We start from the raw sequence: 142,978 nt of genomic DNA, 5'->3' as shown, positions 1-142,978 counted from the left end.
AGGTGATTGGGTGCCATGAGGCCCTGACACAACTGAAGTTCATTCCCACTCTGGCAACATGGAGGATAAAATTAAGTTGAATTCCTAAATATAAATATTTCTTCCAGACTTGAGTGCTTTGGACTGAAATTTATGCCCACTACACCCAAAAACGATTTCATCACTCAGTGCCATCTCTGCTTCCCACCTTCCACCAGCCACTCTGTCTCCCTCACCATCCTACCTACATTTTCATTTTCCAGAATTTTCATGTGGTTCTCTTCACTTAATTATTTTTGTATATTAACTTCAGTAGCACACACACACCCACACAAATCTGGTATTTTCCTTGGCGTGTGCTTTAAAATACAGTGTAATACGGCACATCATAGTAAAAATGGCAAAATACAAGGACAAAGAGAATTTTGAAAGCAGTTAGGGAGAAAAGGGCCCTAACATACAAAGGGAAACCTATCAGAGTGGTGACAGACCTATCTACTGAAACTTGGCAGGCTAGAAAGGAATGGCAGGAAATCTTCAATGTGATGAACAGTAAAAATATGCAGCCAAGAATCCTCTATCCAGCAAGCCTGTCATTCAAAATAGAAGGAGAGATAAAAACCTTTCCAAATAAACAGAAATTGAAAGAATTTGTCACCACGAAGCCAGCCCTACAAGAAATCCTGAGGGGGATGCTCTGAAGGAAAGGTTGCAAGGAACAAAGATACCAGAGACACCACCACAAACATGAACCCTACAAAAGATACAAAGACTCTAAACCCACATATTTCAATAATAACACTGAATGTAAATGGGCTGAATGCTCCAATCAAAAGACATAGGGTAGCAGAATGGATTAAAAAACAAAATCCATCAATATGCTGTCTACAAGAAACTCATTTTAGACGGGAAGATACCTTCAGATTAAAAGTAAGGGGATGGAGAAATATATATCATGCTACAGGAAATCAAAAGAAAGCCGGAGTAGCGATACTTATATCAGACAAACTGGACTTTAAATTAAAGACAATCACAAGAGATGAAGAAGGGCACTACATAATAATTACAGGGTCCATCCATCAGGAAGAACTAACAATCATAAATGTCTACGCACCGAATATGGGAGCACCTAAATATCTAAAACAATTAATCACAAACAGAAACAAGCTTATAGATAAGAATGTGCTAATAGCAGGGGACTTTAATACTCCGCTTACAGCAATGGATAGGTCAACCAGACAGAAAATCACTAAAGAAATAATGGACTTGAAAGACACATTGGACCAGATGGATCTGACGGATATATTTAGAACTTTACATCCTGAGGCCAGGGAATTTACTTTCTTCTCAAGTGCGCATGGCACATTCTCCAAGATAGATCACATACTGGGACATAAAGCAGCCCTCAATAAATATAAAAGAATAGAGATCATACCATGCACACTGTCAGATCACAATGCTTTGAAACTTGAAATCAATTACAGGAAGAAGTCTGGAAAACCGCCAAAAACATGGAGGTTAAAGAACACCCTTCTAAAGAATGAATGGGCCAATCAGGCAATTAGAGAGGAAATTAAAAAATATATGGAAACAAATGAAAATGAAAACACAACAATTCAAAATCTATGGGATGCGGCCAAGGCAGTCCTAAGAGGAAAGTACATTGCTCTCCAGGCCTATTTCAAGAGATTAGAAAAAGCACAAGTCCAAAATCTAACAGCTCACCTAAAGGAGCTAGAGGCAGAGCAACAAGAACGCCCTAAACCCAGTAGAAGAAGAGAAATAGTAAAAATTAGAGCAGAAATAAACAACATAGAGACCAAAGAAACAATTGAACAGATCAATGAAACCAAGAGTTGGTTTTTTGAAAAAGTAAACAAAATTGACAAACCTCTAGCCAGGCTTATCAAAAAGAAAAGAGAGAGCACCCAAATAGACAAAATTATGAATGAAAATGGACTTATTACAACCAACCCCTCAGAAATACAAGCAATTATCAGGGAATACTATGAAAAATTATATGCCAACAAATTGGACAACTTAGAAGAAATGGACAAATTCCTAAACACACACTCACTACCAAAATTCACACGGGAAGAAATAGAAAACCTGAACAGACCCATAACGAGTGAAGAAATCGAATCAGTGATCAAAAATCTCCCAACAAATAAGAGCCCTGGACCTGATGGTTTCCCTGGGGAATTCTACCAGACATTTAAAACAGAATTAATCCCAATTCTTCTCAAGCTATTCCAAAAAATAGAAGTCGAAGGAAAACTCCCGGACTCATTTTATGAAGCCAGCATCACTCTGATTCCCAAGCCAGACAGAGATCCAACAAAAAAAGAGAACTATAGGCCAATATCCTTGATGAATACGGATGCAAAAATTCTCAACAAGATCCTTGCAAATCGAATCCAGCAGCATATCAAAAGAATCATCCACCAAGATCAAGTGGGATTCATTCCTGGGTTACAGGGCTGGTTCAACATTCGCAAATCAATCAATGTGATCCATCATATCAATAAAAGAAAAGATAAAAACCATATGATCCTGTCAATAGATGCAGAAAAAGCATTTGACAAAATACAGCATCCCTTCTTAATAAAGACTCTCGAGAAAGTTGGGATAGAAGGAACCTACTTAAACATCATCAAAGCCATCTATGAGAAGCCTTCAGCTAACATCATCCTCAACGGGGAAAAACTGAGAGCTTTCCCCCTGAGATCAGGAACACGACAGGGATGTCCACTCTCACCACTGTTGTTTAACATAGTGCTGGAAGTCCTAGCATCAGCCATCAGACAACAAAAGGAAATCAAAGGCATCAGAATTGGCAAAGAGGAAGTCAAACTTTCACTCTTCGCAGATGACATGATACTCTACATAGAAAACCCGACAGACTCCACCAGAAGCCTACTAGAACTGATCCAAGAATTCAGCCAAGTTGCAGGGTACAAAATCAACGTACAGAAATCGGTTGCATTTTTATACACCAATAATGAAGCAACAGAAAGAGAAATCAAGAAACTGATCCCATTCACAATTGCACAAAAAACCATAAAATACCTCGGAATAAACCTAACCAAGGATACAAGAGATCTGTATGATGAAAACTATAGAAAACTTATGAAGGAAATTGAAGAAGACACAAAGAAATGGAAAAACATTCCATGCTCATGGATAGGAAGAATAAATATAGTTAAGATGTCATTACTACCTAAAGCACTCTACACATTCAATGCAATTCCAATCAAAATTGCACCAGCATACTTCTCAAAACTAGAACAAACTATCCAAAAATTTGTATGGAACCACAAAAGACCCCGAATAGCCAAAGTAATACTGAAAAATAAAACCAAAACGGGAGGTATCACCATCCCAGACTTCAGCCTCTACTACAAAGCTGTCATCCTCAAGACAGTATGGTATTGGCACAAAAACAGACACATAGACCAATGGAACAGAATTGAGAACTCAGAAGTGGACCCAAAAGTATACAGCCAACTGATCTTTGACAAAGCAGGAAAGAATATCCAATGGAAAAAAGACAGCCTTTTTAACAGATGGTGTTGGGAGAACTGGACAGCAACATGCAGAAGAATGAAACTAGATCATTTTCTCACACCATGCACAAAAATCAACTCAAAATGGATAAAGGACCTGAACGTGAGACAGGAAACTATCAACACCCTAGAGGAGAAAGCAGGAAACAACCTCCTTGACCTCCACCGCAGCAACTTCTTACTTGACACATCCCCAAAAGCAAGGGAATCAAGAGCAAAAATAAACTGTTGGGACCTCATCAAGATTAAAAGCTTCTGCACAGCCAAGGAAACAACCCAGAAAATTAATAGGCAACCAACGGAATGGGAAAAGATAGTTGCAAATGACATATCAGATAAAGGGTTAATATCCAGAATCTATAAGGAACTCACCAAACTACACGCCCGAAAAACAAACAACCCAGTGAAGAAATGGGCAGAAGACATGAACAGACACTTCTCCAAAGAGGACATCCAGATGGCCAACAGACACATGAAACGATGCTCAGCATCCCTCCTCATCAGGGAAATACAAATCAAAACCACACTGAGATACCACCTCACGCCAGTCAGAGTGGCTAAAATGAGCAAATCAGAGAACTCTAGATGCTGGCGAGGATGTGGAGAAACGGGCACCCTCCTACACTGTTGGTGGGAATGTAAACTGGTACAGCCCCTCTGGAAAACAGTGTGGAGGTTCCTCAGGAAACTAACAATAGAACTCCCTTATGACCCAGCAATAGCACTGCTAGGAATTTACCCAAGGGATACAGAAATGCTGAGGCATAGGAGCACATGTACCCCAATGTTCATAGCAGCACTCTCCACAATAGCTAAAACATGGAAAGAGCCTAAGTGTCCATCAACAGATGAATGGATCAAGAAGATGTGGTTTATCTATACCATGGAATACTACATGGCAATGAGAAAGAATGAAATCTGGCCATGTGTAGCAACATGGATGGACCTTGAGGGTGTTATGCTGAGCGAAATAAGTCAGGCAGAGAAGGACAAATATCATATGTTTGCAGGTATAGGAGGATTAGGAGGAACTTGATGGAGGAACAAGGGGGAGAAGAAGGGGGGAAATGGTGGGGGAGAGGGAGAGAGGCAAACCATGAAAGAGTCTCGAATGCTGAGAAACAAACTGAGGACTGATGGATGTGGGGGGGATGGGGGACGGGCATGGAGGAGGACACTTGTGGGGATGAGCACTGGGTGTTATGTGGAAACTAATATGATAATAAACTATTTGTAAAATAAATAAATAAATAAATAAAATACAGTTTAATAATAGAAAAACCCGAGACTCAGTAAGGCCAACAGATCAGGAGACAATTGCCTTGAAAAGAGAAGTTTCTTACATTTCCTAAGAGGAGAATGCCTCACCACTCAGTCCTCAGGGGACGCAGAGGTCATTTTCAGGCATAGAGTGAAAGGGCACTAGTGGCCTTTATCATGATCTCCTTGAGAAGAATGAGGTGAAGCACAGTAAACAGGTTTAGAATTGGCCAGTTTGGATCATTTCCCAGGACTCTGGAGTGTAGGGCAGCCCCTGGTGATCTGGTACTTGACCCTGGCTGGTTAGGGCAGGAGGATGGGGTGTGGGGAGAGGAGAGGGAGAAGGGTAAGGACTATGATAAAGAGGGAGATTGGGATCAGGAGTTCCGGATCACTTGGTCTGCATATGAAAGAAGAGTTTTGCTTACTCTCTCTAGGAAATAGCTAACCTGGAGGGGCAGTCCCTCCAGGGTCAGCTAGCCCCGTGTCAAAGAATCCAAATTACAGAAAACAAAAAGACACAGTTAGTACAGAATGGCATTAAATGCATATTTCTGAAATATGAGTTCTTATGATATTTGGAGAATTGAATCTTAAAGTATTGTTTCTATTAATGCTAAGGTAGCTTTGATTTTTTTTTTAAAGTGGGTTTTTTTGTCCCTAAGTGGAGTTTTAAAGTTTCCATATTAGCCCTGCCCCATTTTTGCTAAACATGTTCCTGGACATAAATCTGTTTTGTGCTACTGTCATTCTACTACATTTATAGTTAGCTATCGTTTACATATTTTGAGTGTTAATTTCACACCTCATTGTATTCTCTCAAACCTCTTCTTCCCTTCGTAGAGAAGTAACCAAGAGGAGTGCGGGAGGGATGGGAGAAATAGGTGGTGGGAATTAAGGAGGGCAGTTGTGCTGAGCACCAGGTGATGTTTGGGCATGTAGAATCACTATCTTGTACACCTGAAACTAATATTACACTTTGTGTTAACTGGAATTGTTACAAAACTTAAAAAAAGTAATTTTTAAAACAACTCTTCTTCCTTCCTTTTATCTGGTGGCATCGGTTGGTACTTCCAGAACAATGCTAACTGATACTGGTGACTGTGGGCATGCACCACTTTCCTTCTGGGTGTTTTAAATTTTTTTTAATGTTTATTTGTGAGAGGAGGTTGTGAGCGGTGAAGGAGCAGAGAAAGTGGGAGACACAGAATCTGGAGCAGGCTCCAGGCTGTGAGCTGTCAGAGCAGAGCCCCATGGGGGGCTCTAACTGGGGAACCCGTGAGATCCTGACCTGAGCCGAATTCTGATGCTTAACTGATAGCCACCCAGGCGCCCCCCTTCTAGGTGTTTTAGAATTAGCATATCATTTATCTGCTTTCTTCTTTAAGGAGGAGCAAAAGATGAAAAGAGAATCTCCCTACAAGGAATTACTGAGGCTGCAGGGTTTGAATGTCTTCCCCACACGATGTGAAATCAGAAAAGAATACCTACCCTTTTCAATTTGGCGCTTGTGCTCCTGGATGCCTGCAGTAAAAGGTAACTCTTGGCAAATGAATTTGGGCTAGTTGGGGTGCTAGTGAACCATTTGTTGCCCAGGCTGTCTTCCTTCATGGCCCTAAGATGAATGACAAGGGCAAACATATTGAGAAAATTGTTCCTCTGTAGTCTTCACCTTAGAAACCTCAGCCCACGTTCTCCTAAAAGAGTCAGCAGAGGGTGACCTCCTCGCCCCTCACCCCTCAGTGATGTGTATATGGTTGGGGGCACCAGTGGCGAGGAACACTATATGGGATTGAACACCCTGAGGGTTTTATTCAGGGAACCTGTGTGAGAGAAAACAGAGGGAGCAGGAAAAGGCCGAGAGAGCCATCAGACCTCACCCTGGGAAAGGAAGGAGTGAGGGAAGATTGCGCAGAAGCTTCCCTGTTGCCTGCAGTCTGAGGAAGATTTGGCAAAGCTTCTGTCACAGTCCCCTGCCTCCCTGAACGGGCCCCCTTCATTCCCTACTGGATGCAGACATCAGAGAGGAGCAGCACAGTGCCTGGGAGATGTGAGCTTGGCTCAGATAGGGTGATGGATTTGGGAGAACCAGCAGCTGGGGGTCTTAGTTGGCTCCTCACAGCTGCCACAGGCACTTCTGGAGGTCTCTTTACTGCTGCCTGTAGACCACAAGGGCTGAAAAGATGGGAGGCAAGAGTCAGTTCAGCAGGGCTTAAAATCCAAGCATCCATCTGCAGCTTGTTTTTCAGCTTCAGGCCTCGACTGTCCCTCTTGGACAGAGTAAGCCCGAGTTTCCTGGTTCTTCTTGGTGGTTATACAGCCTAAGTCTGTTTCCTCATCCCTATAACGAGGATAATAGAATGCCTAACTCATAGAGTTGTCTGCAGCATATGCTGTTTATAGGAATGCATAGAATGAAACCTGGCACAAAAATGCTCCTTGATAACCATTAGCCCCTCCCCCTCACTCCCTTTTCATGCCTCAGGCACCCAGGGCTCACAAAACAAAGGGTCAGGAAAAAACTAGCTTTGTCCCTCTGGAGTCTTCTGGTAAGAAAGAGAAGTCCCCATGTCTGTGCAGTTATTGTGTGCTTTGGACAGCTGGTAAATACTTAGTTTGGCCGCCTTCCTTCTACACCTCAGCAGAGGCCTGGGCTGTCAGTGTAAACTCAGGAAAAGGCACATTCATTTGAGCCAAACTGAATTAGCCAGACCAGTCAGTGGCCGGGAAGTCACGTGCTGCTTTCCCAAACGAAATAGAAATTATTTTTAGATTATTCACTGTTTGGTATTATCCATGCCACAGCTCCGTCCTATTAAGGCACATCAGAGAAAATTGGCTTCGTCCAATTAATGGATATTTTGCAAGCCATTTGTCAGTACTGGGTCTCTGTTCTCATTTGTGAAAAGAGTGGTTGAAATTGACCAGTGGTTCTCAATTCTGGCAGCACACAGAAGTCACCTGGGGATCTTAAGAATCTTGACTCCCAGGCTGCACTGTAACCCAATTACATCAGAATCTCTAGGGGCCCGGGCATCAGTGTTTTTAAAGCTCCCCAGGTGAGCCCCATGTGCAGCCCAGTTTGAGAACTAGTGAAAGAGGGTTTCAGAGCTTCCTTCCTTCTCCAGGGATATGACCTTGAAGAGGTAAAGTCTACTTCTAATTTAATTCATAAAATGGGAATTCTGAGTAAATATTTCAGCAATATTGTAATTTTATACTCTTAAATTCTCTGCTCACAATCATGTTCCTCTTTAAGTTCATAATTTGTACATTTTTCCTACATAAGTATTTGTTTACTTCATGCATCTATCTTAATCTCTTGTTTTCACCTATGTAGTTTTCACCTATGCCAGTATGTCTGGCAGTATATAGTTCACAGAATTCGTTAAGTTTTCTTTATTACTCTGTAATAGAAAGCAGCTCCTGAGCTCCATTTCTACTTGTTATCTTAAGCGTACAGCTTGACGAATTCTTACGTAAGTGTGCATCTGGGTAACCACTCCCCGACCAAGGTGCATAGCATGTCCAGCAATCCAGAGGGCCCCTCTCGTCCTCTCCAGCCAACCCTCCATCCCCTAGGGGGTAGCCGCTTTCTGACTTCTATCGCCAGAGGGTAACACTCAGTCTTTTCTAAGTGCTTCATCTACTTTCTATTCGCTCCTCTCCCCTGTTTCCTTCTTACCTGAGGATGAACTCTCTGAGGATCCTCTCCTCTGAGGATGGGGCCGGGGGAGGGGGGGGTCCTTCCCTGCCATCAGGGGAGAGGTCTGCTTCAAGCATGGCTGATTCAGTAATCTATGGGTAACAAACCATTGCCAAACTTAGCAGCTAAATCCAAGACATTATTCCCTCTCCCAGCTTTGCACGTTGGTGGGTCTCAGCTGATTCTCCTTACTGCACTTGGGGCCTCTCTCACAGCTGCAATCAGGTGGCCGCTGGCACTGGGCCTACTAGAGGCTGCACTGGCCTGGGAGTTCTGAGTTGCCTTCTTTACTCTGAGAAAGTAAAAATTAGCTCAGGCCATGAATGTGAAAATGGGCCTAGCCAGTCATCAGGCTGGAATCAGAGACATGGATAACGCCAGATGCACAGTTAACAAAAGGCAATATTTTAGCCAAGGACACACTGCAACTGGAAATGCGTAATGTCCATCTTTCTTGTTCCACGAGAAACTTTGCTCTCTAAAATCATACGTCATCAGGAACTTTTATCAGTAAGCGGACGTGCCCAAACAGCCTTGATCTGCAATGCAAACGCAGTTTCTGGACACAGATTTCCCCATCGATTGTAACTTTATAGCATTCCAGGAAACAGGGCCTTGGGGTTCGCTCCACAGTCCAGATCTCACATGGAAGGAACCCTTTACACAGAGCCTGCTTTGCTTTGAGCCAGTTGAACCTTTGATTCGATACTAAAATCATTTGCTTGTGTATTCTTAAGTGGTGAATTTCGTGCTATGTGAACTTATGGCCTGTGAAAGATAGCATCCCGATTTTTTTAAGTGATAGCCATTGCACGAATTAGAATGGTGTGGGTGGCTCTGACTCCATTAGCACTTCTAGGCCAGCCAGGCGCCGTATTGTCACAGCTCCATTGCCCGGTGCCTAGCAGACCTCCATTGTTCCAGTTTTTAACTGGGTTGGAATACTGAAACTCTCTCTTGCACCCCCATCTTTTGCCCTCTGTCTGCACCCTACTCATCCTCCTTGAGCCCTCTCATCCCTCCTCATATAATGCATATGTAGTCTGCAAATACTTTGCCTGAGAATTGTTGGCTTTTAATGTCACCTTACATTGAGTTTCCTCAGGGACCTCAGTTTAATAAAATGATTTCTTCAATTCAAAAACAAAACCCTCAGCTTCATTTATATTGCACCTTAAGTCCATCCTCCCCCCAATCCTATGCTGACTCTACCTTTGGTGAGTTGACCCATGGTTCCTCTGGATGTGGTCTGTTTCATCGCAGTGGGTAAATAAGCCTGACTTTGTGAGATTACAGTTTTGTTCCTGACAGTGACAAGCTGGCGGGGACAGCCCCAGGCCCTTGGCACTCTTCCGTGTGGTGTTCCTGCACAAGCAGAAAGACCTGAGCTTTTCACAAAGCAGCTGACTTCCACCAGGGCCCAAGTAAAAGCTCCCAGGCTTTCTTAAGACTTTGGCCTGGAACTGTCAGTGTTACTTGTGCCATTATTCTCTTGGTTAAAGTGAATGCCGGGGCCAACCCAAATTCAGTATGGGCAAGGACTGTGCAGGTCCATGACAGTCGGGAGGCGTGGCTTCATTGTGGGCCATCCTGGGAACCCAGCTTCCACAGCCGTCCTCTTTCCTCATGGCAGTCCCCATCTCAAAGCGTCATCTGCCTCAGACCCTGCTAACCTGCTGATGGCATCCACTTTTTGCAAACTGTCGGGGCTCTTTTGCCGTCTGCTCAGTCCTTTCCACATCCCTCTGCGGCCTTGGAGCTTCTGGCTGCCTTCTCCATGCTGTCCTGGCTTCCAAGGCTTCACAGGCCCCTCTGCCTGGTCTTCTCCCTCAGACATTGCAGTGCTGCCACCAGATGCCGTGTTTGATATAGCTTCTCCTCCAGGTCTACGCTGTAGGGAGCCAGGCCCCCCACTTCTGCCAAAGGATTCCCCAAACCAGGCTGATCTGCCCACCCACCCCCTGAGGAAGTGAAGGCCACTGACTCCAGGAAGGAAGGGCTGTGGGAAAATAAGAAAAAAAATATGGAAGAGAAAATGGCTAAACTCTAAATATAGTAGTGTAACCTTTTAAATCTCCACGAGTGAGGCTGTTCTGTTTTAGGTAGCTATTAATATTAAATATCAGTATTCTTGTGATCTGAGTTTAAGGTAATGATAATGATAAGGTTTGTATAGCCCTTAAGAGCTTTGTGGCACCTGGGTGGCTCATTCGGTTAGGCGTCCGACTTCAGCTCAGATCATGATCTCACAGTTCGTGGGTTCAAGCACCACGTCAGGCTCTGTGCTGACAGCTCAGAGCCTGGAGCCTGTTTCAGATTCTGTGTCTTCCTGTCTCTCTGACCCTCCCCTGTACATTCTCTCTCTTTCTCTCTCTCTCTCTCTCTGTCAGAAATAAGTAAAACATTAAAAATTTTTTTTTAAAAAAGAGCTTTCACGTGCATAATTTTATTTCATCTTCACAGCAGCCTTTGAAAGGAGTGATTATTGTTATTCCCATGATGAGGAAATAGGCTTAGGGAAATCCAGGGACTTTTCCAAAGTCACATATTGTGTGGTTTTATCTTGAAGGGACATTTTAAGAGAAAAGATTTGAAAGAGAACAAATAGGACTATGATTTTGACATGAGAACTTGTGGAATTTTCCATTTTGATGATCTCACAAAATGCTTGGCCTAAGATTTAGGGGGAAAAAAATCAGCATTACCTAAAGCACAGTGGCAGAGTATGAGGAACAGCAGTGATGAAGTGATAAAGAAACAGATCGTAAAGCTTCTATTTAATTCAACATCCATTGAGTCCCTATCATGTTCAATTCACTTTGTCCACCCTGTAGGTGTCAAGATGCGAACCTCTAGATTGCTCATCTGAGAAGTCCCGAGATGAAGCTTCCACCCTGGAACAGCTAATGGGGCCCCCAGACCGACTTTGGGCTGAGATTTGACTCAATGAGATTGATAATGAAGAGGATGCAAGTTAGATGGTGTTTTTCAAATTGTAGAGAGTATGAGGGGAGGGCTGTTGTAGGCATGGAGGAAGAATCAGGGCTCTGAGGGACAGCCACAGACAGGGTAAATCTAGCTCCTTGGCAATGGTAGCACGTGGCAATATGCTTGGCCATCTGCAATTGAGGTTCCTCCTCAAATTTCTGGCAATATGGAACTAAACAGGAAATTGCTTTCATAAGACCCAGCAGACATTGCAGAAAAAGGGCTCTCCAGAGACTTTGGCTTTGGGGGGGTCTTTGAAAATTGCTTCCCACTAGCTTTTTTTAATACATCTTGATCCTTCCTGTAAGCCATTGAATAGTAAACACTTTACATTCATTATTTTTTAAAAGCCATATTCCATTTTATTATTTTTTTTTTAATTTTTAAATGTTTATTTTTGAGAGAGTGAGAGACAGCATGAGTAGGGGAGGGTCAGAGAGCGAGGGAGACACAGAACTCAAAGCAGGCTCCAGGTTCTGAGCTGTCAGCATAGAGCCTGAGACGGGGCTCAAACTGATGAGCCATGAATCATGACCTGAGCCAAAGTCAGATGCTTAACAGACTGAGCCACTCAGGTGCCCCAAGCCATATTCCATTTTAAATAAAAATAGACCACTAGCTGGCTGGAGAGAGATAACCAACAAAAACAATGGTATATTTGGTCCATGTCAGAGACACAACTGCCTGTGTTCTCTTCTGGAATTTTTATAGTTTCACGTCTCACATTTAGCTCTTTAATCCAGTCTGAGTTCATTTTTGTATACAGTGTTAGAAAGAAGTTCAGTTTTATTCTTTTGCATGTAACTGTCCAGTGTTTCTAGAACCGTTTGTTGAAGAGACTGTTTTTCCCCTAGTGTATATTCATTCTTGCCTTCTTTGTCCTAGATTAACTGACTGTATAATTGTGGATTATATATTCCTGTTCCATTGATCTATATGTCTGTTTTTGTGCCAGTACCATACTGTTTTGATTACTACAGCTTTGTAGCACATCTTGAAATCTGGAATTGTGATGCCTCCAGTTTTGTTCTTTCTCAAGATTGCTTTGGTTATTCAGGGTCTTTTGTGGTTCCATACAAATTTTAGTATTATTTGTTAGATTTCTGTGAAAAAGTGTGCTGTTGGTATTTTGCTAGGGATTGCACTGAATCTGTAGATTGCTTTGGGTAGTGCGGCCATTTAAAAAATATTAATTCTTCCAGTCTATAAGCATGAAATATCTTTGCATTTATGTCATCTTCAGTTTCTTTCATCAATGTTGTATAGTTTTCAAAGTACAGGTTTCTCACCTTTTTGGTTAAGTTTATCCCCAGGTATTTTATTCTTTTTGGTGCAGTTGTAAAAGGAATTGTGGGGTACCTGGGTGGCTCAGTTGGTTAAGCGTTGACTCTTGAGTTCAACTCCGGTCATGATCTCATAGTTCATAAGATTGAGCCCCACATTGGGCTCTGTGCTGACCGTGCAGAGCCTCCTTGGGTCTCTCTCTCTCTCCCCCACCCCCAAAATAAATAAACATTGAAAAATGAAATGATTAAAGAAAGTACATGGAGTTGTTTCCATAATTTGTCTTTCTGCTATTTCATTATCACTGTATAGAAACGCTACTGATTTTTGGGAACATGTTGTTTTCTCTCTAAATGTGTTTTTAACTGTATACTGGAACTAACAAGTTTGATCCATTTGAATATAAACCATGTCAGCTTTCTTTGGCAGTGTGACTCAGCTTAGGCTAGTAGGTTTGAGGATGATCCAGAGAAAAGTAGAACAAATTGGCTATTTATGGAGCTAACTACTAATATAAATGGAAATGCTTTTAGCACATGTTCTTTCCAGGAATCTCCCAGACTCCCTGAAATAAGGCAGGAATAAAAATGGAGATTACTTTAGAAGGTCATTTGCATATTGGATGCTACCACTTACCAGTTGCCTTGGGTTTGCAGAGTTCCTAATTCAAGAACCATTCAGTTTTAAAAATGCATTCCAAACTGATATGTAAAGGGGGAATTGTAAAAGAAATTTGGAGTCTATATGAAAGACAAAAAAAGTAATGGGCTATATTTTTAAATGGGCTTCAATTCAAAATATGTCTTTGAATTTGCAAACCACAGGCCTCCTCCAGAGAATTTCTGCGCAATAAAGTGAAATATAGTTATAAACTGTAATCCGGAAATAGGGTTATACATGCTTCTAGGGTGAATACAATGGTAAAGGGAGGGGAGGAACATCAGGAGAAGATGAGACCAGAAGAACAGTGCTACAAAGTACAATTCTCTAGGGCAGTTATAAATATGTCCAGAATTCCTCATTGAAATGGTCATCTGGATAGTTATGCCCCAATAATTCAATCACTGTGGATACACTCATTTTGCTAACTGAACCCTTAGACCAATGGTTCTTAAAGTGGACCAGCAGCAACAGCACTTTGAAATATAAGAAATGCAACCCCCACCCAACTTCTAAGACATTCTCAGTCAAAGGCAGAAATCTGTGTTTTGATAACACCTCTGGGTGATCTGGTCCATGCCAAATTTATTTACTCCACATTCATAAGGTTTTTTAATTTTAGGCATCCAAGAGAGAAAAATTGGCCCATTTTTTTCTCCTTCCCGTGTCTGTGAGATTTCCTAGCCTCCAGATCTGTGAGAAAATACATTTGTTTGCTGAAGCTACCCGATGTGTCGTGTTATGTTACGGCAGCCCTAGCAAACAAATACACTGAGTTCATGCATTTTTCAGGCAGCGTGTGGAGAATCCCAGACTGTAATTGACAGTATATCAGCATCTTCCTCTCTGAAGACTGTTTTTCAGGGGTTGATGACATTTATTTCCTGAAGCTAGAGCTGGGCAGAATTGGTTCTTTCGTCACGGGCCAGGTGGTATCACTGACGTGGTAGGAGTCTGGCACATCATAGAGAAAGCCTGGGAGAGGCAGGTGGGAGCCAAGGCACTCATAAAGCCACCAATTGAGAGAGGGACCTCTGGAACCTCCCATTTAAAGGTCAGACTCTCTGCAGGCCGCCTCACATGTGCCATTTCATTTAAAGCTAACTCCTCTGCAGCTGCAAACTCGTGATTCCCTTGGCAAGAAAAAGTCTGTTCTGAAACATCGCAAAGGAAATCTTGATCCAGTGTGAATTACTTTTTTTTTTCTTTTTTAATGTTTTTTATTTATGTTTTGAGAGAGAGGGAGAGAGCACAAGCCGGGGAGAGGCAGAAAGAGGGGGACAGAGGATCCAAAGTGGGCTCCACACTAACAGCACCTGGATGTGGGGCTCGAACTCATGAACCATGAGATCATGACCTGAGCCGAAGCCGGGTGCTCAACCTGGGTGCCCCGGTGTGAATTACTCTTAAGGTTTTGGATATACTGCAACATAATTTGTCTCGTGTGTACCATCCAAACCAATTCATTCACTGATTTGACACTTTGAAGGCCTGCTGTGTATCTGAGTTGACCGGGGAATAAAGGAATGAAGCAGTCATGAGCCTTGCGCTCAAGTGGTTAATAATTTACTCAGAAATAAAATACAACTAAGTAGCATATTATAAGGTTGAATACACAGACTAGATCTATGCTCATATTTGCATATATACATACACATGTAAGTATTCCCATAAGTATTCTCGTTTCTGAGTAGATTAGATTGCTCCTGTTATGTGGCGGCATTGTATGAGACAGTTTGGAAGGCTATATCAAATCCATACTGGTTAAGAGGAGACCTCTCTCCCCACACTTCCACCCTGGGCCATCCCTTCCTACGTTTATGTCTCCATGTCCTTTAGAAGGAAAGGAGTTACCGGTCTGCGTGCATTGGGCCATTTTGCCCATGGGCAGGGTCACCCCACCTTAAAGATCAGCTTTGTGGTAGAGCTACCTGTCCTTCTCTCATACATGGGGGCGGGAAGCTTCCTAGGGACTGCTCACCCAGGTCTGGCCTCTCGTTGCATCTTCTTCATTCTTGTTCCTGTGAGGGGAGGTAAGCAGAAACTCAAAGAAAGGGCTGGCCATCACAATTCTTTGGGGGAGGAAGCAGGCAACCTTCTGTGGCTTGCAGGCTTAGCCAACACCTTCCAACCCAGCCTCTGCCAGATTCTGTCTTAGTGGTTATAACAATTAATAAAGTGTTCCCATTTGTTGCTGTAAGGCTTGCATGGAGGTCCCTTGTCAGGAGTCCTGAAGGGAAAGAACTGAATCCTTAGATGTGGCTATTTCTAGTCCAAGGAAATTCTAGATTAATCACTTCTACTCCATATAGATAACATCAGTGAATATTATCTCTACTGAACTCCTGAAGAGTTTCCCCACAGTGAGTGGCCTCAGAGCCATGGTTAAACCGTGGCTATTGACACCATGCCTTCAAGTGCCAAGAATGAAAATCCAAGAATGCACTAGGGAAGTTCCCAGGGTAGCGGTGGAGGGGATGGTGGAACATATTCTTCCTGGCAAACTCTTCCTGGAGAGGAAACATTTGAACTTGGGGAAACTGGGAGCATTTGGACACGAAGGGGTGGGAGCATAGAGGAACAGGTATTCTGGAATGGACAGTCAGGCCAGGGAGAACACAAGGCAAGGTGTCCCTGCTAGCAGTTCCCAGCATGAGTGGGAGCTGCAACGCACTGAGCACATACAAAACAACCCCCCCTTCCTGTCATTGTAAAGTCATTCACATTTGGAAGCGACCTTCTGCTATTCCAGGCTGTCAGAACCTGCCAGCATCTACCACCTGCACTCAGCTTATTCTGTTTGCCTCTGAGGACTCTGGTCAAGAGGCCGTGTCAATGGCCCCTGAAAGGGCCGTGTTCATGCCCACTCTGAGCCCTGGGCCAGAGCAGTCTCCCTCACCTGCCTCCCCTCTCCCTGTGGTGTCTCGACCTGGGGCTGAATAGTATGGTGTAAAGAACCCATGCTTTGGGGTATGCAGCCAGCTTTGTGTGCTAGCTCTGCAGCCTTGGACAGATTACCTAAACTGCCTTTATCAGCCCCTGTTTCTTTATTTGTAACACGGAGGTAGTAACACCTCCCTCATGGAGTCGCTGTGAGGCTTTCAAAAAATGTACAAGTACACATGTACAAGTGCAACAGATTGTTCCTGAATAGCAGCTGGTATTGGTATTTCCATCCTTTAAGGTCAGAATTGCCTCAGACTCTTCCATGAATCCCTCCTGGAGAACTAAAGTCAAAACTTTTCTCTCACCTTGCTAATTTCTTTCCTGTTACTTCCCTTCATGAGGCCCTCTTGATTATTTATATCTCTGTATCATTCTTCATTATATTGAATAATGTAATAACACAGACCTTTTATTATATATGCTTCTTGTCTGTCCTGAGACTCCCACTAGAAGTTAAGTCCCTGGGGACTAGAAATTTCGTACATTTGATTCAAGCTGAATCCCCAACTCCTAGATGTTTGCCTAGGGCACAGTAGGAACTGGTTAAATATGTGTTGAATGAATGAATGAGTCCTCTGACCTCTCTCTTACCTTCCTGAATCATTCTTTCTTCATTTCCATCTTCTCCAGTTTAGCCTTGTGCCTCTACTTCCTGGGGACACACATGTGTTTGTGAAACATCACAGTTATGTTGGTAACTCTGTATAAAAGGAAACAGGTAATCACATAATCCATGATAACTGGATGGAAAATTTTTTCTCTCTAGTGCTTAAAAAAAAAATCACCTGTTCTTATCCAAGATTGCATAGCTATATAGTTGGCCTTGCAGGCCACCCTTTCTCTGTGAGCTGAGTATTTTAAAGCACTTTAAGACTTTAAGGAGTGGAGTAATATGGCACACTGTGGCTCCCAGTTTGTGCCCTTTGTTCCACGATAGCCTACAGGATGGAGAACCTCCTGGTTCCAGGAATTCCATGGATCCCGAAGCAGCATGGGTTGCAGTCCCCGTGTATGTCCTCTGTGTCATAGCTTATTGTTTCCTACAAGTCTGTGATTCTTAAAAACTCCTCAGCAGCTTCCAATTATTGTTCATCTGGGTCAGTATCTCCCTTCCCATGATGGAATGGGAGGATGCATCATTATACATGGCCAGGCAGTGCTCTTTTCCACCTTTTACCCCAGAGTCTTGGTCAGCATTGGCCCATCGACGTGTTAGGAACGGTCTTGTTCTAGGCCTTGTCAAACAACACAGACACATGCCCTTGAGCTCTACCTCTGGCTGGACAGAGACTAGGTCATTTGAAAATGATGCTTTGTCTTTACCCTGGACCAAATCAAACTGTGAGGGCAGCCAGTCCTCTGTACTCCATCCAATCTCCTGGAAGATAAGAAGAACCAGTGTCTCTAAGTGGGTGTGGGGCCGTGTGATGTGATGGGGCAGTGGGGTTGAGGTAAGGGGGAGGCAGGGGAACTGGGGTGGTAATGTTCTTCTGATAAATATGTAAAAATAAAATTTTGCCATGAACACACAGTAGGCTCAAACAGCAGTTAACTAGGAGCATGCTTTTGAACTGCCTAGAAGAGGATGAAGTGAATGTCAACTAAGTTTTCTGGGGTTCACTCTAGAGGAAATCAGGGGCAAACTCACCACCCCAACTTCAAGCGTAGGGCTAAGAGCTCTTATGTCCTTTGGTGGCTTAATTATTTTGAGTTCATACCTTTCTATCCTTGAAATAAGTAGCAACAGGAAACTGGCTTTGCTTAGGAATCAGGATGTTTTCCCTTCTTACAGGCTTCAGTTCAAGAACCACCACTCCTCGGCTATCATAAACCATTGGGGGATTTCCTCTGAAGCCTCCAGCCCTCCCTCACTTCCCGCTATCAAAGATTTCCTGTCCTCCCTACCAAGAGTGTGCTGTAGCATCTTCAGAGCTGAATGGTTCTTGAACTCATGGCATTTCTAGGGCCAGTTGCAGGTAAAGATGAGATTGATTGATGTTCCCTTGGAGAACAAGTCCAGGCCTGGGAGCGCCGATGACCTCTGGCTCGGTGTACCAGCCCAAGGGTTCAGATCCAGTCTTGCCAGTTATCACTCTATCTGCCAATGACCTGATATCTGCCGCTGTCCCCAGAACGTCACATAAGCCTTAGTTTTCTAATCTGTAAAATACGAATTACAAGTCTAATCCCACTGCTTCCCTCATGAACAACAAATGGGGGGAAAATGATAAAAAGGATTTTATAAAAAAAAAATAAAGCCCTACATTGTAATTATTTACCTAGTATTTATTGTATAAAACCTAGATAAGAAGAAAAGGGGGGATCAAATAATAAGAATTAAATAAAAATGGGTTTGAGAGTGAAATACTTTCAGAGGTAAGAGCTAGAAAATAGGTTTCTTCACTAGAGAACTTCTCAATGGCTTTAGTATACTTCTGTATATTGTAAATTTCCAAGAGGGGCATAAAGTAGACAGTGTTCCTCAATTTATGTGAACTCTTCTATTTTGTTAAAATGGAATATCTCTTACAGTGGGAGCACCTCTAGCACAGTTTTGAGAAACACTGAATTGGGTAAGATGATTGTTGCTATTGTGATTGCATGTAGTTGGTTGAAGGCCAACTCAGTGGAAATCTCTTCCCGGAAAGTGAGGACAGCAAGCTCCCTCCCCTGAGATTGGAACTGCAGACTCAAGGCCTTGGTAAGTCTAATTTGTCTAAGTAGGCTTCTTAGTTCTTTTGATTCGATGGTGGGTCTTTCTGGTGCATCTCGAGGCTCCATGGGTTCTGGCTCTGAATTCAGCTTGAGTTGTCAGGGGACAGGGATCTGGGAGGAGGGACTTGCCCTGGGCCTCTCAGTTGCTCAGTCTTCTCTCTCTCCTGCTGGTGCAGCTGCGGGCGGGAGGTGGCCAGGGCCTCAGCATTCTGGAATCATCATTTATTTCGGGCCAGAACATGCTCCACGCTCTGTCCTCTGGCATGGTCTCCTCCTCTCAGCATGTCGGCAGGGACTCGTTGAACCTAATACATGCAGAAAAGACATCTTTTGTTCCTTTCTCCCTTCCTTACTCCTAAGATTGCCAAGAATTTGATTTTGCTAAAATATATATATATATTTTTTAAGTTACAAATTAAGTTATTCTCATTGCAAAAACGTCCAATAATACAAATATATATAAAAGTAAAGAGGGAATTTCCCTCCTTCTATTATCCTACATATTTCCATCCCCAAGTGTGAAATGTGTACTGTTCTAGATCTTTCTCTCTGTACATATAAATAATTGATAAATAGATTTGCTCGTTTTTTCAGATGTTTGGTCAGATGCACTGCACCTTTGCAATTCTACTCAGCAGTATTCTGTGGACAGCCTTCCATGTCCATGCATAAATGTAAACTCTTTGCCTTATTTTTTTTTTTTAAGTCAAGCTCATTGCGGGAAAATTCACAAAAAACTCACCCTTTTAAAGAGTACAGTTTGATGTGTTTTGACAAAGTAGACAAACAGCCACTCCAATTAAGATAAAGAACATTTCCATTACCACCGAAAGTTCTCTTTATAGCTGATTCTCACAACCGTTAACTCTTGGTCACTACTGATCTGTTGGTCCTGTTGTGTTGCCTTTTCCAGAATGCCTCATAGATGGAGTTAATGCAGTATGTAGCCTTTTGTGGTGTTGGCTTTCACATAATGCATTTGAGATTCATCCCTTTGACTTGTTTCTGCCGTATAGTATTGCGTTGTACGCAGTTTGTTACACCGGTTGATGGCCATTTGGGTTGTTTCTAGTTTTTCATTATTACAAAGAAAATACTTATGAGCATTCATGTACAAGTCTTTGGGTGGATATACTTTTCATTTCTAAGAGTAGAACTGTTGTGTGGTATAGTTAGTGTATATTTAACTTTAAAAGAAACTGCCAAACTGTTTTCCCAAGTGGTTGCACCATTCTGCATTCCCAGTAGCAATGTGTGAGAGTTCTAGTAGGTCCACATCCTCACTAACACTTGGAAATGTCCGTCTTTTTACCCTTAGCCATTCTAGTAGTATGTAGTGCTGTTTCCTTAAGGTTTTAACTTACAGTTTCCTAAGGACTAATGATGTTGAACATCTTTTCTTGTGCTCATTTGCCATTCATATATCTCCTTGGGTGAAGTATCTATTTACATCTTTTGTCCTTTTCTTTTAGTGGGCTTTCTTTATTATTATTGAGTTGTAAAGTTCTTTATATATTCTGAATATACATTTTTTATCATATATGTATTTTGCAGATATTTTCTTCTGGTCTTTGGCTTGTCTTTTCTTTTTTTAAATGTTTGTTTATTTTCGAGAGAGGGAGAAACAGTATGTCTAGAGCGGGAAGGGGGAGGGGGGGAGAGGATCTGAGGCAGGTCTTCTGCTGACAGCAGAGAGCTCAATGCAGGGCTCGAACTCACTGACCATGAGATTATGACCTGAGCCAAAGTCAGACGCTTAACCGACTGAGCCACCCAGGTGCCCATTTTGGTTTGTCTGTTCAATTTAACATTGTTTTTCAAAAAGCAGAAGTTTAAATTTTTGATGAAGTCCAATTTAACATTTTTCTTAAATGATTGGGGTTTTTTTTTGTGTCCTACTTAAAAAACTTTTTCATAGAAGCAGAGAGTCGAATGGTGATTACCACGGGTTGAGGAAATGGGGGAAATGGAGAGATATTGGTCAGAGGGTACAAAGTTTTAGTTATAGAGGATGAATAATAACAGCATTGTGACTATAGTTATTAATACTGTTTTGGTAATATACTGTTGTGAAATATATAATATTCTGTTGTGGAAATTTTCTAAGAGAGTAGTTTTTAAGTGTGTTCAACTAGAAAAAAGGTAACTATATGAGTTGACAGATATGTACATTAGTTTGACTGCAGTAATTTCACAAAATATATGTGTATCAAAACATGCTGTATATCTTAAATATATGCATTTTTATTTAAGAAAAAATTTTAAAAAATTTAAAAATTTATTTCTTAGGAGAGAGAGAGAGAGACAGCATGAGCAGGGGAGGGTCAGAGAGAGAGGGAGTCACAGACTGAAACAGGCTCTAGGCTCTGAGCTGGCAGTCAGCACAGAGCCCGACGCGGGGCTTGAACACGTAACCGCGAGATCATGACCTAAGCGAAAGTCGGACGCTTAACCGACTAAGCCACCCAGGCGCCCCAAGAAAAAATTTTAATTTGAAAAGAGAAATCTTTTTCTAGTCCAAGGTTTTCTTTTGCTTCCCTCTAGAAGTTTAATGATTTTCTGTCTTACATTTAGGTCTGTGATCCATTTTGAGCTCATTTTTATGTATGGGGTAAAGTAAGAGTTAAAAATAATTTTTGTTTGTTTTGCAAATGGAAGGCTGATTTTTCCAGCAATATTTGTTGCAAAGACTACTTTATTCTTTGTATGACTATATAATGTTTCACTGAAGAGAGGTCCTATGATTGATTCAATCAATCTCATATTCATGAAAAGTTAGGCTGTTTCAGATCTGAGGCTGTAACGAACATCCTTGTACCTCAACCACTGGGCAGCTGAATGAGTATTTCTGTGGAATTTCTGGATCAAACGACATGTGTATGTTATGTGTTGATGAATACCATCAGATCCCGTGTCTGTATACCATACATTCCCACTTACAAGGCCTGGGAGAGAAAGCTCTAGCCTTGACTGGCTTTATTGGTGTAAGCCTTTCACAAATCTCAAATAATTTCCTTCTAGGTAATTTAATAGCCTGTGTTACTAGATTTTGAAAGATCGAGAGCCTTTCCAGGAGAGTTTGGAGAAAGATAACTTCTCAGTCAGTTAGGGCAACCCTGTAAGAAATAGACTCCTAAAATACATAGTACATGGGAAATGGAAATTCACAAAGAGCGGTTTCATAACTAATGGGGCTTATAAATACCTGTGTGCCGTGCCTCCCCAAAGGGTAGAGGTGACTCGCCCCCCAGTGGCCTGAATGTGTATATGCAGCCTCTCCAACGCAGGCCCTAATTCTGTGTGGCTGTCTGTCCACATTCCCAATCACCTTTCTCCCCATACTTACCAAAGCCCTTTCTTATACCAGGCCTGGGCCAGTCAGCTGCTGTATGTGCAAAGGCACAATCAGTGTGGCTGGAGCATAAAATTATGCCATTTTTCCTACTTTCTTTTCTTTACATCCTATTGTTGTGTGATTTGATCAAATTAACTGGCATTGTTGAGGATTAGGTGGCAAGGACTGTCCTGGGTTACACAGAGCTATGGGACAGTCCTCTATCTCAGAGACATTAACACAAGTTAAATAGCAACGCAGAGTGGTTTAGAAGCAACTCAAAAATAATAGTAGCAGGTGTTGTAGGCAGGACATATTGACACTCTCTGTTGCCAACTGCAGAGTCAGTGGTGAGATCTGTGTGCTGAGAGAAGGAAGAAATCACTGTTGCTTCACAGAAGGGACCTGAGCCAGATTCTGGCACCAGGTTACTCAAGAGTTATCTTCCTCCCAGGTAGCACTTTCTCCAAGCCACCAACAGCCCACTGCTGGGACTGTAGGTTTCAAAAGTTAACAAGAACAAGCCTGAGAATTTCCTACTGCAGTTTAGCCAACAATCACAGATTCTTCTGTTAAATAGTTTGGGAATAGCTGAACTATTTAAACCCCATTTTAAACCATCCTATGAAAAATTTTAAAGTCTATTTATTTTGAGAGAGGGAGAGAGAGCGAGCACAAGTGGGGGAGGGACAGAGAGAGAGAAAGGGATGGAGAGAGAGAACCCCAAGCAGTCTCTACGCCACCAGCACAGAGCCCAGTGTGGGGCTTGAACTCACAAACTTTAAGATCATGACCTGAGCCAGAATTGGACACTTAACGGACTGAGCCACCCAGGCACCCCTGTCCTTTTAATTTTGAATATAACCCAAGTATATTCTTCAAGCTTTCAAAAGATTTTCTTATAAGCCCCGTATCAGTTACCTATTACTACATAATAAATCATCCTAAAACAAGTGGCCTAAAACAGTAGCCATTTTATATGCTCATGAATCTGTATTCTGGGGTGGGTTCATTTGGGCCCTTCTTCAGCTGTGACTGCCATCGTCATCTGGAGACCATGTGGTCTGGCTTCCCTCGCATGGCTACGGCCTCATGAGCTGGCTGCTTCCCCCTCCCTGCTGCTGTCTGATGGTCCAGGCTCTCTCATGTGGCAGCTTTATGTGGCAGCTTCTAAGAAATGGTAAAATCAGAGCTGCCAAACCTGTTAAGGCCTCAGTCTGGAAATGGCCCTGTGTTGCTTCTGCCATACTGTACCAGTCAAAGCCAATGACAATGCCAGCCTGATTGAATGGGAGAGGAAATAGACTCCAGCTCTTGCTGGGGAGAGTGGCTCACACACACAGGGACGAGACGGATGTTCAGTGGTCATCATCGCACCCCATCCGCCACTGCTCCCTGGGTTTCGTTTTTGCTGTCTCCATACACAGAGTTTAACTCACCCGTGATGTGTCCCATGTTACCTCACTGAACCTTTCCAGCACACCTTTAAAGGGATCGCTGCCTCCATTTTATGATGAGAATACTGAGGCTCAGAGACCTCAAACATCTGTCTGCTGTCACAGCAGAGCTGGGAGTCTGGGGCAAGAGCCGGAGCGTCTCCCTACACTTTGTCTCCCCCAGAGATGGGGAAAGGTGCTCTTCCCCAAGGATGCCCACCCCAGAGGCCAGGAGCCTCCAAACCACCCCCAAACAAACTCCCACAAAGCATCAGGAGTACATCACATCCATTAAAGCAAACTGGACAACTCTGTAGATTATTATTTTAATAATCTAAGGATCTCTGTAACAGGCTTCATAAACCCATAAGAGGTACTCCTTTAAGGATGCAGTGCTTTTTACTTGAAGTTTGTCCAGCCAAAGATCAAGTCATTGATGCTATTTCTCCAAGTGTAATTTGATAACAGTTCACTTTCTGTTTTTTCCCATATTTTGCTATGGATGAGATAAAAGGTTGCTGCTTCTGGAGGGAGAATAAACACTTTCTCCTGGAGAAAGCTGTTTGGGAAAATCTACCTCCCCCATTCTATTGGATGATTAAAGAAAAATAATCCAAGGTCAACTTTACATTTGTCGCGGGTAAAAATGTCACAGGCTGACAGGAGAGAGATCTGTGTCTGCGGAAATTCAGTGATTCTGTGGTGCTGGGAGACACCTCCGTTCTGAGCAGGTAGCTGCTGGGGGATCCTTAGGGATCTGTCTGCCTTTGAGGACTGCGTCTAGTGAAGGTGTGAGACTCAACTGCCTTTTCGTCGCCTCTTCAGTAGCCACTCACCTCAGTCTCCAAAACAGAAGTTCTGACATAGTATTTTAATGTGGGCATTTGATCCAGTGCTTGAGATAAATATAACCCTGTGTAGTACGGAGAAGGTTTAATGGGAAATGGTTGGCATTCTTTCTTGGTAAAGGCATGGGGAAAGGAGAGGGAGACAGGAGAGAGAGGGAGAGGGAGAGGGGGAGGGGGGGGAGAGAGGCGCAAACAGCAGTGAGGAAGACAAAGGCAGAGATAAGCAAGGCTTCCCGAGCAGCCTTGCCTAGAGAACTTGACACTTGCCAGACCCCAGCCAGCATGGTTGTCCTGAATCCAATGACTTTGGGAATTTATCTGCAGCTTTTCTTCCGCTTTATCGGGTCTCAGCCTACTTTCATCAACAGCGTCCTCCCAATTTCAGCAGGTAAATGATGACCACACTTTCCTCTCTTCCACCCGTTGGGGGCAGGGTGAGGGGGATGGAAGATCGTTTTGCAGCGTGTCCTGATATTTTCCCCATTCTGCTCCCGGTGGAGGGAGGCTGGAGGGAAACAGCCATCCCAGCAGCTTCCTGTCACCCGAGCTGTCTCAGAAGTTCCCTCTGTCCTTGTTCCAAATGGCCCCCACTCAGCTGCTTAAAGTCAGAGACCCTTTTAAAAATGGTTTCTGCCTCTCCCACGTCTCCCCCATTTGCTGCATGATTTCACTGTGGGAATTGTGGGGAGCTAGAAAGAGACACGGAGGAGACCACGTGAGGGAGAAGTGAGTCCCAGACATTTCTATGGACACGTCCCCAGCCCCTTCTGAAGGGAGCTTGACTCAAGGCGGGTGTTGTGGAGCAAATACACCTCCGCTAAGCTCCGGCAGCCAGGGCTGTCTCCCCAGGGGAGAGGGGAGTCCAGTGATTCCCCCATGGGCAGGGGCCCTTGCAGCCTCAGGATTGGGTCTCCCCTTTCTCCAGCCCTGTCTGCTTTCCTGTTGAGCCTTCTTCCCACGGTGAGACTTCTGCCCAAACAGGGCAGCTGGAGGTTCTGGGAGATGGGAGATTTCTGAGGAGATGTGGAGGGTTCCAGAGTGACCCTGGCCTGGCCTGGAGTGGACTGTGTCTGTCAGAGGTAGGGCTGGCTGATTTGGGGAAGGGGGCTTTTTAAGCTGGCCTGCCAAACTTCTCTGAGGGTGCCAGGCACCAGCTTGCCCTTGTCCTGTCTGACCCAGAGCAGGGGAAGTATTGTGTTACTGGCATGGCCTATTTAAACCTTTCTGAGGAAACTCAAATGTTTCCGGAGGGCTTGGGGGAGGCAGGCAGATCCCCGGTTTTGCTGCCTGTCCCATTACAGCCCCCCTCAATTCACCTCAGCCGCCCCGGGCGTCCCCCCTCTCCCCCAGCGAAGGTGGTGTCAGTCACGCCCTCTAACTTGAATCTCATAAATAACTTTCACGCAGGCAGACATTTCATTCTCACTGCCTTTGCTGACAACACAGGCACTCAGAAAGGACATGTCTGGGAATCCAGTCCCCAGCCTGTCTCTATTCATAAAATCAGTTCAGCAACGTGTTGTGCTGCCAGGGCTGCCAGCACTTGCGGGCCCTGAGGGAAGGGCTCAGAGAAGGGCACAGGGTGATTATGAAAATGTGAGGAGCTGAAGGAGGGGGCTGGGGGACTTGTGGAGAATATCAGGCGGTGAGGGGTGGGGAGGGTAGGAAAGGTGGTTGGTTGTGTCACCGCGCCTGTGTGACAGTATGCCCCCACAAATTCCAGTTGAGAGCACCACACTTCTTCTGGGGGCTGGTGGCTCATCGTTCTTCTATTTAAGCAGGGAAGCTGGATAGTTAATTCGATCTAATTCAGTGGGTTCTTAACCTTATTTGGGCAGCAGAGCCCTTTGAGAATCTGCTGATGGCTCTGGACTTCAGGAAACTCCATCTTCTGGTTCTATCCCTGCCTCTGGTGGGCTCTGACTTCTGGAGACCGTCGGCATTAGACTGTAAGCATCATGTGGGCAGGGACTGTCTTGTATATTATCACTGTTTCTCCAGGGTCAGAGCAGTGCCTGGCACATGGCAGGTGCACAAGAAATATTTGATGAACAAGTGAATGAATGGAGGAATAATAGCTTTTCTCATCTATAGATTGAGGCTTGCTTGCCTTCATACTATATCACTTAATTTATTTTATTTTATTTTATTTTTTTTTACAAATAGTTTATTGTCAAATTAGTTTCCACATAACACTCAGTGCTCATCCCTACAAGTGCCCTCCTCCATGCCCATCCCTCCTCCCCCCCACATCCATCAGTCCTCAGTTTTTGTCAGCATTCAAGAGTCTCTCATGGTTTACCTCTCTCCCTTTCCCCCACCATTTCTCCCTTTCTTCTCCCCCTTGTTCCTCCGTCAAGTTCCTCCTAATCCTCCTATACGACTATATCACTTAATTTAGATAGAGCCAAATGGCTACGAGGTTCTGAAAGCTAGAGACAAAAGAACCTGTGATTTTTTTTTTTTTTTTTTAACTCCTTGACCTAGAGAGACTACTGGTGCAGCGGAGACATCTCTTAGGACGTTGTATGGATTGTTGCAGTCAGGGTCACAGCAGGAGAAAGAAGGACTTCAGATGGTTCAGATGAAGATTTGAAAGAAGGGACCACTTTCAGAGGTGTGGGTGGGGTTAAGGGGACCAACAAGGAAAGTAGAGGAATTAGTAATTCGGGGACTCTTTACCACGCTTCTGCTTGAAAAGGCAAGATGAAGAGGGGCACTTGGGTGGCTCAGTCAGTCGAGCATCCAACTTTAGCTCAGGTCATGATTTCATGGTTTGTGAGTTCAAGCCTCACATTGGGCTCTCTGTTGTCAGCCTGTCAGTGCAGAGCCTGCTTCAGAACCTCTGTCCCCCTTTCTCTGCCCACTTCTGACTTCCCCTCTTGCACTCTCCCCAAAATCAATAAATATTGAAAAAGAGAGAGAGAGAGAGAGAGAGAAAGAAAAAGAAAGAAAGAAAGAAAGAAAGAAAGAAAGAAAGAAAGAAAGAAAGAAAGAAAGAGAAGGAAAAAGCAAGAGGAAAAAATGGGGAAATTGATTTCAAGATGATTTGGAACCTTGGAGGAGGAGCCATTGAGCAGGAGCTATGACCACAGAGAGACCCAAAGCAGGTAGAAAGTAGAAAAGAAATACCCCAACTGCCCTCTCCTCCAGTCTAGCTATTTCTTTTTTTAAAAAATTTTTAATGTTTATTTATTTTTAAAGGAAAGAGAGACAGAGTGTGAGTGGGGGGAGGGACAGAGAGAGAGGGAGACAGAGAATCTGAAGCAGGCTTCAGGCTCTGTGCTGTCAACACAGAGAGCCATGCGAGACTCAAACCCTTGAACTGTGAGATCATGACCTGAGTTGAAGTGAGACGCTTAACTGCTTGAGCCACCCTTGGCAGTGCCTCTTGGCAGTGCCTTCCATTGGCCAAACCCAGCCCCAAGCTAGGGGGCAGGGGAGCCTCTGGATACAGTCTATGCCAACTAGCTTCTGGGGTACAGAGTGAGAGGGAGGGGTGGGAATGTAGAATAGCTAGCCCACACATCCACTGGCACTTCCTGATGAATTTCTAAATTTTTTTCATGTTTATATATTTTTAAGAGAGAGAGAGAGGGAGAGAGAAAGAATGAGTGGGGGAGGAGCAGAGAGAGGGAGACACAGAATCTGAAGCAGACTCCAGGTTCTGAGCTGTGAGCAAGGAGCCTAACATGGGGCTCTAACACACAAACCGTGAGATCGTGACCTGAGCTTAAGTCAGATGCTCAACTAACTGAGCCACCCAGGCACCCTTGCCTGATGAATTTCTAAATCCAGATCTTCTGGTTTTAGAATATGGTCCTTAGACGTTTGGTAAAAGAATGGAGGGGGCGACCTGGGTAGCTCTTGAACTCAGGGTTGTAAGTTCAAGCCCAGTGCTGGGCTCCATGCTGGGTGTGAAGCCTACTTAAAAAACAATCAACCAACCAAGCAATGGGAGTAGACCTAGGGAGAATCACTAAGGTAACCATTTAATAGAGCAAAAAATATCTGCTTTCACCTGTAAACTCTCTTGGCCTTGTTCCCATATTTAGTAGCCACGGCTTCTTCAAACACAGTTCAGAAGTAAACTTATGCCCTGAAAATGGAAACAGCTCTTTGACAGAGGACAACGTTAATCCTTTGAAAATATTTCCAATCATTTGGTGTAAAATATTCTGTATTCAGAATCTTATAGATTCTTACTTTTCTGAAGAAGACCAACCCTATGCTCATAAGAACAAGGGCCACCCACCATACCTTAGTGAGCGCCCACTGTGTGCCTGGCAGTAGGCTAAGTAGTACAGAGGACACAGAGACAAGTCAGACACTGCCTCTTCTCTGGGGGAATTTGTGAACATCTGCTGTTGAAACACAGACAGCATGTGATAAATGACCCAGTGAGGGTGTGATGGAGAAAGAGCTCTTACAGGCCTGGAGGGCACTACTTTTCCTCCAGAGCTGAGCCAGTCCTTCACTGTCTCCAGGAAGGACTGTATCCCCACAACTCCAGACACAGCACCAACTATCTAGACCAGAGAGAGGCTCATTGCTTGGCAAACTCCACTGCCAGGTCCCAGAGGAGAACCACAGAAGGGAGCAAAAAGCCTCCAAGAGGCCAGAATTGATGATAGAACGCTAAAGCACATGCATTTGATACACAGAAAATTAGTTCTGGCTCTTCCTCCAAGTCTATTCATTGTTACTTTGGATACCATTCTGGCAGGCTTAGATAGTAGGTTTCTGGAAGAGTTTTTAATTAGGTGTGGCCCATTAGGTTGGGGAGGGCGAGTTCATGCTTACACTGGACACCATGACAACAACAAAAAAAGATAGCTGACAAAAGTGATTACAAGAAAAATGACCAATAAGCAGGGAATAGTTCTGAGATCAAAAAGAATAGCAGACCAGAATTATTTTGGAATTATTTCTAGAACCCCTGTTCTTGTAGGTAACCACTGACTTATAGCTCATTAACTGTTTTCACTATTATAAGCATGAGTGGCCCAGTGAAGACTGAAGTGTGTACACTTAATTTTGCTTAAGAAGGCAGATAAGTGTCAGATACGTTTTAGAAAGATTTCCCTTGAACATGGACTTAAACTTTTAAGTCTCAGGTCCTATACCTTTGGTATATTGTGTTAACTATTGCTGAGTAATAAAGCATCCTAATACTCAGTGGCTTACGTAACAATCATCTATCACTAAAGTTCATGTGTTTGTGGGCCAACTAAGGTCAGCAGATCTAGCCTGGGTTTGGCAAGCCCTGGCTGGGCTCACTGTGGGTCTGTGGATTGACTCAGCTCCAGTATCCATTCACAGATATAGCTCAGTGGTTGTACAATTTCTAGAATGTGGTGGCACAGACCCAAGAACAATATTTATAGAAGGGCAGACTTTCCACAGACTTCGATTCATGTAATTCTCCTAGCACCTCTGGGATGGGTGTGGCATGACTCCCAGTTTTCAGCTGAGGAGATGAAGGTTCAGAGAGGTTAAGTGACTTTCTCAAGATCACATAGCTGGTATAAAATAAGAGAGCTGGAGGTTGGAATCCCATCCTCTGACTTTAAGTCCAGGGCTTTTACTAACGTAAATCAATGTCCGTGGACAAGTAGTGATAATACCTTTTATTTTATTATTATTATTTTTTTTTTACAAATAGTTTATTGTCAAGTTGGTTTCCATATAACACCCAGTGCTCATCCCCTCCTCCATGTCCATCTCCCCCCTCCCCCCCACACCCATCAGTCCTCAGTTTGTTCTCAGCATTCAAGAGTCTCTCATGTTTTACCTCTTTACCTCTCCCTTCCTATTTCCCCCCTTCTTCTCCCCCATGGTCCTCCGTTAAGTTCCTCCTAATCCTCCTATACGTGCAAACATATGGTATTTGTCCTCCTCTGCCTGACTTATTTCGCTCCGCATAACACCCTCAAGGTCCATCCATGCTGCTACACATGGCCAGATTTCATTCTTTCTCATTGCCATGTAGTATTCCACTGTATAAATAAACCACATCTTCTTGATCCATTCATCCACTGATGGACACTGAGGCTCTTTCCATGATTTGGCTATTGTTGAGAGTGCTGCTATGAACATTGGGGTCCATGTGCCCCTATGCATCAGCACTCCTGTATCCCTTGGGTAAATTCCTAGCAGTGCTATTGCTGGGTCATAGGGGAGTTCTATTGTTAAGTTTTTGAGGAACCTCCACACTGTGTTCCAGAGGGGCTGCACCAGTTTACATTCCCACCAACAGTGTAGGAGGGTGCCCATTTCTCCACATCCTGGCCAGCATCTAGAGTCCTCTGATTTGCTCATTTTAGCCACTCTGACTGGCGTGAGGTGGTATCTCAGTGTGATAGTACCCTTTAAAAGTCCTGCAGACTACCTCCTAACCTCCAGAAACTCTCCCCTAGATTCTTTATTCTCCATTGCCTCCTACATTCTCCTCACGTATCAATGCCTAATGCTCTTAGCAAAAGATTGAAGATTACTTTATACTGAAGTGTGTAGGGCCTACCAGGGTACTACTTTATTCTCTCCTTTGAAGATATTTCCATTTATTTATTTATTTATAAATTCTACTTAGTTAACATAATAGTGCAATATTGGTTTCAGGAGTAGAATTCAGTGATTCATCACTTACATATAATACCTAGTGCTCCTCACAAGTACCCTCCTTAATGCCCATCACTCATCTAGCCCATGACCCCACCTACCTCCCTCCATCAACCCTGTTTGTTCTCTACCTTTAAGAGTCTCTTAACGATTTGTTTCCCTCTTTCTTTTATCCCCCTTCCATATGTTCACCTGGTTTGCTTCTTAAATTCCACGTATGAGTGAAATCATGATATTTGTCATTCTCTGACTGATTTATTTTGCTTAGCATAATACATTTTAGTTCCATCCACATTCTTGCAAATGGCAAGATTTCATTCTTTTTTGATGGCTAACTAATATTCCATTGTGTGTATATACCACATCTTCTTTACCCATCCTGTCAGTCAGTCCATGGACCTTTGGGCTCTCCCCATAGTTTGGCTATTGTTGATAAAAAAAAAGGTATTTGCATTTCAATGAGGATTTAAACTAAAGAATGATCTAGTAATATGAACTTCAACCAGGGTGTTTGGGGTAGGGAGGTGAGACCTTCTTTTTTTTTTTTTTTAAATAGTTTATTGCCAAGTTGGTTTCCATATAACACGCAGTGCTCATCCCAACAAGTGCCCTCCTCCATGCCCAGGGTAGGTGAGACCTTCTGGATTGAGGGGAATACTACTTCACAGACATTCTCTTCAGATACTGTGAGCCAACCTACCCTATGCCTTTTCCAATATAGGATTTCCCAGGTAGGTGGGACTCCCACACCAGATGGTGAGAAGACCCAAATTCAGTCCTGTAGAATGAGATCATGTGGAAAGAAGTGAATACTGTCTAGGCTCCAGAATCTTCCGTTGGCTACTGGGGTATGACCCAGAGCCCGGGTTCTGTGGCCTTGAAGACCTGCTGTCCAGCTCTGCCCTGCCCTGCCTGGAAGCCAGCCAGGTCACCACTTGGGAACCATTCATGTTCTTGGCAGTAGATTATGGGCCTTTATTTGTGTCTGATGGTGATCAGCTATTGTTTAATGTTCCATAATGCACTTCCTAGCTATCTCCTCTGATTTAGCTTTTCATATTTCCTCTGGATAATGCAATCAGAGAGGGCTCTTAAATTAAAGGGCTCTCCATGGGTCCCAGCCTCCCTTTTCACCTCATCCCAAGCCTCTGAATAAAGCAGTGGACTCAGCTGCAGCTCAGATACAGAGAGAGCTGGGTGTGAGATGGAAGGCTTTCCCTTCTGATACCCAGGGCTGTGCCCCCGCATCACCATCCACCTCACTCATGCCTGCTCTCCCCAGATTCACAAGCACCACTGCCACAACCACATAACCGCAGCATAGCTCCAGAATGAATAGAAAGCCCCTCTGGCTTCAGTGAGTCACCAAATAAGCTGGCGTCCCATCATCCTGAAATGTAGTTCGCATTGTAAGTACTCACTTGTATTACTCTTATAATTGGTACTAGTTATCCCCAAACCTCCCATTTTGCAAAGTGTTTTCACAGCTGTGTCTATTTGCCCTTCACAGTAGTCCCTACTGTGAGGGGCTCTGTGTGAATCCTGACCTAGTTGGCTATTAGCTGTGTGTTGGGGGAAGGTCACTTCACTGCAGTAAGCTTCAAATTCCTCACCTGCAAAATGGGTGTATAAAGTTCTCTCTCCCAGAATTACTCTTAAGTATTCATACAACACACACTTAATAAGTGCCAACCATGTACCGGGAACTGGATGCAGCAGGCAAACAAGCCTGTTCCACGCGCAAGGAGCCCTGTATCACCCTGAAGAGCCCCTGGCCCGGCTGGCCTGCTGGTTCTAAGAGGTGGGTGAAAGACACCTGCAGCAGGGATGGAGCGCACACAGCAGCTGCCCAAGGATGGAGTCCAGTCTTCATGTGTAGCCGTGTTCAGGCTTCATGTTGTAGTCCTTTTAAAAAAGAAAAATATTTCATGGCCTTGGTCGCTGACATTTAAAATAGTGGTTTAACATTTAAAAAAGATGCTTCTGATGTTTCTTTAAAATAAAAAAAATCTCCTGACAAATGGGACAACCTGGCAGTGCTGACCCACAAGACATATTCTGATACGACAAGGACTGTTTGGAATGCAGTGGCTGGTGGCTGCTCAGTGCCAATGCCTGGGACCCCCGCTGCACCCTCTTGTCCTATGCCTGGTCCCCTTATTGTGTTTGCCTATCTAGGCCCATCTGGGCATGTGACTTTTTGGCCTCTGGGTCCAGAAGTAATGCTGGCTTGGACTCTGCCTCTTCCTCCTTTATTTTTTTATGTAAAAAAATTGTTTTTTAATGTTTATTTTTGAAAGGCAGAGTGTGAGTTTGGGAGGGGCAGAGAGTGAGGGAGACACAGAATCCGAAGCAGGCTCCAGGCTCTGAGCTGTCAGCACAGAGCCCAGTGCGGGGCTTGAACTCACGAACCATGAGATCACGACCTGAGCTGAAGTTGGACGCTTAACCGACTGAGCCACCCAGGTGTCCCTGCCTCCTCTTCTACCTTTAGAAGTCTCGGGGCACTTTTCCTGAATTCCTAAGCTCTGCAGAGTTCAGTTTGAAAGTTAACGTTCTAGATCAGCAATTCTCAAACTATAGTGCTGGTTCTCAGCCCTGGCTAGACATAAGAATCACTGGGATGTTTTATGGAAGCCCAGTGACCAGGCTGACCAAACCAAGTAAATCACGCTCTGGGGCATGTGACCAGGCATTGATAGTGTTTAAAGCTCTCTGGGTGTTCTGATGGCTGACCCGGCTTAACCACCGAACTGTAACCAGCATCAGCATCACCTGGAGGGCTTGGAAAACCACAGCCGGCTGGGCCGCACCTCTGAACTTTCTGAGTCCGTAGATCTGGGGTGGGGCCCAAGAGTTTGCATTTCAGTAAGATCTCAGGTGCTGCTGATGCTCTGGTCCAGGGACCACACTTGGTGAACCACTGCTCAAGTTTAACTCTGAGCCACTGTATTAGTCTCCTGTGGCCACTGGAACAAATCACCCCAAATGTAGTGCCTTAAAACAACACACATTTATTCGCATAGTTCTGGAGGTCAGACGCCAAAATTAGTTTCACTTGGCGGAAATCAAGGTGTTTGCAAGGCCCTGCTTTCTCCATAGACTCCGGCAAAATGTGTCCTTGCCTTTTCTAGTTCTAAGCTACATTCATTGCAGTCTTTGTTTAGTGGCCCCTTTCTCCACCTTCAAAGCCAATAGCATAGCATCCTAAGTGGTCATATTGCCGCCGCCTTCTCTGTCAAGGTTTCTGCCTCTCTCAAAAGGACACGTGTGATTGCATTTAAGGTCCACCGAGTTGATCTCCCCATCCTAAACTTCTTAATTGAGTCACATCTGCAAAATTCCTTTTTACACATAAAGTAATATTGAAGGTTCTAGGGACCAGTCTGGACCTCTTTGGAAGCTGTTATCCAGGGGCGCCTGGGTGGCTCAGTCGGTTAAGCGTCCGACTTCAGCTCAGGTCATGATCTCACAGTTCGTGGGTTCGAGCCCTGCATCAGGCTATGTGCTGACAGCTCGCTCAGAGCCTGGAGCCTGCTTCAGATTCTGTGTCTCCCTCTCTCTCTGACCCTCCCCTGCTTATGCTGTCTTTATCTCTCTCTCAAAAATAAATGAAATATTAAAAAAAAAAAGCTGTTATCCAGTCTACTATAGCCACCTTTCCACTGGGTAAAGCATCCCGTGAGGCTTCTTTAAATGGCATCAGAATCAAAGGCACCAGCATATACACTGGTCTTCGTTTGGGTTCTTTCTGAGGGCAGATCCCGACACAGGATTTGTGTGTCTGTAGTTTATGTAGGAGGGGTGGGGCAGTAGGGGACATGAGACAGGGAAGGCAACACGGAGGGAGATTGTGAACAATTGCTGTTGGGGTTCAGTTCTATGGGGGAGAACAGGAGGGTAGGGAGACAGAAGACTTGGGTATTTACCCACCAGCCCCTGTGGACATGCTTACCCTCCCACATATTTCATGGCTGGAGGAGCCCTCTGGCACAGTCACAGGTGTTTGTGGTAGGAGCTAGAAGTCCGCAGGGCCTGATGGGTGCTGTGACCTTTGGGCAGGGAAGCAGCTGTGTCCACTGTCGATCCTTTAAAAGAGCTGTACTTATACAGCTACCTTGCATTGAGCGCTTTCCCTCTGCTAGCCTCTTTACATATGTAACTTCTAATCGTGCAACATTTCCATGAGCCACTAGTACCCCCCATTTTACCAAGCAGGAAACTGACATTCAGGAAGGAGTAGTCACTTCTCTGAGGTCACACAGTGCCAGGGCCAAAATTCCAAATCAGAACTTTCTGACTCTCAAAACATTGTAGAGGCAGAATAGTGATTAGGCGTAGGGCTTCTGGTGCCTTACTGCCAGGATTCAAACCTTGTGTTTTCTTTAGCTTTGTGATATTGGGCAAGCAAATTGCCTCTCGGTGCCTCAGTTTCCCCATCTACAAAATGGGGCTAAAAGTAGGGTTTAATTCACAGAGAGGTTGTGAAGATTAAGTGAGCTAATTAAGATATAGTGGCTGGTGTATAAGGTGTCATTATTTCTGTCATTATTTCCAGGACCTCACCGTGTGCGTACACATGCCAAGAGGTCACGATTTCCCCTCCCTATGATGCACTTGTGTTAAAAGGCAAAAGTTACAAATACAACCCACACGATAACTTTTTTTTTGCTTAAAATATCCAGTGTACTAAGGCAAAAAGAGGGGTTCAGTCAGCTATTACCCATTTTGCATTTGTGAACTAGCCCCTAAAGCAGAAACATGTTGACCAGGGGGAAAAGGCTCTTCTCGTGACGGCCGGCTTCCCCAGATAGCTTTAAAAATACACCTGGCCTGATTCCATCTCACAGCCCAGGAGCATTTAGCTCCATTCAAGCCCACACTTAGGTCTCCACAGCAACCAACATAAGCACAAGCGTGAGGCGTGTGTCGGGATCTGGCAACAGCTGATGGAGAGGCCTCGTGGCTGCTGAGGGCTTTGCACCACAAGCCAGCTGGGGGCTGAAAAAAGAGAGGAACGCAGAGGAAGAAACGTGAGCGTGAGTTGGACAGTCTCCTTCCCTCCCAGGCCTCCCCACTGCTTCCCCCACTCATCCCGCCCTGCTGCTCACCGGGCCTTCTGGGTATCTTTCTGAGGAGTCCGGAGAAAGCTTACTTGCTGCAGCTGGTAGTTCTCTCCGGGGACTCGTGCTCTAGGAGGGACCGTCCAGGGGTCTCAGGCCTAGCATGGGGCTCCTCAGGGTTCCAGGTGGGTGGGGGATGGAGTGACGACGGCCGTCCTACCCGTCTGTCTGGGGCTCTCTGTGGTAGAGACTGTGACTGGGGGTTTGTCCAAGGGCTTGAACTTGTCCCCTATAGGAAGTTGCTGTGGGGTGGGCCATTATCATTGAAAGTTGAAACTGGGCTGTGCTTTTGTGCCCAAAAGGAACCGGTTCTGCTTCCGAGAGCGTCTATACTGGGGTGGACCTCACAGAGTAGCCCCCAGGAGGCTTCCAAAGTCTCTGTGGGCCTTCAGAAACCAAACCCTGAACCACTGAGATTAGTGTTCAGCTTCAGCATCTGGTGGGTGGGGTGGGGCACTCCAAGCAAGAACAACAGCCCTTTTCCCCTCCCAGCCCACCTTGCCGTGTCAGCAAGGTCATGGTAGGGAAAGTTAACCGCGGAAAAAAAGAATGTCCTCTATCCGGGGAGCACGAGGGCCTGAGGGAGCAGTATTGTTCTGGGTGGCACTCGCCTTCTCTCTCCATGTCTGCCCATAGAAAGTGAGTCGTGGACAGCCGAGATGGCTGTCTAGACACTTTGGGCCCTGGAAATGCTTTCCCCAAAGTATCTGAGGTAAATGGGGGTTTTTAAATTTCCTTCAGTTACCAGAGTCCACTGCTCTGGCCTGTGCTTTCTCTGCTGGGAAGCCCTGAAAGAATGTACCTTCCTGACCTGCTTAGAGCTGGCTGCCATAGTGATTGCTGCTAAGGTTCTCTTGTTGGCGTCCAACTGGAAGGTGGCGCTGGCACATCTGGTCACATTCGCCTGTTTGGTGATGTTCTTAGGGAGGTATTGTAGCACAGGGCTAAGGCACTGAGATAGAATTCAAGAAACCTGGGTTATTTTGCTGAATCTACTGCTAACTCCTAGGACACATGTGTGGTATTGGACAAGCTATTTGCTCTCTGTGAGACTGTTTCCTCATCACAAAATGAAGGGAAGAACCAGATTTTAAAGCTGTAGACTTTCTCTGACTTTGTGGCTAACGAGTCGCTCGCTAATTTATGTAATTAGCATCTACACAATAAAGAGGTCTTGGCATGTGTTTCTCTTGTGAGCACTGGCACCTGAGAATCCATGGTATGCGCATAAAGGGCATGGAGTTCATATTCATACAGTCCTGGCCTTGAGTGACCTCTTTGTGACTCACTAGCTGAATGATCTTGACTAAATGGTCTCGGTTTAATATCTCAACACCTCAGTTTCCCCCTCTGTAAAATGGGGATGATAAGAGTACCTATCTCGTTAGATAGCAGTGAGGGTCAAATGATCTAATAGGTACAGAGCTTTGCACCTGGAACATAGTGACGCTCAGTTACTGGTTGCAACAATTATTCCAAATGGTGTTAGGACAGCTGGACTCCAGGCCACTTGCCCCCTCCTGGGATGCCTCATTTCTACTGTGACCCCATCTTCTCTTGTTGAGACCAGAGAGATTTGCTCATTGTGCTGAAGAGTCCATTTCAGAATTCCAAGTTCCTGTCTAAGCCAGAGCAGGGGCCATCTCAGTGCATGGGTTTTGGAACTGAAGTCTGCATTCCAGGACACCTTGAATGTCAGAGCCAGTTTTGCTCACCTGGCAAAGGGGAATGCAATGGAAAGTAATTTGAGGGGCTACTGTGAGGATCCAAGGAGAAAGCATGGGCGTCCTAGCTCTAAGCTGGCCAAGTATGTACTTAGGTGCTGTTGTGCCTTGAGGGAAACATGCTTGCTAGACATGGGGAGCATAGGCTCACACCTAAGGGCAGTGTCTTAGCATACTGCATCCTCAGCAGAAAGCCTTGCCGATGCGCACCGTCCTCCCTCCCCAGACAGAGGTGAGCTTTCTGGTACCCTGGCAGGGCTCTGCAGTCCCGAGAGTGTCTGCCCTCTGGAAATTGTGCAATCCTGTGTGGAACATAGCTGGTAAGACAAGCCATTTCCTGTATCCAATTCACCCCTGTCAGGAGAAGGGAACTGTGGAATGACAGCCTTGCCCCCTTCAAAATGGACAGTGGGTGCCAAGTCACCAGGCCTGCCAGTGTGGGCTCTCCCAGGCAGTAAGAGGAAGATTATCATGAAATTCTCAAGTAGAATGCCAGCAAATGGTGGTTGATTTGACAAGATGCTCAGTTTTCTGACCAAATACTTATCTGCCACCACTTTGCATTTTGTTCAACTTTATTTTTCTAAATGGGGCAATAAAATCCACTTGAATTGATTCAAATTCTGTGTATTATTATTAGCATGTTTAAAGCTGTCTCCATCTCTAAATTAATTATGACAATTACTTGAGATACAATTTAAAAAAATTTTAACATTATTTTTGAGAGTGAGAATGAGAGAGAGAGAGAGAAAATGCAAGCGGGGGAGGGGCAGAGAGAGGGAGACAGAATCCAAAGCAGGCTGCAGACTGAGCTGTCAGCACAGAGCCTGATGTGGGGTGCCGGGAGCCACACCGGCCTCTCTGGATGGCAGTCACAGCAAGGAAATGGCAGTGTTTGCACAGCTCCTGCCATGAGATACGAAAACTGGTTATCTCTTTCTGCTACTACTGGCTCATGTTGGAAATGAGGCTACTGGTATTGACCAGGCCTCACAATATTCCAAATCAGACCGATATTCCACACACAGATACCTCATAAGGAAAAGCATATTCCTGCCTTTTCAAAAGAGATTCTAGATGAAAGCACTGTGGATGATTGTCAAAAGGCTCTTCCTATGGGCCTTGCAGATCAAAGACAATTGAGCCTGGCCCCGAGACAAAGAGCCTAATTTAGAGTTAAGGAATAGATAAGGGCAGAGCTTAAGTTCATACTTACACCTTTTCTAACTGGTGATGTATGGCAGTCCCTTCCCTAAGGCCTACTTTCCGCAAACACCTTCCATTACACTGGCGGCTGGGATGACGATAGGTAAGAGTAGCTAAAACATAACCCCAAAACAAAGACAGACACATTTAGGTCCTCCATGGTGTTTACGCATTCAGCATCAAGTCAAAAAAGTTTCCATAAACAACTTATTAACCAGCTCAAAAACATTCATCCTCTTGTGAGCCAGACAGAATGATACCTAGCCTATATATACAACTTAAGCTATGTCCTAATCCTAGCATTATTAACTTAGAACAAATATGTATGTTATCCTGTTTTTCACTAAGAACATCCTGTTATTTCCTTAGTTGTAAGATTTACTCAACCTCCCTATGATTGGGGTAATTCTGCAAGAATATTTCTGAAAAATTTGTTCATGTATACTTTTCAAAGTATCCTATCACAAAGAGCTTCCCACTGTAAAAATTCCTTTTTCTGATCTCATGTTGTCATTGAACCTTTAAATAAAGACACCAAAACTGACAGGACGGAGATGCCTGCCTGGTGATCAGAAAGAATCTTGGGGCTCTCTCACTCTCTCGCCAACACCGTCCATCCTTCAGGGACCCCTGGACCTGCCGGAGCCAGCCTCCGGCAGTGGGGCTCGAACCCACAAGCTGCGAGATCATGACCTGAGCCAAAGTCGGATGCTTAACCGACTGAGCTACCCAGGTGCCCTGAGATATATAATTTTTAATACACTTCCCATCAACATAATGACCAACATGGCACCTCCTACTATGTGCTGGACTGTTATATTGAAGAAGATTTGTAAGACTAACCCTAGGAGCCCATAGTCTATTTGTGACTCTGAAATAACACAAATGAGAGGTGCCTGAGTGGCTCAGTCAGTTAGGTGTCCAACTCTTGATTTCATCTCAGACCATTATCTCCTAGTCTTGAGATCGAGCCCTGTGTCAGGCTCTGCACTGACCGAGAGGAGCCAACTTGGGATTTTGTCTCTCCTCTCTCACTGCCCCTTCCCTGCTCATATGCACGTGCTCTCTCTCAAAATGAATTTTTATTTAAATAAAATGTTTATAATAAATAAGCATTTAAATAAAATAACACAAATGAAATATCTAATGAGCGAAGTAGATCTCCCGGGGGTGTCTCGGGCTGCACAAGTAACTGGAATTTGTGCGAGAGCCAAGCAACTAAGACAAGGAGACAACTGATCTAGGTTCAAGTCATGACTCTGTCCCTTACCTGGACACTTCTGTGAGCCTCAGTTTACTTATCCATCATAGGGAGAAAATATTAATAACCATTAAGATTGTTGCAGGCTAGTGCTTAGTACATAGTAAGTGTTCAGTGCCTGTTACTGAGTATTTTCATAGTTGATTTTTCAGGCTACATAAAGAATGCTTAGAGTAGTTTAAAATCAGTAATAATCGCGCCTCGGATAAACCTCATTGGCTATGATACTGCCACTGCGCAAAGCTAAGAATGTTTAGAGTAGTTTAAAGAATGTTTTCATTTTTTGCTTCAGGTAAAATGTCTTCCAAATGAAGGAATATTCTGCAGCCATAGAAAGGAATGTAGATACGTTTTATGTAGTTTTAGAGAATAAGCTCTTAGAAATGCTGTGAAGAAACCAAGATGGAGTAGCCTAGGTATAGTTACGTATTCAATGAACCCTTTGAGAAAGAGGGGGGATCTTTTTTACCAATTTATCTGCTTTTGTATGCCTAGAATATTCCTGAAAGAGAGACAAGGCTAAAGGTGCATGAGAGGTTCGGAAGCAATTTGTGGGCACATGGTTTTTTTTTGTTTGTTTGGTTTTGTTTTGTTGTTTTTTTTTTGCTATCCAACACAATTAGCCTTTTGATAAAGGAAGGAACTTAGAAACTTGCCTCAACTAGGGCATTCACCAAAATGTACTTCCAACTGGAGTAAAGATTAAATATAACAATAAAACTGTGGCTGTATTGGTGAATGCTTCTATGCCATTGGAGGCAAAAAGGCCCTTATGGCATAAAATTAAAATCAGAAACCATAAAGAATAAGTTATTTTTTATATACACTCATAACAATTAAAATGATTCATTAAAACATCGTGAAATGATGATTTAGTGTGATGATTTATCACACTCAATGAGTGATAATAAATAATTGGAACTGCTACCGAAGCAGGAAAGTTTTCATGTATGTTCATTTGTACTTTTGGAATTCTCAATCCCATGAATGTATTACCGATTCTAAACAATTACAATTCCAGTTATGCAAACAAAACAGAGCCTCTCACCTGGAGCACATGGGATGGGATTTTTCTGTCTTTATAAGTCTGTTTAAAGCAATGGGAATTGGGATCTCAAAATGGTAGAGTCACACAGTTATAGTGCTGCAGAAAAGCCTAAGCCTCATCTTTCCAACTTGTTTCATTGAGAAGCTCTGTTGCTCAGTTGAGTCCAAAGGGGTCAGCCTAAGGCCCCCCACTTTCTGGAATCGAGGGATTTGAGTGATTCAGTGAGACCAGTAGGTAGAAATGCTTGTGCTTGGGGGACCCAGGGGATGCCCAACGACCATGCTTCCCTCCTCCCCACCTGCTATGGACCCTCGGACAACAAATACTGGAGGCAGTGGGGACAGGGATGGGTGGGGTGCTCCAGGAGAAGGGTTAAGTGAGCTATGTGGCTTTGAATCACAAGTGTCAATAGAGCTACAATGTCACCATGGAAAACCAAAGGTGTGGAAACAGTGGCTAGACACACAGGGTCTTTCCACTCCGTCCCAGTTGTCAGTGGGTGTTGGAAATAACCAACTCCTTGGGCCAATGTAGCTGGGGGGTTTATCTCTGACCTATTGCCAGATCTCCTGAATAACTCTACAAACTTGGCCTTCCCTGTCGAACCGTAGCAGAAGATTTAATAGTGCTCCTTGCCTTATGCTGGACACTGTAATCAAATTCAGAGCCAAGGCGCAGCCGGTCTTGGGGAGGTGTCTTGATGTTCCCTTGGCTCCTAATAACATTGTCTCCTTCTTCCTTTCTGTTTACCACATGCCATTTTGTCAAATTAGAACTTTAACTAAAAAAAAACAAAAAACAAAAAACAGATGCCTTCCTTTAGATAAGGTCAAAAAATTCCTGTGGGGATAAAGGGGGATGGGTTGTCTCCTTGAATCTATGCACAAAGGAGTCACTTTGATATATGACTTACTATAAAATAGCAAATATGAGAGGATTTTCTTTCATCCACCTAAGACAGACCTCCCTCCTTGATGGATCCTTATTAGCAGTGGAGGGGGCAGATGAGAACATGTGCTTCAGGGGGATTCAGTTCCCCGCTCAAGTTCTCATAATGAATGGCTGCAGGATTCTCCAGGCAATGCTGGTGCCCTAACTTTGACCCACCCCCAATCCTAACCCTTGTGGAGGTATCTTCTTGTTCTGTCTCCTGTTTAAATTTTTTATATTTTATCCTTTTTTATTACAAAGAAGTTCAAACATTCAAATGAGTGGAAAAAACTATCCAGGAAACACCAGTATGCCTACAGTTATCGGCTGAATTGTGTACCCCACCCTCAACTTCATATGTTGAAGCCCTAATGCCCAGCATGACAGAATGTGACTACACTTGGTGACAGGGCCTTTAAAAGAGGCAATTAAGGTTAAATGAGGCCATAACGGTGGACCCTAATCCAATCTGACTAGTGGCCTTATAAGAACAGGAAAACTTGGACACACAGAGACACCAAGGGATGCTCAAACAGGGGAAAGGCCATGTGAGGACACAGCTAGAAGAAGGTAGCCATCTGCAAGCCAAGGAGAGAAGCTTCCAAAGGAACCAAACCTTCCAACACCTTAATCTTGGACTTCTAGCTTCCAGAACTGTGAAAAATAAATTTCTGTTGTTTAAGCCATCCTGGTACTTTGTGATGGCAGCCTGGGCAAACAGATACACCCACCAAATAGATTATGCAATCATTATCATTTTTGCTATGTTTACTCTATCACATATCCCTTTGTCCATCTGTCTTTTTCTTTGGATGCATTTCAAAATGAGTTGTAGATTCATTGTCCCTGTTTTTTGTTAAGTTTCTTTATTTTGAGAGAAAGAGAGAGCGTATACTTACAAGTGAGGGAGTGGCAGAGAGAGAGCATCCCAAGCAGGCTCCTCTCTGTTAGCACAAAGCCTGACTTGGGGCTCAATCTCATAAACCATGAGATCATGACCTGAGCTGAAATCAAGAGTCAGACGCAACTGACTGAGCCACCCAGGTGCCCCTCATTGCCTACTTTGAAGAGTAAACTATTCAACAGAAAAGGTTGATGTTTGATTGAAGCCCATTCACACACTAATTGAACCCTCACTGTGACCATGATAGGGAGCATCTAGGATTGTCTATTCATGTGAGTTTTCAGACCAGGAGACTGAGGCCCAAAGATGAGTGATTGTAAGGTCTTACTAGAAAGGCATGGAACTGGATGTTGGTAAACTTCTCCAACCCCAGCTGGCTGAAATGACACCTGCCATTTTTTTCTGAGCTTCCCTGCTCATTCTTTCTGGCAGGTTGGTAGTCAAGGAGAGAGGTCACCACGCTGCTCTGGTAACCAAATCTCCGGAAGTGTCCTGTGTCAGACATCTGGCCTCAGTCCTGGCCTATTACCTACTGGCTGCGTATGACCATGGATGCATCCCTAAGTCTCTGAGCCTTGTCTAACAATGAGGATGATGATACTAACACAAGGTGTATTAGTATCAGAGGATACTGACTGCTCACAGACTCATTCCTCTTGATGGTGCCTCATTACCAGATTAAGGTAACGCTCTCTGCTGTAATAAACAGGCACTACTGTTTTAATGGCTGCATCTGATCAAATTTTATTTATGCTCACCTAATAGTCCAGTGTTCCTGGCTGAGGGCAGCTCCCGTCCACACTGGCGTTCAGGGATGCGGGCCCCTCTGTAGCTCCACCATCCCCTGAGGTCTGAGTGCTCGGCACCCAGGCAGAGCCACTGGCAAGCATAGTCCCAGGTGTCCAGCTGTTCACAGTGCAGGGGGCTGGGAAGTGCAGTCACTTCTCAGGGACAGCTCTGGCCTCTGGAAGGAGGAGCACACATCTAGGGGGAGTACTAGCCTTCTGGGCACAGCATCAGCTCTGAGAAGGTCGTGGATGTAAAGTCAGTGGCTGGGAGTGAAGAGTGGAGTGCTGGCCAGGGAAGGGCCAGGTCAGAGGGAAGCCACCCTGTCCTCCCAGGAGAGCAGTGAGAACAGCAGGATGGTGGGAAGCGGCAGCGTGGAGAGCCATCTCTCCAGGGCGGGGTAAATTGGCCAGCAGGAGGGCACCTTCCCACAAGGCTGTGTGCATGATCCCGTCTGAACTCTGACCCCAATTTTGTGCTATCTGTGTGGCCTGGACCAAGTGATGGCTTCTCTGTAAAATGAGGATAGTCATGCCGTGAGGATTGAATGCAACGAGGTGCAGAAAGTGCTGAACTCAGTGTTGCCCTTATTTCACAGGGAGGATTTTGCCCAACAAGGGTCTGCAAGCATGCAGCACAGGTGCCACTCCTCCTCTCATCAGGGAGGCCAATACTGGTACGTTGTGACCCTTTATCCTCAGAGTCCTTCTTAACACAGCGTCCCAGGAAAGCTGTACCAAACACTTCTCTAGCAGACGGGATGAAACCTCCAGAGGCTAGACCTTGGGCGTATTCATCTCTGCATCCATGTAGCATAGCAAGGAGTCAGCAATAGTTAGTGTTTAGTAAATGAAGTAGAATCTGTTGTAGGCCTCTCTTGGAGGGGGTGTTTAAGAAGGAATTATTCTCTTACTGAAATGATAAGGACGATTCTGTTCAAGACTGTTGCCCTAGGTGCAAACCTATCTCCACCGGGGAAAGAGAATGGGCTCAATTCTGAATGTGGCAGGAACAAGTGGGGATTTAGAGCCAAGGAGCTGATTGGGGGAGGCAGTCAGTGGATGGAAAATTATTAAGAGGAAACATCAGGGGTTGGGGGATTCTTGCTAAATCCATTTAACAGAATTCTTGCCAAAGGCAGGCCCGAGTGCTAAGATGTCAGGGGTAGGGCAAATGAGGAACTTGGTCAGATATCAAGGGTAGTCAGATATCAAGAGTGGAGATTCACTCTAAATTGACTTTGCTGGATTCTTGCTAAAACTGAACTCTGTAAGGACAGACACAGAAGCCCAAGTTCAAGGCCATGTTGAACCAAACCAAAGTTTGGTCAAGCAGAGAGTCTCTGCCAGTGGGAAGGCAGATCCCATATCATCCAATCCACTTCTCTGCCCATGCAGGTTTGGGGATGGGACAGCAGACTTGAAGTACCCTGGAGCTGGTGGGCCCCTAGGCTGTGACTTTAAACATGCAGGTATTTTTGTCTCACACTGGGAACTCTAGGTCCTTGGGGAGGGTGCTCGGTTATCCAGGCCTCAGGGTCTCTCTGTGCAGCAAGGGTGGGAGCCATAGGAGGGGAAGATGCAAAAAGGACTCCCCTCTGGCCCAGATGCTCAGGGAACAGGCCTGCATGTGGCAGCAGGGTGACAGGAGCTTCTGGAACAGTGCCCAGGGAGGCGGCATTCCAGAAGTGGACTTCTGGCCCGGTTGATAAATACCAGAGCTGTAATTAAGACAAAATACTGTGAATATGACACCTGCTGACAGCTGCAGGAAGGCCCCGGAAACTTTCATTATGAATTAGATTCTGCAGGCCACTCTGCTGTGGTGAGCTGGTACCTCAGCCAAGCAACTTGAGGGAGCTCAGCAGGCCGGCTGCCTCGAGGGCAGGGGATGGCTCACAGGGGCTAAGGGGAAAGGGGGATCTTCCATCCATTTCCAAGGTCCTCATGAAGGACCATGTATCTCTCAGAAATCATAGCCCCTGGTAGAAGCCAGAGCTGGAAAGGGCTTAGCGTTCATCTGGTCCAATGCTCCCATTTTACATTTGGGAAAACTAAGGCCCAGAGGGGAAGTGATTGTCCAAGGTCACACAGCAAGTTTCTGGCTGCACCAGGGCTAGAGACCAGCCTGGTCCTAATTCCAAGCTGGCACACTCAGCTGCAGGGCAGTTATCAGTAATCGAACACACATCTAGGCATCTGACTTAAGGAGATTCAGCCCAGAGTGCTTGGAGAGACAGAGACAAAGTCAGAGATAGGGAGATGTAGAGACAGAATGAGACAGAGAAGAGAGCTGCAGGAGGAAAGCAGCATGGAAAAGAGACAAAAGAGACGTTCATGAGCCTGAGTCATTAGGTTCAAACTAGAGATTCGAACACCAGCAGGGTGGGGCAGGCCTAACATCCATCTAGGTCAGTCTCCTTTGTTGTTACAGTAGTCAAAGTGCAGCTGGGTAATTGACATACGTAAACCTTTGTAGAGACAGTTTGATGCTAAGTGGTAAAAAGGGGGTGCTTGTGGTGCTAAAAAGTGGCAAAACTTCCATCTCCAAGAGGTTTTGAATGGGATTTGAAAAATGAGCTTTAGGAATATGACCCAGTGCAGGGGAATTTGGGGAAATACACCAATGACATTGCTGCAACTGTTTGGGATTTAGGACAAAGCACCCCATGCCCTCTGTGCTCTCTCTGATGTCTTAGACTCTGTGTTTCTGAGAACAGAGGGAAACGCTTCAGAGAAGGAACAGAACCTAACCTTTGCCTCCCGTACTCCTTTCATCTGCTGGTACCAGCAGATCTTCTCTACTTTTTAAGCTCAGCTTACCTCTTCCAGGAAACTTTGCCTGATTTATCACTTATATCTTTCCGCCAACCAGAAAACTATCACTTCCTGCTGTAAATCCCTCCAGACATCCCCCAGCCCTGTGTTAGCCACCTCTCTTTTTGTACTTTGTATAATAGTTATTGCTGAAAATGTCAATAAAAGAGCCTCTATTCTATTCCTGGAACTCTGAAATCCTTCTCTCTAATCCCCACAACAAACTAGCAAAGTGGGTTTTGCTTTACCCATTTTACAGATGAGAAAATTGAGACTCAGAGTGAATAACTTCCTCAAGGTTCATACAGCTAGTAAGTGGTAGCCTGGGTAACTCCAGCTTGAATTTGCCTGATTCCAGTGCCTGTATTCTTTCCGTAAAACTGAATGACACATGCCAAGGAATGGAACTGTGTCTAGTCATTGGGTCTTGCATACATTTGGCATTCAATGTGTGTTTCTGAATGAATGAAACAGTAAGTGAATGAATGACTACAAGGAATATGCTTTCTTTTGAAGGCTATAGCTCAGGGGTCAGTCAACTGTAGCCTGGGGGCCGTTTCCAGTCTGCTTCCTATTTTGTAAATAAAGTTTTATTAGAATGCACCCATGGTCATTCCTTTATTGTCTGTGGCTACTTTCCTGTATAACAGCAGAGTGATGTTGTAACAGACACCATACAGACCACAGAGCCTAAAATATTCATTTATTATCTGGCCCTTCCCAGAAAAAGTTTTCTGACTCCTGCAATGAGTTATGATATTTACTTAGCCGGTTAAAACAATGGTGCTTATTGCTAACTACTAATAATCTTGTCTTTTATGATCTAAAATTTTGTGTGAATGCCCATAAAGTTATCAGATAAATGCCACATGTATCTGGTATATGCTGCTTTATTATTTTACAGGCAGGCTTCATCTAAAAAGGTTTGCCCTACCAGGCCTTTGGGAATAGATCTATCTAGATATTTATAGATCTATCTAGATACTTATATTTATGTATATATATATATATGTATATACATTTATAGATCTATCTTTTTAAAATTTTTAATAATTTGAAAAATTAAGTTTAGCTTTGTTGGCAGCACCTTGTCACAGATATGGTCACAGCCAAGACCCTGGTGACAGAGGTCTTCCCTGAAGTAGAGGAGGGCAGATTCCCCCAGGACAGTCGCGGTGGGTGTGGACTTTGAGGCTTGCCAGAGCAGTATTGACAGGGGCAGTTTCTGAGCTGAACAAGAAGCAGCCTTTTAGACGGATTACACTCCCATTTCCTCTTGGCTGGCAGGGGCGATCCGTATCCTGGGCTCCCAGCCTTGCCTCCTTTCCTGGGATGGGGGGCCCTCTTCTTCCCCCAAGCTGCCCCTAGGGCAGCCTCTGGTGAGGCCAGAGCACTGCCTACCTGTTCCTGCTTCCTGGAGCTAAGGACTGGCCCCCGACCCCTGGCATCTTGGGCAGAAGGAACACCAAAGCAGGGATTGGCTGACTCCCACCCCAAATGCCCAGCTGGGAGTGCTCAGAGGCGTGACAGATCTCAGCCTGTCGCCAGCCTGTGTTCCCTGGCCAGTCCCTCCTTGGGCCTTGCCCACGATGACGGGTCCATCACTCAGCTTCACTCACCTGCTCACCATTTCAGGACTGCTCTGTTACTCAGCTTGCTGCTCGGGTGAGTTGTGTGTGTGTGTGTGTGTGTGTGTGTGTGTGTGTACATCTGCATATATGATGTGTGCATTGTTTTAGAAAAAGGCTTGGAAGGCAGACTTGTTCTGGGTGCTTTTAGCAGTCTTGAAGTCTTAAACTTCTCGACCAGTGTTGGATGCAACATAAAGGGGTTTGATGGTGGAATTGGTGAGGACCTTGGTATACACACTCGGGTGTGTGCACTTGTGTGTGCCCCTCTTGTGACCTTGACTTTGAGGTCGCAGGCTGGCAGCTGCTGCTCTGTGGCTTTGAAGTAATGTCATGGACTGTGGTTGGGGCCAGCCCTGGTATTGGATGGCGGAGATGTTCTCCATTACTCTCCAGGCTGACCGGCATAGGTCATGTGGCCACTGCCAAGCCATTTTCTTTGTGAGTGGTGTCCTCATCTGCTCCCCTTGCCCACTCAGGGGCAAAATGCAAATGGCAAATTCCTACCACGGTCTTTCAGAGAAGTTCAAATACATTCAACTTTTAGGATCAGAATTTGTTTTTCAAGGTGTCTGACAGTGGGGGGAAAGTTGTAAGGTTCAGCCTTCTCTGGAATATGTGAGTCAGGAAAAACTTGGAGCAAAGTAAAGCCAGCTATCACGAGAACGTCACTGTAGTGGAGACCTCTGGCTCACAGCCAGAGCACAGAGTGGAGCACGTGCCCTTTACCTCCTCTCTCCTCTTTTCCTTCTAATACAGTTCCAATAGGCAGGGAAAGGCCCGGAAGTGGAAGAAGGTGGAAGTAAGAAGTTGAGCAGTCTCCCAACTTCATAAACGGTTGCAGAATAGTTAGTATATGGCTGCACCTGGAATTTTACCATCCTGCAAAGGCAGGGTATTTATGTGACTTCCTTCCTTTGGTGGATCTTTTTTTAAGTTTATTTTGAGTTGGGGGAAAGGGGCAGAGACCAAGGGAGAAAGAGAATCCCAAGCTGGCTCTGTGCTATCAGTACAGAGCCTGATACAGGACTCGATCCCACAAACTGAGAGATTATGACCTGAGCTAAATCCAAGAGTCAGACGCTTAACCAACTGACTCACCTAGGTGCCCCTCCTTTGGTGGCTTCTGATGACGCTTTTGCTTGATTGGGCAGAGAATGGTGGTGGAGGGGACTGCTTGATACAAAAACAGGAGACAGAAACAGAAAGGCTGTCCTTCATACCTTGCTGATGGGCTGGTCTTGTGAGTGGGAGATGCAGATGGACATGGTGGTGATCCTGGTGTAATATGTATGGAAACAGAATTTGCAGATGGTCTGGGCTTAGGTAAGGAAACCAAGTCTCAGAAATGAGTTGTGCTGGGTCACTTGGTCACTTGAACCCCGACTCCTACTCTTTGATCCAACTCCCTATATTTCCAGAAGTAAGTTCAAGTGAATCACACTTTCCAAGGATGTGCCCAAGAGTCAAGTGGGCATTGAGTGCAAAGGGCAAAGTCAGCATCTGTAATAGTAAACAAAACAGAAACAAAAACCAAACAGTTGCCCAAAGCCTGTCCTAAGACCCAGTGTTATTTCTACCCATGCTTTGGCACGACAGCGGCCACGTACAGTAGGACTTCAGTGGCTTTAAGTCAGGGCAAGTAGTCCTGAAATTCCATGGTAGTTGGCATTTCCCAGGCAGCTGCCTGGGTCAGAGCCACGTGGCGCACCCAGGTTTCTGCAGGCCCGGTGTTCATACATGCATAAGTGTTTCCATTACCACAAAGCCTGCTGGGGCCTTTTCCAAGCTGGACCCTAGGCTGAGACATGATTCCATAGAGGCATCACAGTCCTGAAAGAGACTCACAGGCCACTTGGACAACACCAAAATAGACATGTGAAGTCCTGGCTCAAGTTGGCTGGGAGGAGAGGGAGGGGTGGGAAGCTTTTCACAAACACATCCACCTGATGGAAATATTCTGAGCTGGAATGAGCCGTAAATAAACTAGTCTGTGCTAAAAACAAACATCTCCAGGGAGTTGGGGGTGGGCAGAAATAGATGCTCTTCACCTGCTGGAAGTGAAGTCAAGGTCAAGGGGGAAAGGGCGAGAGGGGATGGGGAGAGGTGAACACCACAGATGCCTCAGCAGGAGAAGCAATTGATAATTTATGTTCGCTGAAGAGTTCTACAGTTTCCAGGAAGAAATAAGAGAATTGCTTCAGATGATAGAGTCTGTCATTAGTGGAAGACCACACAGAATGTGGGGTGAAGCGAGGCATTGGAGGCCATATATGGTCTGGAAAAATAAATGGCGAGGAGTGTAAATTAGCCACGTGAACCTTCCAGCTTCCCAGGTGCTCTTGGCTGGGGGAGGCTTTGTGGAAAGCCCACAACCGCAGCCCTTAGCTGTCTGCCGAGGCCAAAGAGCAGCAAAGGAGAAACTGCCTCCGGGGTGGCGTTGAAATGGTCCTGGAGTGCTGGCCCGTCCATCACCTTTACCACATGGTCCAGGCAGGGTGGGGCAATGGAAGCTGCCCCTCCCAGCTTACCCAGCACTCTAGCAAAGAAGCTTCGAGGAATTTGAAGAGGAATATGATTGGCATTAATGTCAAGTTTTATAACAACGTAGCTATACTATTTTACCACTGAGAGAGAGAAGTGGCCCGTGACGGGTGGAATGGTGTTCTGTTGAACAAAAATAATGTCCTAGAACAGCCTCAGACAGGGCAAGTCTGTGACTGTGATGGACCAAAACAAAACCAGGCCACTGTGTCACCATCAGACACAGAAGAAAACGAGACCACCGTCCAACCACAAAAATGGCCAACCACCCCTCAATCCTTGCCAACATGAGTGACTGCTGCTGCTTTACTCACCACAGCTTCAGTCTCCCTCTGCTCTGCTCTTCTTCTAGATAAGAACTAAGGCAGTCATAGACGAGCGCTCGCTCCCTGCCAGAGTCTGGTCCAGAGCAAAGCCAGACTCCCTTCCTCAGAGTCTCCCTCAGTATCACCAAGTGAAAGCCCACCCCAAATTCTAGAATAAGTCCTTTCTGGCACCCTCTTAGCAAGATGCCACATGGCTCCCCCAGGTGTGTGTCCTCCCTCACTGAGTCAACAAAGCCAGTTTCGTTCAGCTACAGGGTGTTCCTTTTGGCATTTGGTTGGAGGCGCTTCCTACTGTACCTCAGGTAGTTGTTATGGGAGCCCCTTGCCTTCTTCTGAGCTCCTGACTTTTATTTCCCACATTCCCACCACATGTAGCTGAATGTGGAGCTCAAGAAGAAGAATCCTAGAACCAGACTGCTAGCCTTTGCCTCAGCTAACTGATCTGTAAAATGGGGGTGATGATGATAGCAATACACTTAACTTTCAGGGTTGCTTTGAGGATTAGGTGAATTTCTATGTGTGAACCATACAGCGGTGCCTCAGCATGTAGTGTCTTGGGTATTATTATTATTAATTCAGCAAACATTTGTGAAATATCTAGTGTATGTCAGGTACTGTACTAGAACCTGGGGATTAAAAACTTGCTTCCATCCTCCCAGAAAGTGCAATAGTCAGGAAGATACAAGGAAACTGTGTTACCTCATGGGTAAGAGGTAACAGAGAGGTAAACCCAGAGAAAACCATGGCAGGACCCTCAGTGTTGGCCTGGGAAGTCAAGGAAAGCTTCCTGGTAGAGGCAGCAGCTGCCAGTTCTTGATTAGTGAGTAAGAGTCTCCAGAATCGGGCTAGGTGTCAGGGGGAGTGGTGGGATATGAGAGGAAGGGTGTTGGCAGCCAGTCAGGCCTTACTGTCTATAGGTCAGGGGCACCAGTTAGACCTCTTTCTGCCCCCCCACATGGCCTGGCCCAGTGTCCGAACACAGCATGTACTTGAATGAACAAATATCTCATACCAAGTTTGACAGCATTCCCCACAAACCAGTACCTCCTTGGACTCTCCCATCTCATTCTCTGGTCACTGATGTCCCAGTCCCCAGCCACTTCAAAGCCACCCTCGATTCTTCCCCCCCTTTCACTCCTGTGGCACACTGGTCTTCGGTTTCTTTCTCCCCAGTACCATTTGCGTGGGTTGCTTCCTTTTTGTCTTCACCACTTCCGTGGCCCTGACAAGCCACCTCCACATCTGGCTGCTGCAAGATTATATTGATTTTTAAAATTGCATATGTATGGTGTATTGTTTATGAATTTCATTTCAGGATAATATAAGGGTCTTTACAAAATACTTCTTACAAAAGGAGGCATGGGCTGGGAGAGGGCCAAGGACCATTGGGATAGGCCAGTGGAATGCTCCTCCATCAGGGAGTAAGTGCGTGGGTGTGCATGGAGAAGCCGTTCCTGGGGAGCCTCTGCCAGCTGCCTGATGTCTGCAGGAGCACAGGCTGAAACAGTAAGCAAGCACAGGCCCCCGAGAGAGAAGACCGAAACTGGGTTCAGGGCCCCAGAGGCATGTGGTGAGTGACCTGCCCAAGTTCTACAAAGTCAGCGGTTCAATGAAGGGTTGAAGGTGAGGGTACCATCATGAGACCCACACTGGGAACTGTAAGTTTACAGCTTTTGGTGATTGTGGGTATTTAATGCTGTGAATATTCTAGTACACATGTTTTGATGAACATATGTCCATTTGTCTGTTGCTAAACACCTCGGAGTGAAACTGCTAGGCTACTGGGGATTCCTGTAGTCAGCTTCAGTAGACAATGCCAAGCAGTTTTCCAAGGAGGTTGGAAACTGCACTCCCCCTAGCCAATGTATAAGAGTTCCGTTTGTTCCACATTCTTGCCCACATTTGTTACTTCCTGTCCTTTTTACTTTAGCCCGTTCTGGTGGGCTGTGTGGAGGTTATCAACCCAATGTGCAGCAGCAGCAGAATGGATAAGTAGATTGTGGTTTGGTCACACAGTGGAACTCTCTTTGGCACTAACTTCTATAAACAACAACCCAAACGACCCCCACAAACACTATGTTGAGCAAGCCAACACAAGAGTTTGTATTGTCAGATTCTGTTTATATAAAGTTCCAGAATAGATATGATGAGTCCCTGGGATTAGAAGTCAGGATGGTAGAGAGGGAAGCCTGCAGAGATTGGACAGGAGTCTACAGGGATTGTAGATGATGGAGGGTTGTGTGTTTTGATCCAGGGGCCGGCCTCTAGGGTGTGTTCACTTTGCAGAAATCTATTGGGCTGTGTACTTAACGATCTACAACCTTTCTGTAAGGTATACTTCAACGTTGAACACACAATAAAATTGAACATGGGCAAGACCAATGTTCAATAAAGCTTTCAGGGACCAAGGCCCCTTCCTTCATCTCCTCACACCCATGTATTGAGTCATTAGACTGTAATCCTTTCATGAGCATGGATGACACCAAATGTGTGTGCAGAGCCTAGAATCAAGTGTGTTTTAAATCAGGGCTCTGGGTCTCATACAGTCCACGCCACCTCGGGCCCTGGCTGTCCCCTCCACGAACCTCCCTCTGAGTGCACCATCAAAGGAATTAACACATACTTCCTTCTCCTCTGCTATTAGAGGTGTATTATGAGGGTGGGCTTTGCTTTCCCTGTCTACACATCTACAAAGTGACAAGTCAGTTCTTAAAGAAGGAGAGATGGACCTTAGTATGGTCATGGTGTCCATACCATCCACTTGCTTATTAACCGTCTTCATTCAGCAGAGGCTGGGGGAGGGCTGCATCCAGTAGCAAACAGACAGTACACTAAAATCTAAAGGGCTGGAAATCAGATTCACAAATCTGGGGTTTGCAGCATGGGTCTCCCTAGGGTTCAGGGGACAGATAGAGACCCTGACACTGTTGGGGCTACGAGCAGCCATTTTCTCTGCACAGCCCTTCCAGGCCTGGACCAGAAGAAGCGTGGCAGCCACAGAGCGTGCTGCCTCCTGACGCCCCCTCCACCTCCGCTGTTCCCACCACCGTTCTTCAGAGGCGGCAGAGGTCTGGTGAGTACCTCAAGACTCATGAGAGAACAGACACATGGGCTCCCCGGTGCCCGCCACACAGCCCCCCACCTCCCCCCACTTGAGGTGAACAGCCTCCGGATTCTTTCTGATGGATCCAACCCTTTACTCCACGTAGCAGGTTGAACCCTAGAATGGGCATTTTACAGTTTCTCGTGTGTGTCCATTCTCCCACTGTCGTAAATAAGTTATAGAGGGAGATTCTTGTCAGCAGGAATTGGATTTGGCCAAGTGTCCTATATCCCTGAGAACGATGAGGTGAATTTATAACTTCCTCAGCTCCCTTAAGCTGCTCAGAACAGAATTTTCCCTTGCTTCTCAAGTATTTATGAAATTCCCTTCCACAGCCCATGTTTAACTAGGCTGTTTCTATGAGGGGCCACCGGAAATGGTCATACTAAGGTGTGAGAGGGAACAGAGTTTGGGAAGCTGAGCTAGAAGACAACAGGCCAGGATAGTTTGGGGACTTGAGATTCTCAAAGTTTTCTGGGAATTCTTAGACCTGTACTGCCCAACCCAGTAGCCACTGGCCACATGTGGCTTCAACACTTCTGATGTGGCTTGTTAGAGTTGAGATGTGCTGGGCATATGAAATACACACTGGATTTTGAAGACTTGGTATGAAAAAAGAATGTGAAATGTCTCATTAGTAATTTTTAAATACTGAATATATGTTGAAATGATAATATTTGGGACATACTAGGTTAAATCTGTTATTAAAATTAATTTTACTTCTTTTACCTTCTTTATGTGGCTACCAGAAAATTTAAAACTACATGTGTGGCTTGCACTGGTGGCCTGCGTTTTATTTCTGTTGGACAGTGCTGTCCTAGACATTAAGTAAAGGCCCCTGAAATGAGCTTCCTATTCATCCAGGGTGGGTCTTCTATCTCTATAATCCATTCAAGCCAGGTACGTTTCAAGAGAGAACAGGAACTTGGGGTCCAGAAGGTCATCTTCTTGGGTCAGCCATTGGGGTGTCAGGGAACCAGCAGTCTTGGGAACTGCATTGGGATGCAGGTCAGTGTCCAGGGTGGTGACCCTTCTTCTGTCCCCCGAGGCTGAGGCTGACCTATGACCATGTGTTGCTTGTGTTGAAGCTTCTCTCCCCAGACATGAAGAATCTCATCCTGGAACTGGAAACCACACAGTCCTCATGTGTGCAAGGATCACTTGGCTCCCCTGGGCCCCCGGGCCCCCAGGTTGGTGCACTCCCCAGATCCTGTCCTGCTGTCTTCTGCTCAGAGCAGTGAAACCCACTGGGAAGAGTCTCTTAGAGCTGCTCTTTTCAACGTGATATGGAGGCTGCTTTTCCTTCCCTACCTCACCCCCAGCTCCAGAGCCATGAAGCTAGAACACTGATTGTTCTTCGCTGGGCGAATTCTGGCCTCCCATCCTTGAGATCCTTGCCTACAGTGGGGATAATAATTACTCCCATGGTACTGGATTTGGGTGGTGGTGAGCAGAAGACCTGCTGCCTAGATGGGTATGATTATTATTATAATTATCATCAAGCACTTGATGACAATGGGTTGCCCTTTATGTGACCATTGACCCCCCCCCTCACACACACCCCAGTAAACCAAGAAGTGCCTGCATTTGGTGCAGGAAAGTGGAGGTTGCAGGGAACTTGTTAGTCTGAACCTCATTAGATACTGTGACCAGGTAGCCCCTGCCCTGTCCCCCCAACTAAAGCTAAAGGGAAGAGTGAGGAACAGGTGAAATGTTAGGGAAAGGATTTTTCTAGGCAAGCAAGCGTACCCTGCAGAGATGCTGTCTCACAGACCCGGGCTCCTCTCCTCTGGACTGCCTGGGAGAGGGGGTCCAGCAAGGAGGCCCACTCCCTGGCCTAGGGCTCGGGGGCTGCCATGGGGAGATGAAAGAGGGTACAGGCAGCAGTTAGTTGCCCAAGTGCCTTAGGAATTCTGTCACCCCTCCTGGGTAACCCCTCCGATGGCTTCCCATCACAGGAGACTAAGAGCCAAACTCTACCCTGTGTTACAAAGCGCCTCTGGAGGACCCCGCCTGTACCTCCTACACGGTCTCCTACCACCAGCATTGCCCACCCCACACACATCCCTTGGGTCCTGAAGCATACCAAGTTTGTTCCAGCCTTAGCGCTTTTGCACTTGTGGCTCAGACTTTTTGGAATGTTCTGTCCTCTGATTTTTACCACGGCCAGCTCCTTCATTTCTCTGAACAGTTTCTAGGCCACCTCCTTAGAAATGCCTTCTGGGGCGCCTGGGTGGCTCAGTCTGTTAAGCGTCTGACTTCGGCTCAGGTCATGATCTCACGGTTCGTGGGTTCGAGCCCCGCGTTGGGCTCTGTGCTGACAGCTCGCAGCCTGGAGCCTGCTTCAGATTCTGTATCTCCCTCTCTCTCTGACCCTCCCCTGCTCATGCTGTCTCTCTCTCTCAGAAATAAACATTAAAAAAAAAAAATTTAGAAATGCCTTCCTCAGCCACCCAGTCTACAGTACTGTTCCCCTGTCACTCTCCATCCCAATGACCTATTTTAATTCTCTGCATAACTTTCTCGTTAGTTTCTTATTTTGTTATTGTTCCTCATCCCTTTGGTCTTCCTTTTGTAAAGTATGAGCTCTGTGGCAAGGACGGGCAAACTATGGCCAATCAGATCTGGCAGCGGCCTGTTTTTGTAATTAACGTTTATTGTCTCTGGCTGCCTTTGTGCTGCAAGGGCAGAGGTCAGTGGCCATGACACAGATGCTGTATCAGAGGCGTAGTTTAAGATATTTACTATCTGCCTCTTTACAGGAAAGGTTTACCTTTTGTGCGCAGTGTGTTTTGTGCCCAGTGTGTGGGTTCTTGTGAGTTCTCTTTTGCCTGTGAGTTCTGTATAAATATTTATTGAATGCAATAAAGAACACAAAACAGGACTTTGAACCCAGAAATGGCCAGAGGCTGCCACAGAGGGGCTGGGAAGTCTGCAGAAAAGCAAGACATAGACCCCGAGGAGCACCTCCCAGGTGGATTTCTACCTTTCCCCCTCCTGCAGTCTACGCTGGTAGCTCTCAGAGTGCCTGAGAGCCACGGGCATGGGAAGGAAAGGGGGATTCTCTGCTGACCTCACACGGGCAGCTCTCCAGGCCTGCTTGCACACCTCTAACCTCACGGGATCCACCGGAGTCATTTGGAGAATGTGCTGCCCCGCTGGGTGGGGGGGCATTTGCAGCCACCTCCACTCCCTTGAACGTAGTGCAAAATGCTGTTCCCAAGCAAAATGAGGTCTGTGGACCAGTGACACGGGCATCCTCTGGGATCTTGTTAGAAATGCAGAATCTCATTCTCCCCTCCCCTCTCCTTCACACACATCTGCTCATTCAATCAAAATGTACATTTGAAAATTTTTTTAATGTTTATTTATTTTTGAGAGAGAGTGAGCCAGTGGGGGAGGAGCAAAGAGAGGGGAGACACAGAATCCACGCTGTCAGCTCAGAGCCCCACATGGGGCTCAAACTCACAAACCAGGAGATCCAGAAGCTTAACCCATTGAGCCACCCAGGCACCCCAAAATCTGCATTTTAATAAGACCCCCTCGCAAATCATCTGCGCATCAGAGTTTGAAAAGCACTGAGCTGGAACACAAGGGCCTGGTAAAACCCTTCCAGCCCATTTTAAGAAATAGAAAAAACAGTCTTGATAATAAGAAATGAGAGAATGGACCAGCATTCGTCCTTGCCGAGGGACTGGACAGTTGGCAGGCACACTGCGCTGGGGCTCCCTGTCACCCTGGGCTCCCAGACTTTGGGGAGCAGAGAACTCTGCCCCTCTGAGTCACACTTTCTGGGAGCCCTGGCACCTCCCCAAGGACTGGGTACCCTGTACCCCCCTGGGCTATCAGTCCAAGCTGGCCCTCGCAGCCCTGAGGTAAGGTCAGGTGCTGCGGCCAGCGCAGCCCCCCAGCGGGTCACTGGGAAAGTGGCTGGGGAGTTGGGGGCTGAAGCCACCTTCCCAGGAAACCCTCTTTCCACACAAGGGTGTCCAGAGCAGGAGGAGTGGAGAGGGAGAGAAGCAGGGAGGGGGGGAAAGGTCAGAGGGTTGGGAGGGTGTGGGGGGGGGAGGTGAAAGTAATGGTAAGGCAGGGCAAGGAGCAAGACAGAAAAGGGGAAGGGTGGGAAGGGAAATGAAGTGATGACTTTGCTTTCTCCCCTCCCCGAAACAGGAGAATAAATAAAGGCGGTGGTTCCCAAACTTATCTGTACATCTGGGAGCTTCAAAAATCCCTGATGCCTGTGCTCCAATTGATTCTGGAGTGTGGCGTGGTTGGGATTTTCCAAAGATCCTCAGGGGATTCTAGTGTGCGGATAGGTTTGGGAACCACTGAGGGGGCTCTTGATCATTTGGACAAGCCTCAGAGGAATCATATTTCACAGAGGCTTTGCATTAGGTGTGTTCACCTGCAGATCGTGGGGATAAAGTGGTGGCCTGCTGGGGGTTGATAGAGTTCCTCTCTGCTGCACTGAGGCATTTGGAAAACAGTTAACTGAGCACTTCACAGACATGTGAGCAGAAAGCAGCTGCACGGGGCGCCTGGGGGGTTCAGTCAGTTAAGCGTCTGACATCAGCTCAGGTTATGATCTCACAGTTCATGGGTTCAAGCCCCGCGTCAGGCTCTGTGCTGACAGCTCAGCCTGTTTCAGATTCTGTATCTCCCTCTCTCTCTGACCCTCCCCTGCTCATGCTGTCTCCCTCTTCTCTCAGAAATAAATAAAAGATTAAAAAAAAAAAAAAAACAGCTGCATACTAGCCATGGGGGTGCCAGGCTTTAGTGTAGTGGGTGCTAGAATCCCTGAGCTGGAGTCAGCCCCACTCCTGTGACTGGGCAGTGAGACAAAACGCACCATTGCCCACATTCTTAATGTTTTAAAGAAGGCTTTCACTGCACCTGGTGCCCTTCGATCCAGCACAGGAATTTCTAAGTTGGCTGCTCCTGTGTGCAAAGAAAGAGTAACTTCCCTCTTGTCAGGACCCCAGCGAAGCTTGGTTGAGAGCAGCTGAAAAGATGTGAGAGGTGGTGACGCATCTTGTTTTCCGCAAACAGCATTTCAAGACTCTTTAGTTGTAGCCATGGCACTGCTGGAAGCACAGCTCAGGGAAAGCTACCAAAGGACAAGGAGACTGGGTTGCCACAAGAGGGTCCTTCACGGGGTCCTTGGAGCCCCAAGTCTGCATAGGGAGCCACGCTGCTAGAGGAGACTGATGCGCCAGGAACCTCCCTCGTGGTCACGCCTCCCTCACCACCCATCCTGCCTTGTTTTGATGGAGACTTTTTCATTTCTTGTCTTGATTGCATAGGGTCCACCGGGACTTCCTGGCAAGATAGGACCAAAGGGAGAAAAGGTATGAGCCACTACCTTCTTCAGTCCACCCCTCCTTGGTAATTCCAGCCTGTTTCCTGGTGATGCCACTGAAAATTTCCTGGTTGAGATTTCAAAGCATGTGCTAATTCTGCCTGAGAGCACGAGGGTGGGCTCTGTGATAAGGGGGCTTCTGCTACAGGTGTGAGATCCCACTGGTGTATTTCAGCTTGGCCCACTGACATGGCAGGGGTGCTGTGAGCGGCCAAGCGACCAAGCCACATGGTCATGCCCAGCCATCAGCCCTACTAAGCCCTGTGCTTCCAGAACTTCTCTTCCAAAGCAGCCTCTGCTTACCTGTCTTCTCCATCCACAGGGGGAGCTTGGCCTACCAGGAAGGAAGGTATGGTCCATGCTGTTCTGTCAGCATTGCATGGGCAACTATGCTCCGTGTGTATGTGTGTGTGTGTGTGTGCACGCGCGTGTGTGTGCGTGTGTGCGTGTGCACACGCACACTCACAAGTACCCTTAGGAGTAGGGTGACCAGCAGTACACTTCTTTAGGCTCCAGTATCTAGGTGGACAATGATGGCACTGTCATCCTAATGACACTGGGCTTTTTCTGCCTGTTCTCTTTTTTTTCTTTAAATTTTTTTAAAAAGTCTATTATTTTGAGAGAGAGGGAGGGAGCACAAGCAAGGGAGGGGCAGAGAGAAAGGGAGAGAGAGAGAATCCTAAGCAGGCTCCACACTGCCAGTGCAGAGCCCAATGCGGGGCTCAAACCTACAAACTGTACGATCATGATCTGAGCCAGAACCAAGAATCAGATGCTTAACTGACTGAGTCACTCAGGTAACCCTTTTTTCTGCCTGTTCTTTTGGTCAAGAGCCTGCTACTGCCAGGCATTTGGACTTCTCCCAGAGGCTGCCAAGCCTGACCAAATTTCCCCCAACCTCAGACCATTCATCCTGCCACCCATTAGGGAAATTCTCCAAGGCCCCAACCAGTGGCACTAAATGACTCTCACTGTCTATTTGATTAAACTGGAATAAAGTGCAAAACAGAAGCAAATAGCTTTTGCCTTTTGGTCCAGCTGAAATAAATAGGAGTCACCTAAGGTCAGAGGGACTCTTGAGTGAACCAAACACATGTCACCAATGCTCTCCTTCAGGTGAGGAAAGAGTAAACCAGCAGCCACTCACTGTGGTCAGTGTATGCTGGCACTGAAACTGTAGGTCTCGGTGATAGAAGGAGGTGTAACAGTTTGGCCAAAAAAGATGCTTATGATTCTAAATACAAATGATCAGTTTTTTGGCTAAATGGTGTATTCAAATGGTTTTACTGTCAACAGTAGCCTCAAACAGACCTTTGCGAGCAAAGTCACATCCCTCAAGGACACAGGTCACAGCTCCAGCCAAGGCCCAGTGGTCATCTGAAGTGCTAGGCTGGAAAGGTCTCCGTGCTCAGGACTAATGAGGGCCATGATCGGTTAGTGATGTCTGCCATAAAAGTGGGAGGCAAGAGTAGAAACCAGGACACATGTTAGCATTTGTGGTCTCGGTTTAGGGGTTGAGCCTTCCACATGTCTAGTTAGGCTAACTGTAAAATAAGGCAGTGAGTGCAGAGGTTGAGATAGACCCCAAGTACCTGCTCCCACTTCCTCTAATAAGGTTTGCTCTTCCAAAGCTCCTGGCTTAGGTTGGTCTCCCTAGAAGCAGAGAGAGAGACCACAGTGCCGTGTACAAGTGAACACATTAAGGGAGCTCTCTCAGGAGGAGACTGAGGGGAGGGGAAGCCTGATGGTGCCGGGGAAGAAGCCCGGCATGGCCATGGTATCAGATGAAGTCCATCTTCGGCCTCATTCCCAGGGGAGCTCTGGTGTGTGAACAGCACCACAGAGTTTGTCCTGCCCTGAGGTAAGGGAGCTGGGCTATTGCCTGCAGGGAAAAGAGGTGCCTGAACTGATGGGCAGCTCCGGTTGCCCGTGAGCAGACCCCACAGTCACAGGCTGCGGGGACGAGGTGTGGCAGCAAGGCAGGTAGCCACGGGAGGGAAGGGCACGGTGAGCAAGTGAAAAAGATCTTGAGGGAATACCACCAGCATCTGCTGCTGCACCTCAAACAAAATCCCACCCCATTCCACACCGTGTCCTTGGGGAGAACCTGTTGGGATGCAAGGAACAGTGGGCAGGTGAGTGGTGGTCATCAAGATCAAAAAGCCAGGAAGTTTAGAATCCCTTCTCCATCACCTTCTTTTTAAAAAAATTTTCCTGCCTTCCGTTTCTTGAGTAGAATAAGAGCTTATGTGTTGATGTAATGTAACACCAAGGACTTTAACTTATGTCTAAGTGACCCAGCTTTCTAGGCTATCAATCTTTGGAGGGTGGGAATGAAGGACCTGGAGGCCATGCTGAGGGGTCCCACGGTCCCTTCTGAGCCCCTACAACAAATCCCATTTCCTGGAAGGAAGGAAACAAACCCACTTGTCCTGACTTTTGTTGTTCGTTTTTGAAGGGTAGACCTGGCCCCCCGGGTGTTCCTGGCATGCCTGGGCCCGTCGGCCCTGAAGGACCCAGGGTACGTATGGCACACTCTGAGGGCTCATGTGGTATCAGAACACGAGGGGAGAAGATGTCAGCCCCTGGCCTTTGGCACATAGTGAAACTTCTTTCCTTAAGAGGAGGAGGGTAAAGAGAGGATGAGGACTGCCCAGAGGTCCCCAACACTTTGGGGACCTTTACTTGGTACAAGACCTTGGTCCATCCAACAGCTCTGCTCCTGTTGGGAGAGAATTGAGGGGCTGCTTCCCTCTTTCACAGAGGCCCTGGCTCTCCTTTGTCCTCAGTTAGCATGCAATTCTTTGCTTTCCCTGAAATGACCCAAGAGGAGCTTGTGTCTGGAGAGCCGTGCAGGAGATTGGGGGTTGAGGCGATGGGCGCTGGCTAGCTGGAAAGACTGAAATCCTGTATTTAGCTAGGGACTGCCAAACGCTATGAAATCCCTTCTTCAGACAGATGATGGAAAGCTGACACGTCCACACCCATGCCTTTGTTTATATTCTTCTCACTTGGGTCAGAGACTATCGGGTGCAGATTTGACCTGCAGATATCAGGGATGGGCAGGTGAATGTCACTATCTGCTCTGATTCACTCACTAGCTGTATTTATTACAGGGTTAGAAAACTGCATTCCCTGGTCCTCTTAGGAATAGTCCCAAGGATATTTTTCCAAAAATCTACTTTATAGAGCTGAGCTGTCCAGTATGGCAGCAATTACCCATATGTGGCCATTGAGCCCTTAATATGTGGTTGGTACAACTGAGGACCTGAATTTTTAAATTTTAATGTAAGTTTGAATTTAAAAACCTTTACTCAATTCTGTTATTTGAAAATACATAAGCATGTTTATAGCAACTTGAATGCGTGAATCTGCTGTTTCAAGTATAAATTTTTATGAAATCTAAATACAGATCAAGTATTTTGGATAAAAATTTAATGCTGAATCGAGATGTGATTCAAATGTAAAAATAAAAGATTTCAGATATTTATTATAAAAAGCAGATTGTAAAATATCTCATTAACTTTAAATTGATTATATGTTGAAGTGATAATCAGATTAAATGAAATATGTTCAAGTTGATTTCACCTGTTCTACGTTTATTTTTCACCTGTTTTACTTTTAATGTAACTTTTAAAAACATTCTAAATAAAGTATGTGGCTCATTTTATATTTCTGCTTTTTAGCACTGGTATAGAGAGGGTGCTGAAAGTTCCAACTACAAACCATTCTGAGGGGCAACAGAGCCCGCCCATGAGTCTTAGCCCCCTGTCTCCGTAATGCATGCCCAGAGACTGATGTTCACTCTACTTGGCTGCAGACCTAGGGTGAGAATATATGAAAATGCCTGAAAGGCCTTCCCTATGCAGAGAACAAAACAGGTGAAGTTTTTTGGGGTGTTGACACTTAGTCCTGTGAGACCCCAGTGCCCCCATCCTCCCTCCCCGCCCTCTCACAACCTACTCTAGGATAAGATCAAGTGTTTGTAGCATCTTAGCGTTTAGTTTGGAGATCTGCTCTGCCTTGGGCAATTTCATTTTAGGTTTAATCTCAAATACCAGAATGAAGTGTGAACTATGGAGCCTTGAACCCCTGGGAGTGAACAAGGGAGCATGTGGGGTCCTCAGATTCACAAGCCAGCCCCAGCGACCCTAGTTCTATCCTGATCTTGCCCACAATTTTCCTGCTTCTGTTTCTCTAGTAAATGTCACTGTTGGTCCTTTTCCCCATCTTCTTCTGATTCCCCCAGGGTGAAAAAGGTGACCTGGGTATGATGGGCTTGCCAGGCTCAAGAGGACCAATGGGTTTCAAGGTCAGTGTGTTGGTCCAGACGGACGTTTCCGGATCTTGTCACTAAGGCTCTGGAGCAGCTGCTGTCCACAAAGATGGGGGCTAGGTGGGGCTGCCATCCTGGGCTTGGGGAATGTTATAGATATTGGAAAATCCAGTGCCAGAGTGCTTGTCTTCGCCAGCCCTTTGGGGACATCTATGCCTGGGATCCAGGGGCATAGGGAAGTCCTTCCTGTTATTCTCTTTGCCTGTAATGGCGGAGAGGATCAAGCTTCTGAACAACAAAGCCGATGGAAAACTTTGTTCGGGCCTTTGGGGGTAAGACAAGCAGTGTTTATTTTAGGCCTGGTATAAACATAACCCTGAGGGACATCTTTGTGTTAACTGCTACATAGGGCTAATCGTAAATGCACATTTTGCTTTCTTTTAGGGCTACCCTGGATCCAGAGGGGAAAAGGTTAGTGCTTGTCTCCCATGGCTTCCCAAAGCCTGGTGTGGGCTATTGGCTCTGGGGTCAGTGATGAGCAGAAGACAGGCCTAGTTTTTTCTCTTAAGTTAGCACGTATAGTGACCATTCCTAGATATCCCCCTGTCCTTTGTCATTGGGCTGAGAGAGCAGTGAGAGGCCTCCCAAGGCAGGGCGAATGGGTTAGGGAGGAGTGCCCAGTGGAAGTAGAGGCCCCTCCCATGGAGTAGATTAGCAGCTGAAGATTGTACCTGGTGGAGGGGAAACACATCTTGCTTGGGGGGTACACTGGAGGAAGATGGTAGATGTTGTTCATAGACCAGGCTTCTACCACACAACCTCCTCTTCTGTCAGAAACCAAACCAAACCAAATAAAAAACAAACCCAGCCAGAACCTGGGTGGGGACAAATTTCCCACAAGAGGAGAGAGGATCTGGGACCCAGAATTTTCTGTGAGTTGTCTTTCATTAATACAAAGGTTTTTGTGGTCCAAATAAAAGGTAGACCACAAAGCATTCCTTCCCTGGGCAAGTCACCTAATCTCTGAGCCTCTTTTTTTGCCTGTAAATGAGTGTGTTGACACACTCCAGTTTTACCCCAGCGTATTAACTCTTTGACTCTCTCCTGTGGCTTCCTCCTAGGGATCCAAAGGTGAAAGGGGTGACTTGGGTCCCAAAGGAGAAAAGGTAATGGCATGAAATGATAAACTACAGAGGAAATGGCAGTCCCTGCTCACCCTCATCTTGTGGACGGTCCTACTGACTGACTGACTGACAGCGCTCACTAACCACACTCTTCCACAGCCCTTTCAAGCACTATCTCAGAGGCAGTCACTCTGTGTGTTGCTCTCTTCACAGGGTTTCCCGGGATTTCCTGGAATGTTGGGGCAGAAAGTAAGTACTTAGAAGTAGTAAAAATAGGCCTCAGTAACAAAACGGACCTTCAAAACGCCACAGAAAGAGCACTGCCTCTCTGTCCATCAGGCAGGGAAAGTGGGTTTCACCGTGGAAGGTTTGGGTTTGGAAGGGGAGCAGGTTGGTGTGCACATTGGTGAGAGGGTGACAGCATGGTCTGAGACCTCCCTCCAGTTCAGTGGGAGGGAAAGGATGCCTCATCTGGGTGGAGAGGCCTTTCTTTGCATTTCTGGCCTCTTAGAGGGCCATGGTAGTGTTCTGAAGCAGAAAGCGTCAGACAGATGGATCAAATCTGAGCTGCAGGGGTTGAGAGCCCCAGTGCGAAGGCCAGGCATCTCTGACCCAATGCCTTCGCTGAAGACCCTCAACTGAGACCCTCTTGGAGGGCAGTACATGTACTGTCAGAGGTATGCAGAGTTATTTTAACTGGGTGACAGCAAACCCTTTTCATTTGATAGTTACATTTTTCCATTTAAATAGTTAAATATTTAGTGGGATTTCATGGATATCTTGCTGGGAACAAGGCTTAATAAAAATAGGAGTTCATTCACTTGACCTCAAAAAATATCCAGCAAGTAACAGTAGAGCGTTGTTCAGATATGACAAAAATTGTGGAAGTGGCAGTTGACTAAGAGATTTCTGGAACCTTTTACTTAGGGTCAGGGTCTAGGGAAGAAAGGGGAGTGGTGAGAGGAGGCGTTGGTCCCTGAGAATAAAGACAACACGCATTGGTCCCTGAGAATGACTCTATCTAACATAGTAACTTGTAGTGGGGGTTCCTCATGTTTACAGACATTGGCCTGGGAGATTGTCATTTTCACCTGAGCCTCAAAACATAGTGCTCTTCAAACATGCAAATGCATGCTTTCTTATTCTAGTTGTTTTCCAAGTTTAATATCTTAGAGTTTTCTTTTCCAAACTTGAATAAACACTTTTTATCTAGCCTGCTATCAGTAGAGCGTATTTAAATAATTTCAGTCATCTGACACTAATTTACTATTCTTCATCACTGCCTTAAGCTGTCAAAAAACTGTTCCTGCTTTTCTCTAGGTGGAGTGTTGGGTTAAAAATAATTATGTAAACAAATTAAAGGAAACATTAAAAGAGAAAAAAAAATAATTTGATTTAAAAGTATTAGGCTAGGTTTTCATTCAGTTCAACAGTGAACATCAAAGAATAATAAATTGATGTGGAATTAAGTATGACAGCTGGCCTCTGCACCATTTACTAGACTTGCCATCTAGAGTTCTCTTTCCCCTTCATGGCAGGCTGTTTTAAGACAGAGATGATATGATAACGGTAATTAGGTCTTAGAAATTAGATCAAGAACTTGCTGGCTGCTTTCAGTTGATGAAGAGAGGGGCCACACTTCCTTCTGCCAATCTTAAAAAAATAAAAACCCAAAAATCTTATACTGTTTTTGCTGCTGTTTTCTCCAAGCCAAACAAAACACCCCTGACCTCCTCTAAACAACCAAGGAAAATGGTGCATACATCTGCACATAGCCACATCGAATCCGTGCTGCTCTCCCATCCTCTCTCTGGCCAGATGCCGGAGAACATGACAGGTTGGTGGGAAATCACAGGTTTAAGGACAGTTCTTGATGTGACAAGATGTTGATGGCTCAGGTAGAGGCCAATTTGTTAAACTGGCCAAGTGACTGATCATTTCAGAGCTGTATTCTTGATCCTTACTCTTTATTAGCATTTCCTGAAATTTTCTATTATGTTATACCTCCTCTGACTTCCATGTGAAGAGCCCACCTGGTGTTTACTGTTCTAGCGCCCAGGGCAGCTGGATGCTGACTAACAGAAACCTCCATGGTTGCTCTTGCTCAGGTTAGCTCGTTGGTGGTGCATTCTAGGCTGTAGAAGGACAACTGGAGGTAGGAATGATGTCCTGTAGGGTCCATGACCCAAATAAACAGCAAGCGGGCCTGGAATCCTAGAAGAACATGAGGAAAGAGAGAAACTATAATGGAGAAATGGGTTTTACAAAAGGTTGGCCTTAAACCGTAGAATCCTTCAATGGGTGCATTTGGTTCTGATCATTCAAAGTAGAGCTTTTCAATTAGAAGTACTGCTCCCCCTGCCTTTTGCAATTATTGAGCATTTGAATATATGTCTGGAACATTTTCCCCCCACAGTTTGCATCTAAATCAAATGAGAGTGAGCTAGAACTCCAGCCGGTTTTTACGGAAGAGTAGGGAAGTGTATACCCTAAATAAAGGTCATTACATGAACAGAAACTTTCCAAAGACGATGGTTGTCAAAACTGTGTCCAGGCATTCAAAAACTCATAGATTTGAATTTGTGCTAAAAACAAAACACCAGCACAACATAAAACTGCAACTCAAAGAAAGCATTTTCCCCTGGTAGCTCACAGTGTCACAGGCATACATATCACTGAAATGCAAGAATCTCCTACTTTGGCCATTTTGGGATGGTGATTTGAGACACCAAAATGTGTGCTGCCCAGGAGCTGTCTCTCTTGGATAATAAATAAGCCACCCAAGGTGATCTTCTTTCCTTCCTCTTCCTTGAAAAAGCTATCCACCTTTCACATGACCTCATCACTTTCCCAGTCTCTCTGATTGTCCGATTGGAAAAGGTCTGGGAATGATCAAGTGCACTACCCTCATGACCAACAATTGGTCTGTCTATAGATGGACCTGTAGAGCAATGCCTGCTCCACAGGCACAAATTCCTCTCTTCCTTCTCTTTCTTCTTTCCAGGGCGAAATGGGTCCAAAGGGTGAGCCTGGGATAGCAGGACACAGGGGACCCAGAGGAAGACCAGGAAAACGAGGCAAGCAGGTAAGGATCCCAGTGCTTACCACGCCCCTGAGGTCACCTGATGTACTCAGGTGGTGTAGAGAGGCAGACAGGTGGAGCCAGTCAGCATAGGTATAGTCCCCAACGTCCTCTAGGCTGGTGGGCAGAAAGAGCACCACTTCCAGGAGCTCCTGCTTCTCTAGGCTAACCGAGGCTCGAGGCAGATGGGCTAGAACACTCCATTCAGTGTCCAAGGCCAGAGGCAGCAGTGGATCTTTGGGTCATAAGAACAGATCTACCTTAACGAAAGCAGCCGGGGAACGGAAGCCAGATCGTGTTGTTTACCCAGAAAACTTGCTTTTGGCCTCAGTGCTCCAGACACAAATGGAGGTTTGGAGAACAAAATATTTTGGAGAACAAACATCCAAATATTAACTTGCTTTTGAAGGGCCTTCTGGCTCTCAACGATAGAGTGGTTTTCCCTACTTGGGCCCCCCATCTGTCAGTGAGTCTATGGGCACTACTAAGGGCTTTGGGAAATTGTTCATTCTGAATTCCCCCTGGTGAGCAGGCACCTATATCAAACTACATGATGGTGGGGTGGAAGATGAAGGCACATTTGCCTTAGCTGCCTTTAGAGCTATATTGAGTACCTCAGAGAAACTTCTCGCCTTTTCTCTACTGGACAGGCATTATTCCTTTACTTCTTTGGTCATCTGTTTGTAGGCTTTTCACCTCTTTTTCCATTACAAATATAATATGCGATCATCACAGAAAACTTGGAAAATTCAGAAAAATAGAAGGGAAATCCTCTGAAGACCTAACACCCAGACATAACCCTGTTAGCATTTTGGTGTGTTTCCTTCCACTATTATTTCTTTGTGAACGTTTGAGTTGTTAGTTTCTTTCATACCCAATATCTAGTTGTTGTATCCTAAAACTTTAACTTAAAGCCACAGAATACGTGTTTTTGCTCATTACTGCACATATTTATTTAAGCTTTTTTAAGTGTCTGCGTCACATTTTGTAAATGAGTAAAGGAGTAGACTGCTTGGACAGGAGAGGCCTGACCAAAATTATATACAAATGCTGAGAAGTAAATATCTTTGTGGGCAAACCTTTTTCCATTCTTATGGCTTCATTCTTTCCTTAGGCTCGGTCCATGGTTCTCAAACTTCAGCTTATGTCCAAATCACCTGGGGGGCTAATCATACAGATTTTCTGCCCCAGGTGCAGTGGTTTTAATTCCAAGTTTGCCTCCCGCTGTCCCCAGTGCCTAGGCCTTACTTCTTAAAGTGTCTGACATAATTGACCTGGCATGGGGCTTCAGCATGAGTGGTTGGGTTTTTTTTTGTAAAGTTCTCCATAAGATTCTAATATGTAGCCAGCGTTCAGAACAATGGTAACAGTGTGAAGCCAATTCTGGCCTTTTCCAAGTGATCTTAGGAATGACACAGGCTCTAACCTATAATACAAACTCTGCTACAACTTGTGAACTCTTAATATTCCAGTTCAGTTTTCAAAGTTTTACAATGACTGGCATGTCCATGACTTCATAGTGATGCCACAGATACCAGCACCCTAAACACTAGGCTCTGAAAAGGGAGGGGAAAAAAAGAGAAAATCTTTTTCTTCCCTACTGCTGATCCCCTACAGAAGATGGTTTTATGCTTGAAGTTCAAGAAGCCTACTGGCTTCTGTGCCCCTAGTGCTCTTCTGGGATGGCATTTGTCTCTTCCTGGTGAAGGCTGGAGCCAAGAAGGCTATTCCTTCACACTGTTGAGAATGATTCAGTTGGAACACTCTTAACACTACACCAGCGCCATGTGCAGGAGCTCAGAGAAATGAGCTCATCCTTTCTACAAGATGTTATAAACAAGCTGGGTGTGCTCCGAACCCTCCCTGCCTATCTAGTCGGCAGAGACCTGAGTTGTTAGCTTTGGGAGCCCACCGGTGTAGTTTTTTGTTTTTTGTTTTGTTTTGTTTTGAATGTTTTATTTATTTCTGAGAGAGAGAGAGAGAGACAGCGTGAGCAGGGGAGGGTCAGAGAGAGAGGGAGACACAGAATCTGAAGCAGCCTCCAGGTTCTGAGCTGGCTGTCAGCACAGAGCCCGATGCGGGGCTCGAACCCACGAACCGTGAGATCATGACCTGAGCTGATCATGACCATGCTCAACCGACTGAGCCACCCAGGCGCCCCAGTTTTGTTTTTTAAATCATGAATTAGTTTCCTAGCATAGAGCCTTGTACACCAAGTGTTGTTGGGCCAGTGGCGCTAAGAGTTTCTGGAAGTTAACGTAAGTCCATCCAACTCCTGGAATCAGAGATCCAGAAGGGACTTTAGGAGATTAGAATTTCACAGCCAGGAGGATTTTAGAGAATACCTCATCTCTGTCTAGTCACAAGGAAACTAAGGGCCAGGGAAGTAGAGTGATTCCCCAGCAAGCGAACTTCCAAGCCAGCATTAGAACATGGAGACCTGCCTCTCCCCACACCTTCTCTCCTCACCCACATGCTTCAGTGCTCGCCTTTAATCAGGCTCAGGAAAACAACTCTTGACTCTGTGATACAAATCTTCAGTTCAGGAGACAGGGCAACTTCTTTGAGAGGAATCACGGAATTTTGTGGCAGTAAAGGAGTAAAGAAGGCCTTTCCTGGAAAGTGCTGCTCAGTGAGTCCTGCTCATAAAGACATGGCTTGTTCTGAACAAATGAAAGATATGCAGAATATTCCATTATTGCCAGTGTCAGAATCAAGGAGTGCCTTCCAGCTCCTTCAAGCTGTGGCATTTCCTGTGCTCATAGCTGATGTGGCTTTTAGAAAAACAAGCCTTAACTGTGGCTATATTCAGATGGTGTGACCTCCTTTGCTATTCTGGGACCCATCTTAGTTACCAAGCTTCAGCTTGGGCCAAGGCTTAAGAACTCCCTCCATCAGGATGGATTTGGAAATAAACTCTGACCTTACAGGTCCCATATTAAGAATTTAAGAACTCCTAAAAAATAAATAAAAGAATTTAAGAAGTCCTTGGACACTACCAAGAGGTTCTCCAGAGCCATGCTGACAAGGCGGCTGGTCACATGTCACTGTTGTGATTGGAGAGGAGTGCCCTGCCTGCCTGCTTCCCAGACTTGGGGAAGATTATGTTTCATTACACGGGCAAGCTTGCCAAGCCACAAGTGTAGAAAGGAGACCCAGGTCAAAGATGTCATGCATCCATCACTGTCCTGTTTAGGACCAGCATAAGAGCACACAGTTAGCAAATTGTTTAGGGAAAGAATCTACAGATCTTGGTTTCTAAGGTCATTCTGAACAGCAGCCCTAAGGAGGAAACCTTTGCTCTTGACCCTCTCAGTAGAGGCAGCAGAGAGAACATCCTTTGTGGAATGGCTACAGGTACGACTCTCTTTAAGAAATTAGGCCTTGTCTAACCATGTGAAAAAGATGAAACCAAACTAGCTGCTATGTTTGTCAGTTTGGCCTCCTTAGCCCTTGGTTCTGGGCAAAGCAGTTTTTCACCTCTGTGGTCTTTGTTAACCTCACAACAAAGCTGCAAAGGTATATGCTTACTGGCCCCATTTTACAGATGAGAAAACTGAGGCACAAAGCAATGACATGAGTTACCCAGGGTCTCACGGCCAATGTGAAAACCCAGGTCTCTTGACTTCCAGCTTCACAGAATTGCTTCCCCTTTGTGTTTTCAGTATCTTCCTCCTCCCTCATTTAATCTGGGGAAGGGAGGTGAGCAAGACAAATTCTGGCCCACAGGGAGCTTCTGTCTCATGGGGAGACATTGATGAAAGGACCATACAGATAATGGTGCAGGAAAGGGGCCAAGTTCTGAGAGCCTGTGACCGGGAGAACTTAGTTGGCAAGACCAGGGAAAGCTGTGCTGCAGTGATATTTTCCCTGAGAGCTAAAGCTGGGAGGGATTAACCAGGCAGAGGAGTGGAGAGGGAGTTGGGGCTGAGAGGAGGGGGAAAAAAGGCATGGTGCTCTTGAAGACCAAAAACACCAAAAGGCTGGAATAAGACTGGAAAGGCCCACCATACAGGCCTTTGTAGATGAAATAAGGATCTGGGTCTTTATCCTGAGAGCAGCGGAAGCCATTCGATGGAAACAGGTCTTGTGGTAAAGTAGAAATGGTCTTGATGAGCAAGCAGAGCCCTGAGTCAGGCCCCAGTCTGCTGCCTCAATGCTAGGTGCCTTACGTCAATCTCTTCTCTTTCCTGTATCCTTCTCTGCCCCATGAGGGGAGTGGGTTGGATTTGGTTCCTTTCAGCAGTCATGTGCCATGTTTCTAGGATACAGCAAGAAGTAACGTCTACAAACTTGTAACCATCCTAATTTCAAATGTCACGTGCCCTGAGCTTTTTTTTTTTAAAGTAGACTCCATGCCTATTGTGGGGCTTGAACTCACGACTTTGAGATCAAAAGTCACACGCTCTACCAGCTGAGCCAGCCAGGTGTCCCTGCCCTGGGCTTTTTAGGAGTTTGGTGGTCAAGGCTTCTGGGGCTGCATCCTGCCCTGGGCTCCTGCTCCAAAGTGCAAGGTGGTATCTGATTTAGACATAAATGTGGAAGGAAATTTGCCATGTCATGTTATCATAACAGCTCTGCCTTTCTCTGTCAGGGGCAGAAGGGAGATAGTGGAGTAATGGGCCCACCAGGCAAACCTGGGCCTCCTGGTCAACCTGGCCGTCCGGGTCCCCCAGGCCCCCCGGGCCCCCCATCCGCAGGTAAGCACTACACTGCTTCACTTGATCCACCGTGTTGCCCTCCTGGGCCAACCTCCCCAATGAGGGTACAGCAGAGGTCTGCCTTGTGTTTTGAGTTAGAAACCACCAGAGATGCTTTTAATATATTTATAACTTCTCCATAGCTTGGCTCATTCAACTTTTACACAAGAGAGATAAACACCATCCTGACTCTGTTGTAGCATTTTGGAGAACAAATAGAGGAGGGGAAAAAAAAGAAAACATAATTACATTGTTATTGTCATTTATACTTCAAGTGAAAAACAACAGGCACATATTTCATTAACTAACACCTTTCTCTAGAAAAGCCTTTTTCATGGCTCCAAACAATTTACTTAATCCTAGAAGTAAAGATGATGTGGCAGATTTTTCTATCTTAGGTAGTGTTATGAAAGTGTTCTTGTTGGTTTACACTGAATATACAAAGAAATCCTAGAAAGAAATCAAACTCTGCCATTGAAGAGGACAGAGACACACTGCTGCTTGGTTACCTTGTCTAAGTGATGAGCTGATCCCGTTAGTTGTTCCCTCGTCAGCTCCAAGAATGGCCTTTCAGAGCACATTTTCTGCATAAACAAAGCATCGCTAGGTCAGAGAAGACTTTACTGTGTAGGGTTCTTAGTCCTCAGTTATACAAAAGGAAACAAAACAATTTTTATTACAATTTTATTCTTTAAAAAAATTTTTTTAATGTTGTTTTTTTTTTATTTCTGAGAGAGAGAGAGAGACAGCATGAACAGGGGAGTCAGAGAGAGAATCCAAAACAGGCTCCAGGCTCTGAGCTAGCTGTCAGCACAGAGCCTGACATGGGGCTCGAACCCACGAACCATGAGGTCATGACCTGAGCCAAAGTCAGACGCTTAACTGACTGAGCCACCCAGGCACCCCTACAATTTTATTCTTAACAAAATGAAGGCATTTTAAAATTCTACATTGTACTTTTCCTCCCTGTGTCTATGGGAATATACTCACAACCATGTAATGCGATGGTCTAGAAATGTCATAATTTATTAGATCCTTTAAACCAGTTGGCTCTGAGATTCTGACCTGCCGGATGCTAGGAAAATTCAATCTCTGGTAGTATTGGGGTTCTCTCCACTCCTCCAACTACCAAAACAAGATCCTGGGGATGATGGCACAAAAACATCAGAGGACTTCCCTCCAGCCTCTGATCTGCCTTATTCCCCTCCGACATGCCTGCTACCTGAGGCCACGTGGTCCGAGGATGCCTGGGGACTGCCATCTTCATGCCACTCTTGAGTATCGGAACGTTTCCAAGCCTGGTCCCTGTGGTTCAGTTTCCCAAGAAGTGCCCCATAGCTGTTCCTTCTGAGACCTTACCTTTTCTCCAAAACACAGGGGGTCCCTGTCTCTCCACGTCTGGTGTGATCTCCCCTCTTCTGACCTCCAGCCCCTTGCTTCTCCTATTCCTCATACACTGCCACCTGTCTTGGGAGCTTTTCTCTTCTGTTCTCAGAAAAACAAGAAGGCAGAAAGGCAAAAGTCTTCACACAGTACCTGTTTTCAGCAAGGGCAAGAAAGCACAAAGTCTTGCTACCTCCTTGAAATCAGGAGTTGAAAAAATAGTGCGAGAACAACGTCAGTACAAAAATAAGTTACCTTGCCACCCCTGTTGCTGTGCTGTTAAGGGAACTAGATTGGAGATGCATCCTGGGCCATGTGTCCATGCCCCACAGTCGGCTTCTGGGAATTGACAGTCCCTATGGGGGTCCTTCCAACTACACGTGGCCCTTGAATAATGTGGAGATGAAGGGTGCCAACCACAGTGCAGTTGAAATTCCACATATAACTTCTGACTCTCCCCCCCAAACTTAACTACTAATAGCCTGCTTTTGACTGGAAGCCTTCCTGATAACAGTGGATTAACATAGACTTTGTATGTTATATGTGTCATGTACTATATCCTTACAAGAAAGGAAGCTAGAGAAAAATGAAATTAAGTCACAACGAAGAGAAAAATGCATTTACAGTACTATGCTCTAAAAAATCTGCATCTAAGTGGACCTGCGCTGTTCAAACTTGTGTTGTTCAAGGGTCATTTGAAGTCGTTTTACTTGCTTCCGGCATGGGTAACGTTCCCCTCAAGTCCCACAATCAGGAGCTGCCAGCCCCAGGGACTGAGAGCATGGCCTGAGGCCTGATTTTTCTTTGAAAAGGACTCTCTTGGCCCTTGAGGTACTTAGCAGCTCACAAAACTGAGGAGTAGCCAGGATCTTGGGGAGTGGTGTGGATGCAAAGAGGTCATTAGGCCAGCCCTCATTTTGTATCTGTTTGTAAAGGCCAGCCCTACTTTGACTCAAACTCCAGTTCCCTCCTAGGGTCCAAGGTTGGGTGAGAAGGGTGAGGCTTTCGGACCCTCAGCAACCCTCTCTGATGGCCTCTGTTTTGTCTTGTCAGGCTCCAGGGAATTGCAACCCCATCCCTTTAGCGGGATCAGTGTGGTCCTATTTTCTCTCCTTGGTCTTCCAGCTCCTTGTCACTTAGCCTAGTGTGCACACCACCGCGCCCCCCCCCCTCCCCCACTGTCCATCCTCTCCCAGATCCCAGCCTTTACCCTCCAGCTGATTCTGTTCCCTGCTGAGCTGGAGCATATTCCTACACTCTCTCTGGGTCCACATGGCCTGAAATAGCATTCTGGTCATCTTCTGGTCCACCCAGTGAAACCGTCTTCTTCCTTCAAAGCCTTCTCTTCAGCAAGGCCATCCTTGGTCCCTAACGGGATGGGCCTCCTTCCCCTGGGCCCAAGTACATATTGCCTCTCTGCTATGGCCCTTCACCAGTAACCGTTTTCTGCAGATTTGTTTCATCTGCCTTCTAGAAGGCAAGTCCTTGAGGCAGTGTCTGAGGCCAAGTCAGCTTTGCATCCCCGTGGCATCTGGCGGGTGGGATGGACAGGGCTGGGCACTGCAAGCACTCACAGACATGGGCCATTTTGGTCCCCAGTCTGTCCTACCTGGGTTATTGCATAGCAAGCAGGCAGGATGTAGTCCATTTCTGACTCATGTCCCCTTCCTGTGCCTTCTTATGACTCACTTCCTTTCTGGGAAGCCTCCCAGAATGAAGGGGCTGAAGAAAATGGGGCAGTAATACTGCTCTTTGGAAACTTCTTTTTGGAAAGAGGAGGGAGGAATTTAAAAGAGAACTTACCTGGACCTGAGGCCAGTTGGATAATTATCAAGACTGGGAATAGGCCCCAACAGTGATTCCTGAGACTACCTCTGGCGCCTGATAAAAGTCCCACACCCACTCAGGAGAAAAATGTGTCTATCTTTGCCCAAGATTCTATACGCTGCCTCCCAGAGCTCCAGAGCCCCTGCCTCAGATCCATCTCGGAATGTCCTTGGGCTCTGTGAAACACAGGTCAAACACCCCTGTCTTATCCAGCCCTCCCTTTACAGAAAAGAGCTCTGAACCTCAGAGAAAAGGGACTTCCCCGGAGGTCACAGAGCAGACTGGTTGCCTTGCCCGGCCCAGAATCAGTCCGTGGCTCCTGGTCCCGAGCCCCTTCCCACTCAGCCATGAAGTCTCTGCTGAGGCAAAGTAGGAGCTGGGGGTGACGTGGAGACTATTCTGTGGGTCCTCCGCCTCCTCCCAGAGTCCCCTGCCAGGCCCGTGACCACCACACAGCCAGCGGTGGTGGGAGGCAGTCTGGGCAAAGGTGGAGAGCCAGGTCCTCCGGCTCCAGGGGACGGTGGATCAGGCGGGCCCGCTGGACCAGCTCTGAGAGGCCGAGGTGGGGAAGTTCCAGCTGCTGTGCCCTTCAGTGGATCTGGCAGGAAACAGGCGGGGTAACAGATGCCCTCTAACAGCTGAGAGTGAGCTGCAGAGAAACTGTGGTGGAGGCAGGAAGTGGGCTCCCTGCCACGTCCTGTCGTCCTATCTGGAGGCCACCTCTGGTTCTGGTGCCCAGAGCTATGGGCTGGACAGTGCTCAGGGATGGACGGGGGAGGGGGCTCTTTATCACCCAAGTTAGAGAAAGAGGTGCTGGGAGGTGGCAGAGGGAATCCGGACAAAATGCCTCTAGGATGTGATTTGCTGTACATAACCAAATTACAAATCTGAGTGAATTTTTCCTGCACCCAGACAGGGTATAAGTGAATCACGGTGGTACCTGGGGATTGCCGGCTTCCTGCAAGCATCAATATTCTTGGACGTTTGTCTTTTGAACGGCACAGTGTGAAGTCATACATGAATTCAAATCTTAGCCTCACCACTTATTGGCTGGACAATGGGACAAACACCTGACCCTCTCCGAGGCCATGGTTCTGGAGGAGTTGTTGGGGTCACAGAGCCTCTCCGATGCCACTCACACATCCTTGATTACAGAACATTCGCACTTCAGTTTCCCCAGGGGTGGTAATGACCTGGGCTGGTGGAGTCCGTGTCTCTGCGGGCTATGCTGAAAACATCAGAACACAGGACCGGAGCCCCTCCTACAGCACTATATTCCTGGTTCTTGTCCAAGCCATTGCCATAGCTGGTATCAGATTGGCAAGCCTCCCTTCCCCTCGTGCTGGCATTCTTCTGCTCTAGCACATATCTGTCCATCAGCTCAGGAAGGCTCAAGGTTGTGGGGAGGTAGCTGAAGCTGCTTCCTTGGGGTCCTGACCACACCTCTCCCCTGGGGTCATTTTGCTTTCTATCCTTCTGGAATCTGCCAACTGTGTCCCTAGTTGCTGGCTGTCCTGGGAAGTTATATAACCTGAAACCAGTGACTGTCTGGTCTCCAGACACCCCCTTACTTTTCCAGGAGGAGGAGTACTTACTTACATCCTTTAAAAAATTTTTTTAACATCTATTCATTTTTGAGAAAGCATGAGTGGAGGAGGGTCAGAGAGAGAGGAAGACACAGGATCTGAAGCAGGCCCCAGGCTCTGAGCTGTCAGCACAGAGCCCAACGTGGGGCTAGAACTCACAAGTCATGAGATCATGACTGAGCCCAAGTCAAACACAACCACTGAACCACCCAGGCGCCCCACTTACATCTTTTGTCAGTCTCCATGTTTCCTTTCTTTCCACTCTCCCTGTTAGATGGCTCTTGCTCTCGTTCTTTTCTACCAACTGGAGTTATTATTTTTAGACTTTTCTGAAGACCTTTTCTTTCCAGTTAGTCTACATTCATTCATTCATTCCATCATCAAGCATGTATCAGGCCCCTACTGCGTATCCAGCCCTTGTGAATGAAAACGGGTATCAATCTTGCCTTTGTGGAGCTGATATTCCACTGGGGGAGATTGACGTTGATCAGATAATCTCACAAGATACAAAATCACAGAGATAAGTGCTGCGAAGAAAAGGCATAGGGAATTGTGAAATTACCCAAGGTGAACATGCCAGAGTGTAAAGATTCAAAAGGCTTCCCTGTAGGAATGATGTTTGAATTCAGATCAGGAGCTAGCTGGGAGGCACCTGGGGAGGGAGGGATGGAGTTGAAGGAACAGTCTAGGGAAATGGCTAGTGCAAATACTGTTTCCTTAGACCAGCAATTCTCAACCTTCGTGTACATTGGAATCATCTTGAGAGCTTTTAAAAGTATGGATGCCTGGGTTCTATTCTCCTCATTCTTGATGGACTTGGTCTGGGGTGTGGCCTGGACATTAGGACCTTTAAAAGTCTAGGTGAAAACTACCACCCAAGCAGGTCACCCACACTGCAGGGAGTAAATTTCTTAATCATATATGTTCATGACACTCTTCTCAATATCAGTGGAGAATAAGTAGGTGGAGCATTTTCAGACATTCCATTTTCTTCCAGAAGGAATCAAAGAAACCCACCTTCAGAAATTCTTTTGTAAAGATCTTATAAATAAGAACAAAGTAAAATGAATAAAAGTAATAATAAAAGTTATCAGTCAGCATTGTGTTCATTAGCAGGAAGTCCCTATTAATAATAGTCTAAACAAAAAGGAGATTGTTTTTCTCATACCAGGAAGTCCAGAGACGTTGACAGTGGCTGACTTTGGTTCAGCCTCTAAGTGTCACCCCATGAGCCCCTGGTCTTTCCTGTATGTTGGTTTCTCTCATACCTATTACCTCATGGTTGCAATGTGGCTGCTGCAGCACCAGACATGGTGTCTGTCTTCTAGACAGGAAGGAGGAGGAAGCTAGGTCTCTCACCAGCTATGTTTTTTCCTTATCAGAATAGACTTTCTCAGATGCTTACTTGTAACCCTTCTCCCATTACAGACCTTGCATACAAGGTAGCCTGGGAAGTAGAATATCTGTCAAGTTTCTAAAATATAGAGAAAGGGAATGGAGAGTTGGGGAAAGTGCTTTAACACTCAGTGTGGTTAAGGGACCCACAGAAAACCACCTCCTCTGTATCTTGCATCAAGAGTCTCTTTGAGCCTCTTCCCAGGGCCTACCGTAAGATGCTGTGGACTTTGACCTTCTTTGTGTTGTGAAGGTTGCTCACATCTCCCCGGGCTGTTTGGTTTTTGCTTTCTTCGTTCTAGTAACACAGCATTTTGTTGCTTCCTAGAACAACTTGTGATGGGACCCAAAGGGGACAGAGGATTTCCCGGGCCTCCAGGAAGTTGTCTTTGTGGACCCCCTACGAATGTGAATAACCCCTCCTACGGGGAATCCATGTATGGTTCCAGGTCCCCGCATGTTCCTGTGGTAAGGCTCCCGGGAGAAAATCTGGTAGCTGTCCATCGGGACCTCTCACCTGATCCTCTATGAGCTTTGTAAAAGCCTTTTAATAAAACGGGTTTCCCCGTTATACCTGGTACACACTCATTAAGGGAATTGGAAAATAAGGGAAAAATCAAGAGTAGGAAACCAAATTGCCCATTTGGTAGTGGGTCCAATTTAAGTATTTTCAAAGTATTTTCTTTGTCTTTTTTTAAGGACAAAAAATTACAGAAAATTTCAAGTAAATGTAAAAGCAGAACAAATAGTATAACGAACCTCTATGTACCTTCACACAAATTCAACACGTATCAACTGCTGGCTAATCCTGTTTTGTCCCTATATGCACTCACTACTGCCCACCCTCCCTTGGATTATTTTGAGGTAACCCTGGATTACCTCATCACTTGAATGCACGTGTACTCGTCCATCCATCGTGCGGCTGCGCTGTGATTTATTGAGCCAGGGCTCTACTGTCGGATACTTGTAAGGTTCTCCCAGGCTTTTCACTAATGTAAATAAAACTATAATGAACCCCTTTGAGTATAACAATTTTGTTAAGAATCTTTTCCAGATGTTGAATTACTTGATTAGATGACATCACCCTTTTATTTAAGTGTCGGGAACATTTTCAGTGTTTAAAAATTGTAAATCGTGGATGTTCTCATTGCACACCCAGACCTTAGGAGCTGGGTTGAGATGTGGGAATCAGGACATCCCTCCCACCTTTGGGAGGAGCTCCAGAGTGTGATATGCAGACTCCCTTCCCCCTACTGTTACCCAGCCCAAGGATGGAGATTCCGTTTCCTCTTCCTGCTTTTCCCCTGCCCCCTATAGAAGTGATTTCTGGAATCCTCACCAGTGTGTTCCCTGGCAGATTTTTGTGGTCAACAACCAGGAAGAGCTCGAGAGGCTGAATACCCAAAATGCCATCGCCTTCCGCAAAGACCAGAGATCTCTGTACTTCAAGGACAGCCTTGGCTGGCTCCCTATCCAGGTACCCTGAGGCAGACACTCAGGACATACCCCGCCCCAGAGAGGGACACAACATGAGAGGAAAGAAGGGCCATGGGTCAGGCCTGGGGCAGAGCTTCCTGTAGTCTGTTTCCATGGAAGGGCTGGGCCTCCTCCTCTTCTCTGCTTCTGAGCAGCTCTCCGTGCCCCTGTCCGCCAGAGAGGACCTCCTCTCTGAGCCAGGGTTCCAGGCGGTCTCCTGCCCCCACGCTGCCAGGACACTGTCTTGGTCTGGCCCAGCCTTCCCGCCAAGTGCAGAGCTCTGCCCAAAGAAGGGTGCCTTTCCCGCCAAGACCCAGGGCCTCCATCCCCAGTGCCAATGACCTGTCACTTCACCCCTGGTAACTGTCCTATGTTTCTTCGGCCAGGTAACCCCTTTCTACCCTGTGGACTACACTGTGGACCACCGCGGCTCCTGTGGGGACGGGGTCCTGCAGCCAGGTGAGGAGTGTGATGACGGGAACGACGACGTGGGTGATGGCTGCATCAGTGAGTGGGGCCCATCATGGGAGGGCCTGAATGCCAGCTGGCTGAGGGAGGGCAAGCCCCGGGATGCTAGCTCTGGTGGGCTGGGATGACCTCCGAGTCAGAGGGGGTACCCCTGGGCTGCTGTGGGGACGGCCCTCCCATTCAGGACGAATGCTGACTTTTCACTGCCCGAGCATGTCATTGTGGGTTAGTGTCAAGGGTCTGGCCCCCAGAGAAGCCACCAGTCCTTCCTTTTCCCTGAATCCTACTTCTTGGTAAAATCCAGAATATTCCAGTCCACATTCTTTATCAAAAGATAAAGGTGATACAGTGAAAGACAAAAGGGAGCAGTCAAGAATTTGCATCAGGACTTTTACCAGATGGAGCCTTAGTGGCAAAGCCCTTTTAGGGGGGAAGCAGACTTCATGTGGATGGGCTACTGGGATGGGCAGGCGGCACCGCACTGGAGGGTTCGCTTTCTTTCTGGTTTTTTTTTTAAAATCACATGACAAAAACAGACGGTGAGGTAGAAAGCAGGGGATTTGGAACCAGACGGAAGAGAGTTTGAATGCTCCTGAGGGAGGCTATCAGTGAGTGGGGTGACGGAGGGCAGTTCACAGCTCCAAGTCTCACTTTCCTCGACTGTGTCGGTGCCAGCCACTCAGCTCTTTAGAGATTCTGTGCGCTAATGTGCACTTGGTCATCTGGGTATAGTAAGGGTTTGACATCCTTTCACCAAATTATTTTTAAGCCCCTGCTGTGAGGAGCCGGCCTGGCTCAGGTGTAGGGGTGTGTAAACGCTCAGGGATGGGTGCAGGGACCGAGAAGTGGCCAGCGCCCTCTCTGTAGTTGTCCTTCCCATGACAGTTCCCGGGATGGTGATCCCCGGCATGCCAGCTCTGCCTGGAGTCCTGGAGAAGGGCAGATCCCTTCTGCCCCTGGTGCAGACAACATCAACAGCAGGAAGGAACCCTGTAAGATGAGAGTGGGGTTCATGCTCCCAGGTCCTTCCCTTGTGTGAGAACTATCTGGTGAAGATCGTCTGGGGATCGCAGGGTCACCTTTCAGGGTCCTGGAAGTTCTCTGTAGACTAGAGCCACCATGGCCATCACTTGTGCCCGGCACACGGTCTCCTGATTCTCACTTCATTGGAACCCACAGCGTGCCCTGTGAAGTGGTGTCCACACCCCAGCTTTGAGATAGGGATATTGGGGCTCCGAGAGGCCAAGGGGCCTGCTCTCGCTCTGTCGGCTAACAAGTACTGGAGTGGGCTGGAGCTTGGGTCTCCTTATTCTCTGGCGTGGGATTTGGGGTTCTGAGGGGGTGGTCCCCGGAAGTGTCTGAAGCTTTCTGGGAGTCCGTTTAAGAGGGTACATGCTCTGGGTGGATGGATCCTTTAGGCCACACAGTCCTTATAGGCTAAGGTGAGCCCGTCCCACCCCAGCCCCCTCTCAGGGCTACATTTCCCTGTGTCCCTCAGGCTGTCACCGGGCCTACTGTGGAGATGGACACCAGCACAAGGGTGTGGAGGACTGTGACGGCTCTGACTTTGGCCACCTGACGTGTGAGACCTATCTCCCTGGGTAGGAATCACCTCGCATGCTGTTATGACACCCCTGCCTCCCTCTCTGCCTGTCTCCTCCTCTTTCCTTCACAGATATTTTTTTTAATGCTTCTTATGTTCCTGGTACTTTCTAGACAGTGAGGTATGGTGACAAATAGCACAACACACCGTCCCTGCTCACCTAAGGGAGACAGGCAGTAAACATATAACCACCATACGCCCTCTCAGGGTGGCTGGGTGCCTCTGAGGCCGAGCTCAGTCACCAGCTCCATCCTGGGCCCCTGGCAATCAGCAGTCTCTATGTGCAGCTGTTGCCCCTGGGTGAGCAGCCTCCCAACCGCAGTGGCTGCCATGACCACGTTAGTCTTCTGGAAAGTGGGTCTGGAGGAAGCCCAGTGGAGGGTGGAGGTGCCAGGGCATTTCCAAGAATCTAAGTGTCTGTATAACCGGAGTTCTCTGGAACAACTCCCAGCCCCCGGGGCAGGACTGGGGTGCAGATGAGATCACACCAGCATTAACATCTAATTTTGCTGGCTCATGACTGCTCCAGGAAAACCCCGAGAACTTAGCACCCCCTTCAGGGACCCTTCTAGTTCTATCTGGGGCTCTCTGGTGGGTGTTCACATTGACCTCCATGGTTGACATCTCCCAAGCCAGCTGAAGGACCCTGGCCCTGTGAAATGCAAAACCACACCGCACTCCCCCTAATCGCCACAGATGCAGAGTTGTATAGCATTCTCGGGAAAATGAGAAGGCTTTCCTCCCTAGTTCCTGCTTCTCCGTTGGCTTCAGCATGGATCGCTGGCCCCTCACACCTCCTAGGTCCTTCAGGAGTCCAGTCTCTTCAGTCTTTGCTTTCAACCCTGTTCCTGTGGTAAGCGTGGGTCCAGACCCTCAGTAGGGCTGGGGAATAGACACCAGTCCTGTCTTTCTGTCACCCTCTCTGTCCGCTCTCTCTTCCAAGGAGGTCTCCTCAGCGCCCAGTCCCCGCAAACACACATCAGCATCTCAAACCAGGCCGGGAGAACTACAGACCTGTGGTCACCCCCAAACTCCAAGCAGTTTAGGCTTGGCCAGGACCCGACTGCATCTCTGTGTCTGTATGTTCTATCCCTGAAGTGTCCCTGAAGTGCCCTGTCCTCTGGCGCCTGTCAGAGAGGTGGCAGGTCTAAGCTAGTTGATGGCTTCATGGAGACAGGTCAGTATAGACGACTGGACATGGAACATGGGACTGCATAGAGCCCGGGGCTCACCCACTAGCTCCCTGGGGTTACTCAGGGAATCTCTAGAAGCCTCAGGGGATGCTTGTGAATATGGGTATAATGTATAACCATTATACATTAGCATTTGGGCTTACAGAGGTCTAGGCTGTGCTGTCCCATCTGGTGGCCACACATTGCTATATAACTTTAATTAAAATTAAAAATCAGTTATTCAGTCATACTAGCCTTATTTTCAGACCTCAGTAGACACGTATGGCTAGAGGCTGCCAGACTGGACTGCACAGAAATAGAATATTTGCATCAGTACAGTATGATTGGTGGACAGCACCAGAAACCTTTCAGGTCTTGAGAAGGGAGTGATTCTCTCAGAGATGCTGTGTTAAGAACATTGTTCCCAACTCTTTCCACATAGATCCCTCAGCTGGCCTCAAGGGGAAAAGTTGCAGAGGCCTGACCTCAACTGCCCCAAGCCTCTTACCCCAAATGAGAATGAGAGCACTCTGTCAAACCCCAAGGCCCTTTAGTAAGGTAGCAGCAGGGACAGTTGTCTGATGAGGTTGGATCAAACGTCACCAGAGGTGGCCTTTTAGAACATGCCTAGGCAGGAGCTGTTGTGCCCACTGCCCCATGCATCCTGACCCGTATCTGCCCCCCTCAGGTCATATGGGGACCTGCAGTGCACCCCGTACTGCTACATTGACTCCACGTCCTGCCGCTACTTCACATGAAAGGCCTGAGGAGGAGGAGGGCTGCATCCCACAGGGTCGGCGGCAGCTTCTCCCCAGCCATCGCATTGACTTTGCACCCCCCCGGTCCACTTTCCACCACCTTCGTGTGACAAAAACAAGGACAAACCTTGCTGCTAAGACATGCTTTTAACTCGATCCAACCGGAAGAACTTAGGACCACTGCACCCTGTCTTAACCAAAGTCCCGGAGAACCTTCCACATGCTCCCCCTGGGAACCTTTTCCCATTGCTACCATCCAGCCAAATTGCCGACCTACAGTGCCCTTTTTCTTCCGGAATGTTACTGACCCAGACCATGGACTTGGCTCACAACTGTTACCCACACCTAGACCTGCAGGGCTTTTCGAATTTGTCATCACCCCATTTGGGGCATGTGGTGGACAGGCCTCTCGGCTCCTCTGACCTCCAGCAATGTGGGCATTCTCACCTGGGGCAGCTGGCTGTCAGGTCTCTCCAGGCCTGCGAACCACAAAGCAGGGAAGTGAGCCCGCCTTCTTGGAGTGGCTCCCAGCTCTGGACCCGCTGAGGAACCCCTCAACTGGCCATGGCCCAGCACAGCCTCATGTGGACGCAGCTCCCCCAAGAAGAGACCCAACTGTGAACAAGCCCTGAGAAGGCCACCAAACCGGTGCTCTGCCCCTGGGAGAGGGTGGCGGCCCAGCTGGGATGCTCAGCATGTGAACAGCAGAGCAGTGGCCTTTCTGCTTGTTTCCCAAGAGGGTAGCTCCTACAGTTTCACCATCCCCGGCAACACCTTGACCTGGTGGCTCTCAGTACTTTGACCTCTGTCTTGTGAACGTCCCTTATGTCCATCTCTTGTCCAGGAAATTCACTACCAGAGGGCGTGGCCTCCTGAGTCTACACCTGGGCAGGCTTTTGGTGTTTCCGGTCCTTAGGAAGACACCACCCTGGGTTTCCCCATCTGAGGCCCTACGACTGAGTACCTGTTCTAGGCAGAGACTGTTTCTGTTCTGAGCTCCAGCTCCTGGCTGCCTGTTGACTCTTGTGTATACCCTGTGGCCTTCCCTTTGTGTCTCTGGAGTGCACAGCATTGCCCTCACATACCTTAGCCCCCCATGTTTCTGCAGCGTCGTTAGTCTGGCATGGCTATGAGCTGCCTTGTACCACCATCTTTCCCGAGTGGGGCTTAGCTTTGTTTTGGAAAGATGTCTCCCTAATGGCAGGCCTCTAGTGGGATTTGCCTGTTTGTTATCAGATGGAGGGACGCTGTTGGGCTTTTATGCAGAGCACTTTAATGTGCCTGAGTCTTGGGGACTCAGCAGACAAGAGCTTCGGGCACATCAGGCCATCACTAGTGGTCTGTAGCTAATGGGATCAGCCCAAGGGCGAGGTCTCCAGAGATGTACATACTGGCCAGCTGGGTTCCCCCAGGCTCTACTGCACACCTTGGGGTGATGTTGCTCCCGTGTAAAGCCGCACCTTCATGCTGGTATCCTCAGATGGGAAATCAAGAAATATAAGCAATTTGTTTCCCCAGTGTGGCTTTCTCTTCCCTGGGGGTTTTGGACCAGAGTCCCAGCATTACTGGTTGGAATGAGGGGTCTGAATTCACTGCTTCTGAGGCTTTGCAGAGGGTTCTAGAATAGGAGCAGTCCCACCCCCTCAGGGACAAGGGAGGAAACGGAGGTTGAGAGATACGGAGAGATTTAGCCAGGGCCACAGAGCCTGGTCTTGCTAACCTAGCCCATCCCAGCCTTATTTTAGGACCATGTTTAGAATGGAGTTCCAGCACTGCCCTTAGACCTGGCCACGAGGGGCCCTGTCCTGGGTCTCTTGCCTCAGAGGGCACCAGCCTGGCCCTTCTCTGGCCGCGATCCTCTCCACAGCGCAGGGAGTCTGAGAGGCCAAGGGGACATGGGTACTGGACGCCCCTCTCCCAGACCATGCTCCAGGTCCCCAGGAGACCACACTTCCCACCCAAGTGGTCCTGAGCCTGAGGCCTCTTCCCCATGTTTGTCTTCCTGAGTGTGACCAGCACACAGCTCTAAGCATGAGGGGTGACCAGGGACAAGCTGTGTATAGGGGTTATGGATGAGACTGGGATATGTGGGCCGGAGTTTCCACACAGGTACACACGAGGCCCCTCTCAGTGTGGGCTGAGCCTTGCCCTCCTCGTGCTGCTACAGAACTTGGAGGAATCTAAATGTTCCAAATTCAAACCTAGCCTTCCAGGGCTTTATGAAGGTGTGACTGTCAGGTAAGCAGAGAGAACATATTTTTTTTTTATTAAAAGTTTTTAATGTTTTATTTATTTCTAGGAGAGAGAGAGAGAGACAGCATGAGCAGGGCAGGGTCAGGGAGAGAGGGAGTCACAGACTCTGAAACAGGCTCCAGGCTCTGAGCTGGCAGTCAGCACAGAGCCCGACGTGGGGCTCGAACCCACGAACCGCGAGATCATGACCTAAGCGAAAGTCAGATGCTTAACCGACTAAGCCACCCAGGCGCCCCAGAGAGAACATATTTAAGAACAGTCTGTTAGTTTGGTTATAACGCAAATACTCAGGCATCTGGTGTGTGAGCTTCCACCTCTGCTCTTGTAACTATCCCACAGTGTTAGAAGCGCCGGTCTCCAAGTATTGCAAGGGGGTTCTGAGAGGCCCTGAAAACAAAGGGGTTCAAAGCCACGTGTCTTAAGTTACATAATAATAGTAATTCTCTCCCTGTGGCATTGTGAAATGGAGAGATGCAAGGTCGGGGAAGATGGGCTGTCCCCAGCCCTTCCCCGAAATGCTAACTGTGGTACAGGGAGCAGGTTCCCCAGGAACAGGGGCACGCTGTCCTCCAATGGTGACAGGGCCTCCGAAGGAGTGGTGATGGATTCCCTCAGCTGCTCCTGAGGCTGTCACATGGAGTGGCTGAAAATATCATAGGGTCTTCAGAGGTGCAGTTCAGTCACCAAAAAAGGCTATGCCAGTTTAGATGCTTTTGTTGGTAGATGGCATAAAATCCAACTTAAATATCATAAAAACCACAGGGTGGAATTTATTGGCTACTATAACATAAAAATTCCAGTGGTAGGGTGGAGGTCAGACATAGTTCAATCAAGGCTCCCACTCCATTTCTCTGCTTGAGCTATCCTCTCTGCTATTTGCATATCTCCTGTTTGATTCTTGGGGTGGCTGTTACAGTTTCAGGCTTATATCTGCACCCTACAATATCCAGAGGAAGAGAGAGAATGTCTATTCCAGTAGCTCCCAAGACATTGTTTTTCCAGAAGCCACCCCAAAATCTTACCTTGAGCCTCAATTGTCTATTTGGGGTCATATGCCCATTCCTGAACCAGTGCTTATCATCAGGAGATTGCCACCTGCTAACTGGACTACAGCTGGGCTCCTGAACCCCCGGGGGCAAAAGCTACAAGAACACTCCTAGCCCACTCCCTGGGGCTCTCCAGAAGCACACGGGCTGTGTAAGGAAAGGGTGGCTCCTGGCCTATATGGTGGAGAGCAGGAGCGGGGTGAGTGGGTGCTGGGTACACAGTGTCCATCACAGTGGCCGTCTCTGGTTTTACTTTTCCATTTGACAGGAATAGGTGCTGAGCCACTTGAGGCAAACATTTGGGAAGACTCCTCACACCTAAAAAGCTCTTAAAGGATTCTGACAGGTCTACTCATGGGAGGCTGCTTCTCCCAGGAAGCCATAGGTAGGGAAAGAGGCGGCCTAGTTTGCTTTTGTGAAAAAAGGATTGGATTCACATATTTGGGTTTACAGCCTGGATGTCACCAAGTCACTGTTTAATTATTCTGCATAATTTACTTAACTTTTCTGAGTCTCTTTTTTTCATCTTTATCCTGAGAATAATAGTACCTTGTTTTTAGGGTTGTGTTGAATTTTAGTGATAATATGTTTAAAATTTCTGACCCCTAGAAACTCTTTAGGGAGGATTGGGTTTTATCTGTGTCATGATTATTTAGTGACTCAAGCCAAATCAGTCACCTCTTTGGGACCTGGGGTCTCTTTCTCCCCCCTTTGAGGCTGGTTACATGAGTCCACTTTTGACAGCAGTTTGGACCACAGCCTTTACTACGAATCAGTGAAAAAGAGCGGTGGTTCTCAAACTTTGCAGCACATTGGCCCATTTGATGAATACCACCAGGAATGAACTAACAGAAATTTTGCAGACCTAACAAAATTTGTTTAGCAGAACTAACAAAATTCGGCTTACTGACTTGTAGAGGGAGACCAAACAGCAGAGGAACAATGGGGCATTTCATCAAACCGAGAAAGGCAAGATTACGATAGGATTTGGGGAGAGGTAGAATGTAAAAGGACTGTGGGGACAGGCTCAAAGCAGAGCAAGCAGTGTGTAATGGGGTCGAGGTGAAGCCTGGACTGGAAAGTGGACCCGAGTCCTGTTGCCTTGGAAAACTACAAAGTTAGTTGAAAAAAGAAAAAAGCATGGAATGTTATGCCTGAAAATCCCTATCAGAATTGCTGTATCTGAGGTAGAAACTGAAACTGCTTCTCTGTGTCCAAGTGACTCACGTGGTGCAGGTGTTCCAGGCAAGAGTGGAAAGTTTCAGTCTTACTGATAGGATTGCAAACTGCAGAAGTCTGACAGCCCGAGAGTTTAGTCACAGAAGTTCACAGTGATTTTTGTTCAGGTTGCAGGAGTGAAAAGCGAGGCTGGGGCTGTCACTGCAAAGCAAGCAACAATAGTCACTCAAAGGGAGGAGTGATGATGATACTGCAGGGCTGCAGCGGTGACCGTGGCAGGAAGATTGCTTCCCATTTGCCTTGCAGCTGGCTTGATCAGTGTCTGCTCTGGCACGGGCAGGGGACAGGGCTGACCTTTCCTCTCTCCATCTGGACTGGTGTTTAACCCTCTTACCAGTAATAACGGAGGCTGAAGCTCTGCTCAACTGATCCCCAAAGATCCAAGTCAGCCCACAGGCTCCCAACAACCAAGAAAGCCCAGGGATGGGGTTTGGCCCCAGATGTCTTTATCCACCTGCAAAGCCATCTGAGTGACAACTATGTGAGTAAAATAAGGTCTTTAGAGGAACTTTGTAACTAATACTTAGGAAGTGGTGCTTGCAAAAATGGTAAGACACACTTTCTGAGCACCATGGGACAGACACACTGGCCATCCATCACTCCAATATGGGCATAGAGGACACATGGGTCAAACTGCTTACAAATCTCCAAGCCTCATAATTAGGGCCAATCCTGCTCCAAAGACTGCCTTTAGTTATCTCCCCCAATCCCTCCTCTATAGTGAACCAATTTCAGTGAAACTCAGATCTTGCATTTGTGTGGTAACAGTGAGCTCTCAGATCAAGTATGTTGGCAATTCATCAAGGAGACTGTTAACACTTCACCAACCCAGTTACCACCCATGGGCCCAGAGGCTCCAGGAGTATAGGTTCCTCTCCAGCACCTTCATTTGTAACCATTCTGAGAGGCTGCAAATCACACAAAAATAATGGGTTTAGGACTGCCCCCACTCTTCCCCCTGGGGAATGGAGTAAGAGAACTCACATTGCCTTTATCAGAGGGGCTTCCTCTCTGGGGGGCTCACCTGAGTTCTTTTCAGCCCCCGACAGAATCAGACAACTCTATAAGAAACCACCTCACTGAAGGAAGAAATGGGCTATTTTCCCTGCCGTCTATTCCCCCTTGTCCTACTACATTTATAGAAGGAAAAGGGGGGCCCATATAATCATGAAAATCTGCTGCCAAGATGCTAGTATCTCAAGAATTGAATTTGTGATTATTTTGGTTCCTGTAATTTCTTCAAGGACAATGGGTAATTGTCTTGCCATCCTTCCACTCCCTTAATACCTCTTCTAGATTTTGGTTTTTGATGTTCCAATTCATAGAGTACCATACCCCACCGTATGCACCACTCCAGGTTACCCTCAGTCCCACACGTGGGATGGGAAGTTGAAAGCAGTCATCCATAGTCATCACTTGAGGCTCACCAAGGGCATCTGTGTCCTTGCGGCAGGGATTCTAAAGCTTTAGCATTTATTAGGATGACCTGAAAGGCTTGTCACACAGGTAACTGGGGCCCACTTTGGAACTTCCGATTCTGGGGATCTGAAGTACACCTTATTTATATTTCTAACAAGGTCCCAGGGGATGCTGATGGTGCTGGACCAGGGACCACATTTTAAGAGCCACTACTCTGGGGAAACGTCTCATTTGAGAACAATGGCCATAGACCAAATACACTGGGGGAAAGGAGGATTTTGTGTAGGTGGCTTTTTAAATGCTCTTCCATTAAGGATGTAGGATTTATGTCCCTCTTGAATCCAGGTGGGCTTCTCATTGCTTAGAGAGCAATAGAATACTGTGGATGTGATGCTGTGTGACTTCCCAGGCTAGGTCATAAATGGCCAAGCAGCTTCTTGGGATGCTCATTCTAGGAGAAAGCAGCCATCATGTGAGAAGACCAGCTACCTTGGGACTGCCATGTTAGAGAGGCTCTGGCTGACAGCCCCAAATGAGCCTACTTTCAGCCATCCCCTCCACGGTGCCAGACACGTGAGTGAAGCCAGTTTGGATTCTCTAGTCCTGCCCATCTGCCAACTGAGCACCACTGAGTCACCTCAATTGAAGCCAAAAGGAGAATTGCTCAGCCAAGCTCTGTCCTAAATCCTAACCAACAAACAGATTCCATGAGATAAAATGTTTTTTTTAAATGGTTGTTGTTTTAATCCACTAAGTTTTAGAATAATTTGTTACTTAGCAATAGGTAATGAATGGTGCTTTAGGTTGGAAAGGTTAGAAAGGAAGTAAGCTACTCTGAATAGGGCAGAGTGCCAAGTCCAGAGGAGACTTTGCTTGGTTTGGGTGCCCTCTGCAGGAACCTTGGATAGAAACTGGCCTTAACTCCTACATGGACTTTTATTTAACTGGCCAGGAGAAACCCAAGTTGAGAGAGGACTTAGTGATTAAAAGGTCCAGTGTTCTCAGCCACGGTAGGGACATGGAATAGGTGGAGGTAGTAGATTGCAGTAATAGCCCTAATCCTCACACCTCCCTGTATCTACGCCTTGCAACTCCTCCCATCATCTGGCAGAATGCACTTTATTTGCCCACCCCTGGATTCTGAACTTGACCCTGTGACTTGCTTTGGCCAATGACACATTAGCAATTGTGACAGAGGCAGTTGTTTCCTCTCTCACTCTAGCATCTCTGTCTTTGCCATGACAATGTGTAGGGCTAGATCGCTAGAGGGTAAGACACATGGAGCCCACCTGAACTGCCCCAGCTGAGCTGGCCAAGGCCATCCTAGATCAGCTGAGTCTGCAAACTGCCAGGCAAATGGAGCCTGGTGAAGATCAGACTGTCCAGCCACACCCAGTCTTAATCACCAATCCAGACTTGTAAGCAAAATAAATGCTTATTTTAAGCCACTGAATACTGGGATACTTTGTTACAGATCACTGTGTGGCAACAATTAACTGAGGACCATACTCCCTGGAGTGATGAACGTACACCACCACTTCCCCATTGAGAGTCCTGGTTCACATCTAACTCCTATTTCCACCCGAGGAAATGGGAGCCAGTTACAGAATGAGCAGCAGAGGATTCCTAGGCTAGTTCTCTTAACGTGTAATTGTATTCAATCCAAATGTATTAAGTACCCATTAGGTGAAAGATACCGAGAATTTTTAAAAGAAATATGATCACTGCCCACCTAGAAGTCTGCAGACTATCAGGAGCCAAGACTACAAGACTGCTGTGGGCACTGCTGGGTGTGGAATGGACGCAGGAGGCAGATCACTTCCAGCCAGTGAGTGTATGTACATGTGTGTGTATGTGTGGCGTGGCATTCCAGATGGAAGCAATTTGATGTGCTAAAATAACTAGGATCTGTCCAGGGATTCAGTTTAACCCCTGCATGGTTCTTAGATTCAAAGCCAGGTCTGCCTTTCCAGACCCAGTAGGGGCCTCAGATGCCATGTGGCTCACTAAAGACATCCTTTAGTTTTGAACTTCACACCTTTTTGAAGCTGAGGTGTTCATCCTAATGAACATAAACACCAAATTCAAAAGGAATTCATTTAGAGAAGCAGGCACAGGCATAAAGGATTCTTAGTAGAACCTTACATTTTTCATTGATTCCTAGTAAGAAAGTAAAACCCACCAAGACATATACTTCTGACCTTCATTTTTTACTTAAATATAGTGATCTTTAAGAGAATAAACCAAAAAAACTTTACACGGCAAATATTTTACATAAATGCAAACATTTTACATAAATGTAAACATGCACATCTATTTCATAATTATGCAAAATAAACTTTTAGGCACAAGATTTTAAAAATCATTAACGAATGAGATAATAAACCGAAGACAGATACAACATAAGCAACAAAAACAAACATTTCATAACGCTTCAATTGGTCGTGTCTTCCAACCTCCTGGTTAAGGCCTGGGTTTCAGAAATCCTACCTTCCTCACCAAACGGAAACATCCAATTTGGCTGTACCTAAGATAACACACTATTATCTTTCAAAATAATGTAATAAATACAACACACACACACACACACACACACACACACACACACACACACCCTACTTAACCAGCCTCTCAATTAGGACAGCAAGGGTTCTGGAATTTTCAAGTTTTCCCACCACTGAAGCACATACATATTAATACCACACACAGGAAAAAAAAATGATTCTGCTATAAAAATAAAAATAGTTAATGAGTGGCATCATCACAGACCTCTGGTTTGTTTATGCTGTTCCCCAAATCACATCTTTACCGCAGCTTGCCATGGCTCCTTGGGCACCCTGAATTTAAGTCTTTATATCTTGCCTAATGACTTAATGATATGGCAGATGTTGTATAGGACAGAGGAAAGGCAATTTTAACAATTCAGCGAGGGAGTTGAAAACCATGCAGATTAGTACGGATAGTTCCCAGATGTCTCCAATGGTTGGCATGTCTGCTCCATTCTACCGTGTGTACTCCACGGGTTGGTCTTCTCTGGCTCCTCCCCACCAGGCTATAAGCATCTGAATGTCTATTCCTGTGGACACCTCAGGGACTAGAGGTGAAAATGACAGTCCCTGCTTTAAAGGAGTTCACACCAACCAGAGCTCAAGCAAGAGGAAGGTCAGTACAGACAGCACTGGGGCCTGGCGGGGGAGAGGCAGGGACAGACTGAGAAAGCACAGATAAGTTCAGTGAGGCTGGCGTGAGGTAACTCATGGGAAGTAGTCTGTGAGGCCAGATTCTTGACTTCCAAAAAGACAAGATTCCTTATTCTGGTGGGTAAAGCTGTAGGGCGAGGGGGAGGGAGCCACCGAAGGCTCCATGCAGAGAACAAAACTGGAGCTGGGGTAGAGGCTAACCACGCAGGGGCAAGGAGGATGGGTGACAAAGGAAACAGTTTGAAGCCCAGAGAGATCAACTCACCAAACCCAGTGCCACATGCAAGCATTTCCTATAGAAACAAACATTTTGACCCAACATGTGAAAAACCACAGTTCTATCTGTATAAATCAAGACTTTAGAAGAAAAAAAAGAGTGAGGCTTAAATAGACATTTTTAGTTCAAGTTCCTGGAAACTGCCCCAGCTTGAGCAAGTTAAGAGCAGTGAAACAATTCCCACATCCAGTAACAATTCAAGTTTCCCAATCCTGACCTTTACCTTCCCTGAGCTGTCATTAGCAAGGAATTATAAAGCAATTATCAATTCATTATGAAGAAATTCCTACCTGCCATTAAATCCACTGAAACCTCTTGAGGGGCCAAGAACCCAGAGTACCAGCGTGTCCCAGTTCCCCATACTGGGTGGGGCAGTGCAAGTGTGCCTCGGGGATGATGGCTCCCGGGCCACACCTCCAGTTCGCTGGAGTCACTGCGCACGCAACAGGTGACTCTGTAAGGTGCAACTCTCACCAAAGCCCCCACCATGAATCAATCTAATTCCTTTCCAGGTCCAGACTGCTTCCATCCACTAGATGGGGAAGCAGAGGCCATCTTTGAGTGGAAGAACCTAAGGAAGGAAAGTCATTTTCAATGTTCTTGATACCCACTGAACCAAAGTAAATGGAAATTTCTTCAGGACATTCAAATTGTATCCATTCAAATTATAGAAATAGGCTACTCCATACCAATCACAGGATAATTTATCACTCATTCACTCAATATGGAACATTTACTAGTGATCCTGTAACAAGAGATTCATTTGGAAACTGCACACTGCAAAAGGCAATCTTGTGACTTTCTTCTAGTTTATCAAAAATACAAATCAGTCTGGGAGTCAGGCACAAACAGTGGTACAAAAGCATGAAGAGAAATACCTTATCTAAGAATGTGCTCATTTCATATTATAGAATTCCTATCTACATTCAGGTTTTTGGAAGCCTGCTGCTGGTTCTTTTGTTCAGAAAGGTTCCTTCACTACACCTCTCGCCCACTCCCACCTCCCCTACTAACATTCACTGAACGGAGAACACTCAGTATGGATCTACCTGGAACTAAAAGCCCCAATTGAATTGCATCTCATGTGTCAGCCAGTGGCTGCATGTTTAATCTGCTCACCCAGCCTCATGTATTTAGGGACTTTATGGATCAGAATTTGAGCCAGAAGTACCCAACACTTTGTCTTCTGGAATCCAATAAAAGCTCTGATACACAACTAGAAGTCCCATGAATAAGAATCTCCGGTTCCAGTTAATAAGATTCAAGGGCAGGAGCAGCAGGAACAGCCAGAGGGGAAGGAGACAGGGCCGGGAACGGCTGTGTGCTTCTCTTATGTGTAAGTCAAGGGGCTGAACTAGCGGAGCTCTGGGTCCTGCCCAGCGGGCACTCCAGGACTCCCTCCCCAAGTCCATTTCTACAGAGGCTTGTCAGGCTGGGTCAGACGACACTTCCTCACCACTTTGTCTCAATGGTTTAAAGTGGTTTTAAAATATTTCTGTGCTACAATTTGAGGTCTCCCTCGTTCTCCAACCCCTCAAAGACCAGGTGTCATTTCACTGGTGCAGACCACTTGGCCAAACTGGTGGCTGCTGAGGTTTACAACTGAATCACTGGCCTGGTTAAGATAATGGCCTTTGCGTAACCTAGACCAGGGCACATCTGTCTGTTTTTCATTAACAGTGTTAACCAAATAGAAATATAATTCTGTTAGTTCTTCTATTGATCTACTTCGCAACATGAGATTGTTCAAAAATTACATGAGAAAATCACCCATCACCACTAAGTTAAAGACTTGAGTATCTGAGACCCCCATGGCCTCACGCGCCTACTAGTCACTGATCCACAGCGTGTCCGTCTCAGCAGTGGGCTCCATGTGAGCGCGGCCCAGTCCGGCGGCAGATCTGTGCACCGAGAAGCTGATTTCGAAAGATCGGCTCTAGTCATCACTGTCACTGCCAGACTCACTCAACTGCAAGTCATTTCCTATAGAAAGAACACAGAATCACACTAAAAGTGCACAATTTAAAAATGGCTTCCCCACAACACTTTGTTGGACTGTCTTCGTTACCACACTACAGGAAAACCACGGCCAACTCAACTTAATTAGGGAGGAAAACCGATGTGGTTCAGTGACAAAACTGATGCAGTCAACGTTTTTAAAGAAATGCCATTCTTGATACCTACAAAGCACAGTGATGCCACGTCCTAGGATAAAACAGGGGGAGCAGGCCAGACAGCTTTTAAATGTGTTAATAGCAAAAAAGTATAAATAACCGACTCACCATCTAGAATTGTTCACATGAAGTTGCTTTATAAAAGCTAAAATAACGAGTTAGGCTTCCCAAAAAGGAAGCTGGATGCTGTTTCTACCAGTAACCGGCTAACCCAGCATCCCCTCTGGGACACCGCTGTTTAGCACGTTCACATTACTTAAAAAAAAATTTTTTTATAACATTTATGTATTTTTGAGAGAGAAAGAGACACACAGAGTATGAGCGGGGTAGGCGCAGAGAGAGAGAGATAGAGAGAAAGAAAGGGAGAGAGACAGAATTCGAAGCAGGCTCTAGGTCTGCTAGGACTCAAACCCATGAACCGCGAGATCACGACCTGAGCTGGAAGTTGGACGGTCAACCCACTGAGCCACCCAGGAGCCCCTGTTCATGTTACTTTAAACCTCAACTCTCAACTAATGAGCTGCAATTACTTTAGCCTCAGATTTTTGTTTGTGTGCAGAATTTAGGTTTTAGTAGTGAAGAATAGAAGTGCTCGGTGTTTTAATCTAATATGACAGAATGACAGGACCCAGTCGATACCACTTGGATTACAACGAAAGTGAACCGCTACATGATGGATTGCTAATCCCTAGGCCAGCCCTTCTGTTTGTGTGGGGGACCCCAGAGTCCTTGAGACCTTTCCAGGAGGCTATTTCCTCTTCTAACTACACACCTGTGTGAGGCCAGATTTTCTTCATATACCTCAACCTAAACAACTTATGGCAACAGACTGAATGCAGGTTTCCACTAAGCCAGATCATAAAGAGATTTATGAAATTTTAAAGTAACGTTACTCTCTTACTAAATATTTTTTGATTGGAAAATTTGTTTTTCATAAAAACGGTATTTTTGTTAACATGTGATGGTTTATCATTGCTATTTTAAATGAATTACTGGATAATTTAAATATTTCAGTTTTAATTTCTAATGGTACTATTAAGTGGATATAAGCCACTTACACAAAAGCTCTCTGGGGTCCTCAATAATTGTTTTAATTAAGAGGTCTGAGACCAGAGAATGTGACAACTACCGTTCTAAATTTAAGGAAGGAAAGTGGGGCCTGGCAAGAGCTAGTGACGCCCAATCAGCTAAGTTGAGCATGATCTCTTACAAAGTAAGATGATGTGCATTTAACACACCAGTGGAACTGGAGTTGAAAATCCAGCTCTGAAATTGCTTATATCAAGTTAAGGTCTTGCCATCTGAAGAGCTGCTGAACAGGAAGACTTGGAGCCATGAAGAGCTAAAAGGATTTCAAGGCACTGGTAGGCAGATTAACACCCACTGTGCCATTTCTTCTGCTCTTTCGTTCTAGGAGGAAAAAATAATTCAGCTGTCTGGCGCTCTCCCACAATACCAAATTCCCAGTATGGAACTTACTATTCCTGGCCAACTGAGAATAGCGGCAAAGCATACCCTGACATCCAGAGTGTCAGCCCACAGAATGGGACAGCAGACAATGTCCTCGATTGATATCTTAACAGTGTTGACCTCACTCAGGTAGCGTTTGTCCAGCAGGAGTGGTTTTGCCTCCCAGAGGACATCTGGCAATGTCTTGAGATATTTGGGGTTGACACAACTGGGGAGATGGGAGGAGGAAGGGCACCTACCGGGGGAAGGCCAGGAATGCTCTCGGCCATCCTGCAATGCGTTGGACGGCCCCCACAACAAAGATTTGCCTGCCCCACAATGTCTGCACTGGTGAGGTTGAGAACGACCGCTACCTGGCCCACAGTAGTAGGGGCACTAGGTTAGCTTCCCCACTATTGCCTCCAGACCTTCCAAACTCCTTGAAGGCCGTCATGCCAGACGAAAGCACTCACCACGATACTGGCGAGAGAAGGTGTAGGAAACAAGCACTCTCCCTACCTCCAACACAAAGAAATCGGTTTTTGTTGTCTTTCTCCGCTTTACTTTAGTATCAACTGTACGGAGAGCCACCAAGATACTGCAATGCCCTTCCTCTTCCTCTTGCCAAAGGCTAGTTGGTTTCCAAATATACCCTAATGGCTCAGCTTCCAAAGCCTATGGGCTGCAAGACACCACAGTCTGGACAACTGTGTTCTTGGGACCGTAAAAAGACCTGGAAGCAGAGGACACTATGATGGAAGGCATCGCCTCTAAAGCCTGTAAAGCCTGGTAAATGCAAAAACAAAGAGCTGAGCTATTCATGTTTCAGCATTTTCGAAAATTCACAGAAACTAATTTGAGCCGGGGATGGGAGGGAGGGGAGAAGAAGAAACTTTTTAGTTTTGTGCTTCCCCAACATCCCCGCACCCTTTTATTTTTTGTAACTGTTTGGTACAAAACAGTCCTTAGTCCTTTCTGCTCCACACTCTGTCAGGACGCTTTCTTACGCCTGAAATGTCTTCTGGTTTATAGACTCGGGTGTAAGATAAGCAGAAGCTGCATCCCTAGCCTGCCAAGCCCCCTGCTCTGAGCCAGGACAGGGAGAGCACACTCACTGAGGGTGTTCATGAGCTGGTTGCTTCCCTGTGGCCGGCTGGTCCCATTGGCGACAGCCGGCCTGCTGTTGTAGGGCTGCTGGAGGGCAGGCTGTGGAGGAGACGCCGGGCCGGTGTCCTCGCCCTCGCTGCTGGAGCTGTCGTCGTCACTTCCCGACGAGCTCTCTGAGTCTGATGAACTGCTCCCACTGCTGCTGCTCATCTGTTCAATGATGTCAACCTCAGCCCTCAGCTCTGGAAGAAAATGACACGATGGGGATCAGCCAGTAACCACTCTCAAGGTCGCACGCTGCCTTCTTGTAAACAGTGAACTGGCAAAACCAACAGCAATGAGGAATGACTAAAATTCCTGCTTAAAAACGTATAAACAAAATGACTAAAACCAAAATGAACAAGATAAAACTGCCTTCAGAGAGAGAGTGGAAACGTGAACTTCACCCCAAATTAAAAAAAAAAAAAAAAAAAACTGTTTCAGATACTGACGGTTCTGTGTAAACTAAGCCTATTTGCCTTATCTACTTAAAAAAAGATTGTGAATTATGAGATTAAACCCCAAATAAGAGGAACGTTATGCCAAGGGGCTTAAAAATATTTGACTAGGAATTAGAAGATCTGGGTGCTTGTTTTGGATCTACCTCTAACCAGCAGTGAGACCAAGTGTGAGTCAGTGAATTTTCCAAGACACTTTGAAAAACTAAAAGGCCAGAGCAGACAGCCTCTGAGGTCCTTTTGAGCTTTCCTGTCCCACAAAGAAATTGAGGCATGCAGGAGGAACCATGGTAACTGAAGGAAAATGGGTGAACATTTCCTCCTCTGCCCTCAGTATACATTTCACTGACAGCCGTGCCTGTCATTTTCTACAGAGGTACAGCAGGGAAGGAAAAATATGTTTTACCTAACCTTTTCAATGTCCCTGAATACATTAAGGATACATCAAGAAAGATGCCAGATTCTCCCGTCCAAACATACCACGTGATTTTTAACAAGTATGGCTCCTTTAAGCAGTAACGGGCAATAACTAACCTCTGAGTCCAATTCTTGTTCAACTAATGTGAAAACTTTAACAAACAGCATTCCAATATCCGTAGAAAACAAAAACAGAAACAGAAAACAAAACAGGAGGCTCAAAAACGTGCACCATGCAGAGAATGATTCTGTTGACTAAAAGTCGGCACCTCTACAAGGTAGAAAAGGCAAACTTCTCAAGAACAACTATCTTTCCCTGTTTACTACTACTGCTACAGATTGAATTTTGTTTTATAAAACTTTACAAATCTGAAATACAACACTTAACCTCATAACTTCCTAAGAGTCTGGACAACTGAAACCACCCCCTCACTGTATGGGGAGAAAGCCAAAGTGATCTTGTTCTCCAGCTTGCATTGGAGAACCCGACTAGATCTCTAGGTATTTCTAGGCCATGTCCATTTCCAGGTCCCATGGCACTCTCGTGTTTACACCCTTCGTGTTAGTACAAAGCAATGGTCCTGGTATTTTAAATGTCCCTCTGACCTAGATACTATACTAACACTGACATACCTAGTTTGCACCCCAACACATTGGAATTCTCCTCTCCGAAAGCCTTAAAGGAACAGCATATAGACTTCTGGATGGCAGTCATGCTTGTTTAAATCCTGGGCCTCTAAGAAAAGCTGCAAAGACAGCCACAACTCAAGTCACTATTCCTGGGTCCCCCTTGTCAAACGAGAGAAGTGGTGACAGCTCCCACCCTCATCACCTCTGGAATGAAGTCTGCAAAGTATTTTTTCTGGGCAGAGAACACCCATGTCATCAGTGCCCATGTAATGTCAATGTAAATAGCCTTGTGATCGCCGCAAAAGCCTCAACACCCAATTCCAAGTTGCTTTCAGTTCCAGAAAGTGCTTTCTACCTCTTTTGATGTCATCCAGCTGAGGTTCAGGTGAGGGGTTATCTTTCAAGGGAGACGTTTTGGGTCCAATCGGAGGCTTTGTTGGAGCTCTGAATGGCATAGGTGGTGGAGGTGGTGGTGGCTGAGATGGCTGTGGGGGACGAGTGGGCTGCTGTTCCATCCGGGCTTGGATTTTACTGCTCCCCTCAGCTCTGAAATGAGATACAGACATTAAATTGGAGGGCCAAAAACAGGAGTCCTTAAATCTGTCCAGGTAACCAAGTACCTAGAGGTCTCTACACAACCCTGTGTTCTTTACAGACTACTTCAAAAGACTGACGTTTATAATCTTATCCCATGATCTACTCATTCAACAACTGCCTACTGCATGCCGGTACTGCACTACGCACCAGAGACACAGAGATGAACAAAACAGACCTGCTGACCTCCAGAAGCTCACATTTTATAACCGGCAAACAACACCGATATGCAGGACACAACGCGATCATGAGAACCCATGGTACTAATAGACAATAGGACTACCTGACTTGTATACGGTATAAAGTTATAGTCACACGTGTACGAGTTACTAAATGAATCCAGCTCTTGAAATACTGGATATGTGGCACATTTTTCCACGATCTAGTTACTACTGCTTGTTCATCTTGTCCCATGCCAGCTTTTGCAGGTGGACAAGCCTAGCATTCCACCCCATCAGAAGAAATTCTATTCATTAACGCTTTCTTTTCTAAATGGACGAGCCCATTTTGGGCCTTTGAACTTTGGGGTGTACACAGATCAACTGAGCAGGTCCTGAAATTCTGCCCGTTAAAAAGCATCCAAGTGATCAAATGCTGATAGTCCACAGATGACACCAGTAGTGAGAGAAATGCACAACCGTCAGCTGTTGGGGAATCAGCGGCGGCACCTGGTTCGGGGAGGTAATTAGTACAAATCTGTCCCAGGCAGGAGAGGGGCGGGGGCTTGGACGCGCATGCCCAGGGTAGGGCTCTGCTCTGATGCTGGACTCCAATAAGTCAAAGGCTCGCTCGCTCGTCTGCAGTCTCCTCCTCTGTTTTTCTTTTTAAAGGAAACAGTAGCAGCTTTCTAAATGTTATTTGTAACATTTGGTAGGATAATGCATGAAAGCATTTGGCATAGTATTCAGCACATGATAGCCCCTCAATAAATGGTACCTACTTTTATTTTTTTTCTGGAATAAGTAAAAACAAAAATGGCTTGAAGAAACCGAAAAATATCACATTCTCTTTAAGATTTTTAGGACTATATTACAATAATTGCTGTATCACAACGTAAAAAACAGAACCACTGGGTTGCTTCTATTCATAGAATCGTGACTTTAAAAGCTAATTGGCGGGGCGCCTGGGTGGCTTAGTCGGTTAAGGGTCCGACTTTCGCTTAGGTCATGATCTCGCGGTTCGTGGGTTCGAGCCCCGTGTTGGGCTCTGTGCTGACTGCCAGCTCAGAGCTTGGAGCCTATTTCGGAGTCTGTATCTCCCTCTCTCTCTGACCCTCCCCTGCTCGCGCTGTCTCTCTCTCTCTCTTAGAAATAAATAAAAATATTAAAAAAAATAAAAAAATAAAAAAAATAAATAAAAGCTAATTGGCTTTGTATTACAAATGTAATGCCTGTTGAATTAAAGAGAACCCACTAATTAAAAAATAGGCAAAACTTTATTTTGGTGTTATAAATACCTCAAGTGCATCTATACATTTAAATCTTATCCCCTGAGGGATATTTGAACAATCAGGAGATTAATAAAATAGATTTAATTATAAAGTATATCCCTTTCCCCCATGGTTTCCAGGTTTCAGGTCTTAAAAGCATTATTTCTTTTTACTGCATTTGAGGAAGCGATATTTTACTGACTTGTTCAGAAGACACAGAGTTGTTGAGATTATCTATAGGACAGTGAATACTCAGATGCTCATGTCCTTGTAAAACAAATGAACAGAAAATGCAAAGATCTAGAAACCCCGTAACAATCTGTATCTAGTCATTCACATACCTTGTTTTCTTGACCTGAATGCTGCTACTGAGTTTTTCCAGCACATATTCACCAGTGTCATGATTAATAATAAGCACACAGTCTTTCTGATAAGGCCGTTTGTTCCCCTTGAACACAGTCATTGGTGGTGTGGATCCCTATATGCCACAAAAGTGGAAGATCAAACTAGATGTACCAGTTATGAATATTAAAACCGAATTTACAAGTGACTTCATGACTATCAGAGCCACTCAAACAGAAAAGAATAAACTGATTTCTATTTTAACTCCTCTGGCTTCCTAGGCAAAAAGAAGTGGGAAATAATAATATGGCAAGAATCTGTAACTGTGCAATGACTTCTCAGTAATCAAGAAATATAAATTTTCAAAATTACCATTTTTTTAAAGATTCAAAACATGTTACAAATAAAGGCAAGGTGTGAACTGATAAAAATAGACTAACCATTACTTGATACTACACTGAAGAGAACTTTCATTATGAGAAGTAAAACTAATAAGTGATCTCTGTATTTCCTTGTAATTTCAGAGCCCAGGGCTTCCCCTCGTGCCAAGTAACCAAGAGAGCATTCTCTAGGGGCAGCTCATTATTCTGTTTGGCTCAGAGTAAGTACATCATGCCAGTCACCTGCCTAAGCCCCTCCATTGCTACCCTGTTGCTCTGAGACCAAATAATAAAATCTTTAAACCAGATACCTGGCCCTTCTGCCTCACCATGTACCCCTCAGCCCTAAGCTCTGCAGGGTCCAGAGCAGGGGTGGCGGGCCTCTCTCAGATCCTCACGCTCTTCCTAGCAGGGCTTTAACGAGGCTTCTGCCTGCAACTTCCTGCCCCTTCCTCTCTTTGAATTACTCAACCTTCAAATCTGCTCAAAGGTCACTTCCTTAGAGAAACCTTCCTGCTTTTCTAAAATAAATGCTGTGCTTTTATTTATTTATTTAATTCCAGACCATAAGCTCCCCAAGAGCAAGAAATGGGTTTGTTTTGTTTGAGATTGTATTCTCAGTGCTTAGTAATGGGCCAACACATGGTAGGTGCTCAATGAATATTTGACATATATAAGATTTAATTGTATGGAATAAAAACATTCGTTGGCTCCTTACTCCTTATTCATCGAGTAAAAACTTAAGAGTTGGAAGGGACCTTAGAGACCACTTATCTAACCCTTTCATTTTACATTTGGCAAATGAAGATCCAAAGGGAGATGATGTAATCTGCCAAAGGCAACAAGCAATGAACTAGCAGTTGGAACTGGCAGACAAGTAATTTCTACGCAGCATGAAGCTTCTTGTCCAGAGCCTTTTCATCCAATCACTGGTTACCAAGACCTTATTATGTTCCAGGACAGGGCTGTGACATCCAATGACACATGTTCATTAAGAGCATTCTGTCCGATCCTTCAGGCTTTGTGATTATAGTGCTGCCTTAGACAAAGCTTCAAAAAATAAAGTCTCTCACTGCAGGGGTTCTCAATTTAGCTTTTAACTGGGGTTCCTCATCCCTAAATTAGCTGAATAGTCTGATCCTCTGGTTCTTGGATGAAACTTTCAGCCTGCATTTCACCCTTTGCCAGATACATGAAAGATGTCAATTCTGCTCCTGCCACTCTTAACTCCTGGCTTGGCTGTGCCACACGCCTCAATGGTTGTTGCTATAAACCAACATGGCATCTAGAGCTTTGCCCTTCGGAGCTGCGTGGGAGAAAAAGCTAGGATGATCTGAAAGAGGAGCTAGAGGGGCTATTTATCTGGACAGGAACCTTGTCTCCTTTGTAGCAGATGCAGGAAAAGGGAGCTTGGGGAAAATGGCAAAGAATCATTTTACTCAAGAACCTGGGAAACATGAATTCCACCCTACCCCATCCCCAAAATTCTCTTCTTCCTTATGTTGGAATTTTAGAAATCTAAAGTAGGAAATTCAAATTGCAATAAATAGACTATGAGGATTCACTGTGATTCCACAGTGTGTAAACTTACAGGGATATGTGGCAGTGTAATTGTGACTTCATCTCCTTTGCCAACCTGAAGCTCTCCTTCACAGGAAGTGTCTATAGATGCTGGCTTAAAGTCATCTGAAGGGAAAAGCAAAAAAAAAAAAAAAAAAAAAAAAACATGTATCCAACTGGTTACTAAGCCTCCTGGTCATTCTTATTTAAGAATTAAAATTTGTTAGATAAATGGAAAAACACAAACGCAGAATTAAAAAAAAAACTATTTCATTGTGGAAAACTCCACATAAACAAAAGCAGAGAGAATAGTACAATGAGGCCCTGTGTCCTGTCACCCAGCTTCAAGAATTAGGAACTCAGGGACAATCCTGTTTTCTCTATACCTCCTACCTGTCTCCTATCCCTGCTGGATTACTTTGCTCTTATCACATTCCCAATATCCTCCTTCTGAAAGAGCTGATCTGTCAGTAGGAGACACAGCAATGGTATGGCAAGTGACCACAGAAATATGGAACTTCATTATCTAACACGCCCTCTTCCAATGTGTTGAGTCACATTTATTAGCTCCTTAGACAAAAACAAGTCTTAACCAGCATTAGGGCTGACGGATACCAGAAGCTTGTGAATCACAGAAGGATGCTCAGTCAACCCATCCCTAACAGCCAAAACTTACATCCAGAACATAGAGGGGACGTGCCTTCCCTCAACAAAGTCTGTCATCATGTAGAAAAGGAAGGTCCAGCATAACGACGATATGGACATTCTTTATGCCTCCTTTCCTCTGCTTCCAAACATAGATCAAGCTTTAACTTATACCAGGCCCACGCATCCCAATTTTATTCTTCACTCAAATGGGACTTGGTACTGAGTTAAAGTCTGGGTAGTACAGGGGACCTCAAAAAACAGCAGAGTCAAATGAGGTACGGAAAGCTGGAGGAGGAAGACTCTGGCTGCCAAGCGGAGGAAGCGCAGACTCCCAGTGACCAAAACAAAGAGAACGAGGAACGAAGGCTAAAGAACACGGGGAAGAAGAGAATGTAATAGGAGGGAGTCCATAAGGCTCAGGAGCAAACGGGAAGAGTCCTTTAAACGTGAGGACCCCCGTGGGGTCCTCAGAAAGGGGGATGAATTCGAGGGAGAACTGGAGTCTGACGTGGGGTCAGTCTTTCGGTAATAAAGAGGGGTAAGTTTCGCATAAGGAAGGGCTCGGTGGGCGGATGAAAAACAAAGGAGCCAATAACCATCGGAAGAAGTATTTGGGGCCACAAGGCAGATGGAGAGTTGGCACTGGCGAAGGGTTTGGCTGGGAGTGAGCTGGAAAGGGGGGAGGGGGGATCGAGGTCCAGGAGGATCTGGGAGAAGAAAGAAGGGAGCTGACGTAGGCAGGAGGTCCTCTGGGCTTTGGGGGGCCGTGGGAGAAGAGGAAGGGGCAGGGTTGGCAAGAGGCGGCCGAAGAGTACAGAGGGGAGGGCTGGCTTACAGCGAATGGTGTGGAAAGAGGCCCGGGGCCGCTTCTCGAAGCTCTCCCCGAGCCGCAGGCAGTGTTCCTCGCGGTCCAGCAACGGGTTCGCGGTCCCGTTCATGGCCCCGCACGAGCCTAGCGCGCGGACCGGCGCTCTCCTGGCGCGGCCGCGGCCCGAGCTTCCGGCGCCGGCGTCCGGGGAAACGAAGCTCCTGGGACAGCGCTCGGAGGCGCACAGCGAGCCGAGCCGGCGCCCACCCGGGGCCGGAAGCAGGTCCTCTCTGCGGCGGGGTGCGGGAGAACTGCGCGGAAGCAGGGCCGCGGGACTTCCGGCGTCGGGGAGGGACCTCTGGGTTCGTGGCGGAAGTGGCGGGGGCGGTGCCATGGCCAGAGGATTCGGCCGGGAGAGGTTCCGGAGGCAGTCTTGTCCCCGGGCGGAAGCTACCTGATTTGGCTTACGAGGCCGGGGCCAGGCCGAGGGCTGCGTGCGTCCGTCCCTGCCGGTTCAAGTGAGTGTAAGAACTGTTGACGGTGAGCCCGAGCGCGGCGAACTAGATGAACACGGGCCTGGTGGCCAATGTGGCCGGCTCCCCGCAGGGCTTAGGCGGCCTAGTTTCTCCCGAGCGTCCGGAGCCCTACCGACCCTACCCTGCGCGTCACTGGCCTCTTATCCTTCACGCGTTAATGGAGGAGCGAGAGCCTCAGCCCTTGGAAAACGACGTTTCCCTCTGGCTCGTGAGATTGGCTTCTTGGGTTGTGCGATCAGAGACTCCAGCCGCTGGGCTTAGCTACAAATTTCCCCCCGAAACTGAGTCTCGGATCCTTGGGAAACGATCACCCCACTTGACCACCCGTTGCCAGTTCGAGAAGCTGTTGTGATTGTTTTAAGTCACCCTTTCACGGGCACTAAAAATTGATGTTTCGCCTCTAAGATTTCTCAGCCAATTCTTGGGGGTGTCCTTTTTCTTTTTTTTCTTTTTTTTTTTTAAATGTTTTATTTATTTCTAGGAGAGAGAGAGAGACAGCGTGAGCAGGGGAGGGTCAGAGAGAGAGGGAGTCACAGACTGAAACAGGCTCCAGGCTCTGAGCTGGCAGTCAGCACAGAGCCCGACGCGGGGCTCGAACCCACAAACCGCGAGATCATGACCCGAGTGAAAGTCGGACGCTTAACCAACTACGCCACCCGGGCGCCCCGGGGGGGGGGGGTGTCCTTTTTCTAAACGAAACAGATTTATTAATAGTTGACTTGTTCTGGTTTGAACTAGAGTTTGGTGCGTGAGAGCCCTGGCCACTGAATGTAAGCCCTCTGAAGGTAGGGACTCTGTTTTGCGCTTCTTTCTGACCGACCTCTTGTATAGTCGGCAGGGTTTTTGTGTAGAGTCACCGTCTAGTATATGGCGAATTGAACTGTTTGGTGAAAGAACTGTTCTAGAGCCGCTAACCAGCGTCTTAAAAAGTCTCCTAGTACCATTAACCGGAATCTCCCTTTTCCTGCAAAGGACCCAGTGCTGCTTGAGGCTTGAGCCCAAGGTGAAGAATCACATTTGAAAAAGAACTTTCCTATGACTGCAGTATCAGCTTGGATTCCTCAGGCTATTCAGAGTCAGAGGACCTTCCGCAGTGTTAATTATCAACTTACGAGATGGCTTCTTTGCAAAGGAAGGGGCTGCAGGCAAGGATTCTCAGCTCTGAAGAAGAGGAGAAATTGAATAGAGACCAAGCGTTAATGTCTGATTTTAAACAGCAAAAACTGGAAAAAGAGGCTCAGAAGAACTGGGACCTTTTTTACAAAAGAAATAGCACTAACTTCTTCAAAGATAGACACTGGACCACCAGAGAGTTTGAGGAGCTCAGATCATGTAGAGAGGTAAACTAATATTGCACCTTGTTTGAGTTTTTCATTTAAAATGTGAAGAGGAGTGTTTATTGCCTTCCTATGGGGAATGTGAGGTAGAGAATTTGTGAGGCAGAATGCTTTGTTCCTTAGAGATGCACTGTTGGGTCTCCAGTGGATTTAGTAGGTCCTGGGTTATATATACGTAGGAAAGAGAGCTTTCGAGGACATTTTCTATTTCTTAAAGCTAGTCTGAAAGTCATAAATATTAAATTCAGTGTGACTTCAGTGATAAATTCAGATTCATAATAAAGAAGATGAAGGCCACTTTACCATGGCCCTTTTCTAGAACTTTACATGTGTGTGTAATTTAAGTCTTATAATAACACTATGAAGTAGGCATCATTGTTACCCCCCCCCCCGTGGGTAAAAAGGGGCACAAAACTCTTTTAAGAATTTGGGGCGCCTGGGTGGCTCAGTTGGTTAAGCGTCCGACCTCCGCTCAGGTCATGGTCTCACGGTTCGTGGGTTCGAGCCCCACATCGGGCTCTGTGCTGACAGCTCAGAGCCTGGAGCCTGTTTCAGATTCTGTGCCTCCCTCTCTCTCTGATCCTCCCCTGCTCATGCTGTCTCTCTCTCTCTCTCAAAAATAAATAAAATATTTAAAAAAAAAAAGGAATTTGTCTGCTGATAAAACACGATGAGGGGGAAAGTCCAGATTTGAGTGCAAGCAGTTTAGTGTCAGCCTGTTCTTTTAACTCTTATGCTGTGTTCTCTTCTTTTTCTTAATGTGTTATTTATTTAAGAGAGAGAGAGAATATCAAGGAGACCCCATGCTCAGCATGGAGCCCAACTCTGGGCTCTATCTCATGACCATGAGATTGTGACCTGAGCTGAAATCAAGAGTCGGATGCTCTGGAGCATCTGGATGGCTCAGTTGGTTGAGCACTCGACCTCGACTCAGGTCATGAGTTTGTGGGTTCCGGCCCCACATCAGGCTCTCTGCAGTCCGCGCAGAGCCCACTTTGGATATTCTTTCCCCTCTCTCTCTGCACCTCCCCAGCTCCTGCTTGTCTTTCTCAAAAGAATAAACCATTAAAAAAGGGGTGGGGCTGCTTAACCAACTGAGCCACCCAGGCGCCTCTGCTGTGTTTTCTTTATACCAAGCTGCCCAGTGTTGGACGACAGGTAAGATATCAGTAGTAGCTTTAGGTTCTCAGTTCACTTGTTTACTGTCTGCTCCAGAGGGGCAAAGACCTTGCCTCTCATGTTTGGAGATATATTCTTGTAGTTTGATTTCTCTATGATGCAAGTGACTTTGCATTCTCTTTCTCCAGTTTGAAGATCAAAAATTGACTGTGCTTGAAGCTGGCTGTGGTGTTGGCAACTGTTTATTCCCACTTTTAGAAGAAGATCTGAATATCTTTGCTTATGCCTGTGACTTTTCTCCAAGAGCTGTCGAGTATGTCAAGGTTGGTGTCTTGTCCATGTATTCTGTCATTTTGCTATTTTCTTAGATTTCTTTGACCTGCCTTCTCTGCCCATTTGCTTAATTCTAGTTCACTCTTTGAAGCTAACCAGCTATGACCACCATGAATGTGTTTTTTGGTTTACATATATGTATCATACTTACAGAAGAAGCACAGCTTTGGGGCACCTGGGTGGCTCAGTCAGTTGAGCATCCAGCTCTTGATTTCAGATCAGTCATGATCCCAGGGTCGTGGATTGACCCTGCATTGGGATTCTCTTTTTCTCTGCACCCCTACTCCACTCGTGCTCTCTCTGTCTCTAAAATTAAAAAAAAACACCGCTTTATTCAGAAAAGTAGAAAGAACTATGAAAATGCTACCCATATACTTCTACCCAAATTGAATGATTGCCAGATTTGTACATTTGCTTCATAGACTTTTTTCTTTGCTAAAGTATTTTAAATTATATGTCTGCATACATATTCAAAAAATAAGGACTTTTTCTGCATGACAGCAGTATATGAACTGTAATCCCCTAATGTCATTAATCTTCAGAATGGATTTAGATTTGCCTAAATAGTTCCAAGTATCTTTTATAGCTGTATTTAATCAAGGACTAAATCTTGTACTTCTTCAGATACCTTAAATCTCCTTAGCCTAAAACATTCCTTGACCTTTTGTCCACTGGCATTGAGCTTTTGAAGAGCAAGCCATTTTCTGTAATTTGGTCCCACATTCTGTATTGGTCTGATTGTTTATTCATATCATTGTTCAGCTTGTTCCTTTATTCTATTTCCTTTACTGTAAACTAGAAGTTAGATTTAAACCAGATAAAATATTTTTTGGCAAAAATACTGTAGTAAGTGATGTTGTAACTTTGATACTGTGTCCTGTCAGGAGGCATTAATGTCTGGAAGCCACTAGCTAGTGATGCTAGCTTTAGTTTTGATCTCTGGGTTAAGGTAGTAACTACCTAGTTCCTACCTAAAAAGTACCTTCCTGGGGCACCTGGGTGGCTTAGTCAGTTAAGCGTCCGACTTAGGCTCAGGTCATGATCTCACGGTTCGTGGGTTTGAGCACGGCGTCGGGCTCTGTGCTGACAGCCAGTTCAGAGCCTAGAGCCTGTTTCAGATTCTGTATCTCCCCCTCTCTCTGACCCTTCCCTGCTCACACTGTCTCTCTCAGAAATAAATAAAAAACATTAAAAAAGAAAACTACCTTCCTAAGGGGTACAAATATTTACCTTTTGCTAGTAACAAATAGAAGGGGGCTACTTGGGCAAATATCTAACTTTCCATCAACCTTCCACAGTTGTAGCATCCATTAGAAGTTTTTTTTAACAGCGGTATTACATTGTACTGTAACTTGCTTTCTTCACTTCACATCATATCTTGTAGAGTTTTTATTTATTTATTTAGTCTCAGTACATACAGGTCTACTCTATTTTACTTAGCTGTTGTAGTATTCTATAGAATGGATATACTGTGTTTTAACAGTTACCCTGTTGACATTTGTTTAAATCATTTCTAATTTTCTACTCTTACAAATAGGGTTGATGTAATCAGCATTGTGTGCCACACCCTAAAACACGTGTGTGCATGTTTTTTTGGGGGTGATGGAAGAATTCCTTGGAGAAACAGTATACACATTTAAATTTTAATATTTAATGTATATATTTTAAATTTTAATATATGTTTTAATATGTAGCTACTATTCTGTCTATGCCCTCAATGTTTGATATCAGTCTTTTTTATATCTTCTAATCTTATGGGCAGAAAGTGATACCCTGTATTTTAATTTGTTAGCCCTTATATATGTAAATAAGCATTAGTTTTTCTTCTGATTGTGAGTTTCTCTATTCCACATATATTTATTGAGAGCCTAGTATGTGCCAGTCACACAGTTCCACACACTGGGACTAAGTAGTGAACAAAACTCACACAAAGAAATCCCTCAGGTAGAGCTTGTATTATAGTATGAATCGCCTGTTCATAATGTTTGCTCATTTTTCTGTCATTTCCTTATCTTTAGGGTATATTCTGGATATTCTGTTTCATTTTTTTACAAACATTTCTAGCTTATTTAGCATTGCTTTATGGTTTGTTTTTTGACGGGATTTAAACTATGTGCAAATTTATTGATTTTTCCCTAAGGTTTTAAGCCTTGTTTAAGAGTTCTATAACCTACATATTTTTAAAGTTTTGGTTCTTATGTTTTTTAATCTGGAAAAATCTTGGCCATTATTTCTTCAAATATTTTTTTCAGCTCTGTTCTCTCGTCTTCTGAGATTCTAATTACATGTGTACTGTACCATTTGCTGCTGTCCCACAGCTCTTGGATGGTGGTTTTTTTGTTAACTCTTTTTCTGTTTGCATTTTCAGTTTGTATAATTTCTTTCATCCTATCTTCAAGTTTATTGACTCCTTAAGTAGTAAACGTTCATGTTGATGAGCCTTTCAGAAGCATTCTTCATTTTTATTACTATGTTTCTGGTTTTTAGTTCATCTAGTTGATTACTTTTGTAGTTTTTATGTCTCTGCTGAAATTACCTATTTGATCCTGTTTTTCCTGTCTTTTTCATTAGAGTCTTTAACTCATTAATTGCAGTTATTTTAAACATCCAAACTTTTAGTTCCTATATCTGTATCATATTTGAGTCTGGTTCTGACTATTGCTTTGTCTCTTCAGACCATTTTTTCTTGCCTTTTGGTATGCCTTGGACTTTTTCTTTTGCCAAAAGCCAGGTATGTTATGTAGGGCTATGGATACTGAGGTAATAAGGATTTGTAATAATCTAGACAGGAGTTGAGCTGTGTTTGAAATCTGTTATTGTTAACAGTTACCTGTGAGGTTTATTGTTGCTATGGATACCGGAGACTTCAGAGTCCTCTGGTGTCTTGGTTTATATCTCCCCTTTTGGCTTTGGGTCTGCTCTTCATACTGTTCCTCGTAAAGACCCCATCTCTTGGAGCTTCCCCCGCTGCAACCCACTGTTGTTAATACCACTGGACACTTGGTAAGGTGTGGGAGAAGGGATTCTTACCTGATGTTCTGATTCTCAGTTTTTGAACTATATAGTGGGCCTGTGTCTCAGGAGTGTGGCCTTCACAAGTCTGTCTGCTGCTCTAGGGTTAGAGCTTTCCTCTCCCTTTCCTCCCTCAGGAGGTATATTCTAGCGTCCTCCTCTATGGTCTGGAGGCCATTTTCCCTTCAGATTAAGACTAGGTCTTTTTTTTTTTTTTTTTTTTAATTTTTTATGTTTTATTTTATTTATTTCTAGGAGAGAGAGAGACAGCATGAGCAGGGGAGGGTCAGAGAGAGAGGGAGATACAGACTCTGAAACAGTCTCCATGCTCTGAGCTGGCTGTCAGCACAGAGCCCGACGCGGGGCTCGAACCCACGAACCGCGAGATCATGACCTAAGCGAAAGTCGGACGCTTAACCGACTAAGGCACCCAGGCGCCCCAGATTAAGACTAGGTCTTAACAGAAAACAAACAAACAAAAAGACTCGGTCTGGGGCGTGCTGGCTCAGACCAAAGAGCATGTGACTCTTAATCTCAGGGTGGTGAATTCAAGCCCTAGGTTGGGTGTAGACATTACTAAAGAAAAAGAAAAAACTTAAAAAAAGATTAAGAATGGGTCTGGGCAGAGCAGTTTCCTCCCTTCTTGGCAGTGGCAATCCACCAGTACCCTAAGGCTACAGGCTGCAGGGGACCTTTTCCCCTGTAGTTTAAATCTTTTTCTCCTTAAAGGAGATGAGAAAGTTCAGCATTAGATGGAGCACAATCTCCTGCGTGAGAGCCCCGTGATGTTCTTGGAGGAAACACCTATAAAAAGATGGGAATGTCCCTATTACTTCAGCCCCCAGAGGCTTCACAAATCACATCCACACTCAGTCTGCAGCAATTTATCAAATTTCTAGTTTTATCTTTCCAGTGTGAGGGTTTCTGCCTTAGGTAAACAAGTGCTTCGGTTCTGTCTCTCCCAGAAGGCACTTGTCTGTCTCCAGATTTGGGGATGGCTGATGGTTCTTTGACCACTATTCTTTGATGGGTTCACAAAAAGGTCATGACGTGGCTGTCTGTCCATCCTTTTTCTTATTATAAGGATGGGAACTGATTTTTATACCACTGTACATCTTTGAACTGAACCTGGAACCTTTAAGCCACCTGACCAATTATCCTTTAACACAAGTATATAGCTAGTTGTTGTAACACAATAAATTGAATGAGAAAAATTCATTTTTCTTCCCTGATAATTATCATTTTATTATTCTCTACTTTTTTTGATACGTCATCTTTGTCACTTGTCTTTTGTCATATGCGTTACTAAATTCCTCTATATACATGGGTCTGTTTTGGGGACTCTGATTTGTCTTCATGATCTATTTGTCCCCATTCTCAAGCCCCATTGTTTCAGTACTGCATTATGTAATCTGCTTTGAAGTCCAGTAGTGTACCTCCTCCATTGTTCTTCCATTTAAAAATTGGCTTGGCTGTTTCTAAAGTTTTTTGCTTCCAGATCAATCAAATTCGCCTTTGTGTCAAGTTTCTAGAAATCTTTTGGGATTCTATTGAGATTGCATTGGATTTAGAAGTGGATTTATAGATAGAATTGATGTGTTTTCAATATTGAATCTTCCTGTCCAGGAGCTTTGTATTTATTGGAGTCCTTATTTACATTAAAGAAAAGTTTGACATTTTTTTTTTTATAATGGTCTTATAATGTCTTAGATTTTATGATATTCTTTATAAGAGTATTATATGTATCTTTTTTGATAATGCTCTTAAACCCACCATCCAAAATGTACAGGAACACGCTTGTAAAAAAAAAAAAGAAGAAGAAAAGTTAGGTTTATTTAACTTGCTGTCCCAAGGAACAATATGCCCAGAACTGTGGTAGCATCTCCATGAGTGGATTGGGAAGGACTTCTTAGTGGATTTAGGCTTGTAATGGGTGATTTCAAAGGAGGATTAGGAAGCACAGGTCAGTTTTGACTTATCCCTTTAGAAATATGTGCTGCTAGAATGGTCAGGTTTGAGCATCTGATAGCCTGTGTTCTCTCCTCAGTTAAAGATGTGTGGTTAAAATGAAACTTTGCCCCTCCTAGTCATATTGAATACCACATGTGTTAGCGTGCATATGACGCATCACTCAATTTTACCCAGTAACAAAGTGATCTTTGATTTTTGTGTAGCAATGCACAAGTGGAAATAGGCTCTCCTTTTATTTTTTTCCCATTGGATCTCCTTTTGATGCTGTATTTTTCTGTGTGTATCAACATGGACGTTGCATTAAAATTCTTTTCTTTTTCCCCCTTCTCTAGCAAAATCCTTCATATGACACAGAAAGATGCAAAGTGTTCCAGTGTGATCTAACCAAAGATGACCTTCTTGAACATGTGCCCCCAGAGTCTGTGGATGTTGTCATGTTGATATTTGTACTCTCTGCTGTTCACCCCGATAAGATGCACCTTGTCTTACAAAACATTTACCAGGTTAGTAATTTGGAGCTCGGAGGTTGGACATCCTGATCTTTTGGCTTACCTCCTCTCTGAGGCTCATGTCTAGATTCACAGAGTCCCCTCATTCTCACGAGATATAGGCCATGCGGTCAGTGTATGGAAGGGGTTCTCCTATGTAAAACATTTACTTTGAATTCTGCTTTGTCTGGTAGCCATCACTGTTCTTCAGCTTGGTCAGCTTTGGAGCGAGGATGATTTGGCAGTTACCTGGCCTCTGTGCATGGAATAAATGCAGGTAGTTCCTGCTGTAAAAGGAGAGGAAGGTACAGTTCAGGGTCCAGCATGCAGAGTCTGGCTTCGGAGTGCCTAGAGACAAAACCTGGCTTCCCTGCTTAGGCAAGTTCCTTCACCTCCCTGAGCCTCAGTTTCATGACCTGTGTAATAGTGAAATGCTGGATTGTATGAAATATATGAAATATGTATAAAGCGCCCAGCAAAATACCTAGAATGGGGCAAGTGCTCTTTAAAAATGAGCCATCGTTGTCACTGTCACCATTGTTCCTGGAACAAGGAGAATCCAGACTGCTCTGGCCATCAGGAGGCTGCTGTAGCCCTCAGGAAGTAAAGCGTCATTCTTAAGTCATGTGACTCAAAACAAATCACCTCATCTTCCTTCCCTGGGCTTCAGTGTCCTTGACTATAAAATGGGGGTGTCAGGGTTGTGAGATGCAGGCGAGATCATGAATGAGGCTGCTCTGTAAACTACAGTAGAAGCTATCTTATCTGTGGCAACAGTGTTGATTAATTTAAAAATCAACTAAATAAAAAAATCATGAAAAAGGTACACTCTTACTTTAAACATTTTATTATAACTTAAAATTTGTTAACATTCTTCTCTCACTCTTGTAACGTCAAGCAATGGCCCTTTCTCTGAGTACGGGGCTATGTACCATCTTTCTTACCATCTTGTGAACCACATACATAGTAGAGTTTTGGCTTTTTTAAAAGTGGAGCAAAGACTTAAAAACAATTGGAAAGTAATGTGAGGGCAGATTTTTTTATATTTTTACCCAAGCTTACCTTTGATTCTCCCATACCTGACAGCAGTTTGTTCAGGGCTTCTCCATCAGGTCTTTCCAAAAATATTCATTGTACTTTCCATAGAAAATAAAAATGCTCTTTATTTGCATTGCATTGTTTATATATTCACATATAATTCTAAATCTAAGCACAGCTGGTGTAAGCAAGTTTGGGAACCAACACAAGTGACCAGTGGTAAGCATGCAGGTCAACTGGGGGCCGCTAAATGGCAAGGGCCCACATTCTAGAAAGCCTGTTAAGCCTCACCTGTTCAATGAGTCAGGGGCTTCAGTCAATCTGCTTTATAAAAGGGAGTGAAGAACATTCAGCAAGGTGAAAAAGTAGATGTTTTAAATGTTTTTTAAATGGTGAAACAAATTTCAAGACACTGGAAACCTTTTAGGGAGTAATTATTCTCACATAAAACAATATTTTAAGAAATTCAGATATTGCCGTGGTGGTTTCAGCTCTCTGCTCGTGAGGTTTTGTAAGGTTTTTTCCTCCTTACTTCCCCTTTCCCTGCCCTTGGTATCTGAGCAGATGAGAACCCAGGATATCCCACAAATGGGCATGGAACTGAAGCTGGGTAAAGAGGGAAGAGAGGGCATCAGGGAAAAGATAGTAGGATCCCCTGATTTGAAGGTCCAGGTGGGAGCAAAGGATGATAAAAGATGGGGAAGTAGAGAGCTGGAAAGATGGGGAAGGGAGATGACCAAGTGACTTGTATGACCCTGACAGACTGGAGGGGTTATGCTTTTTAGTGTTGACAAGACTCTAGGACATTACCATGAGAGTGAGTGGTTTAAAAGGGTAGAGGGACAAAATCTTGGAAAAGGTCAAGTCATTAAGAGGCCAGTGTATTTGGAGGGATAATCCACATATATTGAAATTACTCTGAACTAAGAATGGAGTAGTATCAGATAGAGTAGGATAGGAGAATAAACCAGAAACATTCATCATGAAGCAGGCAAATAACCCTGGAACTAATAGATGACAGTAATAAGGAATAGCGGATGATATAATCTGGTGACAGAAGATTCAGAGCTAGGGATTTTAGGGAGGGAAGAGAATACACAAGAAAGTAGCAATGAGAAACATGGAGGGCACCAGTGGAGCCCAGTGGTACAAAGGTGAGGAGAGAAAACACACCCATGACTTGAGAAGCTGCAGGGAAAACAGTGTCCTCAGGGACCGTCTGTTAGCACCAGTACGTGAAAGGAACATTCAGAAGAGGTGGATACTAGTGATTTCACTGATGAAGGGTTTCAGGGATTGGGGAGAAGTAGCTGATGGGGACAAAATAAGGAGCATTTGGAACTTGATGGGGTGAGAGCACCCACTATCAGTATTTCTTTTCAGCATTATACTTGCGGTCCAAATCACCTCAAAAAGTCAAGAAAGAAAATGAAAGATGGGGAAAAAATAGGGATGAGAGACAAAACTCATTTGCAAATAATGTAATTGTCTAATTAGAATATATTAAAAGACTACAAAAGTTTAAGATGAGTGTATTGTACTTGATGTCACAGAGCTATACACCTAATGAAGAGTAACGCATTGTGCAATCTTACTTTTCCATTTAATATTATACATTTTTTATTTTTTTAATTAAAAAAATTATTTTGAAGTTTTTGAAAAGGGGGGAGAGAGAATCCCAAGCAGGCTCCGCACTGTCAGCACAGAGCCTGATGTGGGGCTCAAACCCACAAACCGTGAGATCATGACCTGAGCTGAAACCAAGAGCTGGAGGCTTAACTGACTGAGCCACCTATGCACCCCTTGTACATTTATTTTTTTGTTGTTTTATTGTTTGGGGGCTTTTGGTAGGGTTTTTTTTGTTTGTTTGTTTTTTAAATTTATTTATTTATTTATTTATTTCTAGGAGAGAGAGAGAGAGCAAGCGTGAGCAGGGGAGGATCAGAGAGAGAGGGAGACACAGAATCTGAAATAGGCTCCAGGCTCTGAGCTGATATCACAGAGCCCGACACGGGGCTCGAACCCACGAATCATGAGATCATGACCTAAGCGAAAGTCAGACGCTTAACCGACTAAGCCACCCAGGCGCCCCTTTTTTTGTTTGTTTGTTTTTTGAGCAAATCAGCAAGGTGATTCTAAGTTTACATGAAAGAACAAAGGTCAAAATACTTCTGAAGAAAAACAAGATGGGAGAAATCTATACTCTACCAGATAAAAAGACTTCTTACTGCTACAGTAATTAAGACGGAATGGTGTTAGCAGAGGGACACACTGAATGTGATAGCTTACAAATAGATGCACGCATATGTGGAGATTTGATGTATATTAAAGGTGACAACGAAGATCATTGGGAAAATAGGGACTGTTCAGCAAGTGATGCAGGGACCACTGGGTGTCCATGTAGGAAAGAATGATCATACTCCTCCTACACATCCTACACAAAAATCACTCTCAGATGAATTAAAGACTTAAATGAAAAAGACAAAAGTTTAAGCCTTGCAGAAGAAAGTACAGGGAAAAATCTTTACGACCTCACAGTGGGGGAGTTTTCTCAAAAGATGACTCAAAGCATTCTAAGCATAAAGATGATTATAATAAAAGTAGGAGTTTCTGTTCTTCAAAAGACAATATAATACAGGGGCGCCTGGGTGGCTTAGTCGGTTAAGCGTCCGACTTTCGCTTGGGTCATGATCTCGCGGTTCGTGGGTTCGAGCCCCGCGTCGGGCTCTGTGCTGACTGCCAGCTCAGAGCCTGGAGCCTGTTTCAGAGTCTGTCACTCCCTCTCTCTCTGACCCTCCCCTGCTCACGCTCGCTCTCTCTTTCTCTCCTAGAAATAAATAAATTTTGAAAAAAAAAAAAAAAAGACAATATAATACAAAGAAACTAAAAAAAAAAAAACTTTGGGAAAATAAATTTAAAGTCTATAAAATGGTTCAAAGATTAGTACCCAGAATACGTGAGGAATTCCTGTGAAAGAAATACAAGCAAATTAATAGAAAAATGGGCAGACGTGAATAGTCGTTTTATTGAAAAGAACACATATGAAAAGGTAACCTCAGCAACCCAGGAAATGTAAAATAAAACCCGAGTGAAATACCGCTAGGTTAACCGAATTAGAGACAGCTGACAAAGCCAAGTATTGCTGAGGGTATGCCTGTTCTTGATTTAAGTGGAAACATACAGAGGCACCTGGGTGGCTCAGTTAGTTCAGCATCTGGCTCTTGGTTTCAGCTAAGGTCATGATCTCATGGTTTCGTGAGTTTGAGCCCCATGTCAGGTTCTGCCCTGGTATTGCAGAGCCTGCTTGGAATTTCCTGTCTGTCTGTCTGTCTCTCTCTCTCTCTCTCTCTCTGCGTCCCCCCACTCATGCTGTCTCTGTCTCTCTCAGCATAAACTATTAAAATTTTTTTAATGGAAACTTACAGTGTATTATTTATATTTTGATAGTTCTGAAATTTTTCTTACTGAGTTGAGCCGTCTCAGTCCACACCTGGACGCTGTTGTAACCTTTCTTTAGTAGCAGATTTCATTTTCAGCAGTTACCATTTCTATTTTTCCCTCCAGTAGAGATCTTTTTTCAGCTGATCCGGAATGAGTTCACAGCAGTAATAGATTGCCATTTCTCTGCCATCATATGTACTGCCTGATTCATTCATTTGAAATCATGTGCTTCATCTGAAAATTATAGAAGGAAAAACAGTCTCTCAGCCTCTGACAATAAGACCCAAAGGTGGGCAGCTCTGAGGTGTCGCGTGAACAACCACAGTAAAAAGCTGTTGTAAGATACTGTAGAATGTTAACACTGAGCATTTTTAAAACTAGGTTTCAACTTAAGACAACCTTAAGGTTGAATTCCCTCATTTTGGGAATAGAACAAAGTAAAAATAGACAATTTGTCATCAGAAGACCTGGATATTTGTCTGCCAGTGCCACTAACTTGCCTTCAAATATCAGACAAGTCCCTTTGACTCTGAACCTTAACTTGCTATAAGTGGGTATAATAGACCTCTCCTTCCCTCCCCTCCCCTAACCTACTTCTTGGAGTTGTTTGGAAAATGATAGAACATAAAATGCCTGTTAGCTGTACAGTGCCATGATCAAAGGAGGCATTTGTATTGAACTTACTATTTTACAGACCAGAAAACACAGGGATGAAATTACTTGCTCAAGGTCATTCAACTAGTTATGGAAGAACTGGGATATGAATCAAGATTTCCAAATTCCTGAGTGAGTGTTCTTTCCACTGTCCCATGGAGCCTGCCTTCCTTCTGCAATTAAGAATAAGTCTTTTTCATATACACTAAATTTTTCAGAATTTTCTCGTTATCATTCACATCTTTTAAAACTTAGCATTCTAGACTAAGATAGGATATTTTTACCCAAGAGGCTCTTAATTCTGATGATATTTAAAATGCATCCCCTCATTGATAAGAATATACCAAATGAGAAAACTGCAGCTCACTTGGAAATATTAGGGACAATCTTTGATACCTTATTCAAGAGGAAATCTGTCAAACTGTATCAAAAATCTAATATTATATGTCATGTCTTAAAAATCATCTTATTGTTGTGATGAATCAGAATAAGGTTTAATTGGGGTGCCTGATGGGCTCAGTTTAAGGTTAAGTGTCCAACTTTTTATCTCCGCTCAGGTCCTTTTTTTTTTTCTTTAATGTTTTATTTATGTTTGAGGAGGGGGGAGGGAGAGGCAGAGAGAGAGGGAGACACAGAATCCTATGGAGGCCCCAGGCTCCAAGCTGTCAGAACATAGCCTGACATGGGGCTCAAACTCAGGAATCATGAGATCATGACCTGAGCTGAAGTTGGGACATTTAACTGACTGAGCCACCAGCACCCCAATCTCAGCTCAGGTCTTGATTTCAGGGTTATGAGTTCAATCCTTGCATTGGGCTTTGTGCTAGGCATGAAGCCTACTTGAAAAAAAAATACAGAATAGGATTTAATAAAATTAATGCCCCCTTTTAAGTCCACTCTTATTAGGTAGTCTTAATGCATTTTGAAAGAATTCTTACATAAAAAGCAAATGTCACAGCACGTACCACTTTCTCTTCATTCTGAAAAGCATGTGCTATTTGCTTTGTAAGATAGAGGTAGTTATAATACCCACACCCTGTGGTGCCACCTCCCAATTTTTGAGACACCTGCTCTGTGACACCTGTCTCCGAAAGGTTTTAGTGAGGGACTCCCAGCCGGGCCTACCCCTGATCCCCTTCCCTACACTACTGCACTGGCCTGAGGACCTCTTACACAGCACATGTGGGAAGAATACTCAGCGACCCCTCCCCCGCTAGCCTCTCTTCTCTTGTCAGTGAGAATGGCATTGGAATGACACCTCCCCTGGTGCCCCTCCAGGGCTAGCAGGTGTCTCTGATTCTACAGTATGATGCCTTTTCACCCAAATGTGAATCTTGACTGCCCCCACTTAGTGGCCGAAGTGTGAATCGTGTAGAAATCACTTACTCTTATGTAGTGTCTGTTTCCTTATCTTGCACGAGGATGATAATACTCCTTCCTCCCTCCCTCCTGTCTGATAAACTGCCAGGTGCTCCCAGTTATTAGCGTGGTGGGCAAGCTCTGCATAATTGTAGCACAGTGAAACCCAAGCTGACACTTAGGATGAGGAAAGCCAGCTAGAATCAGTAAGAAGCCAAAATGACATATTTTTTTAAAGGGTCAATTTGACTTCAGGGTCATATACTAGGAGATGGCTAGTAAAATGTCAGGAGAACATGCCTTAAGACTTTCATTTAATGTTAACATTTTAATTAATTTGACATTGAACCTTGTAAGTGCCTAAGAAGTATCCCTGTAATGCATGGGGCCCCGCAGGTCTTGCTGTACCTTCGATTAGGAGGCTCTTTTCCTTCAAACTCTGGATGGTTCACTCTAGTTCCTTTCATAATTATCACAAAGGAAAGTTATATTAATCCCTAAATCAATCAGATTGTATTTTATTTGAGTAAGTTTTATTTGCCTGGGTTCCCCAGAGTCACATGCCACCTGCTTTTGTTTCATAGGTATTAAAACCAGGCAAAAGTGTCTTGTTTCGTGACTATGGCCTATATGATCATGCCATGCTTAGGTTTAAAGCTGGCAGCAAACTTGGAGAAAACTTTTATGCTAGACAAGATGGAACCAGATCATATTTTTTTACTGATGGTAAGGTTAACGGGATTTTATGTTTACTTGCTTGCATTATCACCATCATACTGGTCGGGGATGGGGGACAGCTGCACATAGCACAGGGTGGAACAGTCTCCCGATGCACACCACTTAGCACCTGAGATGACAGGGACACAGCCCCGGCCATGGTGAGCTCACAGGCCTCCTCTGGTGACTGTGTCTAGTTAGTGAGCCCGGGTTAGTGGACAAACTCTGATGTGCCATGTGGCTGCCCTGCCAGGAAATGTGCTGGAAAATCAGGGCAAATCATGATCTTCACTTTGTTCCGTCACAAAGAAAACAAGTAGGATGGGGCACCAGCCTGGTGCAGTCAGAAGAGCATGTGTGACTCTTGATCTTGGGGGTCATGAGTTCAAGCCCCACGTTGGGTGTGGAGGTTACTAAAAATAAATAAATAAACTTAAAAAAAAAGGCAAGTAGAACAGTATAATGCCTGGAGATTACATTCCCAGGTCATAAAGACAAGAAACCTTTTTTATAAAGGTTTTAAGTTTGCAAATTTACTATAGGTGTCTTTAAAAAGTCACTTTTTTAAAAAAATTCCTCAACATGTATTCATTTTTCACAGACAGAGCACGTGCGGGGCAGGGGCAGAGAGAGAGAGAGAGAGAGGGAGACACAATCCAAAGCAAGCTCCAGGCTCTGAGCTGTCAGCACAGAGCCAGATACGGGGCCTAAACTCATGAACTGTGAGATCATGACCTGAGCTGAAGTCAGCTGCCCAACTGACTGAGCCACCCAGGTGCCCCTAAAAAGTCATTTTGGTAAGAAAAGCATCCAACCACCGAACATTATTTCAATCTTATACTAGATGTTTGGAACATTAGTTTTAAGCCTGCTTAATAATTTGGACCACAAAATAATTACCTTCTTAAACTCTATTTTTACAATCATTTGTATTTCCTGAAATGGAGTATTCTTTTGGATGTAAAATGAAATCAGAAATGAGTAATTACTGTTAAAACTGCAAAGTCATAAATTGTCAGGTGAAAAATTAAAAATTTCCATGCTCTGGTTCCTGAAATCTCAATTGTAAATAATTGAGAAGACGCAATGATGTTGGCAGAGCACGCCAGAGCAGTCTTTGGAGTAGTGCCCTAAGAGTCTTCATTTTCGCTACATAGCCACTCTGCTTTTTTCAGTTAACATGTAGTGATGTATTATTTGGGTTAAATTTCCTTAGGGTATATCACTAAACAGGGATTGTTCCCCCCACTCTGGTCACAGATTTTCCTCCTTCGTGTTAGGATAGATGATGCAGACTTGGTGAAGACTTTGTATGAATCTAGCCACTTTGAATTTTGTTTCTTTTTATTTCAGACTTCTGTATTTGAGGACTCATAATAGGGCAAGGTGACCATATTCCACGTTGTCCTTAAACTTTTCTGATGAAATTATTTAGTTGGGGATTTCTATTTGGGTGTAAGATGAGAAGTAGGAGTGTGTTACTTTCCCAAACAAAGCCCTGTATAAATTTTATTACTGGAGTTTTTGTTATAGTAAGAAAATACCATTACCCTCCCTTCCCCCCTTTACCACTGCAGAGCAGATGTAGAATCAAGACCATGAGCATTGCAGAGGCACCTAGGTGGCTCAGTTAAACATCCAACTTCAGCTCAGGTCATGATCTCAAGGTTTGTGAGTTCGAGCCCTGTATCAGGCTCTATGCTGACAGCTTAGAGCCTGGAGTCTGCTTTGGATTCTCTGCCTCCCTCCCTCCCTCTCTCTCTGCCCTTCCCCTGCTCATGCTCTCTCTCTCTGTGTCTCTCTTTCTGTCTCTCTCTCTCTCTCTCTCTCTCTGAAAAATTAAGTAAACCAAACAAAAGACCATGAGCATTGTTGATCTGCTTCCTTACAGAATTCCTGGCTCGGCTCTTCATGGACACAGGTTACGAAGAAGTGGTGAATGAGTATGTGTTTCGTGAGACGGTGAATAAAAAAGAAGGCCTGTGTGTGCCGAGAGTTTTCCTTCAGAGCAAATTCCGAAAGTGTCCTAAGAACCCAATACCCGTGACCCTGGGCCTGGGTCACAAGTCCTGACCTTTCATGAGGTTGACACTTGTGCCTCCCCTTGAAGAAGAAAGTTTAAAGTCGCTCTATTTTATATATTTTTATATTTTAACTTTTTAAAAATGAGTTTATATCATTTTTGTTAAAAAGTAGCAAGTGTTGTGTAGCAACATGGATGGACCTTGAGGGTGTTATGCTGAGCGAAATAAGTCAGGCAGAGAAGGACAAATATCATATGTTTGCACGTATAGGAGGATTAGGAGGAACTTGACGGAGGAACAAGGGGGAGAAGAAGGGCGGAAATGGTGGGGGAAAGGGAGAGAGGCAAACCATGAGAGACTTGAATGCTGACAAAAACTGAGGACTGATGGATGTGGGGGGAGGGGGGGTGGGCATGGAGGAGGACACTTGTGGGGATGAGCACTGAGTGTTATGTGGAAACTAATTTGACAATAAACTATTTGTAAAAAAAAAAAAAAAAAGTAGCAAGTGTGTGTGTGTATACTATAGAAATGCAAATAAAATTTCCAGACCTGAAAAGTAAAGAAAGTTTGATGGTATAATGGAGTGTAGCCATGCTGTCTGACTGAAACTCCATGAAGGGGAAAGCCTAAGTACTTAATGAGATCCTTGCCGTCACTCATGTGCGCTTGTAAGTGTGCCCCAGGCAGCATGTCAGGCGTTCCTGTGGAAAAATGAGGCCAAATAGACTAAAATAACACATCCAGATGTATTTTTAGCCTGAAGGATTGTTCTTTTCTTCTTTTTTTCCAGTGTCTCATATTTGCCCATTTTTCTCTGCTTCAGTTCATTTATGTGCCTCTTTGAGACCAGTATTTCACAAATACAGCTTTTGCTGGGACTTCAGAACCCACCACGGCTCCCTGCCTAATTCTTGAGACCCTCTGTAATTGAGCCAGGCCCCGGCCACACTGCCCCAGGGAGAGAGGGGAAGGCCATCTACCCGATGCAGCTTCTCCAGGAAGACGGTGGATGGACTGACCCAAGTCCCCACTGGGATATGAAGCAGTGGCTTGGGAGGTAAATGACCTACATGGCCCAAATCACACAGCTAGTGTCGCAGTGGCATCTGGGAAAATCCTTATATTGGTCTGCTGACCTGTTTCCCGAGCATTCCCAAATAATGCCTTTTCCTTTGTGACATAAAAGCAAAGTGCTGTTGGCTCGCTAACAAGAGACGCTGTAAGCCTTCATGTTTCCCCTCTGCAGAGAGCTTGTCTATGAAAACATTTGTCTAGAGTCCGTTGACTGGTCTGCATCTGCAGCAAGCTAAGGCCCTTGAATATCTGAGGAGGGAGGTCTCTGGCGGGAACGGGCTGCATAATAGTCTTAGCTGGTCTGTACGACTGGAATCAAGCCGCCTGGCTCCTGGAGAGAAGCGGGGCAGGCGTCGGGCTCAGGCAGAGTGCTGGCTGGCATCCTGCCCTCTGGGCCCAACTTCTTGGGAGGGGCCTCTGGGGACGGGGCAGGGGAAGCTAGAGGAGCCCCAGTCTCTTGTTGGTCTGTTGCTTCTCTTTTTGTACTCTCTTGAGGGCTGAGATGGCTCTTCTGTGAGAGTAAAATCGATGAGGAATTGTACAGAGTTTGTCTTTTGCAGTGGTGTTTTCTTTTGAATCAGCTAGTATAGATGGATCTATTGCAGGGCTCGTGGGCCCTCTCCTAGATCTTGGGTCAAGCCTGGCCCAGGACCAGCCGCAGGCTCCCCACTTTGGTCCAGGGCTCCTTCCTCTAGGCCTTCTCCAAGTGAAACCCACTCCAGCTTCAGCCCCAGGACACCCCTTCCACAGAAGTCTTTCCCTCAGTGAGATTTGACCAGTGTCGCTTGGGTTTCAGTGGCTGAGCTAATAAAAACAGGGTATTTAAAGTAGAAAGTAGGGAGCTGTGTAGGATAGTAGGGGAAGCATGGGCTTTTGTTACCAGAAGTCACTTGATATTGTGACCTCATCATTCACTGAACCTCATTTGTAAAATGGGGATAACTGCTGAGAAGCATGCTACTGGAGGGCGCTGACCCAAGGCAGACGTTCTCAAGAAAGCCGAGCAGGCTGATGAGGACCCTGGCTGTAAGAAAAGGCCTTTCCTTTACTAGTAGTTGACTGAGGGGACACCCATGAATGAGACTGACAGTTTCCTCCAAACACAACTTGGAGTTGTCTCCATCCACAGGAGCAATTATGGCCCCCAAGTCCTACCCCGTAAATGAAAGGCTGCAATATTTTCACTTGGAATATTTAAAGTTGGCCTAAAAACATACCCAACTTTGATACTGAGCAAGGTAACCTCTCAGCAACCCTACTTTAAAATACATTGGGTGTAGGGGCACTTAGCTGGCTCAGCTGATGGAATATGCGACTCTTGGATCTCGGGGTTGTGAGTTTGAGTCCCACATTTGTTGTAGAGATTGCTTAAAAATGAAATCTTTACAATAAACTATATTGGCTATAAAGTATACTACTTGAATGAGGTGACATAGTCCATCAGAGTTTTAGCTATGATCTAATGGATTAGATTAAGAACCAACAAAAATAAGGCTAAGCAAAATAAAAACATAGCTTCAGTCCCACCGCTCTGTGCCTTCCTGTTGATTCTCCCTAGGCAAGCCTCTATCACTGCACCACAGGTTAAGGCGGTAGAGCAGCAGGGTTTTCCACAGTTTGGGCTCCAGGGACCCAGGAAAGCAAAGCCACAGTTTAGTAACAAAACTAACTGCATTAGTTGAATCATAGACTACAAAGAGTTCACCAGCATTGCCTTGTCTTCACACACAGAAAACAGCTCCAGAAAGGTAGTGAGTACTAGTTAACAGTGCTGTAGAAAATCATAGAAGTGCCATAGTATTATATAGTTAATATCTATACTATATATTGTATAGTATATATACTATCTATATAGTATATATATATAACATCTATACTATATATTGTATAGTATATACACTATATATATAATATCTATACTATATATTATATAGTATACATACTATACAATACCCTATACTGTACTATACAGTACTAGGTATTTCTTTTGAGTATTTGATATACTACCTAAATAATACTAATAAAGTTATATCACGTGGTTTGGAGTTTGGAAATCTGGGTTAAAGTCCAGGACTTGGCCCACACAAGTCACCAGCTTTTCAGAGTCTCAGTTTTCACATCTGTAAGGCTGAGCTCCTGCCACCTACAGTGCTGCCAGCAGCACTCACTTGGGAGTGCTTTGTTCACTAAAATGTGCCAGCCAAGTGCTAGTTATTTCTATTAGTTTGTATTCCCCAAGAAAATAACCTCTCCCATTATTATTAAATCCCAATTTCTCTTCCAGAAACCTGTCATTTTTAAGCGTAGGGTCTTCAAAAGAAGCTGGGATTTGGATATGCTACCGCAAGGTGGCGCTAGATGCTAAATAATCCCATTGGCCTTTACTCCCATCTTAGTGGCAGTTCTAGCAAGTCCATTTTTTTTTAATGTTTTATTTATTTCTGAGAGAGAGAGAGTGTGTGTGTGAGCAGGGGAGGGTCAGAGAGAGAGGGAGACACAGAATCTGAAGCAGACTCCAGGCTCTGAGCTAGCTGCCAGCACAGAGTCCGACGCAGGGCTCAAACCCACGAACTATGAGATCATGACCCGAGCCGAAGTCGGATGCTTAACCGACTAAGCCACCCAGGCACCCCAAGACATTTCTGTTTTAATTTCTAATATGGTAAACATCAATAGCTAGAACTCGCATAAATGAAAGTTCTTTGGAGTCACAATTTTAACAGTCTTTTTTTTTTTTTTTTTGGAGGTCAGCAGTCTGATATCAGCTTTACTGGGCCAAAATCAAAGTGTTAAGTACTGAAAGTACTTATATTTGGGAAAAAATACAAAATCATGTTAGAAAGCATGCCAAAAAACCAGAAGTATTTAAACAATTCAATGGTGGATGAAACGCTTAAATTTGGTTCTAACAAGGATGTCAAGGTAGGACAGTTTGGTAGCTGATTACAGAATAAACTCTACACGTAGGGGAAAACTGTTCAAAGCGGTAGGAAGGCAGTGAGCAGGCCTAGAAGGGGTTGCTATAACAGGCCAAGTGGTTAGTAAATGGACTTGGTTTTTTTAAATTATTTATTTTTTAATTTACATCCAAGTTAGTTGGCATAGAGTGCAACAATGATTTCAGGAGTAGATTCCTCAATGCCCCTTCCCCATTTAGCCCATCCCCCTTCCCACAACCCCTCCAGTGACCCTGTTTGTTCTCTATATTTAAGGGTCTCTCATGTTTTGTTCCCTTCCCTATTGCTTCACTTCCCTTATGTTCATCATCTGTTTTGTATCTTAAAGTCCTCATACGAGTGAAGTCATATGATAGTTGTATTTTCTCTGACTAATTTCACTTAGCATAATACCCTCTAGTTCCATCCACGTAGCTGCAAATGGCAAGATTTCATTCTTTTTGATTGCCGAGTAATACGCCATTGTATATATACACCACATCTTCTTTATCCATTCATCCATTGATGGACATTTGGGCACCCTGCATACCCTGGCTATTGTCAATAGTGCTGCTATAAACATTGGGCTGCACGTGCCCCTTCAAAACAGCACACCTGTATCCCTTGGTTAAATACCAGTAGTGCAATTGCTGAGTCGTAGGGTAGTTCTATTTTCATTTTTTTGAGGAATCTTCCTACTGGTTTCTAGAGTGGCTGCACCAGTTTGCATTCTCATTATGGATTTTTTCAATGTTTATTTATTTATTTTGAAAGGTGAGGGGTGGGGAGAGAACATGAGGGAGGGAGGGGGAGAAAGAGAGAGAGAGAGTGAGAGAGACAATCCCAAACAGTCTCCACACTGTCAGCACAGAGCCCGATGCGGGACTCAAACTCATGAATTGTGAGATCGTGACCTGAGCTGACATCAATAGTTGGACACTTACCTGACTGAGCCACCCAGGCGCCCCATCTCACTGCGGTTTTGATTCACATTTGTCTGATGATTAGTGCTGTTGAGAATCTTTTCATATGCTTCTTGGCCATTTGTGTATCATCTTCGGGAAAATGTCTATTCCAGTTCCTTCCATTTTTGTTGTTTGCCATTGTCATTGAGTTATAGGAGTTCTTTATATATTGTAGCATCCCCTGTTTGCTGGAGTCCTTTCTTGATTTTACAGGGGCCTGAGTGTTGTAGCTTTTAGCTGGTCTGTACAGTTCTCCTAGAGGTATTTTGGCCCATACATGTAGTTAACTCTGTGTCTCCCTGGGTGAAAGAAAGCCTGTGCCTTCCTAGTCTGCCCGCCTGCTGATGTGACTGTCATAGGAAAATGTTTTTAGCATTTTAATACAATGTTTATGTTTCAATGTTAAGCTTAAAAAAGATCCAAATATAAAATTATACAGTCTGTTCTAAAGTATATAAAAATATTCTTAGAAAAAATGCTGGTAAGAAATGTAGTACAATAAACTGTTAATTCTTTTCTGTACTGTCTAAATATTTTACAACAAATATTTATAATCAGGAGGGAGAAAGGCAATTTAAAAAAACAACCGGAAGCTCAGAGGTCGACCAGGGATCAGATTAGGAAAGGGGTCTTTTGTATTCAGGGACCCAAAGAGCAGAGAAATTCTGAAGGCGTGCAGGATCGAGTTAGAGAAAAGAGAACAGAACAGTGCAAAGAGTAAGAAATAATGAGTAGAAGTCAGGCAGCACCTTTGGGAAGGTTGGGTGGGGAGAAAAGAAATAACCTTCCACGTCAACCAAGATGTCTACGAAGCTGACCCTGGAACATCCCCAGGAGATGCATACTCATACTTCCTCCCTCTGTGACGTGGCCTGTACGCTTTAAACATAAGGGTCAGCACGAGGCATGGGAACCGCAGGGGAAGAGAAAGGGGAAACGCTAGGAATTTCAGTCCTTCATGTAATAGCAGTCCACGGTTCCCCAACTTGCGGGAATTCCCAAAAGCAGGGTGAACAACTATCTCAGTTGACCAGGACAGCCCTGCATCACAGGAGGCCCCTTCGTGCCAGGTCAACCTGGGCATTAATTCCTCGACAAGCCATGCTCTACCACGTACACACACACACACACACACACACACACACACACACACAGTTACCTAGTTTGGCTTGCCCTTGTGAGGCAACTGAGAATGGATTCATCTTTCTTCNTTTATTTATTTCTGAGAGAGAGAGAGAGTGTGTGTGAGCAGGGGAGGGTCAGAGAGAGAGGGAGACACAGAATCTGAAGCAGACTCCAGGCTCTGAGCTAGCTGCCAGCACAGAGTCCGACGCAGGGCTCAAACCCACGAACTATGAGATCATGACCCGAGCCGAAGTCGGATGCTTAACCGACTAAGCCACCCAGGCACCCCAAGACATTTCTGTTTTAATTTCTAATATGGTAAACATCAATAGCTAGAACTCGCATAAATGAAAGTTCTTTGGAGTCACAATTTTAACAGTCTTTTTTTTTTTTTTTTTGGAGGTCAGCAGTCTGATATCAGCTTTACTGGGCCAAAATCAAAGTGTTAAGTACTGAAAGTACTTATATTTGGGAAAAAATACAAAATCATGTTAGAAAGCATGCCAAAAAACCAGAAGTATTTAAACAATTCAATGGTGGATGAAACGCTTAAATTTGGTTCTAACAAGGATGTCAAGGTAGGACAGTTTGGTAGCTGATTACAGAATAAACTCTACACGTAGGGGAAAACTGTTCAAAGCGGTAGGAAGGCAGTGAGCAGGCCTAGAAGGGGTTGCTATAACAGGCCAAGTGGTTAGTAAATGGACTTGGTTTTTTTAAATTATTTATTTTTTAATTTACATCCAAGTTAGTTGGCATAGAGTGCAACAATGATTTCAGGAGTAGATTCCTCAATGCCCCTTCCCCATTTAGCCCATCCCCCTTCCCACAACCCCTCCAGTGACCCTGTTTGTTCTCTATATTTAAGGGTCTCTCATGTTTTGTTCCCTTCCCTATTGCTTCACTTCCCTTATGTTCATCATCTGTTTTGTATCTTAAAGTCCTCATACGAGTGAAGTCATATGATAGTTGTATTTTCTCTGACTAATTTCACTTAGCATAATACCCTCTAGTTCCATCCACGTAGCTGCAAATGGCAAGATTTCATTCTTTTTGATTGCCGAGTAATACGCCATTGTATATATACACCACATCTTCTTTATCCATTCATCCATTGATGGACATTTGGGCACCCTGCATACCCTGGCTATTGTCAATAGTGCTGCTATAAACATTGGGCTGCACGTGCCCCTTCAAAACAGCACACCTGTATCCCTTGGTTAAATACCAGTAGTGCAATTGCTGAGTCGTAGGGTAGTTCTATTTTCATTTTTTTGAGGAATCTTCCTACTGGTTTCTAGAGTGGCTGCACCAGTTTGCATTCTCATTATGGATTTTTTCAATGTTTATTTATTTATTTTGAAAGGTGAGGGGTGGGGAGAGAACATGAGGGAGGGAGGGGGAGAAAGAGAGAGAGAGAGTGAGAGAGACAATCCCAAACAGTCTCCACACTGTCAGCACAGAGCCCGATGCGGGACTCAAACTCATGAATTGTGAGATCGTGACCTGAGCTGACATCAATAGTTGGACACTTACCTGACTGAGCCACCCAGGCGCCCCATCTCACTGCGGTTTTGATTCACATTTGTCTGATGATTAGTGCTGTTGAGAATCTTTTCATATGCTTCTTGGCCATTTGTGTATCATCTTCGGGAAAATGTCTATTCCAGTTCCTTCCATTTTTGTTGTTTGCCATTGTCATTGAGTTATAGGAGTTCTTTATATATTGTAGCATCCCCTGTTTGCTGGAGTCCTTTCTTGATTTTACAGGGGCCTGAGTGTTGTAGCTTTTAGCTGGTCTGTACAGTTCTCCTAGAGGTATTTTGGCCCATACATGTAGTTAACTCTGTGTCTCCCTGGGTGAAAGAAAGCCTGTGCCTTCCTAGTCTGCCCGCCTGCTGATGTGACTGTCATAGGAAAATGTTTTTAGCATTTTAATACAATGTTTATGTTTCAATGTTAAGCTTAAAAAAGATCCAAATATAAAATTATACAGTCTGTTCTAAAGTATATAAAAATATTCTTAGAAAAAATGCTGGTAAGAAATGTAGTACAATAAACTGTTAATTCTTTTCTGTACTGTCTAAATATTTTACAACAAATATTTATAATCAGGAGGGAGAAAGGCAATTTAAAAAAACAACCGGAAGCTCAGAGGTCGACCAGGGATCAGATTAGGAAAGGGGTCTTTTGTATTCAGGGACCCAAAGAGCAGAGAAATTCTGAAGGCGTGCAGGATCGAGTTAGAGAAAAGAGAACAGAACAGTGCAAAGAGTAAGAAATAATGAGTAGAAGTCAGGCAGCACCTTTGGGAAGGTTGGGTGGGGAGAAAAGAAATAACCTTCCACGTCAACCAAGATGTCTACGAAGCTGACCCTGGAACATCCCCAGGAGATGCATACTCATACTTCCTCCCTCTGTGACGTGGCCTGTACGCTTTAAACATAAGGGTCAGCACGAGGCATGGGAACCGCAGGGGAAGAGAAAGGGGAAACGCTAGGAATTTCAGTCCTTCATGTAATAGCAGTCCACGGTTCCCCAACTTGCGGGAATTCCCAAAAGCAGGGTGAACAACTATCTCAGTTGACCAGGACAGCCCTGCATCACAGGAGGCCCCTTCGTGCCAGGTCAACCTGGGCATTAATTCCTCGACAAGCCATGCTCTACCACGTACACACACACACACACACACACACACACACACACACACAGTTACCTAGTTTGGCTTGCCCTTGTGAGGCAACTGAGAATGGATTCATCTTTCTTCAAGTTTTTTTAAGTTTATTTATTTATTTTGAGAGCGAGAGGGAGAGAGAGAATGCTAGTGGGGTAGGGGAAAGCGGGGAGAGAGAGAGAGAATCCCAAGCAGGATCTGCACTGTCAGTGTCAAGCCCAATGCAGGGCTTGAACTCACAAACCATGAGATCATGACCTGAGCTGAAATCAGGAGTCAGACACTTGGCCAACTGAGCCACCCAGGCACCCCTCTTTTTTAAAGTTTTTAGTTTTAATTCCAGTGTAGTTAACATACAGTGTTATAGTAGTTTCAGGTGTACAATATAGTGATTCATAAATTCTATATGTTACTCGGGGCTCATCATGGTGAGTGTACTCTTCATTCCCTTGACCTATTTTACCCATCTCCCATCCACTTCCTCTCTGCACCATCAGTTTGTTCCCTATAGTTAGTCTGTTTCTTGGTTTCTCTCTCTCTCTTTTTTCCCTTTGTTCATTTGTTTTATTTCTTAAATTTCACATATGAGTGAAATCATATGGTACCTGAATTCCTCAGACTTACTTCACTTAGCATTATACTCTCTAGCTCCATCCATGTCATTACAAATGGCAAGATGTCATTCTTTATATGGCTGAATAATATTCCATTATCTATCTATCTATCTATATCTGTCTATTTGTCTGTTTATATCACATCTTCTTTATCCATTCATCTGTCGATGGACCCTTGGGCTGCTTCCATAATTTGACTATTGTAAATAATGCTGCAATAAACACAGGGGCACATGTATCGCTTCGAATTAGTGTTTTTGTATTTTTTGAGTAAATACCCAGTAGTGTGATTACTAGATCATAGAATAATTCTATTTTTAACGTTGTGGGTAACCTCCGTACCCTTTTCCACAGCGGCTGCACCAGTTTCCACTCCTGCCAACAGTGCACAAGGATTCCTTTTTCTCTGCATCCTCACCAACACTTGTTTCTTGTGTTTTTTTGGTATTGAGTTGGCTCCACGCCCAGTGTGGGGCTTGAACTCACAGCCATGAGATCGAGTTGGATGCTCTACTGACTGAGCCACCCAGGTCCTCCTCTTTCTTGTATTTTTCATTTTAGCCACTCCGACTGCTGTGAGGTGATATCTCATTGTAGTTTTGATTTCCATTTCCCTGATAACAAGTGACGTTGAGCATCTTTTCATGTGTCTCTTGGGCATCGGGATATCTTCTTTGGAGAAATGTCTGTTCATGATTTCTGCCCATTTTTTTTTTTTTACTGCGTTATTTGGTTTTTTTGGTGGTGAGTTGGATAAGTTCTTTATATATTTTGGGGTTTATCTTTTATTAGACATTTCTCCAGTGGACCGTTTGGTAGTGCCCCTTTAATGAATGAGAACTTTTATGAAAAATAGAAAACAATACTGCTCTGGGCAAGTACAGCTCGATCATAGCTTGGAGGAGCACCTTGGTGTCACAAAGCTTGAGAGGGTGGGGTCTGAAAACCAGCCATGGCTCTGCTGGTCACACCGTGTCCTCTGACTGTAGGGACTGTGTCTGCAGGAGGGCACCTTCCACGCCAACGTGCTCCACAAGCTATGATCGAGCTGCACTTTCCCAGGGCAGGACTGTTTCCTGTTTTGCACACAAGTACTCATCAGTACGTTTGTGCAGTGCACAAACTGCACAATCACTGGCAACAGGCCTGCCACTCAGACTCCAAAGGGGTTTGTTTCCTGTCCCAGATGTCTCTAACATCAACAATGCCAGAAAAAAGAAAACACTTTCTTATTCAGAGAACTATATATTTTTTGCCTAAAGATTGTCTGCCATGTAGGTAACATCCAAAATAAACACTGGATTTTTTTTTTTTTTTTTTTAATTTTCACGTATAGAATAAGGACCTGCTGGGAACAGATGAAAAAAAGAAAAAAGACAACGGGGGTGAAGTGGATATTGTAGCCAAGGATGAGACTGGAGGTGCAATTCAGCCCTTTGATTCTGCTTCTCCAGTTCCGGGGAGGAAGGAAGAACCCAGCACTAGGCACACGCACGGAGACCGTCTGTTTCTTTTCAGCAGACCTTTTACTCGTGGTCAGTGCTGCAAGGGCCACTTTTCAGACCTTCACTGCATCCTCAGAGTTGCCTCTGCCCTCTTCTCTCTCACTCCTCCTTCCGAGTCTCTGATAAAACATATGTTAGACCTTTATTTTTAAATGTTTTTTTTTGTTTGAGAGAGAGAGAGAGACACAGAGAGAGAGAGAGAGAGAGAGAGAGAGAGAGAATCCCAAGCAGGCTCATACTCAGCATGGAGCCTAATGAGGGGCTTGATCCCATGACTGTGAGATCACGACCTGGTGGGCCAAAATCAAGAGTCAGATGCTTAATCAACCGAGCCACCCAGGTGCCTCAAAACATATGTTAGACTTTAAAAATATATTTTCTATGTCTGTCTTCCCTTCTGCATCTTCCATCTTTTAAAAAATTTTTACAAGTTATTATTTTAAATAATCTCTACACCCACTGAGGGGCTTGAACTCATGACCCTGAGATCAAGTGTTGCATGCTCCTCCAACTGAGCCAGCCGGGTGCCTCTCCATTTTCCATCCTTTTTATCTGTTGGAAAGATGCTCTGAATAATTTCTTCAGAGCTGTCTTCCAATTTTCTAATTCTGTCTTCGGTTGTATTTCTTTGGTGTTAAACTTATCCACTGAGATTTGTAAATATGTTTCTATGTCTTTTGGTTATTGCATTTTTTTCCCCTTAGAAGTTCTACTTAGTTCTGGGAAGACTGTATCACTTGCTATAGTTTCCGGTTCCCAGAGAGCAACAATCGTGCCTTGCTGATCTGCCTTGTTGAATTATTTGAGGCCTCTATATTGAAAGTATCCTACTTCAAGAAGTACTTACGTATGCTTTTGTGAGGTGTATAGGGCACCAAGAGTCTCCAAAAACCTTGAACCAAGTTCAAGGATGGTCCCTGACCCAGGTAATTGGCAGTGGCTACCACATAAAGAAACTGGGGAAAACAAGACACAGACATACACTGAATATGGAAGACAGGAGCACAGGGGCCACCTGAGGCTGTCACTGGGGTCCCTGGTGCTAGGATGAACTTACTATCTTCTAGGCAGAAGCAGCAGTGGTGTCAGCAAGAGCGGGGAGAATAGTGAACTCCCAGGAAAATACAGACATGGTGGGAGCCTCCCAGAGAGCAGTCAAGACCATCCCAAACAGGAGGCAGAACAGCGTCACCTGAGGTAAATTGTTGCCCCCGCGCCCCCAGCCCAAGTTCTCACCTCATGAGTTAGAATTATTAACGAGCCCTCCAAGGGCTCACTGAGTACAAAGGTCAGCATCATAATGTGACGTAAAAGTCTCAGGTAGACTGGTAAATACGTCAGTCCATGGGAGGAAGGTTGTTCACAAGTCAGGGGCTTAGATTTGAGACTTTTTTTTGTTGTTGTTCTAAATGCTGTGTCATCTTAAAAGGACTGTGTTCTCTTTCTGGGCCTTGGTTTTTCTGTCTGTGAAATGATAGTGTTGCATTTGATCAGTGTTTCCCAAATTTTAATCCTCACACAAACCCCCTAGGGATCTTGTTAAATTGTGGATTTTGATTTAGTGAGTCTAGGATGGGCTCTGAAAGCCTGTTTCTGCCTAACAAGCTCTCAGGTGATTCTCCTATTCCTGATCCAGCAGCCCAGATCCTAAATAGAAATGTTGTACATGGACTCTGAGCTCCCTCCTGGATGGCTCTAGTCAAATAGGGACCCTTTGGGGCTTTTCTCTTCTCGAGTGGATAATCCATCTCCTATTTCAGGACTGGGCTCTAGTGTCTCCTCCTCCAGGAAGACTTCCCTGGGATCTTTGCCTACACTGGCTCCCACCAACAGCCTGGGTGGGGAGCTCTCTTCTGGACGCCTGTGCCCTAAGCACTGTGAGTATGCCACTGTCTCTCTGTAGTCATCTGCCTGATGTCAACATCCATGTCTCCAGTACTAGTCAAGTGCCTGCCTGTATAAATGAACAGAAAGACAAAATAAGTTTATTTAACCGGGGGTAAAGGGATGGGGGTGATTCGGCGGATTCCTGACCAGGACTTAAAAGCCAGGTCTCTGTTTATTCTCAGAGTCGCAAATATCCACTTGGCTCCTGTTATGGACTGAATTGTGCCCCCCACCCTCCCCCCACCCAGTTCTTGCCTTGAAGCCCTAAATCCCCAATGTGACTGTATTTGAAGATAGAACTTTTAAAGAGGTAATTCAAGTTAAATGAGGCCAGAAGAGTAGGCCCTGATCCAGTAGGTCTGGTGTCTTTCTAAGAAGAGGAAGAAACACCAGGAATGTGCACACAGAGATAAGGAAGGCCGTGTGGGGGCGCAGCTAGAAAGGGCTGTCTGAAAGCCAGGGAGATGGGTCTCAGTCCTACTGAGTCCCAACTGAGTCTTGAGCTCAGAGTTCCAGCATCCAGAACCGTGAGAAAATAAATTGCTGCTCAAGCTGTCCAGCCCGTGGTATTTTGCTATAGCAGCTGAGCCGACTACCCCAGCTCCTAACCCAGAAGAACGGGGCCTCTCGTTTCTAGGCTATTTCCATCTCACAGAAGAGACTCAGCACATAGAGCTCTCCCTCAGGGAGGACCTAGCAACCTCCAGCTGCCCCCCTGAGGCCAGCGGAGGAGACTGTCCTCTGGGCCAGGTAGCTTTCATGGAAAGACCAGAGAAGAAAGGCCATGTCGGATGGAATTTGTGCCACTTCGGGGCTGCTGAGCGTTATTTGGTGGGACGTGTGTGAATTTCAAGATTTGACGTTCAGAGCCCACTTCCTTGCCTCAACCACTTCCTCTTGGGAACTACACCCAGCCATTGCCTGAAAACTGCATTTTCCACCCTTCCTTGCCAGCCGGGTTCCATGCCAGTTAGGTTCTGCTGCTGCAAGGCCCTTGTGTGAGTTGGTTGGAAAGCCGGAGGGAGGGAGAAACGCCTCCCCCCCACCCCACCCCCGGCCGCTGTGTGTGACATCAACTGTGGAGGGGTTGTGGGCTGTGCACTGCCGGGGCCCTGGGCTGGTAGCACCAGCGGGAACTGAAGTCCCCAGCAGCTCTGATGGCACCTTCATGTCATGAATGGGCCTCAGCTTTCTGCTCAAGGGCAGAGCCCATGGAGCTCCAAATGCCTTGGTGGTGAATGAGTGAGTGCGCATGGGGTCTGGGGAAAAAATCCTCCCTTTTGCCTCCGGGTTGTGCATATATCAGAATTTCCTTCCCTGTTAAGGGTGAATAATATTCCTTTGCATTTTGCTTACCCGTTCGTGTGTCGATGGACACTTGAGTTGCTTCCACATTTTGGCTATTGTGAATAATACAGCTATGCATGTGGGTGTGCAAGTATCTCTTGGAGACTCAGCTTTCATGTATTTTGGATATATGCCCAGAAGTAGAACTGCTGAATAATGTGATAATTTTATTTTCAATTCTTCGAGGAACCACCTCGAAGTTTCTGAGGTTACCTCTTCAGTAACTATTTTAATGGAATCTTCTGGAGTCAGCAACAACTTAAAAGCCAGAGAAATGGTGGAGTCATTGGGGGTCTTTGGCAGGATCTCAAATTGGAAGTCCAAGGATTAGTCAGCCACAGATGTTTGGGTGATTACCTTAATATTTTTCAAACTTTTGAATTTGAGTTGTAATTACAGATACAGGAGAGTTTAAAATGGTAAGGGACTATTAAATATCACACGTCACTTGGCAGTAAATCTGAAAATCTAGAAAAAATAGATTTTTTGAAAAATGCAGAATAACCAAAATTGACACAGAAAGAAGTAGAATATGTAAGTAAATCAATGACTATGGAAGAAATTAGAAAGGTCATGAGAAGTGATGTTGAAAAAGCCATTGGGGGAGCCCCTGGGTGGCTCAGTCTATTGAGCATCTGACTCTTGATTTCGGTTCAGTATGTGATCCCAGGGTCATGAGATCAAGCCCCGAATCAGGCTCTTTGTTGAGCATGGAGCCAGCTCAGGATTCTCTCTCTTTCTCTCCCTCTGGCCCTCTCCCCTGCTTGTGCATGGGTGCACACTCTCGCTTGCTCTCTCTCTAAAATAAAATAAATTTTAAAAAGATGAAAAGGCATTGGGGTGAAATGGCTTCATAGCTGAATCTTATCTAACCTTTGAAATACAGATAATTACAATGTTATTCAAAGGCTTGTCCTCTGGAAGTGTAGTACAGGCACCAATGGCATCAGCATCCCTGGCCGCTGGTTGGAAATGCAGAATCGCAACTCCCCACTCAGACCCACTAGATGAGGCTCTGCACTGTTTAAGAAGCCCTAGGCTGGGGGAGTGGTTCTCAGTCTCAGCTGAACATGGAACTTATCTGAGGAGATTTTTTTTTAAATACTGGTATTTGAGGAGCGCCTGGGTGGCTCAGTCAGTTAAGGGTCAGACTTCAGCTCAGGTCATGATCTCATGATCTCATGCTCCATAGGTTCGAGCCCCACGTCAGGCTCTATGCTGAAAGCTCAGAGCCTGGAGCCTGTTTCAGATTCTGTATCTCCTTCTCTCTCTGAAACTTCCCTGCTCACACTGTCTCCCTCTCTCTCTCTCTTTCTCTCTCTCTCTCAGAAATAAATGAAACATTAAAATTTTTAAAAAATAAAATTTTAAAAAATAAAAACAAGTTAAAAAAAGAATACTGGTATTTGAGCCCTAGCCCCAGAGACTCTGATTTAATTAATCAGGTACATGGCTTGGGCATTTGCATTTCAAAATATTCCTCAGATGGTTGAGAATCAGAGATTCAACCTGAGCCATAGAGAAACATGGAAAGCTGACAAAGGACATTTCCCCTCCAATAAAAAAGAACTACAGACCAATCTCATTTATGATTAAAGATAAAATCCAGTAATGATAAAAAATAATAATAATACAGTAAGGGGGGCCTGGGTGCCTCAGTGGGTCAAGCATCCGACTCTTGGCTGCAGCTCAGGTCATGATCTCACAGTTTGTGGGTTCAAGTCCCAAGTTGTGCTCTGTGCTGATGATGCAAGGCCTGCTTAGGACTTCCTCTCTGGCGCCCCCCTGCTTGCACAACTGTGTATGCACGTGTTCTCTCTCTCAAAATAAACAAACTTAAAAAAATAAGAATACATGAAACCAAGCACAATTTATTTCAGGAATACAAGCCGTAAGGCAGTAGTTTTAACAACCTGCTCTCTGGGAAAGATTTAAAAAAACAAAAACAAAAAACCCAAAGCCCTGATTTGTAGCATTTGTCAATTCCCATGGTGTAAATACTTCCACCATGACTAATTTTTTTTTAATTTTTTTAATGTTTTATTTATTTCTAGGAGAGAGAGAGAGAGAGAGACAGCGTGAGCAGGGGAGGGTCAGAGAGAGAGGGAGTCACAGACTGAAACAGGCTCCAGGCTCTGAGCTGGCTGTCAGCACAGAGCCCGATGCGGGGCTCGAACCCACGAACCGCGAGATCATGTCCTAAGCGAAAGTCGGACGCTTAACCAACTAAGCCACCCAGGCGCCCCCCACCATGACTAATTTTAAGCGTAGTTAATTTTAAGCTCATTTCGCATCTAGCAAAGAATGGTGCTCATTTTAAGCTACCAACATGACTTCGACTAGCTTGAAACTCCTGAAAATTAAACATTTGGCTCTCACAAGCTGCCTCATGCCACTAGAGCTTGATCCAGAATTAGGAAAGCCACCGATGAATCCATTCCATCAACACGTTAAAGAGAGAAACCACACTGTCCTGCCACAAATACATCCGGGGTGGGACACCTTGGGTGGGCTTGATCTCACTCAGCAGGAGCGTCATCTCCATGCCTTGTCTCTCACCCAGCTGGCTTTCCACATTTCCCTGACCCACCGGTCCCTGCAGGCATGTGACTTCGTGACACGTGCTTTGCTGCCAGGCCGAGCCCAGCCCAGACTTGCTGGGGCCACTTTGCCCCGTGGTCCGGGCAAGGCCTGGGCGTAATCATGTCCTTTGGAGGTGAATGACGAAGGTGTTGCCGTCACCTCTTGGTGTTTCAACAGGCAGAGCTGCCAGGGGGGAGTGCACTGCTTCCTTAATCTGTGGATATCCTGCTTCAGACAAGGGTGCCCTTTCTCAACCCCGAAGGGAACGGAAGAGGGAAGGCAGGGGCCCACCTCCTGTGCCTGGGAAACGGGATGGGCTTCCTGCCTCTGCACCCTTCTTGGCTCACATTCCCATCCCTGGCTGCTCACCTGCTCTGCCCTGCATTTCCTTTCTTCCTTGATTTATCGTCCCAGTCCCTCCTCCTCGAAGCACGCATCTCTCATATTTTTCTAGCAAATCCCCGTTTTGTTTAGATACCCAGGGTCCATTTTCATTGCTACTGAACTTTTTCTAAGCAACACCATTACTCTTACCCAAGAGGGCTAACTAGTCCAGGCATCCAAATTGGTGTTCACGTCAGCAGTGATGACAGTTACCAAGCAAACCCATGTTTGCTGGTAACAGGATTCTGGGGCTATGGGGTCATTGGCAGCTTCCAGATTTACTAGCCCTTCAGGGTTACTTCACTTTCAGGGATCCCTAAAGAGCTTCTTGGAACAATTGTGTTGTGCAGGGCCATTGCCCCTCAGAGGTTAGGTTCCTAGGAGAAGCCTGGGGCAGACTCTAAGCTCCTTGCTCCAGACACTTCTCTCTCCTCCCTGCAGGGACGGTTGCACCCCCACTTTCTAGCAAGTGATGGTGAGAGTTTGGCAGAGACTCTGCTACATGAGCTTGTTTATTCTCCATGGAACAGATTTTTTTTTTTATTTATTCACCTAAAAAATCATTTTTGAGCACCTATCATGGTCACTTTGTGCTGGGGACAGATGGATATAAACCCCTAAGCCTTATATGCTATCAGGGGAAGGAAAAAATGAACAAAAGCAGCCCTAAAAGATAAACTAATAAGATGATTTTAGGTAGTCATAAGTGACACGGAGAAAATAAGCATGTAGAGAAGCAGGGAGGAGAGGGGAGAGCTATTTAGCTCAGAAAGTCAGAGAAGGGCACTGTGGGGAATGGAAAAATCTGCAAGCTGAGAGAAGAGGGAGAGTCTGCCTGTGGGGAAGAGCAGAAGGAGCTTTCCAGACGGAGGGAAAGACCAATGGAAAGGCCAGGAGTTGGGCATGGACTTGGCACACCGGAGGGGTCACGGGAGCCCCGTGTGGCCACACACAGTGAGGGGAGGCGTTGGAGGGGACACCAGGGGCTGGCACTAAGCACTCAGGCGTTTGGATTTTAGTTCAAATGGAAATAGGGATGGGAAGTGTTAAGCAGGGAGGTTCCTAAGATCTGATTTGTGATTTGGAAAGGTCACTGTGATTTGTGATTTGGAAAGGACCGTGATGGGGCGATGCTGGAAACAGGAGACAGGCAGGGGGGTTGCTGCTGAGGCCAGAGACAGCCAACGGCAGGAAACCATCTGGTGATGCAAAACCGAGCTTAGTCATCTAAAGCCATTCCTCCAAGACATCTCCAACAGTCACAGCCTAGCCCTGCAACCCAGAAACACAGCAATTATGTGCCAGAAAAAAACACATGTGTTTATGCTCAAACAATAGTAATTATGGGGCCCCTCCTTCTCATGCCTTCCCTGCTAGCTCCTGACTGCCCTGACCATTAACTCCTGCCAGCCAGCCACCTCCTTAGCCCACC

At 45.3% G+C, this 142,978-nt stretch overlaps 3 protein-coding genes and 1 pseudogene across 10 annotated transcripts; 2 read left to right on the top strand and 2 right to left on the bottom strand.

The window, feature by feature from the left end:
• Positions 1-24,963: 24,963 nt before the first annotated feature.
• COLQ (collagen like tail subunit of asymmetric acetylcholinesterase) lies at positions 24,964-102,345 on the top strand. 3 transcript variants are annotated; one of them, XM_039242218.1, is made up of 17 exons: positions 24,964-25,110; positions 54,600-54,712; positions 55,831-55,932; positions 60,046-60,090; positions 60,424-60,450; positions 62,560-62,622; positions 64,351-64,413; positions 64,822-64,848; positions 65,499-65,543; positions 65,715-65,750; positions 68,506-68,586; positions 73,178-73,283; positions 79,803-79,942; positions 80,832-80,951; positions 81,337-81,457; positions 82,917-83,019; positions 101,315-102,345. In XM_039242218.1, exons 1-17 carry the CDS (start codon positions 25,005-25,007, stop codon positions 101,352-101,354), a joined length of 1,338 nt encoding a protein of 445 aa, XP_039098149.1. In that variant the 5' UTR covers positions 24,964-25,004; the 3' UTR covers positions 101,355-102,345. The 3 variants fall into 3 exon arrangements, with proteins under 3 accessions (XP_039098149.1, XP_039098147.1, XP_039098148.1); XM_039242216.1 differs by lacking the exon at positions 101,315-102,345 and adding an exon at positions 84,882-85,666; XM_039242217.1 differs by lacking the exons at positions 60,424-60,450; positions 101,315-102,345 and adding an exon at positions 84,882-85,666.
• Positions 40,780-40,902, bottom strand: LOC120238485 (annotated as a pseudogene).
• Positions 95,114-106,871, bottom strand: EAF1 (ELL associated factor 1). Its single transcript, XM_039242219.1, has 6 exons — positions 106,448-106,871; positions 104,996-105,090; positions 103,024-103,160; positions 101,015-101,205; positions 99,124-99,357; positions 95,114-96,368 (listed from the first exon to the last, which is right to left on the bottom strand). Exons 1-6 carry the CDS (start codon positions 106,812-106,814, stop codon positions 96,322-96,324), a joined length of 1,071 nt encoding a protein of 356 aa, XP_039098150.1. The 5' UTR covers positions 106,815-106,871; the 3' UTR covers positions 95,114-96,321.
• Positions 105,910-124,621, top strand: METTL6 (methyltransferase like 6). Of its 6 annotated transcripts, none has more exons than XM_039242225.1 (6): positions 105,910-106,004; positions 107,929-108,296; positions 109,601-109,735; positions 115,061-115,231; positions 122,293-122,434; positions 124,317-124,621. In XM_039242225.1, the coding sequence occupies exons 2-6, from the start codon at positions 108,072-108,074 to the stop codon at positions 124,496-124,498; spliced, it is 855 nt and encodes a 284-aa protein (XP_039098156.1). In that variant the 5' UTR covers positions 105,910-106,004; positions 107,929-108,071; the 3' UTR covers positions 124,499-124,621. The 6 variants fall into 6 exon arrangements, with proteins under 6 accessions (XP_039098156.1, XP_039098154.1, XP_039098151.1 ...); XM_039242223.1 differs by lacking the exon at positions 105,910-106,004 and adding an exon at positions 106,031-106,150; XM_039242220.1 differs by lacking the exon at positions 105,910-106,004 and adding an exon at positions 106,816-106,938.
• The last annotated feature ends 18,357 nt before the right edge of the window (positions 124,622-142,978 follow it).

The sequence above is a fragment of the Hyaena hyaena genome, unplaced genomic scaffold (assembly GCF_003009895.1).
Source record: "Hyaena hyaena isolate Hyena2069 unplaced genomic scaffold, ASM300989v1 scaffold_210, whole genome shotgun sequence".
NCBI lineage: Eukaryota > Metazoa > Chordata > Mammalia > Carnivora > Hyaenidae > Hyaena > Hyaena hyaena.
The sequence above is the reverse complement of the archived record's forward strand: the minus strand, read 5'-3'. Positions and strand labels throughout refer to the sequence as shown.

What these genes read in the sequence shown, in the direction of transcription:
- METTL6 (XM_039242225.1), top strand. Translation starts at nt 108,072, where the DNA reads ATGGCTTCTTTGCAAAGGAAGGGGCTGCAGGCAAGGATTCTCAGCTCT. An exon ending in AGCTCAGATCATGTAGAGAG is followed by an intron (nt 108,297 to 109,600) that starts GTAAACTAATAT and finishes CTCTTTCTCCAG; the next exon opens with TTTGAAGATCAAAAATTGAC. An exon ending in ATCATATTTTTTTACTGATG is followed by an intron (nt 122,435 to 124,316) that starts GTAAGGTTAACG and finishes GCTTCCTTACAG; the next exon opens with AATTCCTGGCTCGGCTCTTC.
- COLQ (XM_039242216.1), top strand. Translation starts at nt 25,005, where the DNA reads ATGGTTGTCCTGAATCCAATGACTTTGGGAATTTATCTGCAGCTTTTC. An exon ending in GAGGACCAATGGGTTTCAAG is followed by an intron (nt 64,414 to 64,821) that starts GTCAGTGTGTTG and finishes GCTTTCTTTTAG; the next exon opens with GGCTACCCTGGATCCAGAGG. An exon ending in CCCGGGCCCCCCATCCGCAG is followed by an intron (nt 73,284 to 79,802) that starts GTAAGCACTACA and finishes GTTGCTTCCTAG; the next exon opens with AACAACTTGTGATGGGACCC.
- EAF1 (XM_039242219.1), bottom strand. Translation starts at nt 106,814, where the DNA reads ATGGCACCGCCCCCGCCACTTCCGCCACGAACCCAGAGGTCCCTCCCC. An exon ending in CTCTTTCCACACCATTCGCT is followed by an intron (nt 105,091 to 106,447) that starts GTAAGCCAGCCC and finishes TTTTCCCTTCAG; the next exon opens with ATGACTTTAAGCCAGCATCT. An exon ending in TTACACTGCCACATATCCCT is followed by an intron (nt 103,161 to 104,995) that starts GTAAGTTTACAC and finishes TGTGGCATATAG; the next exon opens with GGATCCACACCACCAATGAC.